The sequence below is a fragment of the Erinaceus europaeus genome, chromosome 8, assembly GCF_950295315.1.
Source record: "Erinaceus europaeus chromosome 8, mEriEur2.1, whole genome shotgun sequence".
NCBI lineage: Eukaryota > Metazoa > Chordata > Mammalia > Eulipotyphla > Erinaceidae > Erinaceus > Erinaceus europaeus.
In genome coordinates, this window is record NC_080169.1 from 57,859,388 (window position 1) to 58,003,566 (window position 144,179).

Consider the following 144,179-nt stretch of genomic DNA (forward strand, 5'->3'; position numbering starts at 1 on the left):
CTGCACTGCCCATGGGATTGTAATTGGTCCATCCTATGTGGAAAGCAGTCTGGAGAACTCTCACAAGGCTAGACATGAACCTTCCATATGGCCCAGTAATTCTTCCCCTAGGGATATACCCCAAGGACTCCATAACACCCAACCAAAAAGATATTTGTACACCTATGTTCACAGAAGCACAATTAGTAATAGCTAAAACCTGGAAGCAACCCAATTGCCCGAGAACAGATGAGTGGCTGAGAAAGCTGTTTTATATATACATAATGGAATACAACACAGCTATGAAGAACAATGAACCCACCTTCTTTGACCCATCTTGGATGGAGCTAAAAGGAATTGTTAAATGAGCTAAGTCATAAAGACAAAGACAAGTATGGGATGATAACACTCATAAACAGAATTTGAGAAAGAAAGTTGTACCCTCCTATTAACTTGTAGTAATATAAATCACTATTTAATTAATATGAGAGAGGAAAAATTGATTGAATGTCTCAAAATTTTCAATGCACAGACTATAGGCTGAGTCTTTGAAATGATGACAGTCCTAAAAGCTTAGATCAGGAGAGAAGACAGAAACAGTGGTGATACTTTATAAAAGACAGATATATGGGGGACAGGCAGTAGCACAGTGGGTTAAGCATACATGGAGCAAAGTACAAGGACTGGCATAAGGATACCAGTTTGAGCTGCCAGCTCCCCATCTGCAGGGCGTTGCTTTGCAAGTGGTGAAGCAGGTCTGCACGTACCTGTCTTTCTTCCCTCCTCTCTTGATTTCTCTGTCCTATCCAACAATGACATCAACAACAACAACAATACAAAAAACAAAAAGACAGATGTATATATATATGAATAACATCAAAGGACAAATTATGGTGAGGTTGGGTATGATACAGCAAATCCTAACAATGGAATTTTCAAAGTCAACTCAATTGCCAAATAATTTGATTATTGTAATAACTATCTTTTGCATTCTTAAACCTTAAGACAACAGGAACCTCCCACTTCCTCTATAAAGCCCACATTTTCCCCAGTCCTGGAACCTTTAGCTTGGGGCTCACTTTCCAGCAGGCTTCTCTAAATTCATACCAATTGATACTGCATCTGCTGATCCTAACCTATTCAATGCAATGTTCGGCATGTTTCACTTCAGAATGTGTCCAGAGAGGTTAGGTGTGCAATGTCAGCCATTCAACATCATCATTCAAGTGAGACCTTTCCTTTCTCATAGGGCTCCTTAATTCCATTTCAGGTGGCTCACTTCCTAACAAAGCCCCAAAACCTAGATATAGACCAGGTCCCATGAGATAGGGCAGATGTACACACATATAGCCATGAATTAGGGCAAAATATATACCTGAAAGCAAAAGTGCACATTAGTTTGCAGTGAGTCAGTATATGCAGCAAGCAAGTAGAAAGACCCACAAAGACACCATAAAGTTCCTAATGAAATAGTTTCTACCTAGACATAGATACCCTCCTCACCTACTTCCTATTACCCTTTGCTCAGTCACTCCAAAACTAACCTTATCAAAGTAAGGACTACAAAACCTGAATAAGGGCAAGAGCCTGTCGTACTTTAATGATGACTCTTTAGTCACTATCAGGTCACCCCATCAGCTGGGGCTCTAGTCAGGGTGTTCTGGGATTACAACACAAACATGATGGGCCTAGACCTTGAATAGATCCCTCTCTCCATTATCACTGGTTATCTCCATCAGAAACAACATAATGAACCACTTTGAGGGTCCCCATAGGCCTTTTCCCAATGTATGGTAGAGAATATTCCATCCTCCAAAGGGGGGGTGGTGGATAACATTATCTACCACCTGAAGAAGATGGGTCCTGAAATTGGTGCAACTCGGAATGTTCCTACTGATGACCACAGAATGCAAATCTGGACCTACAGGTATGTAGAGGTTACATCAGCATCTATGCTGAATGTGGGCCCCAGATTAAATTGATGGGGTTTACAGTCAATAATATTTGTACACTTTTCCCATATTTGGGAGCTACTCTCTTCCCTGATCATGCTTTCTAGCCCTTTTTCCAGCCATGACATCATCTCCCCAGACAATAAACTGGGTCCACCTGCATTTCAGATGTCAGGCTCAAGGAAAAAGTAATAAAGTCATGGGACCTTTGGAATATACCTAAAATAGACCTGCTAGTTATTTCCAAAAACGGAGACCTCAAATCTTCCTCTACAATATTCCAGCCTTTGGGTTCATAATTAATCAACAATTTGTATTGCTTTATATGTTAACTCTTTTTCAGCCACCATGTTCCAGATGCTACTATTATGCCAACTGGACTTCCCTGGGCAGATGACCCCACCAATGTGTCCTGGATCTCCACTTCCTCAGAACCGTGCTTCACTAGGGAAAGAGAGAGACAGTATGGAGCTGGGAGTATGGATCTACCTGTCAATGTCCATATTCAGTGGGGAAGCAATTACAGAAGCCACACAGTCTACCTTCTGTACCCCATGGTGACCCTGGATCCATACTTCCATGAGGTTAAAGAATAGGAAGGATATCAGAGGAGGGGATGGGATACAGACCTCTGGTGGGAATTGTACACCTCTTATCTTGTCAGTGTTTTCGTTTTATAAATAAATAAATTTTAAAAACTTTTATTTATATAAATATATAGTTGTCTATAAACTATTCCATTTAATATGATTATTCACATTGTCACACTACACTATAACCAGGAAGAAAACAACCTATGTATTATGTAAAATGGACGAGGAACAGATTATAAAAATGACAGAAAAGCCACATATGGTGTCAAGTATTCACAGTTAGGAACCAATGTGGTCTGTGGCAAACACAATTTTTTTTTAGATTGCTCTGGCAACATCCTTGGATGTTACTAGAGTAAAACTTAGATTTGTTATTTATATATATGATAAACTAGAAAGGAAATCATGTTCTTGTCTGATGTATAAAATCCTTTAATGTCATTCTAGATGTGTTATGTACAGGTTTATTAATATTTTTGTCTAATTTGATATGAAAATGTAGAGCCTTAGGCCTTATTTTACACATTGCATAATGTTTACTGAAAATTGTATTTGTTGTTGACTTTCCTGTCTCTATATTTTATATGTTTCAAACATTTTTTAAGATTCTGTCTTGATGACTACTAAATAACCTCACTCATAGGTATTACCTAATAAACAAGGCAGTAGAGAGTCAAAGGGGTCCTGGAAATAGATGAGGAGGACAACTATTAGATGGGATGGATGGTTAGTATATGATGATACTCATGCTGGAGAGATGTGAAACTGCTTTTGTGATGTAAATCAGCATTTCCTCAATAAATTTTGAATATAATTTTAGATAAATATTTTCTTCCTTTTCTTTTCTTTTTTTTTTTTTTTTTTGCCTCCAGGGTTATTGCTGGAGCTCAGTGTCTGCACCCTGAATCCACTGATCCTGGAGGCCATTTTTTCCCCTTTTGTTGTCCTTGTTGTTGTAGCTTTGTTGTGGTTACTATTGTTATTGTTGATGTTGTTCATTGTTGAATAGGACAGAGAGAAATGGAGAGAGGAGGGGAAGACAGAGGGGGGGAGTCACCTGCAGACCTGCTTCACTGCCTATGAAGTAGATCCCTTGCAGGTGGGGAGCCAGGGGCTCGAACCAGGATCCTTACACTGGACCATGTGCTTTGCACCACGTTTGCATAACCCGCTGTGCTACCGCCTGACCCCCAGATACATATTTTCTAAATAAAGGTAATATGAATGTCAGATAAGCTTGTGTTATATGGTCAAGAAATTCACTACTGTAAGCATGATTTTTGCAGGAAATATATTAGCCAACAAAAGAAATGGTAATTCTTATAAAAATTAACATTTTTCCTTCAGTGGATTGGTAAAATATCTGTGATAAGTTAGGAAGACAATAATTGTAATCTTCCTTATCCTCTGCTCTTTTGAACTTCTTTTTCTTTCCTAATTATGCCATACAACAAAATTTAGAGGAATCTTGGAGGTAGAATCTATTTACTTAGGATAAGAAAAGATGCAGAAAAATATTTGAAAGCTCTAAGACAGGAACATTGGAATGGAAACCTAGAAGGAAGAGAAGATCTGACACTTAGAATCAAAATGTAATATATCTGTTTTCTCTGAACACTCTGAAAAAGTGCCAGTATTAAGGTGTACTTTTTCTTTCTTTTTTATTATGCAAGTATATTATAGAAAATTAACTGGACAGAACTTACGGGAGGCATGGTTTATGGAATAGGAGTAGGAATAATCAGACCTCAGACCTCTGTTCTTTCCTAAACAACTACTGAACACAACAAGAGATTGAATTAGACACATAATCTACAGCTGAAAAATTCCACAACCAGTTGGGAATTAGAGGAGTGGGTTGGAAGACATGGTGGAAACCAGAGCTCTGGGCAGATGGTGCTTGCTGCGGACCCATGGCATCTTGGACAGTAACAGTTATCAGATTCTCCATAAATAAAGAAATTGAAGCTTAAAACCTCTCAATCTTTAACTCTAGATTTGTTTGTTTGTTTTTTGTTGTTGTTCTGTTTTGTTTTTTCTCAGTCTGAGTTTAAGACAAGGATACAAAACTCAGATAGCCCACAAGACACTCCTCCCCATACCCACCCCTGCAGATTATACAAACTAGTGAAATGCAGAGATCACAACAGCACCAAAAAAAAAAAAAAAAAAAAGCAACACCATACATGTTAAAATAAAGATCCAAAAAGCTAAATATGACACAAATAGAAAGAAATCACATGAAATCCAAGAAATTCCAGATGCAGAGAGTCTATCAGAGACAGATTACAAAAAGCTTATGAGGACTCTACAAGAACTTAAGCAAGAGTTGAAAGAGCATTTTAATTTTGAATTAAGACACACAAAAGAGGATCTCAGAACAGAATTTGATAAGCTACAAAGTATAAAAGAAGACCTTCAAGCAAAGCTCACTAAGCAGCTAAAAAGCATGAAAGAAAAATTTCAAACAGAACTGCAAGGACTGAAAAATGTCTTTAGTGCAGTTCAAACTCAGGTAAAGGCTTAGGAAATAGATTTACACATGTAGAAGAAAGAATAACCAATATAGAAGACACAATTTGCCCACTCTTTCAATTCAAAGATAAGTGAGAGGAAAGGTTTAGAAAGAATGAAGCTATTCTTTGTGAAATTACAGACTCCATAAAAAGGTCAAATATACAAGTTATAGGGATACCTGAAGAGGTAGGTCAAAGCTCCAGAGGCAATTTTCAGAGAAATTTTAGCTGAAAATTCCCCTCACCTAGGCAACCCTCAGAACATACTTACTTTGGAGACAGACCTATCACCAAGGTTTGCAAATCCAAAATGGCCAATACCAAGGAAAATTATTGTAAAATTATCAAAATTCAATGACAAGGAAAATTTTTGCAGGCTGCTAGAGAAAGGAAAGAAGTTACATACAAATGGAGAGATATCAGGCTCTCATCAGATTTTTCTTCAAAAACCCTAGAAACAAGGAGAGAGACAAATGACATATGTAAGGTACTAAAGGAGAGGGAATTTAAGACATGAATTTTGTATCCTGCAAAAGTATCCCTCAAGTATGAAGGAGAAATAAAGGTATTCTCAAAAATTCAAAAACTAAAGGAATTTACCAAAATCAACCCCACCTTAAAAGAAATACTGAATGAATTCTTACAGGAAATGAGGAAGCAAAGGAATATATGTTCTCAGTGAGTTGAACAGCAGTAGACTAGAAACAAGCACAATAAAATAGGAAAGAACAAGTAAATAGGCGAGGGAATTAAAAGACAAAGAAGCCCTATCAAATGTTTGTTAATCAAGATCAACTTAAAAAAGACTTTTCTAGACACACAATGCTAATTATTACACACATGGTAACTACAAAACAAAACAGGAACAAACATTTACAGAAAACAAAAGAAAAATCAGTGAGGAATTCTATGAAGAAACTCATCCATACAATAGGTCAGATAGAAACAAATGGACAGATTCAACAATTTAAAATAAACTCAAAACACAAATCAGGGGGAGTTGGGCTATAGCGCAGCGGGTTAAGTGCAGGTGGCGCAAAGTACAAGGACCGGCATAAGGATCCTGGTTTGAACCCCGGCTCCCCACCTGCAGGGGAGTCGCTTCACAAGCGGTGAAGCAGGTCTGCTGGTGTCTATCTTTCTCTCCTCCTCTCTGTCTTCCCCTCCTCTCTCCATTTCTCTCTGTCCTATCCAACAACGACAACAATAATAACTACAACAATAAAACAACAAGGGCAACAAAAGGGAATAAATAAATAAAATAAATATTTAAAAAAAAACACAAATCAGAATAGACATAAATAAACCACATACATCAATAATCACCCTTAATGTGAATGGCCTAAATTCTCCTGTCAAAAGACTCAGAGTAGTTAAATGGATTAAAAAACAGAATCCATCGATTATATGTCTTCAGGAAACACACATCCAAAGGAAAGACAAGTGAAACTGATTATAAGAGGTTATAGAGAATGTTCCATGCTAATGACTCCACAAAAAGGGGAGGGACAACTATCTGATTCTCTGGTAAAACAGACTTTCAGTAATCTGAGATAAAGACATTACATAATGGTTAAAGTGTCACTCCAACAAAAAGATATAGCCATCATAAATGTATATGCCCCCAACTTAGGAGCACCCAGATACATAAAATAAATACTTACTGAATACACGGGAGACACTGATAGCAACACAATAATAGTAGGAGATTTCAACACATCACTCACAGCAAGAGACAACATCTGGACAAAAAAATTAGTAGAGAAATAATGAATTTAAATGAAACCATAGATGAAATGGACCTAATAGATATATACAGAACTTTCCACCCCCAAATTAATAGATACACATTTTTCTCAAGTACACATGGAACATTTACAAGGATTGACCATATGCTGGGCCACAAAGACAGTATAAACAAATATATAAATATTAAAATTATAAAATGTATCTTCTAAGACCATGAAGACATGAAACTAGAAATCAATCAAAAAAGGAAAAGAAATTTCCCCAAAGCCTGGAGGCTAAACAATATGCTGCTGAACAATAAATGGGTTACTGAAGAGATCAAAAAAGAAATTAAGAATTACCTCGATACCAATGCAAATGAAGAAACCAGTTACCAGACTATATGGGATGCGGCAAAATCAGTGTGGAGAGGGAAGTTCATACAATACAGACCCACATAAATAAATAGGAGAAATAACCAGTAAACCATCTAACAACCCACCTCAACCAACTAGAAGTAGAGCAACAAAAAAGAACCAACATTCAGAAGACAGGAAATAAGTTAAAATCAGGGGAGAAATCAATGAAATAGAAAACAAGAAGACCATTAGGAAAATTAACGGAACCAAGAGCTGGTTCTTTGAAAGGATATATAAAATAGATAAGCCACTAGTTATAATCACCAAGAGAAAAAGAGAGAATGCTATGGTAAAATCACTCAAAAATGAAAGAGGAGATGTTACAACAGATGAGGCAGAGATTCAAAATATTATGCAAGAATATTATGGACACCTGTACGGAACCAAATTTGACAACTTAGAAGAAATGGACACATTCTTATAGTTGTAGCCACTGCCAACTTTGACATAAGAGGAAGTAGAAAAACTTAACAGGTTAATCACTAGTAAAGGAATTGTAAAAGTAATCAAAAACCTACGCAAGAACAAAAGCCTGGGCCCTGATGGCTATAGTAGTGAATTTTACAAACATTCAAAGAACTAACATTCATCCTCCTCAAACTCTTCTAGAAAACAGAAGAAGAAGGAACACTCCCAAACACGTTCTGTGAGCCTAACATCACCCTGACCCCAAAAGCAGGAAAGAAGCCCACCAAAAAAGAAAACTATGTATATCTATATCCCTGATGAACATTAATGTAAAGATCCTCAACAAAATCTTCGCTAGTCAAATACAACTACATATTGAGAGAATAATCCATCAAGATTAAGTGGGGTTCATCCCTGGGAAACATAGATGGTTCAACATCTGTAAGTCAATAAACGTCATCCACTATATGAGCAGAAAGAAAGATAAAAATCACATGATTCTATCAATCAATGCAGAAAAAGCATTCAACAAGGTGCAACAACCATTTACGATAAAAATCCTTGGGAAACTGCAAATGGAAGGAATTTTCCTTAACGTAATAAAGGCTATATATGATAAGCCCACATCTAATGTCATAGTCAATGGGGAAAAATTGAAAGTTTTTCCCCTAAAATCAGGAACTAGAGAAGGGTGTCCACTTTCACCATTTTTATTCAACATAATCCTAGAAGTCCTTGCCATCACAATCAGCCAACAAGGAATCCAAATAGGAAAGGATGAAGTTAAACTCTCATTTGCAGAGGTTTGTATACCTAGAAGGCCTGGAAACTTCCAAGTAACTGCTGGAAATCATCAATAAATTCAGTAAAGTAGCAGGCTACAAAATCAGTACCCTTAAATTTGTGGCATTTCTTTATGAAAAAGATGGGTCAGAGGAAGCAAAACTGAAGGAAGCAATACCATTTACAATTGAATCCAAGAAGATCAAATACCTAAGAATAAATCTAACAAAGGATGTGAAGGACCTTTTCAACGAAAACTATAAGACACTGTTAAAAGAAGTAGATGATGACACAAAGAAATGGAAGAACATCCCTTGTTCATGGATTGGTAAAACAGATATCATTAAAATGTCAATTCTTCCAAAAGCAATCTATAGATTCAATGCGATCTCTATTAAAATACCAATAATATATTTCAAGGAAATTGAACAGATTATTTAAAAATATGTGTGGAACTCTAAAAAACCACGAATAGCAAAGACAATCCTAAGGAAGAAAAATGGAGGCATCACAATACTTGAATTCAGGTTATATTACAAAGCAGTAGTAATCAAAACAGTGTAGTACTGGAACAAAAATGGTCACATGGACCAATGGAATATGATAGAGAGCCCAGAACTCAATCCATACATGTACAGACATCTCATGTATGACAAAGGGGCCAAATCTGCCCATTGAGGAAAAGAAAGTCTCGTTAACAAATAGTGTTGGCAGAATTGGACAGCCATATGCAGAAAAATGAAAATAGACCACCAATTAACACCATACACCAAAATTAACTCAAAATGGATCAAATACTGTATATCAGACCTGAAAGGATAAAATACATACGAGAACATATTGTTGAAACATCTTATGACATTAACACTAAAGACATATTTGGAGACTTCACCCCACTGGCAAGGGAAGCCAAAGCAAGACTGAACAAATGGGACTATATCAAATTAAAATGCTTCAATACATCAAAAGAAAACTCCATAAAGATAAACAGGAAAACCAGCAAATGGGAGAACATATTCACACATCATACTTCAGACAAGCAGTTGATATCAAACATCTATAAAGAACTCATACAGCTCAACAGAAAGAAAAAGAACAACCCAATAAAAAAGTGGGCAGAGGACATGCAAAGACAGTTCTCTAAAGAAGAGATGTGCGTGGTCCACAGACATATGCAGAAATGCTCTAATTCACTCATCACCAGAGAAATGCATATTAAAACCACATTGAGATACCACCTCACACCTGAAAGAATGGCCTTCATCAACAAAACAAGAGAGGATAAATGTTGGAAAGAATGTGGAGAGAAAGGAACTCTACTACACTGCTGGTGGGAATGCAAAATGGTACAACCATTATGGAGAACAGTATAGAGAATCCTTAAGCAAATACAAATGGAAATACTTTATACCTGCAATACCACTCCTAGGCAAGAGATAATATCACTAATTCAAAGGGATAGATGTACCTCTATGTTCATAGCCACATTATCCACAATAGCAAAAAATTGGAATCGACCCAAATGTCCCTCCACAGATGACTGGTTAAAAAAAATATGGGAAATATACTCAATGGAGTACTACATAGTGATCAAAAGATGATTTTTACATCTTTTGGGATAAAATGGATGGAACTTGAGAACATTATGCTTAGTGAGACAAGCAAAGAGATAAAGGAAAGCTACAGGATGGTCTCACTCATATGTGGAATTTAGAGTAATGAACATACATACTCAAACAACCAGATACAACACAACCCATATTTAAATTGAAAAACTATAGTGGTTACCTAGGGGGGGAGGGCACAGACTTTCAGTGGTGGGGAAGATGTGAAATTCTAGTCCTATCACTTTTTAGTCCTATCAATAGTAATAGGACATGTTGGTGGGGGGCAGGGAATAGATTTAATACCTCAGGTTTTTTGACTGCTTAGGCAGTAGCCCTAAGAAAAAATATTAGCTTTTGCCTCAACATTTAATATCTTAGATTTGCAAAATGACCAAACACTGATAAGAGGATTAAATTGTTCATGGAGCTCTAAAAATGTATTTGAAAATATAGCTCTGAAAGCATAAATCAACTATAGCTTTAGGCCAGACAAGTCAAGACCTTTTGACCTTTTAAGTATATAAATACAAAGAGGTTCAGATACCACTAAAAGGTTTCAAAGCATAGTGAAGTCAAATACATTAATATAGATACTAACCCCTCCAACTAACCTGGTTGTAATAATTAATTATTGATATTTTAACTTTCTCTAAGACTATAAGAAATCCTTTGCATTCTCTTTAAGACCCTCATTTCTCCTAGTCCTGGTACCTCTAGGATATGTCCATACTTCTTGAAATTCCTTCTCTATGATTCCTTACTGCCATACCAACTTTGTCAACTTAAACCAAATTGCTACTGGTGCTGCCACCCTACATTATGCTGCTACTGAAATCCTACTGTAGACTGTAACCAGAGATACCAGCCTGAGAAGTCAAATTCACAATTCTTCAAATCTCGTGAGACCTTTTCTAACGCATGGGACTACCTACATCCATGTTAGATGGTACGTCATTTAACTAAGTAACATACCAGATTAGGCTAGGGTTTAGGCTACTGGATACAGATGTACACATACCCATAAACAAGGGGCAACCTTATAACTCAAAGTCAAAGTGTTCAATAATGGTTGAAGTGCCTAAAGAAGGCATCGTAAATTCTGTAATTGAGTGGACTTGGACTAAGTTAGCAGGACAGCCTAATAGAAAGGCCCAAAGAAGACCCATCCCCAAAACCTAACTCTCTGACTGGGCTCAACAAATGATACTCAATGCCTAAACAACAGAGAAAATCTAAGATCATCAGATAAAGAGAGGACAACAAAAGTTGGATAAGGGAAAGAGATTGGCCCACTTAATAATGGCCTGTCTGGTCAATATCACACCACCTGATCATCTGGGGCCTTAGTTAGGGATTATTATTATGTATGGATTCCCATACATATATTGTGGGCCTCGACCTCTAAAGGGTCCCTCCTTCCACTACCACTGGTTGCTTCCATAAGGAAAAGTATCTTGTGGGCCCTCCCAGGATTTTGACTTTACCGTAAAGCAATGGTGGTTGGGATAGCCCCAGTCTCCAAAGGGAGGCTGGGAGTATCCTGCCCTGCCACTTGAAAAAAACTGGTCCTAAATGAGGCAGCCTGCAATGTTCCTAAGATGTGACCATAAGTTATAAGCTCAGACAAATAGGGACTTAGAGGTTTCACAGGCTCTGGTGTTAATATATATACAGGCCCTGGAGCAGGTGGATGAAGGTAAATAGTTAATTTTAGCCACAGATTTTTTTTTTTACAAGAATGGAGGCTACTCCCTGTCCTAATTCAACTTTCTAGCCCTTTTCTCTACTCTGACACTAATCTCTCAGACAATATTCTTATCAAACCTCAGGCTAGCTACCAAAGTCAAGCAAAACTATTGGAGTTGTATGCCCCCAGCAACATGCCTAAAATGGTTTTCCTAGCTTTCTTCTGCCCTAAAGCCCCTAACATGATATGCTCTAATCCAACTTTGTGGATTAACCAATTTTGTTCCTTAACCATTTTGTCTCAACTTAGGTCATGCCACCTTCCAGACACCAAGTTACAGATGTTACCACGACTCCATCCCAACTTCTCTGGGCAGATGACTTCACCAATGTGTCCTGGACCCTTGCATCTCCAGAGCTCTGGTCCACTAGGGAAAGATAGAAACAGGCTGGGGGTATGGATTGACTTGTTAATGCCCATGTTTAGCAGGAGGGGGATATATGGAGGTAGCTGTGATGTTATGAGTGGCTTAGAGGGGAAGAGAGGATTGAATCAGAAAAAGAAGGGCCAACTATGTGTAAATGTGGACAAGATAGTTGTAGAGAAGATGGCTGGTAGTCCATGTCTACAACCTTAAGGGAACTGTGCTGGATTGCAGTGGGGAGGCTGAAGATTCAGAACTCTTGTAGTGGGAATGGTGTGGATTCAAACCCCTGTGGACATGTAATTATGTAACATACAAATAAATAAAAAAACTACTTAAAAGAGAAAATTAATTGTTGTTATTTTGTTTAACAAAACATTCACTCTGGAAAACTGGTGATCCAAACTTATGGACACAGTACAGTTGCCTGCATTGTCCAAAGGATTTTTTTTTTTTTTTTTTTGGTCAGAAACTGCTTTGTCTAAAGATTTGGCAAAAGAAACTAGGGCTTCTTAAAGAGTCTAACCACATAAATGACTTATAGGCTACTTCAGAGCTTCCAGGCAAGGCTATTTTACAAGCCCTCTGGTGAGTCATATCCTGCTGCTAGCAAAAGGTCTTTCAAAAGCTAGCATGTGTGTCCTTTGACTGGCATTTAGAAAGGGTGGTTGGGTCTTCATGCTTTATCTGTAGTGACCATGTTCTTGGGCCATTACCAGGTTATTGAAATAGTATTTACAAATTCAGACTGATATACAAATATATAATTAAAAATAAAATACTACAGGAAAGTGATATTGAGGTGCCAAGTGGTTACACACCTGGCTGAGGTCACATTTTACCATGATCATGGATCCAGAGTCACACCTAATCCCCACCTGAGTGGTGAAGTGGTGAAGCAGTTCTGTAGGCGTCTTTCTCTCTTCCATTATATCTCCTCATTCCCTCTTGATTTCTGTCTCTATCCAGTAATATAAAAATAAATAAAATGCTAAATGTACATAAAAAAGAAAATAATGTTGAGTGGCCAGGCACAGTCCTTTTAAGCCAAAATGCACTTACAGAGACTTGCCTAAGGCAAAGAATAAAAAAACTGTGGGTGGATAAAATCTTACTTATAAAATATTAAAGAGGTATTCTATATGATTAATATGAACATTTTTCTTAAATTAGAGAAACACTTGTGCAATAGCTCTTTTACATTTTTGACTTTTAGATGGCAGTTTTCCTAATGTCATTAAGATGGATTAGAAATTAAGAAATTCCAAATTAGAAGAGAAATACTTTGAAGTATTCTAATTATACATGCTCTTTACTAGAAAAAAATTTTGATTTTATATAAAATTTTAAATTGAAGTGGACAAATACAACTATCTGCTGACTTTTTCAATCTACATTTCTCCTTAGTCTCTATAAAGGATATTATTGTACATTGAATAAATAAGAACTCAATATTTTTCTCAGTACTGGGATATTTCTATTACCTGGATTCTCTCTTTTTCTATGAAAAATATTTCTCACTTATTTTAGGTAGATTATTGGATATTTGTACATATTGGATACTTGAAATAAATAGTGTTTTATCCACATATGTAAATATTTCTGCATGTGAATGTTTCCAGTGGGATACATAACTGTTCTACACAATTTTCTGAATTAACTTATATGGAATTTCAGATATCTTTTGCATTTTTACATTCCTGAAGTGCTGGGCTGGAGTGAGGGTGTTTCTTCCTGGGAGAACTCTACTGGAGCCAACCTGGGCTGCTGCTTACTCAGCAATGCAGGAGAGAGACCAGGAACTCATGGCAGAGTGGGAATGCAATGTGCCTTAATTGATCAGAGACAATGCTTTTATATATTTTGAAACAGAAGTGGCAAGTCGAAAAAGGAAATGGCTCGGAAAGGGAGTGGAAAAAAGGAAAGAGCAGCAAGGTAGAAAGCTTCCATAGCAACTGTTGCAAAGGTTTTAGCTGGTGGGATTAAATAATACCCAGAAGGCAGGGTGGCTCTCAGGCAAAATAATGATTATGTAAATAGACCATAGTATTAGCAATGGAAGATGGAGCAGAGCCTGGGGGCGGGGACTGGCTTAAGGCCCGGCACTGAAGGATATGGGTTTTGCTGTATATAGATGATCTTTGGAAGAAATATCATTTTAAAGACTAGAGCGACAGTATAATGGTTATGTAAAATACTTTGATACCTGATACTCTGAGGTTCCAGGTTCAGTCTCCAGAACCACCAATGTAAGAGCTGATCAGTGTGTTTTCTCTCTCTCTCCTTCCTCTCTGAACCTCTTTTTCATTAAAAAATAATAAATAGGGGCTGGAAAGTGGCATATGTGGTACAGCGCACACATTATAGTGCACAGGGACTTGGGTTCAAGCCTCCTGTCTCCTCCTGCTAGTGGGAAGCTTCAGGAACAGTAAAATAGTACTGAAGATCTATCTTTCTCTCTCTCTTTCCTCTTTAATCCCTTCCCTCTCAATTTCTCTGTATCGACCTTAAATGAATAGGTAATATATTAAAAACCAAAATATTTAAAATAAAAATAATATTTAAAGTTAAAAAAAGAAATATTATTTCATCTTCTGCCTTTTTATACAGAAACAGGGACCAGAATTTATTGAAGATATGTTAAATAGAATACTACGTGTCATTATAAAAGATTACACTGTAGTATTTGAGATAGATGGATGGAAGTGAAGGTAATTATGATAAGTGAAATAAATCAGAAGTAAAAGATAACTACTGGATAGTTCTACTTCAACAACCTTCCAAAAGTCAAAACCAGCTAAATAAAAAACAGTAATTAAAATGTTTCATACTCTAAAAATTATGATGGGTCTCCAAAGTAAAGGTGTGGAAGTGAAGTTGATCTGTGGAGGGACATAGAAACTTGGGTAGTGAGTATGGTGAATTGTACACATATAAATATATATGTTTAAAATTATACTCCTGATCTTATGGTGAGCATATGCAATGTGGAAGAACTCAGGTTCATGCCTCTAACCTCCACCTACAATGGGGACACTTGCCTAGCCATGAAGCAGGTCTATAGGTGTTTATCATTCTCTCTTCCTTTCTATCCCACCTCTCCTCTTTCAGTTTCTCTAAATAAAACAGAAATATAAATAAAACAGAATCTAGAAGCAAAACAAACAAAGCAAGTGAAAAAATGAGAATTTAAAATAATTTCCAATAAAATTGATTAATATCAGAGCTGTATTATTTTTCTTTTTTATTTATTTATTTGCCCTTTGTTGTCCTTTTTTTGTTGTTGCTGTAGTTATTATTGATGTCATCATTGTTGGATAGGACAGAGAGAATTAGAAAGAGGAGGGGAAGGCAAAGAGGGGCAGAGAAAGATAGACACCTGCAGACCTGCTTCACTGCCTGTGAAGGGACTCCCATGCAGGTGGGGAGCCAGGGCTTGAACCGGGATCCTTACAGTAGATATAGACCAGGGACCATGAGATAGGGCACATGTTCACAAGTATCCATAAATAGGGGAAAATATATGTCTTAAATTAAAAGTGTACAGTAGTCTACAGTGACTCAATAAGTACAGCAAACAAGGAGAAAGACCTAAATAAGACACCATAAGATACTTAATCAAATATTTTCTGCTTAGAACTAACTTACCAACTTTACCTTACCAACTCCCTATTTCACTTTTCTCAATCACTTTAAGTACAATCATGTCAGATAAAGTAAGGACCGCAAGATCTGGATAAAGGCAAGAGACAGGCATACTTTAATGATGGTGCTTTTGGTCACTACTAGACCACCCCATCACCAGGGGCCCTAGTTATGGAATCCTGGAATTCCCATACAGATATGATTTGCCTAGACTTCTAACAGATCCCTCTCTCCACCATCACTGGTTACCTCTATCAGGAGCAATGTTATAACCCCTCTTGTGGACCTCTACAGGACCTTGCCCTCAATGTAGAAAAACAATGGTAGAAACTCCCCCACTCTGAAGGGAGGCTGGATCAACACTCTGCCACTTGAGGAAGATGGGTCCTGATAAGTGCAGCCCAGAATGTTTCTAGCCATAACCATGGAATTGGATCTCAGACAGAAAGTGACTCAGAGGTTAAACAGGCTCCTGTGCTTAATATGAATAGACAGGGGCCCTACATCAGTTTGATGGAGTTTACAGCTAGTGGTATTTATATATTTTTCCCATATTTGAGACATACTCACTCTCCTTATTTGTCTTTCTAGTACTATTCCCAATTCTGACACAGTATTCCTAGATAATACTTTCAGCACACCTGCATGTTAGCTATCTGGCTCAGGCAAAAATTAGTAAACTCATAGGCCTTTGGAATATACCTAAAATAGACCTCCTAGCTACTTCCAACATGAATATCTCAAATTTCATCTGCTATACTTTTACTTTCAGGTTCCTCATTACTAACCAATTTGTTCTGGTTTATATCTTAATGCTCTTCTGCCACCAAGTACCAGATGCTACTATGATGCCAACCTCATTTCCCTGGGCAGAGGCCCTCACCAATGTGTCCTGAAACCCCACTTCTCCAGAGTTCTACCTCACTAGGAAAAGACAGAAACTGGCTGGAGATATGAATCAACCTGCCAATACTCATGTCCAGCAGAGAAGCAATTACAGAAGCCAGACATCCCACTTTCTTCACTCCATAAAGATCTTTGATCTATACTCCCAGAGTCTATAAAGAATAGGGAAACTTCCTATGGAGGGGATGGGATATGAAATTCTGGTGGTGGGAATTGTACTCCTCTTGTCCCACAATCTTTTCAATAATTATTAAAACTAATAATTTTTTTAAAAAGATGTCCATAATTTAGCCAAGCCATGAGAAAGAGAGAGAGAGAGAGAGAGTTGGAAATCCAGGAGAGAGAATCCCTATAGCAGGAATGAGCTGGATGGTTTCATAAACCAAGAAAAGTCTCAGGTAATATGAAGTATAGGGAGAAAACAGAGAATGCCAAGTAACAAGGTAGGAGATGTAAGCAAGATCAGGGTGCATCCTGTAGTTCAGTACATGCAACTTAAATCCACTACAAATAAAATGAAATTACTTAGAAGGCATTTAAGCAGAAGAATCTCATAATCTGATTGAGTTTTTACAAACCATTACAGGCCAGAGTAAGATGAATATTTTTTGAAGTTTGAGAGAAATAACACAGCATGATAATCCAGTAGGAGAATCACTGTAGTTGTACAAGTATGAGCTGGTGGCATGGCATGGCATGGCGGCAGGGAAAAAGGGTAGGAAGATATAAAGTTCAGGCTCCCACAAAAATTACTTAAGTCTTGGGCCCCTTGAAACATATTTAAGATAGACCTCCTAGCTTCTTCCCACCTGAAGTCCCCCAATTTCAGGTGAACATTCCTACCTTTGGGTTCCTGTTTATTAAACAGTTTGTCCCGCTTTCTATCTTACTACCTTTCAGCCACCAAATTGCAGATGCTAGTGTGATTCCAACCTGACCTCTCTGGGCTGATGACCTCACTAATATGTACCAGGACCTCATCTTTCCAGAGTTCTACTCGATTAGGGAGAGATAGAAATAGGCTTGGAGTATGGATCAAACTTCTAATGTCTGTGTTCAGCAGAGAAGCAATTATAGAAGCTAGACCTTCCATCTTTTGCACCCAGTGGAAAATTTTGGCCCAGACTTCCAGAGAGGAGTAAGAATAGGGACGCTTCCAGCGGAGGTGATAAGACACAAAATTCTAGGGGCCGGGTGGTGGCGCACCTGGTTGAGCGCACATGTTACAGTGCTCAAGGACCCGGGTTCAAGCCCCTCATCCCCACCTGCAGGGGGAAAAGCTTTGTGAGTGGTGAAGCAGGGCTGCAGGTATCTCTCTGTCTCTTTCCCTCTCTGTCTTCCCCTTCCTCTTGATTTTTAGCTGTCTCTATCCAAAAAATAAATAAATATAATAAAAAAAATAAAAAGAATTCTGGTGGTGGGAACTGTATAGAATTGTACCCCTTTTATTACAATCTTGCTAATAATTATTAAATAAATAATAAAAATAAAAAGAATATTGAATTCTAAATAAATTAATACAAGGAACTAAGAATTGCTATCTCAACCATTTTAAATTTTATATTAGTGATTTAATATTGGTTTTAAAAATTAAAAGATAATAGGGGAACAATTCCATACTGCTTCTACCACCAGAGTTCTGTGTCCTTATTCCCTCCATTGGAAACTACAGTGGTTCTCCCAAGGTCTATGTTGGGTTGACTATTATTTCTAAAATAGATTGATGGTTATTTCTATAATGATGAATCTATCTATCTATTTATCATCTATGAGGGTTTTTTTGCCCATTTTTTAAACATTCCTGCCTTCTCTTCCTTTCTAAGCTATACCTACATGTTAGGCTGCAATGCAGAGGAGAGTGAGAGGAGATCTGGAGTGGAGAGGGAACACAAATCTTTATTCCCACGGGTACCTCAGAGTTGGCTGAAAGCATGGCAGTTCGGACCAAGTAGAGCTAGCAAAAATGGCTGCCTCCCACTACATGCAGCCTCCTTCCCTTGCGTCCAGTCACTGAGGTGAAAAGTGGGCAAGAGAGCAAGGGGCTGAAGAAGAAGGGCTTTTATGGGAGAAAGTTGGGATGTGATTGGCTAGGAAACAAGGCACTCAGGGATAGGATAATGGGATGGGGGAGGAGTAAACAAAGCACACCAGGATAGGATAATAGCTCTGGGGGGGGGGGGTATGGGAAGGGGGAGGAGTAAACAAAGTACTCCAACTGTAGCTGGGAATTGACAATGCCCTGAGGGGACAACATGGTGGCTGTGACTGCATCTGCACAATTTCCTAGCACCTACACTTATTACTACTTCTGAATGTCTTTCCTTTTTTTTCCTCTTCTCTCTCTGGATCTTGATGGAATTGAGTTTCAGAGCCCTCTAGTTATCTTCCACTAACATTCCTTCCCCTCTGGTAGTATGGACCAAAATTCTTTTTGGGGTGCAGAAAGTAGGAGTTTTGGCCTCTGTAATTTCTTCTCCTCTGGATATGGGCATTTAAAATGGTAAGAATCTAGGAAGTCTATTTTAGGTATGTTCCTAAGGGCCCATGACTTTACTAAGTCTTACATGTGCTTGACAGTTAACATGGAAATAGACTAAAAATATTGTCCAGTAAGATGTAGATCTGAGAATAGAACCAGAAAACTGGATTAGGACCAAGAGTAGCTTCCAAACTTGAAGAGAATATATAAAATTAAATGTTTAACATATCGATCTGACCCAGGGCCCACATATATTCATATTTAGTGCAGGAGCCTGTATAACGTCCAAGTTCCCATCAGTCTGAGTGTTCCCATCAGTCTGAGTGCACAGCTGGGAACATTCGAGGCTGAACTCACTTCAGGACCTGTCTTTTTTGAGTAGCAGAGTAGGCTCATCCAGCCTCCCTTTGGAAAGTGGAGCTCCCTACCATTGCTACTTTATAGGTCCCGAAGAAGCCCTAAAAAGAGCTTATGAGGATTCTCCTGATGAAAGTGATCAGTGATGGTGGAAAGAGGGGTCTCTTAGAGGTCTATTTCCATCATGTCTATGGGTGTGGGCCTAGGGTTCCCTGGCTCTTGCCCCAGGTGATGAAGTGGATTGGTAGCGACTAAAAAGGCATCACTGAGTGAGTCATACTCTTGCCCTTATGCAGCTTTTGTATTTCCTCTATTTACTTATTTGTTTATTTATTTACTTATTTATTTATTTGCCTCCAAGGTCCCTGGGGCTCAGTGCTGGTACTACAAATCCATTGTTTCTTGTGGCCATTTCCCCCCATTGTATTGGATTGGAAAGATAGACACCTGCAGACCTGCTTCACATCTCAAGAAGTGTCCTCCCTGCAGGTGGGCAGCTGAAGTCTCAAACCAGGATCCTTGTGCAAGTCCTTGACCTTAGTACTATGTGCACCACTGCCTGGCTCCCTGTAGTCCCTTCTTTATCTGCTAATCATGAACTTTTTCTCAGCTATTTAAGCATTGAGTGCCATTTGTTGTATCCATACTGATATTAGGTCTATGAGGTCTGGCTTATAGTTGGGGAAGAAATATACCTACTATTTTTGTGGGGTCTAAATTAATCTTGAGTTTCATTGCATTATTTGTTTGATGATTCTAATAAAGGTTTTCCTGGGGACAATAATTGTCCTTTAGATGATATACATATATTTTTGCCAGTATATCTCTTGGCCAAATGTATACAGTGTTTCCTTTAAAGATTATCAAGTGGTGACAATAATGCTGGTGCTGTCAGAAGAGATTAGGATATACATTTTACTTACTTTCTGTTGTTAGTTGAGTTCGAACTCTAATTCTATCAATTGCCTTCTGGTAATTAGGACTAGCTTGACAATCTTCCCCTTCTCTGCACTTTAATTTAAGGCCACTTTCTGCTTGTGTACTATCCTTCATTCTTGCTCCCACCCCATACAAATGAATATGCCAATTTGTGAGCAGAATTAGTAATTTCACAGCTTGCTACACTAGCAATTTCTCAGGTACTCATCTGAGGACAAAACCTAGTTTACCTGATTCAATTGTTATTCATAACCTTGTTGGAGAAACTAAAATATGTTTGCTTGGTGAAACATCTTCTTCCCTTTGATGTTCTTCTTTGATTTTATCACTTTACTCCATAATTACAAATGAAAAATCTCAACAATAAGTATGCTAACCCAGTATGTTAATAATAAATAAAACCATCTGGCAATATCATAGAGTGCCAACTATATGCAAGAGAAAAACACAGCTGCAGACCTGCTTCACTGCTTGTGAATTACCCCCTGCAGGTGAGGAGCAAGGGCTCAAACCCTGTTCCTTATGCATGGTAGTATGTGTACTTAAACAAGTGTTCCATTGTTAAGCCCCTCCAGTAACTATGTTTTATAAGTAATTGTCTTCAGTTTATTTGTATTAAGGGAAAGAACTATCTGTTCAGGAAGCAATGCAATCTAATTACTAAATGTACAGAAGTCTCATTATCTTTAAGCATGGTAGGGTTTAGATCAGTGATAGAGATATTACTCCTCTCTCTTTTTGTCTCCTGATCAGTAAAGTAGGTATAAGAATGACCATTACTATATAAACAATTAAAATAGTTATCACATAACAAGCTTTCAATTTAAATGTTACCTGATACTATCACCCCCTTAAAATAATTCAGTTTGGAGGGGAAACATTTTTTGATATGTTAACTTATTTTAGTGTACTATTACCCAGGATGAATTCTTTCTTTAATAATTATTTAAATAACTCTTATTATACCATTAAAAAAGCTCTTTTCTGTTCTCCTTCACAAGCAATTATTTAATACTGATAAACCTCCTGATCTTACAACATTTTTTAATTGAGCTGAATTTTTTAGCTACAGAGAGACAGGGGAAGAGAGGAAAAGATATTACAGTATTGTAACTTCCTCCAGTATAGTGACAGCAGGGATTGAAGATTGGTCTTATGCATGATAAGTAGTTGCACTAACCAGGTAAGCTATCTTGGCCTTAACTGTGTATTTCTAAAACATATTTGTTTGTTTTTATGAGAGAGAGACAGAAAGACAGAGACTCAGAGAATGGCTCAACTCTGACTTATGGTAGTGCCAGACATTGAGTGTTGGGCCTATGAGACCTTTAACATACAATCCTTATACTTTAATGCTCTGAGTATTCTCCCATTGATTAATGCCTAGGTAGCATTTCCAGGTGAATCATAGCTAGTAAAAAGGTAAACAAAATGATACTTTAAATACTTATTAATAAAACTTAAGTCTCTTACATTCTTTGGTCTCAGAATAATCCTAAACTTTAAAAGATCTATTTAATTACCCTTTCAGGTAATGGGTGCTTGTCAATAGATATGCCTGCTTATAAAACATTTTCCTAAAATATGAAAGCCAATTTAGTATTCAATATCACTTTCAAAGTTTTCCTCACTACAACAAGAACCACTCATGTTGTCTGGGATATTTGATAATCCAGTTTCTCAAGGAATATATGACACATTGTGATGTAGTATAAAAGAACTTCAGAGTTATCTATTCGCAAGCCTTTATAACCAGCTAAAAATATATTTCAGTGTCCCTTTCCTGTGCCTCAGGAAGCCCTACCAACCTCATATTTCTTAATCTGATCTTATTTCCTGGTCATCAGTTTGATTTCTCAGAGACTGGCAGTACTTGTTCTTAGAATAGCTTCATGTCTATAAATCTTTATCTCTATTTTTTACAATTTTCCCTCCAGTCTCTGTTGATCTTAACCTCTATATTTTTATCATTTGTAGCCTGAATTACAGGCAACCTTTTCATTGTTGTCAGTCAAGTCTCTATGTTATAAGGCTGGAATGGTTCTTGCCATTTAAAAAAGATTATTCAGTAGTTTTGAATGAAAGATAGTGGGCAAGAAAGGGAAGGGAGAAGCAGAAAGAGAGAGGGAGAGAGAGAAAGAGAAAGGGAGAGATTGGTGAAGGGGAGAAAATAACAAACAACTACTATAAGCAGTGCTTTAAAAGTTTATACTGCTCCTTGATTGAGGTAATTTTTTTTCAGTAAAAATAACTCTTTCCACCAGATTCCAGATGCTAACATGATGCCAACTGGATTTCCCTGGGCAAACGACCCCACCAGGGTATCCTGGAGCCCCACTTTCCCAGAGCCACACTCCACTAGGGAAAGAGAAACCTTTTGAACCCCATAATGACCCTGGATTCATATTCCCAGAGGGTTAAAAAATAGGAAAGCTATCAGGGGAGAGGAAGGGACATGAAAGTGTGTGGTGGTGGGAATTGTGTGGAGTTGAACCCCTCTTATCCTATGATTTTTGTCAATGTTTCCTTTTTATAAATAAATTTTTTTAAATAACTATTTTTTTGTTTTTTTATTTATTATTAGTAATCTAATAATTACTGACAAGACTGTGGGACAAGAGGGGTACAATTTCACACAACTGCCATCACCAGATTTCCATATTCCATCCCCTCCATAGGAAGTTTCCCTATTCTTTATAGACTCTGGGAGTATAGATCAAAGATTTTTATGGAGTAAAGAGAGTGGGAGGTCTGGCTTCTGTAATTGCTTCTCTGCTGGATATGGGTTTTGACGGGTTGATTCATATCCCCAGCCTATTTCTGTCTTTCCCTAGTGGGGTAGAGCTCTGGAGAAGTGGGGTTTCAGGACACATTGGTGAGGTCCTCTGCCCAGGGAAATGAGGTTGGCATAATGGTAGTATCTGGAACTTGGTGGAAGAAGAGCATTAAGATATAAACCAGAACAAATTGGTTAGTAATGAGGAACCTAAAGGTAAAGTATAGCAGATGAAATTTGAGATCTTCATGTTGGAAATAGCTAGGAAGTCTATTTTAGGTATATTCCAAAAGGCCTATGAGTTTACTAATTTTTGTCTGAGCCAGATAGCTAACATGCAGGTGTGCTGAAAGTATTATCTAGGAATATGGTGCCAGAGTTGGGAATAGTACTAGAATGCTAGATAAGGAGAGAGAGTAGGTCCCAGGTATGGGAAAAATATATAAATACCATTAGCTGTAAACTCCATTGATCTGACGTAGGGCTCATGTCTGTCCATACTTAGCATAGGAGTCTGTGCAAACTCTGCATTCCTGCCAGTCTAAAATCACATTCCGTTGTAATGGTTAGGAACATTCTAGGCTGCACTCATTTCAGGACCAGTCTTCCTTGAGTGGCAGTGTATGTTAACCCAGCCTTCCTTTGGAGAGTAGGACAGTTTTACCATTATTATTCTATATTGACAGCACTGTTCTGTAGAGGCCCCCAAGAGGATTTATGATGTTGTTCCTCATGGAGATGACCTAAAATCACACCAGTGTAAATTAACCAATTACCTTATCAGGTGAACTATCATTTAAAGAGAAAGAACTCGGGGCCAGGCAGTAGAGCACCAGGTTAAGCGCACATAGTAGGAAGAACAAGGACCCATATAAAGATTCTGGTTTGAGCCTCTGGCTCTCAACCTATAGGGGTTGCTTCATAAATGATGAAGCAGGTCTGCAGGTGTTTATCTTTCTCCCTTCCTGTCCTCCACTCCTTTTTCAATTTCTCTCTCTCCTATCCATTAAAAAATGGAAAAAAATGGCCTCCGTGAGCAGTGGTAATGGCTTCCAGGAACAGTGGATTTGTAGTGCTGGCACTGAGCTCCAGAAATACTCTAGAGGGTAAAAAAAAAAAAAAAAAAAAAAAGAAGGAAGAGAAAGAACTCAATGTATTTTCTACTTAATGAAATATAGTATTTCATCAAAAGTGTACCCACTATAATTTTTCATTACTTATACTTTTTTGATACTTTGGAAAAGTATTTATCATTTATTGAAAGTACAGCACCAAAGCAAAAACCCTGTGGTGAGTGGGAGGGTGGACATGCGGCTTCCTGGGCCAGCAGGGAGTGTGGGTAGGGGTGGGTGGGTGGGATGGGACACAATCTTTTGGTGATGGGAATGGTGTTTATGTACACACCTATTAAAGTGTAGTCATATAAATCACTACTTAATTAATATGAGAGGGGGAAAATTGATTGTATGTCTAACAAAGGGACTTTTCAAAGCTAACCCACTTACCAAATAATGTGATGATAACAGTAACTATCCAATGTCTTTTCGAACCCTAAGACTGCAGGAACCTCACATTTCCACTACAGAGCCTAAACTTCCCCCAGTCCTGGAACCCTAGAGTAGGGCCCACTTTCCTGCATGCTTCTCCCAGTTCTTATCAAATAATATTGCATCTGCCAATCACCTAATCAACTCAACGAGTGCCAACTCAACATGCTTCAACTTAGACTGTGTCCAGAGACCCTAGGTGTGGAACGACAACCCTTCAGCTTCATCACTCAGGTGAGACCTTTCCTTTCATAGTATTCTCTAATTCCATCCTAGGTGGTTCACTTCCTAACAAAGTCCCAAAACCTAGATATAGACCAGGTCCCCTGAGATAGAGCATATTTTCACATATATCCATAAACTAGTGCAAAATAATATACCTGAAAGCAGAAGTACACTAGAGTTTGCAGTGAGTACCCCCCAACACTTCATCTCCACTATGCCAACCTTTGGGTCCATGATTCTTCAACAATTTGTTTGGCTTTATATGTTAACTCTCTTTTCAGCCACCAGGTTCCAGATGCCATTAGGATGCCGGCCAGGCTTCCCTGGACTGAAGACCCCACCAATGTGTCCTGGAGCTCAGCTTCCCCAGAGACTCACCCTACTAGGGAAAGAGAGAGGCAGACTGGGAATATGGACCAGTCAACACCCATGTTCAGTGGGGAAGCAATTGCAGAAGCCAGACCTCCCACCTTCTGCAACTCACAAGACTCTGGGTCCATGCTCCCAGAGGGATAGAGAATAGGAAAGCTATTGGGGAGGGGATGGGATATAGAGATTGGGCAGCAGGAATTGTGTGGAGTTGTACCCCCCATCCTATGATTTTTTTAATGTCTCCTTTCTTAAATAAATAAATTAATTAATTAAAAAATTGTTTCATGGATGTAACTACTTCCTTGCTTGAAAATATTTTGAGCTATCATCTACCTTATCTGTCATCTATCTATCTATCTATGTCTGTCGACCCATTACCCAACTATCTATCTATCTATCTATCTATCTATCTATCTATCTATCTATCTATCTATCATCTATTTATCCATCTATCTCCTATCATCTATCTATTATCTCTTAAGACTTGTGCATACACAATTTCACTAGTTAAGGCCTCTCTTTTATTCACAGAGATAGAGAGATGTAGAAATGGAGAACTACTATTGAACTAGAGTTTCCTCTAGTGTCACAGCAATCCCAGTATTATAATAGAACTCTAAACTAGGCACATGCCACACCCAGTTGGCTATTTCATGGTCCATAAAATTATTGACTAGTAATAACTGTCAATTAGGTCATGATACATTTACCTTATCACAAAGTTTTCTTTATACATAATTACGTATTTTCAAGATATTTCGTCACATATCATTTTTTTGCACTTATGAAAATACAAATGAAAATATTCATCAAGATGACACTTCCTTTAACATTTTCCTAAATATGAAAAACATTCTTCATTTGTCAGTTTGAACTTTGGAGTCATTTTTTCTACCTAGAGTTAGGAATTTCTACCTTTCCCATAAAACAACAACCTCTGTTCTACTGAAAACATGAGTGGAACAAAATTTCTTCACATAAATACTATAGGAGCATTTAATATTATGAGATATGATTTCCAAGAGAACTCTCCTACTGAATACAGCTAGTCAGCTTTCTTCTTGGTTTGGGAATAAACTGCAAGTCCTTTGTTTCACACATATTTGTGTTTAGCAGATAAAAAAAGGGGGGAAGTTTTGTCTTTGAGATATTTTTCTAAATCACTGACCCCTGCACTGCACATATTGTCTTACATTGTAGGCAATGACAATTATTACCCAAATACAGGTGCATGATGCTTCTAACTTAAAAAGATATTACTATATGAGAGAAATGCATATCAGGATTAAGGTCTGCTATTATTTTTAAAGGTCAATCACTGCTTTTATTGTGGGTTCTCCATGAAACTGAATGAAATCAGTGCCTGTGCAAAGAATTGATAGATTTTCTTTAGTGAACTTAGCCTCAAATCTTTTAGCCTCTGATTAATAACAAAGGATTCTTCCAGGGAAGTCAATTTAAGAGTGTAAGAAGAGGCAGTCGGGTGGTAGTGCAGTGGGTTAAGCAAACGTGGTGCGAAGCACAAGGACCAGTTTAAGGATCCCTGTTGGAGCTCTGGCTCCCCACATGCAGGGGAGCAGGTCAGCAGGTGTCTATCTTTCTCTCCCCTTCTCTGTGTCCCCCTCCTCTCTCAGTTTCTCTCTGTCCTATCCAACAATGATGACAACAACAACTGCAATAATAACTACAACAATAAAAAAACAAGGATAACAAAAGGGAAAATAAATAAATATTTTTAAAAAAGTGTAAGAAGAGACAATTCATATGAAATAATCCAAAAAATGGGCTCTTTTAGTATTTCACCATTATAATTCTTTTCAGTCTTCTCCATACTCCTCTCCAGGGCTCGGCATTAGTGTCAGAAGAGATAAAAAAGAAAATACAGATCATTATAAAAGTTAAGTATTACAGATTAGTAATAACAAGTCTTAACTGAAATAGAATACAAGTCATATTGGCAAAAATGTGTTGAAATGAACACAAAAATGTGTTGAAATGAACACTGGTAAGTTCTGAGACCTTTTGAATATATTTAGTTATATAAAATGAATTTTAAGTAGAACTATTTGAACATTTAATTAATCTAGTTCTCATAAATAACAATTATGCATGATTCTTGTCAATATGGATTTCCAAAAGAACACAGTAAATACATGCCTCCCTATTCTTCTGCTAGGGGCAGTGGAAAACCTTGGGAATTATAGACAAACAATCATAAGAATATGCTAAAACTTAAGGAAAACACAATAAGTGTCTAGAAAACTTGCAACCCAAGGTCACTTAGCAACAAAAGTCTATGTCCCTTTCCTCCTCTTCCTTCTCTACCTCCTCCTTCTGCTTCTTCTCCTTTCTTCTTCCTCACCCTCTCCCTCTCCTCCTCCTTCTCCTCCTCCTACTTCTTCATTTTGTCTTTCATATCCCCCATAGAAACTAAACAAAAGCAACAATGTAGAAATGCCAACAAGTGCATGCAAGAAAAACCAATGGAATATTGCTCAGCAATATAAACAACTTTTAGATAATAACTACTCCATTCCAGTCAAATACTGCAGAAAACCTGTGCCTTCACCTATATTCATGCAAGCATAGACCAAATGGCTAACTTATACTCCTAGTTTAATGGGGTTGTAATAACACCCCACCCTCTGTGTCTTCCCCCGCCCCCACCTTATGCAACTGCCTGCTGTTAGGGTAGAACTTCCTCTTTTTGTTTTTTTAAGTTTCTAATAACTCTGATGTCAAACATAAATATAGAAGTATTTTTGTATGTGTGTGGGAGGCTGTCTGGTGGTGCATGCAGTTGAGCACACACACATTATCATGTACAAGAACCAAGATTCAAGCTCCTCTACCCCACCTGAAGGGGGGAAGCTACATGAGCAGTCAAGCAATGTTGCAAGTGTCTTTCTTTCTCTTCCTTCCTTCCTTCCTTCCTTCCTTCCTTCCTTCCTTCCTTCCTTCCTTCCTTCCTTCCTTCCTTCCTTCCTTCTTTCCTTCCTTCCTTCCTCCCTCCCTCCCTCCCTCCCTCCCTCTCTCTCTCTCTCTCTCTCTCTTTCTTTCTTTCTTTCTTTCTTTCTTTCTTTCTTTCTTTCTTTCTTTCCTTTCTTCCTTCCTTTATTTCTCTCTCTCTCTTTCTCCTCTCAAAATTTCTCTGTCCTATCAAATTAAACAAAAAGGACACCTAGAAACTATGGACTCATCATGCAGGTAGCAAAGCCCAGTGATAACCATGGAGATAATGACAAAAAATAAATGTTCTGTCTTGTCTTTTTGTTTACTATTGGATTTTGGGAAGTATTATGACTACATAGCCAACAGTGGTATTTTACTCCTTTTTTTCCCTTTCCCAAATGATTACATTTAGTTCAAAGACAGCATATTCTGAAGCTTTTCTATAATTGAAGGAAATCGATTAAAATAAATTCTGGTATTAATTTAGACTAAGCAAAAAGTATAAAGAAAACTGGATTTTGTTGCCCCCCTAAGCTGAACAGTAGAATACTAACTTGTTATTTACAAAATAAACTGATTCTAAGGGCTGGGTAGTGACGTACCAGGTTAAGCACACATAGTACAAAGGATAAAAGGACCTGCTCAAGGATCCTGGTTCGAGCCCTCGGCTCCTCATCTGCGAGAGGGTCTCTTCACAAGCAGTGAAGCAGAAGGTCAGGTCAGCAGGTGGTGTCTACTTTTCTCTCTCCCTCTCTATCTTCCCTTCCCCTCTCAATTTCTCTCTGTCTTGTCCAAAAGAAAAAAGAAAAATTGGTCACAGGAGCAGTGGATTCAAAGTGCAGGCACCGAGCCCTAGCAATAATACTGGAGGCAGTACAATAAAATAAATTGATTCATAATTTAAGTCATCATTTTCCCGCTAGTCTGTTAATTATAGAAAATTTAGTTGCATATACTTTTAATTGTCTTTCTTGTGACCTAACAGAGGTGCAATTTCTCAGCATCATCTCTTCATTAAATTAAGGCAGTGATTTAGATTTGGATATGCCATGCAGGTATCCTGTTAGTCCAAGAAACAATTAAGCACATGATTCATAGTGTGACCATCATTTTACATCAATGGATTTTTAATTTTTTTATTATTTATTTTCCCTTTTGTTGCCTTTGTTAATTTTTAAATTGTTGTTGTAGTTATTGTTGTTGATGACATCGTTGTTGTTGGGTAGGACAGAGAAATGGAGAGAGGAAGGGAAGATATAGAGGGGGAGAGAAAGATTGACACCTGCAGACCTGCTTCACCCCCTGTGAAGCAAACCCCCTGCAGGTGGGGAGCCAGGGGCCTGAACCAGGATCCTTACGCTGGTTCTTGTGCTTTGTGCCACGTGTGCTTAATCTGCTGCACTACTACCTGAATCTCCATCAATGGATTCATATGAAGTTAACTTAAAACAAATGTGAAATTAAATTTCTGAATTTTTACCGTATTTCAGAAGAGTAATATAAGTGAATGTAAGCCTAACATTCCAAAAGAACGTGTTTGTTTAGGAAACATGTCTTGAAGTCAGATGCAGAGACATATTTACCATTTTCTGATCATAAAACAAACAAACAAACAAACAAAAGAATAATGGTTGGGTAGAAAGATTCTGTATGGTCTTTCTCACTCAGATTCTTAGTATTCATTTGGAGCTGTGGAAGGGTGAGTGGCCTATGATGTCCCAAAGTTGAAATATAAATAAAATGACACTTTTTGTGAGAGTAACTATGGGACAAAATTACTGAAAATCCTTAGAAACTAAAGTTAAAGGAAATCATGAATCATTCATATCTTAATTACAATCAAATTTAATTATCATATTATAATGACATAATAATCAAATATAAGAATAATTCAATCATATCACAAATCCAATCATAATTTCATTTTGAGTTTTAAATCTTGAAATGTTTTTGTGTTCTCTCATGAATTATTGTCCTGATTTCTTAGGAAATTCTTGTTCTTTAGGAAAAAAAAAGATTTTGTATAGAGTAATGGCCTGTTTCACCTTTTGCACTTCTCCTTAGAAAAAGTCTCTGGCTTGGGAGTCGGGCTGTAGCGCAGCGGGTTAAGCGCAGGTGGCGCAAAGCACAAGGAGCGGCATAAGGATCCCGGTTCGAAACCCGGCTCCCCACCTGCAGGGGAGTCGCTTCACAGGTGGTGAAGCAGGTCTGCAGGTGTCTGTCTTTCTCTCCTCCTCTCTGTCTCCCCCTCCTCTCTCCATTTCTCTCTGTCCTATCCAACAACGACAACAACAATAATAACTACAACAATAAAACAACAAGGGCAACAAGAGGGAATAAATAAATAAAATAAATATAAAAAAAGTCTCTGGCCTCCTTATTTGTTGAGTGGATCCAAAATTATCATCTTCTTTACATTTTTTACTATTTATTTATTTCCTTTATGACATTCATCCTCTTGTGAAGCTAGTGTATATTTATTTATTTTTATATTTTAGTGTTTGGTTCTATTAACTGGAATAGTAATTTTACTGGTATAGAGAGCATATTTTATGTCATCAACTCCCTAAATCATAACACATAGTAGGTTCAATGTGAATGTGTTGAAATTATGAAACTGTATGCAAGAATGAAAGTCATTAGTTACGCTGGACTATTATCTTCAAGAATAAACATACAATTTTGTGAAATATGAAATGACTTAAAAAATTCTTTGTGATCATGACCTATCTAATATTATGTAGGTTTACAACTTCTTACTAGCAGAAGAAACAGACTACTTTTGCTGAGAGACCACTATATGCTTTGGATATGTTTTGTAAAAACATTTTTAAAGGGCTTAATAATGTTTTCAATTCTTAAATGCAGTTTGAAAAAGCATGCTAACTTACCTGGATTCAGTCAAGAAAAGAGTATTATTATAATAGCCAAAAATATCTGAGCTTGAGTATTTTCCTGCAAAGACAGGTACACAAAGAGACTACAGAACTACAAATGACACTGTGAGAGAAATACTGACTTTCAGTGGTTTTTTAAGGCTTTTGAGGCTTTCCCACCCTTAGAATTGTCTGACACTATGGTTCTGTCCCTTTATGTACTCTTCATATCCATCACAAAACTGTTTGATAAAAGTATTTTAGTCTTATTTGAAATTCCTTAGTACTTCTGACAAATTCCAAAGGGAAATTTTTACTCTAATTAGAACTGAGGAAAAACCAATGTGATTCTTTAGTAGTCATACAGGCACAGTACACCACCAGCTTAGCTGTTAGGAAAGGGACCCTTTCCGCTTTGTTAAAGAGACAGTCACTTTGTTAATTATGTTCATTTCTGACAGTTGATAAGATGATTCTACTGTTCCTTCATCTCACTAATATTTTGAAGCTTATGTGTAGATCATCACAATACTTTTGGAAAGATCATATCTCCATCCAAGTAACAAAACTATTATTTGTCCATGTTTGAAACTAATTTTGCAAACAAATGGCATTCCTTTAAATGTGAAGATAAACAATTTCCCAAACTCCCATATTTTATCACTGCATGCTTCAGAATTTTTTAATGTTGACCATCATAATCATTAACTGACAACATTTTGAAAAGTTGAGAAAAAAAACTATTGTCTTCATCTTCTTTATTACTTTAATTGCAGTGGATACTAAACTCCCAGGTAATTCTCATAATAAATACATACACTTTCTTCATAAGATATTCTTCACATGCATATGAATCTGTTTAGAAATATAATTTTCTCTGGATGCTTAATGGCTTACATTTCTTTTAATGAATCTGAAACTGTGACCATTACAGCCCACCTTCAAAATCTAAGTTATAGTGTTTACTAGAGGTCTGCATTAAATTTTTTTACATTCTTCTCTGGGAGCGAATACCTATTAAATTAGCATTCAGCAAATTATGGCCCACAGGCCAAATCTGCTTCACTGCCAATTTTTGTATATCAAGTTTCTATAGAACAGAGTTCTGGCTATTTATTTCCATATTGCTTATGGCTGATTTTGTGTCATGAGATCAGAGTAGGTACAGCAGAGGCTATATGGCCTAATTGACCGTCTCACCCCAGTAGAAAAGAAGCTATTTACCATCTCACCCCAGTAGAAAAAGTTGCTGACACTGTATTTAACCATTAATAACAACTAGTCATTCCTTAGCAGTGTTTATGAGATTTCATATAAATTGCCTTGTAGAAGGTAAAGTAAATCAGAATATAAAGGATATTATCTACTTAAATTACTCTGGGAACTATACAATAGGATACACCAAGGGGTCATATAAAAGGTAGGATGTCCAGGCTACCTCAGAGGTAAAATAAGACAGGAGAAAGTTGATAGAAATCAGGATGAACCAGAGATCAACTTTACCTTTTTATTCACTTTGTCAGTCAGTATCTGACTAAACAATTGTAAAGATAACACACACAGACACACACATACACACACACCACAACTACAGATACCAACACCACCAACAAAACAAAACAAAACAGATTCTGTCATGTCTGCGAGTCAAGAACTATAGTAAAACAAACAGAAGACAACGCAGCAGGTTAAGGGCACATGGTGCAAAGTGCAAGAACCAGTTACAGAGCCTGACTCCCCACTTGCAGGGGTGTTGCTTACATGGCGTGAAACAGGTCTGCAGTTGTCTATCTTTCTCTCTCCCTCTCTGTCTTCTCCTCTCCCTATTTCTCTCTCTCCTATCCACCACCAACAACAACAGCAATGACAACAATAACAACAAGGGCAACAAAATGGGAAAAATAGCCTCCAGGAACAGTGGACTCATAGTGTAGGCACCAAGCCCCAGAAATCACACTGGATGCAAAAAAAGAAATAAAGAAGAGAAAATGGGATACAAAAACTATTTTAAAGAACAATTAAGTAACTGTTTTTTTTAATTTGGGTTTTCACATATTTTATTAGCATACACATACTCCTAAAATTAAGTTAAAGACAGTTTTTGTTTAATAAAATCTTAATAAGGAAATCACAGTATTTTAGAGAGTGTTATCATAAAATATAGTGCACAAGAAAAGGAGATTTGTTTGCAATTCAAATATAAAAACTGAAGGAAAACAAGTTATAGTTGGTTTCACCAAAAACAGCATAACTGAAATCCAATTACTAGTTAGGTATTTATATCTATTTATATCCCCTTAGAAGGAAATGCTTAGAATAAAGTTTTTTTTTAACAATTACATACAAGGCAAAATTTCTTCAGTCCTACTTTTCAGAAAAAAAAAAAGAATAGGCACATTAAAATATATAGAAACATTTGTTCAAAGTGTTTCATATGCAGGGAAAAAATTACAGGAAATTCCAGACATTATGCCATAGGTTTGTTCCACAGTTCTTTGTGCTATATCTCAGCAGAAAGGCAAAATGGTCAGAACAGGTAGCAAACAGATTCACACTCAAAACCAGCTTTCAAATGATATAGATGCTCAGTGTAGATTTGTTTAACCTCTTAGCTGTATTACATCCAGCTAAATAATCAAAGCAATAATTACATAAGAAAGGAAGGTCATGGGCCAGGCGGTGGTGCACCTGGTTAAGCACACACATTACAGTGCACAAGGACCCAGGTTCAAGTCACTGGTTCCCACTGGCAGGGGAAAGCTTCACAAGGGGGTGAAGCTGGGCTGCTGATATCACTCTGTCTCTCCCCTTCTCTATCTCTTCTCTGTCGTTATCCAATAAGAAAAATAAAATAAGATTAAAAAAAATTATTAAAAAAAGAAAGGAAGGTCATATAAAAAAGTTACACCTGAGAGAGGAGAATAATGAGGCTATGTGTATATTAAGCTTTAGTTAACACTGGAAAAGTTTCATAATTATACTCCCAGCAGTAGTGCATGAGAACATTATTGTTTTTTTCATTTTAATGATTTTGGAGTATAGAAGAATAGCATTATGTTTTTGATTTGTGAATATATAATAACTAACATTTTAAAGAAACTTTAAATGATTGGTTATTTAGATATTACTTATCAATATCATAGTCCAATATTTATACACACATACTCCTTTACATTTTTTTCTTTTTTTAAATTAACTTGTTGGTATTTTTGTAGATTTTTTCTTAGCATTGTGAATATCTTCTATCACTAGATTTTCTTTTTGTTCTTGTAATAGCATTTTCTATTTGAATTTTGTGATTGCCATAATTTATAATGTGCCAAGTTTGTTTTACTTAATAACTTTTATTTTTTTTCAGTAAATATTAACTCAATTCACACGGTAGGAACTTTGAAATAATTGTCTCAGAAATTAATAGCTCAACTAGACAGAAATTTCTAGAATATATAAGATTTCAACAACAGTTAGCAACTGTATCTGATGGACTAATATACATCTTTTGCTAAAGGAATAGAGAACACATTTATTAGGGGACATATATTCTCTGAACCATTTTCATAGTAGTTGGCTAATAAACACAACTTACACATTCACTGTGCCAGTATTGTCAGATTTTCAGTCAGTTCTTGTACTGTGTTTGATAAATGACTGGATATTCAAGTTTTAACAGGTGATTAATTTATTAAATGCTCTGCTAATGTAAAAATAGTTGCTTTTTCATTGTCACCACTCTAACAGCATCATATTATAGCCACAATATCTGGATTGGCATATGATACTGACAAGGTCTTGGAAGTGGCACAGTGGATAAAGCATCTAACTCTCAAGCATGAGGTCCTGAATTCAGTCCCTGGCAGCATATGTACCAGAGTGATGTCTGGTTCTTGCTCTCTCTGCCTATCTTATTCATGAGTGAATAAATACAGTGTTTTTAAAAATAATAATCCTGCAGTAACAACAATAAACATCAGTGGATTAAAATAATAAAAATCTATATTGAGCTATTTTCTTAGTGGTTAAAGATGTAATTTAGCACTGAGTCATAGTAGACACATAAAGCTAAAGAAGATAAGTGAAACTTAAAGGAGCCAAATGGTGGTGTATCAGGTTGAGTGCACATGTTACAATGCACAAGTATCCAGGTTCGAGCCCCCAGTCCCCACCTTAAGGGGAAAGCTTCACAGGTGGTGAAGCAGTGCTGCAGGTATCTATCACCTGCTCCCTCTCTATTTCTAGATACTTCTATCGAATAAATAAATTAAAATTATTTTATAATATTTATTTATTCCCTTTTGTTGCCCTTGTTTTATTGTTATAGTTATTATTGTTGTTGTTACTGATGTTGTCATTGTTAGAAAGGACAAAGAAAAATGGAGAGAGGAGGGGTAGACAGAAAGAAAAACACCTGCAGACCTGCTTCACTGCCTGTGAAGTGACTCCCTGCAGGTGAGGAGCCAGGGCTTAAACTGGGATCCTTACTCCAGTCCTTAAGATTTGTGCCACGTGCGCTTAACCTGCTGCACTACCGCCCGACTCTCATAAATGATTATTTTTTTAAAAAAGCTTACATGGGTTCCCGGAAGATGGCAGACTGAGAAGCTGCTAGTGGCTTGAGCTCTGACCACATCTTCTGGAAACGGTAGGATTTTCTGCCTTTAGTAGGCCAGTCAATAAGGGGTCCTAGAGGTGACACCAAGGAGGTGACTATAACTTAATTTGGGTTAAGAAATAGAGTAGAAAAAAAGGGAACAATTTTTTTTTTCCTTTTAATTATTAAGCACACTGCCTCCTCCTTCCCCCGTCCCCCCATAACCAGTCCCTGGGGACTAGCTCCTAGCAGGATCCCCTGCTGAGCTTCTGTCTTTACCAAATTCCTGTCCCACCAGGGAGTATCATTCATTCTAAGTCTATACCCTTATGAAATCTCTGGCGTTTTTTCTTTCTAAGTAGCCAACCCCCCCCCACCCTGCATAGCTAATTAAATAATTAAAAAAAAAAACCAAAAAATCTTTCCTTTCACCGCTCTTTTATTACTGTTCTCTTTCTTATATTTTTCTTTTCTCTCTCTTTCTCTCTTTCTTTTTTAATTCTTTTTCTCATTCTGGTCATCCTTTCTTCCTTAATCCTACAGCTTCCAAAGCCACAGGCCCCAGCCCCCACACCACCAAATAGTGTGCTTTTTTGAATTCACTGATACACATTTGGGAATTATTTGGGGGAAGAATTCTGACTCAGTGTGGACTCCCACTGTGATTGTCTCTGCTCAACTTCCCTTCCTCATTTAGCCACCCCTAGAATATACAGTGCATAGTAGATTTGCATAACTGTCTATATCAGCTATCCTTGTCTAGTCCTGAGAGGTTTTTTTTTTTTTTTTTTCTCAGTCTTAACAATCAGCTGCCCCTGATCACGAGGTTTGAGGTAATATTAGACAGGTTTTTTTTTTTTTGTACCCTGCTCTATTTTATTATTAATATTATATCAAGGCATATATCATCTCCCCCTTTAGGTTGATCAGAATTAACTCTTAGGGTATCTTTCATTGCTAGGGTAGTGGGTATCCTATCTATTGTGGGAGGAACTTATCTCCTTACTCCTTACTCCTACATCCTCTACAGACTCTCCCCTCACTCCTCCACTTAGCTAATTAAAAAAAGTTAAATTAAATGAAATTAAAAATAAAGTAATCAAAAAAACCCTTTCCTTTCACTGCTTTTTAACTACAGCTCTTTTTCTTATCTTTTCCCTGTTCTCTCACTTGTATCTTTTTTCCTTTTTTTTCTTTTTCTCTCTCTCTTTTTTTTTTTATATCTTGTCATACACTTCTTCCTTCCATCTTCTTTACCTTTCTGAATTTGTGAATTATTTTGGGGAAGAAATCTGACTCAGAGTGTACTCTCTAAGTGTGTATCTCTGCTCTAGTTACCTTTCCCTTCTTGTTACCCCTAGAATATACAGTGGATAGTAGATTTGCATAACTGTCTATTCTTGCTATCTCTTCTTTCTTTTCTCTTTCTTCTTCACTGGGATTTGGTTACTATTCATTCACAGAATGGAGAAATTGTTTGGCTAACTGGTAGTGATTAAACTGCTTCAATACTTGCTTCAGTTGCTACTGTAATTCCTGAGGTTGGTGATGCAATTGTCATAAAGGTATTTAGTACAGCGTTGCTTGTACCCAAGACACAACAACTGAGGAACAACAGAGCATGAAAAAAGAAACACATAAATCAAAAAAATGGGTAGATCAAAAACAAATAAAACTGCTACTCCAATGAATGAAGACAAGAGCCCAGAAGAAACTACAAATCAACCAAAAGTAACCATAGATAAGAAAAGTATGCAAGTAATAATAAACTTATTAACCACAGAAATAAAACAACATTGGAGGAAAGGAATGGCAATATTAGGGAAACAACAGTTGAGACCCCCAAGGAAAATACTGATTATCTTGAGGCAATTAGAGAACTGAAAGCTGAAATAGCTGAACTGAATAAAGAAGCTGAGGCAAGGGAAAGCAGACTAACAGAAGCAGAAAACAGAAGTAGTCAGACAGAGCATGAGTTAGAGAAAACAAAGAAAGAGGTGAAAGAGCTTAAAAAGAGATTGAGAGATACTGAAAACAACAACAGAGACATACGGGATGATCTCAAAAGAAGTAACATTCATATAGTTGGCCTGCCAGAGGAAAAAAGAGAGGAAGGGGAAGCAAACATTCTAGAGGAAATAATAGAAAACTTCCCAGAACTGAATAACAGAAAGGACATCAAGATTCAAGAGGCCCAGAGAGTACCAAACAGAATCAACCCAGACCTGAAGACACAAGACACATCATAGTCACAATGAGAAGAAGTAAAGACAAAGAAAGGATCCTAAAGGTTGTAAGAGAGAAACAAAAAGTCACATACAGGGGAAAACCCATAAGATTATCTGTAGATTTCTCCACTCAAACTCTAAAAGTCAGAAGAGAATGGCAAGATATCTATCGAGCCCTGAATGAAACAGTGTTTCAAACAAGGATAATATATCCTGCTAGACTTGCATTCAAACTAGATGGAGGGATCAAAACCTTCTTAGACAAACAACAGTTAAAGGAAGCAACAATCACCAAACCGGCCATGAAAGAGGTTCTAAAAGACCTCTTATAAACAAGAACATCACTATAATACTTCCAATATATCAGAGCAAACAAAAAAAATTTTTTTTAAACAATGGCACAACAATACATTAAATCCATAATATCAATAAACATCAATGGCTTAAACTCTCCCATCAAAAGGCACAGATTTGGGGGATGGATCAGAAAACATAACCCAACCATATGCTGCTTGCAAGAATCCCACCTGTCACAAGATAAACACATACTTAAAGTGAAAGGATAGAAAACTATCATACAGGCTAACGGACCACAAAAAAGGGCAGAAACAGCCATTCTCATCTCAGACACGATATATTTTAAATTAAATAATGTAATAAAAGATAGGCAAGGACATTACATAATGATTACAGGATCAATAGCCAAGAAGACTTAACAATCATTAACATCTATGCACCCAATGAGGGACCATATAAATACGTCAAGCACTTACTGAAACAATTTCAAAAATACATCAATAGTAATACAATAATAGTGGGAGACTTCAATACCCCACTCTCATACTTAGACAGATCAACAAAGCAGAGAACCAACAAAGATACAAGAGAATTGAATGAAGAGATCGACAGACTAGACCTCTTGGACATTTTCAGAGTCCTCCACCCCAAAAAACTGGAATACATCTTCTTTTCAAATCCACATAACACATACTCAAGGATAGACCACATGTTAGGCCACAAAGACAGCATCAATAAATTCAAGAGCATTGAAATCATCCCAAGTATCTTCTCAGACCACAGTGGAGTAAAACTAACATTTAACAACAAACAGAAAATTATTAAAAGTCACAGAATTTGGAAAATAAACAACATAGTCTTTAGAGCCATTGGGTCAGAGACTCACTCAAGCAGGAAATTCAAATGTTCCTGGAAATGAATGAAAATGAAGACACAACCTATCAAAATATTTGGGACACAGCTAAAGCAGTATTGAGAGGGAAACTTATAGCCATACAATCACATATTAAACACCAAGAAAAAGCTCGATTGAACGACCTTACTGCATACCTCAAGGACTTAGAGGAAGAGGAACAAAGGAACCCTAAAGCAACCAGAAGGACAGAAATCACTAAAGTTAGAGCAGAAATAAACAACATCAAAAATAAAAGAACCATACAAATGATCAATGAAGCCAAATGTTGGTTCTTTGAAAGATTAAACAAAATTGACAAACCCCTAGCCAGACTCACCAAACAAAAAAGAGAGAAGACTCAAAGTAACAGAATTGTAAACGATGCAGGAGATATCACAACTGACACCACAGAAATAAAGAGAATCCTGCGAAACTTCTATAAAGAGCTATAAACCATCAAGCTAGAGAATCTGGAAGAAATAGAACAATTCCTAGAAGCATATGTCCTTCCAAAGCTGAACCAAGAAGAACTACAAAATATAAATGCACCAATCACAGACAAAGAAATTGAAACCATTATTAAGAATCTCCCCAACAACAAAAGTCCTGGACCAGATGGCTTCACAAACGAATTCTACAAAACTTTCAGGAAACAGTTAGTACCCATACTTCTTAAGCTTTTCCATAAGATTGAAGAAACAGGAATACTCCCTTCCACCTTTTATGAAGCCAACATCACCCTGATACCAAAAGCTGATAGGGACACAACAAAAAAGGAAAACTACAGACCAATATCTCTGATGAACATAGATGCCAAAATATTAAACAAGATCTTGGCCAACCAGATACAGCAACATATCAAAAAGATTGTTCATCATGACCAAGAGGGATTCATCCCAGGAATGCAAGGCTGGTTCAACATCTGTAAGTCAATCAATATCATTCACCACATCAATAAAAGCAAAGCCAAAAACCACATGATTATCTCAATAGATGCAGAGAAAGCCTTTGACAAAATCCAACACCCATTCATGCTCAAAACTCTACAAAAAATGGGAATAGATGGGAAATTCCTCAAGATAGTGGAGTTTGCTATATATAGCAAACCTACAGTCAACATCATACTTAATGGACAGAAGCTGAAAGCATTCCCCCTCAGATCGGGGAATAGACAGGGCTGTCCACTGTCACCGTTACTTTTCAACATAGTATTGGAAATTCTTGCAGTAGCAATCAGGCAAGAGAAAGAAGTCAAAGGAATACAGATTGGAATGGAGAAGTCAAGCTCTCACTATTTGCAGATGATATGATAGTATACATAGAAAAACTAAAGAATCCAGCAGAAAATTACTGGAAGTTATTAGGCAATATAGTAAGGTATGAGGCTACAAAGTCAGTGTACAAAAATCAGTGGCATTTCTTTATGCAAACACTAAATCTGAAGAAGAAGACATCCAGAAATCACCCCCATTTACTGTTTCAGCAAAATCAATCAAATACCTAGGAATAAAATTGACCAAAGAAGTGAAAGACTTGTATGCTGAAAACTATGAGTCGCTACCCAAGGAAATAGAAACTGATACCAAGAAATGGAAAGATATCCCATGCGCATGGATTGGAAGAATAAATATCATCAAAATGAATATTCTCGACAGAGCCATATACAAATGTAATGCAATACCCATCAAAGTTCCACCAAGCTTCTTTAAGAGAATAGAACAAACACTACAGTCATTTATCTGGAACATGAAAACACCTAGAATTGCCAAAACCATCTTGAGGAAAAGAAACAGAAATGGAGGCATCACACTCCCAGACCTTAAACTATATTATAAAGCCATCATCAACAAAACAGCATGGTACTGGAACAAAAATAGGCACACAGACCAGTGGAACAGAATTGAAATAAATCCCCACACCTATGGGACTTAGGAGCCTCAGGCATGACAGTCTCTTTACATAACCACTATGCTATCTACCCCCCACCCAGAAAAACTATTTTCTAAACAAAAAAAAAATTGAATCAGAAATCAAAAATCTTCCCACACCAAGAATAAAGGCCCAGGCTTGACTAACAAATTTTATAAGACTTTTAAAGAACTATCACCTATTCTCTTCAAATTCTTCCAGAAAATTGAAAAGGCTAAGCATCCCCAAAACATGTTCTGTGTGGCTAACGTCACTCTGATTATCAATATGGAGCTATAGAAGAAAACTATAGATCTATATCTCTGATGAACATTGGTGCAAAGATACTGAATAAGATCTTGACAGTAGACTCCAACAACAAATCAAGAGAAAGACAAGATCCAACACCCATCTATATGATAAAAAACCCAGAAACTGGGGACCATTCCTCAACATAATAAAGATCATTTACACCAGACCCACAGTTAACATCATTCTCAATGGGGAAAAGCTAAAAGATTGAATTCCAACAAACAAAGCATGAGACTAAGCCATCAGTTCCAAGTAGGATTCGTCCCAGAGACAGAGACACAAATGTGGTTCATTATGTACAAATAATTAAAAATCTGAGGGGGAATGCTTTCAGCTTCTGTCCATTAAGTATGATGTTGACTGTAGGTTTGCTATATAGACTCCACTATCTTGAGGAATTTCCCATCTATTCCCATTTTTTGTAGAGTTTTGAGCATGAACGGGTGTTGGATTTTGTCAAAGGCTTTCTCTGCATCTATTGACATAATCATATGGTTTTTGGCTTTGCTTTTATTGATGTGAAGGCAAAGGATTCCACTCTTATCAGCTGTCCAAGACAGTGCTGGAAATTCCAGGCAGACTAATCAGGTAAGAAGAAAATACAAAGGAATTCAAATTGGAAGAGAAGATATATATATATCAGCAAAAATGACTAGAAATAATAATAAATTCTATAAAGTGGCATGATCAATATGCATAGTTAATATTCATAAATCTGTTGTGTTTCTGTAAATGATGAATTACAGAAAAAGGAACTGAACAATCTTATTTGCAACTGCACCAAAAATTCTATAAAATATTCTAAAGTAAGCTTAACAAAGGCAGTAAAAAATATTCCACACTCTAACCTTTATTACATTGTTAAAATTACACAAGATTACACAAAAAAATGGAAGGTATCATAGTTTCATTGACTGGATAAATAAACAGCATTAAAGTACTCTTTGTACCTAAAGCAACTGATACATTTCATGAACTCTCTGTCAAAATTATAGTGACAGTCTTCAACAAAACAAATAATTCTGAAATCTGTGTGAAACGACAAAAAGCCACAAATAGCTGAGAAATACTAAGGAATATCATACCCTCCAACTTAAAACTACCATATAAATCAATTGCAGTAAACAGTATGAGACTGAAAATAAACACTCACACAATTGAAATTGAAGAAAGTTATAAAATAAATCCACACATTTATAGACATCTAATATATGGCAAAGAAGCCAAAAGCATACAATATAGAATAGAAATCTCTTCAAAAAATAGTGTTGAAAAACTGGACAATCACAAGTAAAATTTTAAAATTATAACATCACTTACCACTACACACAAAAATTAACTTGAGTGTATTAAAATGGATATTGGAGTTGAAACTGAAGAATAGAGAAGGAAATCTAGGTGAAACATCTGAAACTTAATATCAAATATATACTTGGAAATTAAACCTCATTTACAAGGGAATGGAAGCAAGCTAAGTAATTGAAACTACTTTAAAGTAAAATGCTTTTACGCATTGAAAGAAAGTATCTCAAAATTAAAAGACAACCTAGCAAATGATACTATTTATCTGACAAGGGACTGACATATAAATCTAATATGACAACAATAAACTAGGCTAACAAAAATTTCGGAAAATAGGCTGAATATACAGTTCTCCAAAGAAATGCAGATGTTCCACAACACATGTAAAAATGTTGTATATCATTTATCATTAGAGAAATGCACATTTAAATCATGAGATACCACCTCACACTTAACAGACTAGCTTATGTTACAAAAATTGGGACCAAGAAGTATTAGTAAGGATATGGAAGACAAAGAATTTCTGGTATACTATTGTTGGAAATGAAAAAAAAAATAAAAGCAAGCAAATTGTTTCTAAGAATTGTGAGAACTACAGTGGTTATCTTTTGGTAGGTTGGAGGAAGGGGAAAAAGAGCTCTGGGGTGGTGGGTGTGGTGTGGAACTATACACTGCAATCTTATAATAATCTTGTAATCTGCTATCAATAATAAAAAAATTAAAAAGTGCAAAATTGTTACAATTTTTTTAACCAGAATAGAAATTTAAGTAAAAATGAAAATGCCTATCAAAAAGCTATGATTTTGCAATTCCACTCCTAAGCAGATATAAAAGGGTCATGAACACTTTAATTTGAAAATATTTATGAGTCCTACCTTTGTATATGAACTATTTACAATAGTAGAAAAAAAATGTTGCCATTCTAAATGCCCATAGCAGACAGCTGAATTAAGAAATTATGTAATATATACCCAAATGGAATACTAGTTGGGTATCAAAAAGATGACTAAGATATCCAAGTATTGGCTCATTTTGTATAACATACATGATACCCAATACAGGAAAGGAAAACGGCAATCTTAGAAATATAAATCGAAAAAAAAACCTCTGAATTTAAAAGTGTAATAGATTAATAATCCTGAGAGTATATGGATAAGAAAAAAAATAAGTGTGTGGTCCAGAAGGTGGCACAGTAAGTAAAGTGCTGAACTTGGAAGCATGAATTTCCAGAGCTTGATCCTCAGAACCCTAGATTGATTCTCTCTCTCTCTCTCTGATTAATGTTAATTAATAAAGTATTAAAAATAAAATTAAATATGTTACTACTAGATATGACACAGATCATGGATAATCAGAGTGCAAGGGCCCACATTTCTGTGCAAAATTCCTTACTACAATATTTTTTCAATAGAATAAAAATTAAAATGGTACTCTTTTCTCTAAGAGCATATTAGTAAGAGTGTAATGATCTACTTACTATACAATAGTTAAAATTGATAAATTATATTTGCTGGTAACAACATGTATACATACAAAATGATACTGGAATACAAGATAAAGGAAAGTTTCTAACTAGGATAGGGATTGTGCCAATAATATAACAATAATAACTGTAGTAGTTTATATTATTTATAGACACATCTACATGTAATGAAATACATAACACGTGTGAGCAAGAAGATAGTATGCCTGCTAATTTTATTATTTATTTATTTTTTATTTCTTCTTTTTCCACCACCAAAAGACTGTGTCCCATCCCCTCCCCCTACCCCCAGACCCAACCCAACCCTATGAAGCTGAACATTCACCCTCACCCTCCATTCAGGCTTTTTTCTTTGTCACCCAACTCCAAATTCAGTGAACTCCTGCTTTGAATTTCCCTTTCTGTTCTTCTTTCTCTTTTCTTTTACTTTTTACTTTCTTTCATATGCTAATTTTAAACACAAACACAAAATACATTTTTCACTTTTACACAGAAAGAGCAATTTATTTTTACTTTCTGCCTATTTTTCACATAAGTAGTAGAGGTCAGAATGCTCTAGTATAATAGTTTCTACTGTTAGAGTCAGAACACATGAAATGGAAACAAACCAGTTCTTAAAAAAAAATTAAAAAGTTAAAAATTGACTTAAAGTGGAGCTAAAATGGAGACAACTCGAAGGTGTTCTTGTTATTTCTACTCTATGAAACACAAAGGCAAAAGAAACATCAATAATATTTTACAGAACTGTGGAATTGATTTATTTGACACAGTCCCAAATGTTAGCTCTAAGTAAGCCTTCCTCTTTCCTGTAAATTACCTTGAGCAGAGCTTTTCAAGAAATAAAGTGCCATTTGCTAAAATCTTACCTTGGTGCTCTGCTCTCTTAGTGAATACCTCCCATTAAGTTTGAACAAATTACAGAGCATAAATGCTGTTTGAAGATTTTGTTTTTTTATCTTTCCCTGACTACACAAAGGTCAAATGTGTGAGAAACCTTTGTTTCAGTAGACTGAGCTTCCTTTTGTCCAAAAAAATAATAATAAAATAAAAAATAAAAAACCCTTCAAAACCTGTATTTCCTGGGGGTGCTCCCTGTTTTAAGAAAGATTTTTGTTGCTCATGACTTTCCTCCCTATATTTCATTTCAGGCTACAGTTGAGCAAGTGATGGATTAATTACAAGGATTTTTGCATAATAGAGCAATTCTTCCAAATAGTGATACAGTGGATAGTAACAAAATAATTCTCAAAAGAGTTGCTAATTCTACTTGCATTTGAAATGGAAAATTAATTTAGGAGATGCAGTCACTATTTAAGACCTACCTCTTAGATTGGTACACAACTGACATATACATTTTTAATAATAGATGCAATTTAATAATAGATGTAATTGTATAGTTGTTTAAGATTCAGTAACTTATAGAAGTGAGAAATTGTATCCATGTATCAACAACCTTACCATAAGGCATTTAAAAGCATCCTCCCCATAAAATCCAGCTGCTTTTTATGTCTCATTGGCTAGGGTCATTCTAGCCAGATGATTTTATAATATTTTGATCAGATTCACACATGGTGATTAAATAATTCCACTAATAACATATTTTACTACTTTTTGAGTACTAACTTAAACATTGTGAAATAATCAACATTTTATAAATTCTCTCTGAGAGGAGACATGGAAATAGTGACTAAAAGAATCAATACATTTTAACATACTTGGGTACAGGTTAACATTTCTATCAAGATATTATCCCTAATAGTTAACATTTCCTTTTCCATGAATATAAACTAGAGCAGCAAGGATGAGAATACATTTTGCAGAATGCTGCATCTGACTATTTTCTATTTCTAGTTTACTCCCTTACTCATTCACATAGAAATGGACTTACTGTTTCTGCAAGCACTGGATAGTTATTAAATTATTCAACAGAGTTTCACATTTGAGGTTAAATTAATAAGCCTGTCAATTTCTAAAGATAAAATTTCAAATGTCTTCGAGAAATGTGATTTAAAATATGGCCTGTAGACAAGACATGATTTCAGTCAATTCTCTTTCCTAATAGAACAGTGATAGGCTAGCTAATCCTGAGCACAGGATAATCCAATGTCATAAAGATTTGACCTGAAGAATATTGTATTTCTAAAGCTGTTATGCTACTCTGGTTTGCCTTAGTTGAAGCTAACATTAAATTGTTGGTTTTCACTTCCAGAGTGGAATCTGCTGTTTCCTCCTCCTCCTCCTCTTCCCCTTCCTCCTCCTCCTCCTCCTTCCCTTCCTCCTCCTCCTCCTTCTCATTCCACTACTACTTCTTCTGGTTTGAACTTTATTTTTGTGATTATTTTTATTTTATTTTATATTTTATTTATAAAAAGGAAATACTGACAAAACTATAGGATAATAGGGGCACAACTCCACACAGTCCCCACCACCAGACCTTTGTATCCCCTCCCCTCCCCTCCCGATAGCTTTCCTATTCTTTATCCCTCTGGGAGTATGGACCCAAGGTCATTGTGGGAAGGTGGGAGGTCTGGCTTCTGTAATTGCTTCCCAGCTGAACAGGGGCATTGACTGGTCTAGCCATACTCCCAGACTGCCTCTCTCTTTCCCTAGTGGGATGGGGTTCTGGGAATCAGAGCTGCAGGACACATTGGTAGGGTTGTTTCATCTAACCCTGATGTGTGCTAGTGTAAAGAAGCTTGAGCTACTGTTTATAAACTTAAAGGCTTGTGCTTTTATCTTAAATAAGAGAAAATAATAAGATAAATGTTCTAAATAATTTAGACATTAATAATTTTCATTTAGTCCATCATTAAGAATCTATTTTAAAGCATTTTCAAGTGAATTCCATTAGGAAGATCTTAAAATTAATTAAAAACAATTTGATAAAAAGTATTTCATAAAACTGATAAAATTGGGGGCCGGGCGCTAACACAGAGGGTTAAGCACTCATGGTGCAAAGCGCAAGGACCAGCGAAAGGACCCCGGTTCAAGCTCCCGGCTCCCCACCTTCAGGGGAGTCGCTTCACAGGTGGTGAAGCAGGTCTGTAGGTGTCTATCTTTCTCTCTCCCTCTCTGTCTTCCCCTCCTGTATGAATTTCTCTCTGTCCTATCCAACAACAATGACAACAATAATATCAACAACAACAACAATAGATAACAAGGGCAACAAAAGGGGAAAGGTGGTTTCCAGGAGCAGTGGATTCGTGGTGTAGGCACCGAGCCCCAGCAAAAACCCTGGAGGCAAAAAAAAAAAAAAAGAAAAAAAGATAAAATTACAAACTTTTGTATAAATATCCCTTTCTTCCTTAAAGTGTTTTCTAAAGATGATACTAGCAATGATTAAAAATTACATTCTGCTTTAAATCCTCATGTAATCTGTAAATCTTATATAATTTCCACTGCAGGACTGTCAACACTCTGCTTGCTAGTACTAGACTATTTCATTAAATGAATGTAAGAAAACCCCTGTCAGATACTTATCTGTCAAAATCCTAGAAAAACCATAATTTATTAGCTATCACCATTTTTTTCCTCTAGGAAAAATCATGTAACATTTGACTGTAATTATGTATCCCTTCTCACAGATTAAGTTCTACTTCCAGGGCTCTGCTATTCTGCAACCCTATGCCTCCTATTGGCATTAGATATCCCTCTCTCTTCTCTCCTCTCCTCTCCTCTCCTCTCCTCTCCTCTCCTCTCCTCTCCTCTCCTCTCCTCTCCTCTCCTCTCCTCTCCTCTCCTCTCCTCTCCTCTCCTCTCCTCTCCCCTCCCCTCCCCTCCCCTCCCCTCCCCTCCCCTCCCCTCCCCTCCCCTCCCCTCCCCTCCCCTCCTCTCCTCTCCTCTCCTCTCCTCTCCTCTCCTATTCTCTCTCTTTTTTTACTTGACATCAGAGTTGTCCTTGGGGTTTGGCTCCTATATGACTCCATCACTACTAGTGACCATTTTATTTTATTTTGTTCTAGATATATTCTTTTTTACTTAACAGAAAGAGAGAGAGAGAGAGAGAGAGAAGAGAGAGAGGAGAGACCTCAGTACCTGCCTACTGCTCCTGAAGCTTTTCCCTGGCCATGAGCAGGTACTCCCATGTGCTGTCCTGGGACTGGAGCCTGGGCAGTCCTGCCACAGTAACCTATGTGCTCTAACAGGTGAACCACAGGATGCCCATGTATCTAAATTCTATGGCATCATCTCAGATTGCATTTGGATCACTAAGGATCCCCATTATTGACCTCAAAGTCCAGATTCTTTGCTGATTAGAACATTAATTATTATTATTTTATTTATTTATTTTAATTAATTAAATAATTTATTGATTTAAGAAAGGAGACATTATGGGCAGGGGAGACATGCCTGAGGCTCCCAAGTCCCAGGTTCAATCCCCCGCACCACCATAAGCCAGAGCTGAGCAGTGCTCTGGTGTTTCTCTCTGTGTGTGTTTCTCTCTCTCTTCATCTCTCTTAAAAATAAAATACATAATTTTTTTTTAAAAAAAGGAGAAAAAAAAGAAAGGAGACATTAACAAAACCATAGGATAGGAGGGGTACAACTCCACACAATTCCTGCCACCCAATCTCCATATCCCATCCCCTCCCCAATAGCTTTCCCATTCTCCATCCCTCTAGGAGCATGGACCCAGGGTCCTTGTGGGTTGCAGAAGGTGGAAGGTCTGGCTTCTGTTATTGCTTCCCCACTGTACATGGGCGTTGACTGGTCCATCCATACTCCCAGTCTGCCTCTCTCTTTCCCTAGTAGGTGAGTCTCTGGGGAAGTGGAGCTCCAGGACATATTGGTTGGGTCTTCAGTCCAGGGAAGCCTGGCTGGCATCTGGAACCTGGTGGCTGAAAAGAGACTTAACATACAAAGCCAAACAAATTGTTGAAGAATCATGGACCCAAAGGTTGGAATACTGGAGATGAAGTATTGGGGGGTACTCACTGCAAACTCTAGTGTACTTCTGCTTTCAGGTATATTATTTTGCACTAGTTTATGGATATATGTGAAAATATGCTCTATCTCAGGGGACCTGGTTTATATCTAGGTTTTGGGACTTTATTAGGAAGTGAACCACCTGGGATGGAATTAGAGAATACTATGAAAGGAAAGGTCTCACCTGAATGATGAAGCTGAAGGGTTATCATTACACACCTGAAGTCTCCGGACACAGTCTGAGCTGAAATGTTGAGGTGACACTCGTTGCAATGGTTAGGTTGTGATTGGCGGATGCAATATTATTTGATAAGAATTGGGAGAAGCATGAGGGAAAGTGGGCCCCATCCTAAGGTTCAAGGACTGGCAGAAATATAGGCTCTATAGTGGAAATGTGAAGTTCCTGTTGTCTTAGGGTTCAAGAAGACAATGAATAGTTATTGTTATCATCACATTATTTGGTAATTGGGTTAACTTTGAAAAGCCCCTTTGTTAGGGTTTACTGTATAATACCCAGTATCTTGTATATAGCTGATAATCAACAGCTGTATTTAATATAAACCATTAATCCCTGTACCCCCTCCCCCAATCTAGCCTGAAGTACAGACTGAACTGTGGTCTTTTTTTTTTTTTTGGAAATTTAATTCTAGGACTGCAGGAGTAAAAGGAAAAAAGTAAAGAAGTGAGAGACAGGGAAGTTATTAAAAGAAAAAAAAAGGCGACTCCCCACCTGCCCAGGAGTCACTTCACAAGTGGTGAAGCAGGTCTGCATGTGTCTGTCTTTCTCTCCTTCTCTCTGTCTTCCCCGCCTCTCTCCATTTCTCTCTGTCCTATCCAACAACAAACAACAACAATGACAATGAGAATAACTACAACAATAAAACAATTAGGGCGACAAAAGGGAATAAATATTAAAAAAAACATATATTTCTTAAAAAAGAAAAGAAAAAAGGGGAATGCATTATCCAATGTGCCAAAAATTCAAAAATGTTAAAAAAAAAAAAGGAACAGTTTTTAGGTTCCAAGTTGCATTTTACAGACCAGATGTGTAACCCCCCACCAACCTGAACAGTTTCTCAGGAGGAGGAAGTGAGAGGAATTAATCACTCATTGTTCTTCTCTTTTGCTTCCCTTAATTCATAGATTATGGAACTCAAGGAAAGATAGTTGGGAAAACTAGATCATCTGCTGATTACACATTTGTCAGGAAGTGTTATATAAGAAACACACGTCTCTAAGTGTCTCTGTGAATTTGAACTTAGTTTTATTTTACTGAGATGTTAGAGAAGAAATTAAGATAGTAATGTCAAATGTCAAAAAATCTTGGGGACAGACCTGAGTAACCAGTTCACAACTGATTTTTGTAACCCCTCTTTCAGCTTTACTTTTTATTATTTATTTATTATTACATAGAGACAGAGAGCAATTAAGAGAGGAAGGGTGGTAGAGAGGGAGAGAGACACAGAGAGACACCAGCAGCCCTGCTTCAAACTCATGAAGCTTCCCCCTTACAGGTGGGGAGAAGGGGCTTGAACCCCGGTCCTTGTGCACTGTAACGTGTGCACTTAACCAGATGCACCACCACCTGGCCCCATCATCTTTAACTTCTTACACAGTCTTCATGTAATGAAAATCATGTAGTCAGCTTTGAAGACAAAATGATATATGGGCAAATATCAAGGTGGCTTGAATTTGAAATACACTAATTATGAAGTACAGATAGATATCTGATATACAAAAAGAAAATCTGAAGCCTAAGATTAGAATGAATAGTATATATTTGAGAGGTACAACTTGAAGATATGAGTCTGAATAAAATTACTAGGTGGAGATCATAGATAGTGAAGTAACAACTGCTGACACCTGAAACTCTGTGTTCTACCAGATTTAGATGTAAGGGTTTGAAGACATGATTTCTCAAATTCACATAAACCCACAGATTATCAATGAAACTTTTGTTTTGTTTTACCTTAAAATTTTCATTTTATTGATTTTTGAGCAAAGCCATCACTCCGTTGTGGCTAATGGTGGTGATAGAGAATCAGACCAAAGACCTCTTGCATGCTAGTCCTGTGCCCTAATAATCTTCCTGACCCAGCAGTCAAATATTGACTAACATTAAGACAAATATTTTTTCTAGTTCTTATCCAAAATCAAACAAACATGTATTGAATAATCAATGAAAATATCTTTTTTTCTTCCTTTTTGTTACCCTTGTTGTTTAACATTGTTGTTATTATTGTTGTTGTTGTTGTTAATGTCATTGTTGTTGGATAGGACAAAGAGAAATGGAGAGAGGAGGGAAAGACAGAGAGGAGGAGAGAAAGATAGACACCTGTAGACCCGCCTGTGAAGTGATCCCCACTGCAGGTGGGGAGTAGGGGGCTCAAACCAGTACCCTTACACTGGTCCTTGCACTTTGCACCATGTGCACTTAACCCATTGCACTACCGCCCAACTCCCTCTAGATTCTCTTTTCTTAACTGTAATAAAACTTCCTGACTCAGCTTCCCTGAATTGTCTTGGACAGTTGCATTCCTGTCAACTTAGGAGATATGTATATGTCTATATATAAACATACATTAAATCACTCTACTATGCCTCTAGGCACCTAGTATGCTAGTTAACTCTAATTTGGTATAATAGATACTTGGACATCTCTGAGCTGTGACCTTTATTTTCTTCTTTGCCACCAGAGTCATTTCTGGGATTGGTGCTTATCCTACCAGCAGTCTTTCAGTCTTTTTGTTTGTTTTGGTTTCTATTTTAGTAGATGATAAAATACAGAGAAATAAAAAGGGATAGAGAGATACAGAGAGGAGGATACCTGACACACTGCATCACTGTTTGTGAAGCTTCCCTCAAACAGGTGAATTTGGAAGCTTGAGGTCTGAAGTCTTCCTTGATGGTAATTGTGCATTCAACCAGGTACACTGCAAACTGACTCCAGCTGTCCTCATGTTCAGCAGTCACTTAAAAAAAAAAAAAAAACTCTCTATTCAGATTTAATACTTAAAGTTCTCTAAATGCTTAGAATATATATATATATATATATATATATATATATATATATATTCCTAAGTATTTAAGGGTCATATTTGTAAGATGATCAAACTCTGACACTGGGCTTAAATTGTTTAAGGAGCTATAAAATATATCTGTATATAATGATTTCAAATTATATAAGTTCATTATATATTTAGGCCAGATAGATAAAAACCACTTGGTCCTGTCAATATCTAAAATACAGAGATTTCTAGATACCCCTAAAGGGCACAAAGTACAGTCAGTTTATATTAGTGTAGATGATAACCATTGAATTTTCATAGAAATAAAACCCCAAGTACTTGGTTATAATAATAATTAGCTACTGCTATTTTAAACTCTTTCTAAGACTAGAAGAAACCCTTTGCATTCCCTTTAAGATCCTTATTTCTCCTAGTCCCAGAACCTATAGAACTATGCCCGTATTTCTTGATGTTTCTTCTTTCTGATTCCTTACCATCATACTAATTATATTGACCACAACAAAGTCAACTCTACTAGTGCTGCCACCCCATATTATGCTGCCACTGAATTTTTACTGTGGACTGTACCCAGAGATACTGAGGAAGCCTGAGATGTCAACCTCACAACTCCTCAAATCTGTTGAGATCTTTCCTAACACATGGGACTACCAACTTCCATATTGGATGGCTCATCATCTAACAAAGTTACATATACTAGATACAGGCTAGGGTTTGGGGTACTGGGTACTGATGTACTTGTATCCATAAGTAAGGGAAAATTATTAAACTCAAAGTAAAAGTGCTTAATAGTCATCTGTGATTAGATTTATACATAATAAACCTGGAATCCAGGTAGAAGTGCCTCAAGAAGGCATCATAAATTCTCTAATCGATCAGACTTAGACCGAATTAGCTTGGCAATCTAGCAGAATGACCCAAAGAAGACAGATTCCCCAAACCTAATTCTGGTTGAGTACAACAAATGAAACTCAATGCTTAAGCAACTGGGAGAAAGTCTAAGGTCATCAGATAGAGAGAACTACAAAAGTTGGATAAGGGCAAGAGATTTAAGGGTTCACTTAATTGGCCCTTTTTAGGTTAATATTATACCACCTCATCATCTGGGGCCCTAGTCAGGGAATCCTTAGATTACCACACAAATATATTAGGCCTAGACTTCTAATAGACCCTTCTCTCCACCATCACTGGTAACTTCCATCAGAATGTCATCATGGGCCCTATTACAGGCTTTCCAGGTTTTTTGCCCTCACCATTAAGCAGCAATGGTAGACTATCCCAGTCTCTGAAGGGAAGCTGGGTCATCCTGCCCTGCTACTCCAGGAAGACTGGTTCTAAAATGAGTGCAGCCTGCAATGTTCCCAGCTGTGACCATTAGCTGTGAGCTCAGACCAATAGGGACTCAGGTTTCACAAGCTCCTGTGATATATATATAGCCCTTGGGTTGCATAGACGGTGCATGGGGTAAATAACTAATTTTATTCATAGATTTTCTTCAAGAGTGGGAGCTACTCTCTGCCCTAATCCAACTTTCTACCCCTTTTCACTACTCTGAGATCATCTTCTCATACAATATTTTTGTTCACCTAAATGTTAGCTGTCAAACTCAAGCAAAAACTATGATAACTGTGGGACCTCTAGGAACATGGATAAAATGAATTTCCTAGCTTTCTTCCACCCTAAAAACCCCTATTCTCATCTGCTCTGTTCCTACTTTTTGGTTCCTGTTAATTAATGATTTTGTCCTGCTATATATTTTGCCACCTTTCAACCACCAAGCTTCAGATGTTACCATGATTCCATTCTGACTTCTCTGGACAGATGACTTTATCAATGTATCCTAGAACCTCACCAGTTCAGAGTTATACCATACTAGAGAAATATATAATCAGGATTGGGGTATGGAATGATCTGCCAACTCTGAGTCCAGTGGAGAAGCAATTACAGAATCCAGACCTCCTACCTTCAGCACCCCCAAAATAATTTGGATTCATGCTCTCAGTAGGGGAGAAGTAATGGGGAGGCTGACTACCAGAGGGCTCTGAACTACAGCACTGCCAGGATCTGGAAAGAGAAGAGGAAATAGGTACCTTTGGATGTAAGTTTATAAGTAACTTGGGGAGGAAGAGAAGATAGGAACTAAAAAAAAAGGGATATTATATGCAAATATAGATAGATAATTGTAGAAATTACAGTTAAATATAAAACCTTAGGAGAATGTCTGTAGCACACAGTGGTGGGGTTTGGGGATTCAGAAATCTTTTTTTTTTAATTTAAGAAAGGATTAATTAACAAAACCATAGGGTAGGAGGGGTACAACTCCACAAAATTCCCACCACCCAATCTCTATAACCCACCCCCTCCCCTGATAGCTTTCCCATTCTCTATCTCTCTGGGAGCATGGACCCAGGGTCATCGAGGGTTGCAGAAGGTAGAAGGTCTGGCTTCTGTAATTGCTTCCCCACTGAACATGGGCGTTGACTGGTCGGTCCATACTCCCAGTCTGCCTCTCTCTTTCCCTAGTAGGATATGTCTCTGGGGAAGTGGATCTCCAGGACACATTGGTGGGGTCTTCAATCCAGGGAAGCCTGGCCAGCATCCTGGTGGCATCTGGAACCTGGTGATTGAAAAGAGAGTTAACATACGAAGCCAAACAAATTGTTGAGCAATCATGGACCCAAAGCTTGGAATAGTGGAGAGGAAGTGTTAGGGGGTTACTCACTGCAAACTCTAGTGTACTTTTGCTTTCAGGTATATATTTTGCAGTAGTTTATGGATACGTGTGAACATAAGCTCTCTCTCACAGAAACTGGTGTATATCTAGGTTATGGGACTTTGTTAGAAAGTGAACCACCTGAGATGAAATTAGAGTGTACTATAAAAGGAAAGGTCTCACCTGAGTAATGAAGCTGAAGGGTTGTCATTACACATGTGAAGTCTCTGGACACAGTCTGAGGTGAAGCATATTGAGGTGGCAATCGTTGCGTTGGTTAGGTTGTGATCGGCGGATGCAATATTATTTGGTATGGATTGGGAGAGGCATACAGGAAAGTGGGCCCTATCCAAGGGTTCCAGGACTGGGGGAAGTAGGGGCTCTATAGTGGAGATGTGAGGTTCCTGCTGTCTTTGGGTTCAAAAAGACAATGGATAGTTAATGTTATCATCACATTATTTGGTAATTGGGTTAACTTTGAAAAGTCTTTTTGTTATGGTTTGCTGTACAGTATCCAATATCTTGTATATAGCTGTGCTAGGGGATTCAGAAATCTATTAGTGGGCATTGTGTGGAGTTGTACCCATGCTATCTTATAATATTGTAAATCAATATAAAATCACTAATAAAACAAACAAATCTCTACTAACTTGTAGTCAGTGATACAGATATTAAGAAATACAGAAAAATATAAATTGGAAATATTTGTGTGACTTGTTGTGTTCTCTATTCCCTTGAGAAATGTGTTCAGTCTGCCATGAATTTACAGTAATATTTTAGACATATGGAGGTTTTGAAACCAGGAAAACAAATTTATATGGGTTTTTTTTTTTTGTGGCATGGATTCAGAATTTCAGACATGTGTGATACTATTGAATGATTTCCTGGGCAAACTCTTTCCTAGCTAAACAGACAGGATGAAGAGACTCCACAGTACTGCTCCACTGTCCATGGAGCTCCTCCAGTACTGCCAGTAGTATTCCCAAGTAGTGCTGGGACTCAAGTCCAGGACCTTACAAATAGGTAAAGTATGTCATTCAAACACGTGATTCTTTTTTTTTTTACAAGGGGGTGGGGGATCAGGAGATAACTCAACTGGTAAAGTTAACATTTGACCATGAGTGAGGACCCAGTTTTGAGTCTTCTGTCAGTCACCACATGGGAGCACCAGATGAAGAGTAAGCTTCATGAGTAGTGAAACCTACTGTGGAGTCTCTCATTTCTCTCTGTCTCAAAAATAAAAAGAACTACTACAACTTATTTTATATTGACTTATGGTAGTCTGTTATTTTCAAGGAAAAGTATATTTTGTCTGTTATCAAATATATGTGTATAAAGTTTTTCATATCTTCTTGATTTGATAACTGCATAAGATCATTTATACTATGAATCTGTATTATTCTTTTTTAAATTTTTTATTATCTTTACTTATATATTGGATAGAGACAGCTAGAAATGGAGAAGGAAGGGGGAATAGAAAGTGAGAGAAGCAAAGAGACACCTGCAACCATGCTTAACAACTCACAAAACTTTCCCCTTGCAGGTGGGGACTAAAGGCTCACACTTGGGTCCTTGCACACTGCAACATGTGCACTCAACTAGGTACACCACCATCCAGCCCCAAGAATCTTTATTTTTCTATTGGGGTCCATTGAGGATTCTTAAGTGGTAAGATCAATGAAAAATTTTATTGAAAAATTACTGTGAGGGTCAGGTGGTAGCAAAGTGCAAAGACCCGCATAAGAATGCTGGTTCAAACCCCGGCTCCTCACGTGCAGTGGGGGTTGCTTCACGGGTGGTGAAGCAGATCTGCAGGTGTCTGTCTTTCTCTCCCACTATCTGTCTCTCCTCCTCTCTTGATTTTTCTCTGCTCTATCCAACAACAACAGCAATGACAACGACAATAAGGACAATAAGGAAAACAAGAAGGGCAAAAAAAGGGAAAAATGGCCTCCAGGAACAGTGGATTTGTATTTTAAAGAGTCTGGGGGAAGTCAGGCAGTAGCACAGCTGGCTAAGTGCATGTGGTGTGAAGTGCAAGGACTGGCTTAAGTCTCCAGGTTTGAGCCCCCGGCTCCCCACCTGTACGAGAGTCGCTTCACAGGTGGTGAAGCAGGTCTGCAGGTGTCTTTCTCTCCCCCTCTCTGTCTTCCCCTCCTCTCTCCGTTTCTCTGTCCTAACAACGACGACATCAATAACAACAACAATAATAACTACAACAACAATAAAAAGGGGCAACCAAAGGAAAAACAAATAAAATAAAAACAAATAAATAAAATTTTTTAAAAATACTGTATTAAGCACTCACATTAACGTATACAAGGAGCTAGGTGTACAAGGAGCCCTGATCCCCACCTGCAGCACCTTTAGGGGAAGAGTTACAAGTAGTGAAGAAGGGCTGCAGTTGTCTCTCTGTCTCTCTCCTCTCTATCTTTCTCTCCCCTCTCAATTTCTCTCTATCTCTATCAAATAATAAATAAATATATAAAAATTATGGTGATAGTAATAAATAAAATGGAAAGGGTTGGGAAGAGATGAAAAAATAGAAACAGAAAATTATTTGGACATTGTTATGATGATGAAGACAAGAGAGGGCAGGAACTTAAGGCTTAGAAATGAAAATCCAAAAAGAAAATTCTCAGAGAGATGTTAGCAGATAACATGAAGAGAATCACATTACAGCTTTGGATGTAAATGGGAAATTTGAATGATGATCATCAAAAAACTGAAAACCTCTTATTTTGTATTAAGTACAGCGTTGAACATTTGACATGGATAAATACATTTATATTTTAGTTTGGTGACTAAATAATTCAGTGTGAATGGAAAAATATGTGTAAAAGAAAATTTGGGGGGAAATACAGTGGTACACCCAGTAGATAAACATGCTACTGAGTGCAAGGACCCAGGTTCAAGATCCCAGTCCCCACCTACTGGAGAGAAATTTCATGAGTGGTGAAGTAGGTCTAAAGGTGTCTCTTTACCGCTCCCCCTTCTCTCAATTTCTCTCTATCCTATCAAATAAAAACAGAATAATATGATTGATGGAACAGTTAATTTTTCCTACAGGCACCAAGCCCCAGCAATTAAATTTCACTTATTTGGTTGCAACTTTAAAAAAGGCAAATTTTGTTTTTTTTTTTATTTCCCTTAATTAATAGGCAAGAAGTTCAAATTTATTTGAATCTCAGGTTTTTAAATGTTTTTAACTGGAGATGCTAATTCAAACTTTGTAAAGTTGCTATCAGATTTAAAGGGATAAAACAAAAAGTACATCATGATCAGAAGAGGATAACAAATAAAAAATGCTATTGCTTGCCTCAGTCCTTCTAGTTCTTACTATAAACATTAACCTACAACCAATAGTGCTCTTTTTAAACAAAAGGAGACTAAGTATTTTATTAAAATGCTAAGGATTTTAAGTATGCTAAGTATGCTGATATTGCCATATAGCTATCAAATTTTGCCATGTGGTGGGAATTCTATTGGATATTATATTGGATTAAAAACCTAATACTAGAGGTTCCAGGAAGATGGCGGACTGAGAAGCTGCTAGCAGTGTGTGCTCTGATCACATCTTCTGGAAACGGTAGGATTTTCTGCCTTTAGCAGGCCAGTCAATAAGGGGTCCTAGTGGTGACACCAAAGAGGTGACTATAATTTAATTTGGGTTAAGAATTAGAGTAAAGGTGGCACGGACTAGCAGGCAGGCTGCTCCAGACTTCCCAGGTGGTGGCGGGCAAGGCGGGTGCGCCAGGCATTGTCCTCCGCCCGGGAAGGCAGCTCCTCCGCCTGTTGCAGAGCACTGCTGGGTGGCCGGCAGAGGACCCGGAGGGAACACTATAGCTTGGGGGCTTTCTCTTGGGAGTCTCCAGGGACCACCATGACCCTGAGGGCGGATCCAAAGACTTCTTAAGTATAGCTCTCATTGGATCAAAGGTCTTGGAGCTAGTTTTCATTTTCGAGAAATCCTTTAAAAAAGTCTGGAGGGGGGGGTTTCCCGGAAGATGACGGACTGAGAAGCTGCTAGCCGCTGAGCTCCGAACACATCTCCTAGAAATAGTAGAATTTTCTGCCTTTAGCAGGCCAGCCAATAAGGGGTCATAGCGGTGACAAGGAGGTGACTATAACTTAATTTGGGTTAAAAAATTCTTTTTTCTTCCTTTTAATTTTCAAGCATACCTCCTTCACCCTCCACCCCATAAGCAGTCCCTGGGGACCAGATCCTAGCAGGATACCCCACACCACCAAACAGGGTGCTTTTTTGAATTCACTGATACACATTTGGGAAGTTCCTTGCACTGCTCTTTAATTACAACTCTTTTTCTTATCTTCTCCCTTTTTTCTCTCTTGTCTCTCTCTCTCTTTTTTTTTAAAACTTGTCATACACTTCTTCTTCTAGCCTTTCTGAATTTGTGAATTACTTCTGGAAACGAAATCTGACTCAGAGTGGACTCTCTATGTGTGTATCTCTGCTCTAGTTCCCTTTCCCCTCTTGTTACCCCTAGAATATACAGTGGATAGTAGATTTGCATAACTGTCTATTCTTGCTATCCTTTCTTTCTTTTCTCTTTCCTCACTGGAATTTGGTTACTATTTTTTCACGGATTGGAGAAATTGTTTGGCTAACTGGTAAGGATTAAACTACTTCAATACTTACTTCAGTTGCTACTGTAATTCCTGAGGTTGGTGAGTGCAATTGTCATAAAGGTATTTAGTACAGTATTACTTGTACTCAAGACACAACAACTGAGGAACAACAGAACATAAAAATAAAGAAACACATAAATCAAAAAAATGGGGAGTTCAAAAACAAATAAAACTGCTACTCCACTGAATGAAGACAAGAGCCCAGAAGAAACTACAAATCAGCCAGAAGTAACCATAGATAAGAAAAGTATGCAAGCAATAATAAACTTATTAATCACAGAAATGAAAACAACATTGGAGGAAAGGAATGGCAGTAGTAGGGAAACAACAGTTGAGACCCCCAAGGAAAATACTGATTATCTTGAAGCAATTAGAGAACTGAAAGCTGAAATAGCTATAATGAAGAAAGAAGCTGAGGCAAGGGAAAGCAGACTAACAGAAGCAGAAAACAGAAGTAGTCAGACAGAGGATGAGTTAGAGAAAACAAAGAGGTGAAAGAGCTTGAAAAGAGATTGAGAGACACTGAAAACAACAACAGAGACATATGGGATGATCTCAAAAGAAGTAACATTCGTATAATTGGCCTGCCAGAGGAAGAAAGAGAGGAAGGGGAAGCAAACATTCTAGAGGAAATAATAGAAGAAAACTTCCAGACCTGAATAACAGAAGGGACATCAAGATTCAAGAGGCCCAGAGAGTACCAAACAGAATCAACCCAGACCTGAAGACACCAAGACACATCATAGTCACAATGAGAAGAAGTAAAGATAAAGAAAGGATCCTAAAGGTTGCAAGAGAGAAACAAAAAGTCACATACAGGGGAAAACCCATAAGATTATCTGCAGACTTCTCCACTCAAACTCTAAAAAATAGAAGGGAATGGCAAGATATCTATCGAGCCCTGAATGAAAAAGGGTTTCAACCAGGGATAATACATCCTGCTAGACTTTCATTCAAACTAGATGGAGGGATTAGAACCTTCTTAGATAAAGAACAGTTAAAGGAGGCAACCATCACCAAGCCGGAACTGAAAGAGGTACTAAAAGACCTCTTATAAACAAGAACATCACTATAATACTTGCAACATATCAGAGAAAACAAATTTTTTTTAAAACAATGGCACTAAAATACATTAAATCCATAATATCAATAAATGTCAATGGCTTAAACTCACCCATCAAAAGGCACAGGGTGGGGGGATGGATCAGAAAACATAACCCAACCATAGGCTGCTTGCAAGAATCCCATCTGTCACAACAAGATAAACACAGACTTAAAGTGAAAGGATGGAAAACTATCATATAGGCTAACGGACCACAAAAAAGGGCAGGAACAGCCATTCTCATCTCAGACATGATAGATTTTAAATTAAATAAAGTAATAAAAGATAGGCAAGGACATTATATAATGATTAGAGGATCAATCAGCCAAGACGACTTAACAATTATTAACATCTATTCATCCAACGAGGGACCATCTGAATACATTAAGCATCTACTGAAAGAATTTCAAAAATACATCAATAGAAATACAATAATAGTGGGAGACTTCAGTACCCCATGCTCACACTTAGACAGATCAACAAAGCAGAGAACCAATAAAGATACAAGAGAATTGAATAAAGAGATCGACAGACTAGACCTCTTGGACATTTTCAGAGTCCTCCACCCCAAAAAACTGGAATACACCTTCTTTTCAAATCCACATAACACATACTCAAGGATAGACCACATGTTAGGCCACAAAGACAGCATCAATAAATTCAAGAGCATTGAAATCATCCCAAGTATCTTCTCAGACCACAGTGGAGTAAAACTAACATTTAACAACAAACAGAAAATTATTAAAAGACACAGAATTTGGAAACTAAACAACATGTTCCTTAAGAACCACTGGGTCAGAGACTCACTCAAACAGGAAATTCAAAAGACAGCATCAATAAATTCAAGAGCATTGAAATCATCCCAAGTATCTTCTCAGACCACAGTGGAGTAAAACTAACATTTAACAACAAACAGAAAATTATTAAAAGACACAGAATTTGGAAACTAAACAACATGTTCCTTAAGAACCACTGGGTCAGAGACTCACTCAAACAGGAAATTCAAATGTTCCTGGAAATGAATGAAAATGAAGACACAACCTATCAAAATATTTGGGACACAGCTAAAGCAGTACTGAGAGGGAAACTTATAGCCATACAATCACATATTAAACACCAAGAAGAAGCTCAAATGAACGACCTTACTGCACACCTCAAGGACTTAGAGGAAGAGGAACAAAGGAACCCTAAAGCAACCAGAAGGACAGAAATCACTAAAGTTCAGCAGGAATAAACAACATCGAAAATAAAAGAACCATACAAAAGATCAATGAAGCCAAATGTTGGTTCTTTGAAAGATTAAGCAAAATTGACAAACCCCTAGCCAGACTCACCAAACAAAAAAGAGAGAAGACTCAAATTAATAGAATTGTAAACGATGGAGGAGATATCACAACTGAGACCACAGAAATCCAGAGAATTCTGCGAAACTTCTATAAAGAACTCTATGCCACCAAGCTAGAGAATCTGGAAGAAATGGAACAATTCCTAGAAACCTATGCACTTCCAAAACTGAACCAAGAAGAACTACAAAATCTAAATGCACCAATCACAGACAAAGAAATCGAAACCATTATTAAGAATCTCTCCAACAACAAAAGTCCTGGACCAGATGGCTTCACAAACGAATTCTACAAAACTTTCATGAAACAGTTAATACCGATACTTCTTAAGCTATTCCATAAGATTGAAGAAACAGGAATACTCCCTTCCACCTTTTATGAAGCCAACATCACCCTGATACCAAAAGCTGATAGGGACAGAACAAAAAAGGAAAACTACAGACCAATATCTCTGATGAACATAGATGCCAAAATATTAAACAAGATCTTGGCCAACCGGATACAGCAACACATCAAAAAGATTGTTCATCATGACCAAGTGGGATTCAACCCAGGAATGCACGGCTGGTTCAACATCTGTAAGTCAATCAATATCATTCACCACATCAATAAAAGCAAAGCCAAAAACCACATGATTATCTCAATAGATGCAGAGAAAGCCTTTGACAAAATCCAACACCCATTCATGCTCAAAACTCTACAAAAATGAGAATAGATGGGAAATTCCTCAAGATAGTGGATAGCAAACCTACAGCCAACATCATACTCAATGGACAGAAGCTGAAAGCATTCCCCCTCAGATCGGGGACTAGACAGGGCTGTCTACTGTCACCGTTACTCTTCAACATAGTATTGGAAGTTCTTGCCATAGCAATCAGGCAACAGAAAGAAATCAAAGGGATACAGATTGGAAGGGAAGAAGTCAAGTTCTCACTATTGATATGATAGTATACATAGAAAGACCTAAAGAATCCAGTAGAAAGTTACTGGAAGTTGTTAGGCAATATAGCAAGGTATCAGGGTACAAAATCAATGTACAAAAAACAGTGGCATTTCTTTATGCAAACACTAAATCTGAAGAAGAAGACATCCAGAAATCACTCCCATTTACTGTTTCAGCAAAATCAATCAAATACCTAGGAATAAAGTTGACCAAAGAAGTGAAAGACTTGTATGCTGAAAACTATGAGTCGCTACTCAAGGAGATAGAAACTGATACCAAGAAATGGAAAGATATCCCATGCTCATGGATTGGAAGAATAAATATCATCAAAATGAATATTCTCCCCAGAGCCATATACAAATTTAATGCTGTACCCATCAAAGTTCCACCAGGCTTCTTTAAGAGAATAGAACAAACACTACAATCATTTATCTGGAACCTGAAAACACCTAGAATTGCCAAAACCATCTTAAGGAAAAGAAACAGACATGGAGGCATCACACTCCCAGATCTTAAACTATATTATAAAGCCATCATCATCAAAACAGCATGGTACTGTAACAAAAATAGGCACACAGACCAGTGGAACAGAATTGAAAGCCCAGAAGTAAATACCCGCACCTATGGGCATCTAATCTTTGATAAGGGGGCCCAAAGGATTAAATGGAAAAAAGAGGCTCTCTTCAACAAATGGTGCTGGAAAAACTGGGTTGAAACATGCAGAAGAATGAAATTGAACCTCTTTCTCTCACCAGAAACAAAAATCAACTCCGAATGGAGCAAAGACCTAGATGTCAGACCTGAAACAATCAAATACTTAGAGGAAAACATTGGTAAAACACTTTGCCACCTACACCTCAAGGACATATTTGATGAATCAAACCCAATTGCAAGGAAGATTAAAGCAGAAACAAACCAATGGGACTACATCAAATTGAAAAGCTTCTGCACATCCAAAGAAACTATTAAACAAACAGAGAGACCCCTCACAGAATGGGAGAAGATCTTCACATGCCAGACATCAGAAAAGAAACTAATCACCAAAATATATAAAGAGCTCAGCAAACTTAGCTGCAAAAAAGCAAATGACCCCATCCAAAAATGGGCAGAGGAAATGAACAAAACATTCACAACAGAGGAGATCCAAAAGGCTAACAAACATATGAAAAACTGCTCTAGGTCACTGATTGTCAGAGAAATGCAAATTAATACAACACTAAGATACCACCTCACTCCTGTAAGAATGGCATACATCAAAAAGGACAGCAGCAACAAATGCTGGAGAGGATGTGGGGACAGAGGAACCCTTTTACATTGCTGGTGGGAATGTAAATTGGTACAGCCTCTGTGGAGAGCAGTCTGGAAAACTCTCAGAAGGCTAGACATGGATCTTCCATATGACCCAATAATTCTTTTCCTGGGGTTATACCCCAAGGACTCCATAACACCCAACCAAAAAGAGGTGTGTACTCCTATGTTCATAGCAGCACAATTCATAATAGCTAAAACCTGGAAGCAACCCAGGTGCCCAACAACAGATGAGTGGCTGAGAAAGCTGTGGTATATATATACACAATGGAATACTATGCAGCTATCAAGAACAATGAACCCACCTTCTCTGACCCATCTTGGACAGAGCTAGAAAGAATTATGTTAAGTGAACTAAGTCAGAAAGATAAAGATGAGTATGGGATGATCCCACTCATCAACAGAAGCTGACTTAGAAGATCTGAAAGGGAAACTAAAAGCAGGACCTGATCAAATTGTAAGTAGGGCACCAAAGTAAAAACCCAGTGGTGAGGGGTAGACATGTAGCTTCCTGGGCCAGTGGGCAGTGGGAGTGGGCGGGAGGGATGGGTCACAGTCCTTTGGAGGTGGGAATGGTGTTTATGTACACTCCTAGCATAATGTGGACATATAAATCAGTAGTTAATTAATATGAGAGGGGGAAATCAATTGAATGTCTCAAAGTTTCTCAAAAGACAAACTGAATCTTTTTAATATATAGGCTACGTATTTGATATGCGGACTCTCTCAAAAGCTTAGACCAAGTAGATTAGAAGCTTCCAATAGCACAGCTATATACAAGATACTGGGTACTGTACAGCAAACCATAACAAAGGGACTTTTCAAAGTTAACCCAATTAACAAATAATGTGATAATAATATTAACTATTGATTGTCTTTTTGAACCCTAAGACAGCAGGAACCTCACATCTCCACTATAGAGCCCCTACTTCCCCAGTCCTGGAACCCTTGGATAGGTCCCACTTTCCCGTATGCATCTCCCAATCCAAACCAAATAATATTGCATCCGCCGATCACAACCTAACCAATGCAACGATTGCCACCCCAACATGCTTCACCTCAGACTGTGTCCAGTGACTTCACATGTGTAATGACAACCCTTCAGCTTCATTACTCAGGTGAGACCTTTCTTTTTATAGTACACTCTAATTTCATCTCAGGTAGTTCACTTTCTAACAAAGTCCCATAGCCTAGATATACACCAGTTTCTGTGAGAGAGAGCTTTTGTGCACACATATCCATAAACTACTGCAAAATATATACCTGAAAGTAGAAGTACACTAGAGTTTGAAGTGAGTACCTCCCTAACACTTCCTCTCCACTATTCCAAGCTTGGGATCCATGATTGCTCAACAAATTGTTTGGCTCCATATGTTAACTCTCTTTTCAATCACCAGGTTCCAGATGCCACCAGGATGCTGGCCAGGCTTCCCTGGATTGAAGACCCCACCAATGTGTCCTGGAGCTCAGCTTCCCCAGAGACACACCTTACTAGGGAAAGATAGAGGCAGACTGGGAGTATGGACCGACCAGTCAACGCCCATGTTCAGCGGGGAAGCAATTACAGAAGCCAGACCTTCTACCTTCTGCAACCCTCAACAACCCTGGGTCTATGCTCCCAGAGGGCTAGAGAATGGGAAAGCTACCATGGGATGGGGTGGGTTATGGATATTGGGTGGTGGGAATTGTGTGGAGTTGTACCCCTTCTACCTTATTTTTTGTTCATTAATCCATTTTTAAATAAAAAATTAAAAAAACCCTAATACTATGTATTTTATGTTTGGAATTCTAGCAGAACTACTGAAACAGCATATTCTAACAACTACTGGTCATCTTTATTGTGATTATCTTATAAACTGTTTTTCCATTTTAATTTAGATAAAAACATAGCTTTGAATTAGTCTAAGTCTCTAGGGAGCTTCTCTGTCTAATTAGACTTGTAATTGATGTTTAAGTTGTTATTTTTCTATTTTTTTTCCTGTTTCTTTTCCTTTCCTCTCGCCCTTTTCCTTTGTCTCTCTCTTAACATCTCATTAATCAGTTCACCCACTTTTGTAGACACTAAGCCATTCATTTAAATGTACCAATCAGGTTGTTATGAAAATGTGAGCTACTATATAACATCTTTGTGTGGGAAGCATTGCTTAATTGTGCAGAGCATGGGTTTATTCTCCTTGAGAATACTGCTGCCCTGTCTGTGGCCAATAGCTATTATCACCAAGTAAATTATGTCTCTCTCTCTAGCACATAGAAATGTTAAGGATTTAGTATTCCACATTATGCATTACTGCTTAAATATTAATGATCTTAATTGAATACAAATTGATAGTTTTTTGAATTTTGAAATTATCTTTATTTATTGGATAGAGACAGCCAGAAATGAAGAGGAAAGGGAGTGATAGAGAGGGAGAGAAGCAGAGAGACACCTGCAGCTCAAACCCAGGTCCTTGCTCATTGTGATATTCAAGCACAACCAGGTGTACCACCACCCTGCCCCAGCTTTCAGTTTTTTATAGATGGCCAGACTCTCCTTTGGAAAGTATTCACTGAGATTGTAATGTCTATTTTGGAGTCTATGGCAATATTCTGATTAAAAAGTGAACAATTAAAACGCTGTTATCACTGAATAAATCATACACATATTATATTGCTTTTTCTTTTTTATCTTTTTATTTATTTTTTATTTATTAAAAGGAAACACTGACAAAACCATAGGATAAGAGGGGTACAACTCCACACAGTTCCCACTATCATAACTCCATATCCCATACCCTCCCCTGATAGCTTTCCTATTCTTTATCCCACTGAGATTATGGACCCAGGATCATTATGGGATGCAGAAGGTGGAAGATCTGGCATCTGTAATTGCTTCCCCATTGAACAAAGATGTTGACAAGATGATCCATATTCCCAGCCTGTATATTGTTTTTTTCTGAAAACAACCAAAGTATGGAAATATGCTGAAGAGAAACTGTGATTTATCCACCCCATAGTCTTTGCAGCAGGCATTCTGAGGTAAAGAGGAGATTCCAAAGAATCCATATTGTAAATTGCCACACATTATAAGGAAAATAAAAGCTTGAACTCAAGTATTCCTAGAGACACATCAAGAAAGTTTTGCTTCACACTTACTAGAAAATATCAAGTTAAGCTATCTTCTTTGCCTATTCAATAAGAATAGAATATATTTACATAAGACATACACATATATACATAGACTATATACTATATAACTATAGATTTAGAAGTTGTAATCCTAATAAATATTATCACCCTAAACAACTTTTCTTTATGATTTAATCTACGTTAGACATTAAATTAGTTGCGCCCTATTTTATTCTTAAATGGAAAGTAGTCAAGCATATTTTTTATATTTATTTATTTTACCTTTTGTTGCCCTTTTTAAATTGCTGTTATAGTTATTATTGTTGTTGTTATTGATGTCATTGTTGTTAGGACAGAGAGAAATTGGAGAGAGGAGGGGAAGACAGAAAGGGGGAGAGAAAGATAGACACCTTTCTACCTGCTTCTCCTGCGGGTGGGGAGGTGGGGCTCAAACCCGGATCCTTAAGCCGATCCTTGCGCTTCACGCCACAGTGTGCAGACCTCGCTACACTACCACCCAATTCCCCTCAAGCAGATTTTTACAACAAATGCTTTTCACATTTTGGGTGAACAAAAATACAACTGTAAGTGAATGGGAGAAGATCTTTACGTGCCATACATCGGACAAGAGACTAATCACCAAAATATACAAAGAGATCAGCAAATTAGCACCAAAAAAGCAAATGACCCCATCCATAAATGGGCAGAGGATATGAACAGAACATTCACTACAGAGGAGATCCAAAAGGCTAACAAACATATGAAAAACTGCTCCAGGTCACTGATTGTCAGAGAAATGCAAATAAAGACAACATTGAGATACCACCTCACCCCTGTGAGAATGGCATACATCAAAAAGGTCAGCAGCAACACATGCTGGAGAGGCTGTGGGGACAGAGGAACCCTTTTGCACTGCTGGTGGGAATGTAAATTGGTCCAGCCTTTGTGGAGAGCAGTCTGGAGCACTCTCACAATGCTAGACATGGACCTTCCATATGACCCAGTAATTCCTCTCCTGGGGATCTACTGCAAGGACTCCATAAAACCCAACCAAAAAGAGGTGTGTACTCCTATGTTCATAGCAGCACAATTCATAATAGCTAAAACCTGGAAGCATCCCAGGTGCCCAACAACAGATGAGTGGCTGTGAATGCTGTGGTATATAGACACAATGGAATACTATGCAGCTACTTCTAGCGTTTGCTCTTCTTCCATAGCCAGTTAACAGCGTCAGGTTGAGCCTGATGTAAAGTTTCGAGACCTCCTTTGAATCTGGAGAGGTGGCAGTCGTTGACTATGTGGGTCATAGTCTGTCTGTAGCCGCAGGGGCAGTTCGGGTCGTCTCTGGCTCCCCAGCGGTGGAACATAGCGGTGCACCGGCCATGGCCTGTTCGATAGCTACTAATAACAATGAACTCAACTTCTCTGACCCATCTTGGTCAGAGCTAGAAGGAATTATGTTAAGTGAGCTAAGTCAGAAAGATAAAGATGAGTATGGGATGATCCCACTCATCAACAGAAGTTGACAAAGAAGATCAGAAAGGGAAACTAAAGGCAGGATCTGACTAAATTGAAAGTAGTGCACCAAAGTAAAAACCCTGTGGTGAGTGGGAGGGTGGACATGCGGCTTCTTGAGCCGGTGGGGGTGGGTGGGTGGGATGGGACACAATCTTTTGGTGGTGGGAATGTTGTTTATATACACACATATTAAATTGTAGTCATATAAATCACTACTTAAATATGAGGGGGGGAAATTGATTGTATATCTAACAAAGGGACTTTTCAAAGTTAACCCAATTACCAAATAATGTGATGATAACAGTATCTTCTTGAATCCTAAGATAGCAGGAACCTTGCATTTCCACTATATAGCCTAAACTTCCCCCAGTCCTGGGACCCTAGGGTAGAGCCCACTTTCCCGTATGCTTCTCCCAATTTTTATCAAATAATATTGCATCCACTGATTGCAACCTAATCAACGCAATGAGTGCCACCCCAGCATGCTTCACTTCAGACTGTGTCCATAGACTTGATTTGAATTGATGTTGTTATAAGGACACATTTCCACATTTCCCCATATAGTTGCTAGTATATCTCACACTAAGATGACCATTTTAATGGTGATAACTCTTTCAATCCAGGCCTCACTGAAATTGATTTTACATTATAATTCTTTTTGGTCATAAAATTTTTTACTTTAATTTGCTAATAATTTACTTTTAAAAAGTCTTACTTATTCTGAACATGAAAAAGTATACATTTGGGTCCCCTTCACAGATATTAAAGATTGAAAAGGGGAGGCGGGCTGTAGTACAGCGAGTTAAACTCACATGGCGTGAAGCGCAAGGACCTGCTTAAGGATCCCGGTCCGAGCCTCCAGCTCCCCACCTGCAGAGAGTCGCTTCACAAGCTGTGAAGCAGGTCTGCAGATGTCTATCTTTCTCTCCCCCTCTCTATTTTCCCCTCCTCTTTCCATTAGTCTCTGTCCTATCCAAAAACAAGGACATCAATCACAACAACAATAATAACCACAACAATAAAACAACAAGGGCAACAAAAGGGAATAATTAAACAAATATTTAAAAATATTTAAATAAAGTTTAAAAAGAAAACATACATTTGACAGAAGTATATCTTTAAAATAAAATAATACATTAACAATATCAGTCAATTTTTAGCATATATAATATAAAAATTCTAGCTATACATTTTGCCAATAAGTATGACTACTGTGAATGATCTCATCATTCCTATCTCTAAATATCCTTGTATCCTATATTTAGATGTAATGATTTCATTAAATATACTATAGAGATTCTAGCACTCTAGACTCTGTGCCACCTCCCAGGCTATGATGCTAAAACTCTGAACCAGTGGACACAAACAGAATGAAATTACACTGCAGATACAGTTCACTTTACATATTAACTCACTAGTTGTACATTGAAAGTTAACACCCTATCTGCTATGTCATATATTTTCACAATACTTCCATTAATCTGAGTGAAATATAATTAAAATGGAATTTTAATAGAGTTACAGTGGGGGCTAGGTGGTGGCACACCCGGTTAAATGCACATGTTAGAGTTATACTGTTAAAAGTCTATTATGTTAAGGGAAGTATCACAGAAAAAACAATTGACTTCTTCACAAAACCAGGAACATTTTCCAAAACCAACAAAATTAATTTATATATTGTAAATATTTATTAGTAGTTGTTATTATCTTAACCTAAAATTTTGGAAGAAGTAGAATTCTTAATGTATAATAAATATAAAATAGATTCTACTTCCCACACTCCAAATTGTCTCTATCTGTAGTTTACTTAAAGAAAATCAGATTGATTTGTTTTGTTGCTTGCAATTTATTATTATTATTTTAGTGTGTCTATTCACCTATGATTTTACACAAAGTATTCTCCCCAGATCAATTATTTTATTCCCTATTTTAGAAAAAGAGGGGAAAGAAGAAGACACTGACAGAGGAAAAGGAAAACATGATGCATTGTTCTTCCATCCATTAAGCTTCCTCGGTGCCATCTGTAGTGCTGCCCTGTGGTGCTGGGACTCAAACCATGTCCTCATTAATGGTGAGACATGCATTTTATGTTGTGAGCTATCTCCCAACCCCTGTTTTACTCAATATTTAATCTCACTCAGTCTGTATCTGGGATCTACCTTATGAGCATTGACTTTATGTCTCATGCTGACACACTGTAGCAGAAATACTGATATAAACTAAGGGGAAAAAAATCAACCAGCAGAGTACAGTAAGATTTTCTATAGCATGTCTCTTAAAAAAAAAAAAACAAACAGTTTTCCTTCAGCAGGCGTGAAATGTTTCTTACTATTATGGCTAAATTCCTATTGATTAAAACAAGAATGTGGCTGCAATCAATATCAATTACAATTAGTTATTTAAACTTTATCCACACAAGCCAATTAAATTTTAAACACTTTCAAGAAACATCTGTTTTTCTTCTCTTTCTTTCACTCTAACATTTAAAATCTAGAAAATTATTAGTTTTTCAGGTAAGGAATTTCCAGTAAGTCAGATATTATCCTCTTAAAAAAATTTTTAAAATGAGATTACTTTAAAAGAAATAATATATGCATTATTGACTTACTAGAGAGGAAGAAAGAGAGGAGCAGAAGGAAGCATTATTCAGGACATAATAGCTGAAAACTTCTCTAGTCTAGACAACATAAAAGACATAAAGATTTAAGAAGTCCCAAACAGAATTAACCCAGACTTAAAAACACTAACACAATCCTATTTAGAATGGAAAGGAATAAGTATAAAGAAAGGATCCTGAAGGCTGCAAGAGAAAAACAAAAGTCACCTGCAGAGGAAAACCTATAAGATTAGCAACAGAATTCTGCACACAAACAGAAGACAATGACATGATATCTAGTGAGTACTCAATGAGAAAAGCATTCAAACAAAGCATTCAGACTAGATGGAGGCATAAAAACCTCCTCAGACAAGCAACAGTTTAAAGAATCAACTATCACCAAGCCTGCCCTGAAAGAAGTTCTAAAAGTTCTCCTATAAACAGTCAGACTACCATAAATATGCCATATATCATAACACTCTAAAAACTACAATAATGGTGTTAAAATATCTTCAAACTTTGATATCAATAAATGTCAATGGCCTGAATTCACCTATTAAAAGGCATTGAGTAGGAAGATGGATCAGAAAATGCAACCTACTGTCGTCAGTGTTCAGGGCGCCATTATGTTGTTTTCTCCGGGCTCGGTTCATGGGCGGGAGGATAGGGGGCGGGGAGAAGCAAGAAGCGTGAAAAGGCAAAGACTAAACCAAAATCTCCTGGAGGCAGGGGGAGTGAGACCAAACCAATGTAACAGAATTACCATGTAAATAGACCACAATGTCAAGCAATGTAACAGAAGGGATCCCAGAAGCAGAACTAGAAGCATACCAACAACCCACAATATGCTGTCTACAGGAAACCGACCTAACTCAACAAGACAAACACAGACTTAAAGTGAAAGGATGGAAAAATATCATACAAACCAATGGCCCACAAAAAAAAGGTCAGGAATAGCTATTCTCATATCTGATAGGATAGACTTTAAATTAATAAAATTTAAAAAGATAGGGATGGATATCTTAATGCTCAGAGGATCAGTCGATCAAGAGGATATACCAATTATTAACATCTACATATCCGATGAGAAGCCACTTAAATACATCAAACATCTACTGAAAGTGCTACAGCAATATATTAACAGCAACACAGTCATAGTAGGGGACTTCAACACCCCACTCTCTCACCTTGACAGATTTCCCAGACATAAAATCAATAAAGACATAAGGGAGCTAAATGAGGAGATAGAGAAACTAGAGCTATTGGACATTTTGACAATAATTCACCCCACAAACTGGATTACACATTCTACTCAAGTCCACATGGGTCATTCTCAAGGATAGGCCATATGTTAGGCCACAAAGACAGCATAAGCAATTCAAGAGAATTGAAATCATCCCAAGCATCTTCTCAGACCACAGTGGAATTAAACTAACACTTAGTAATCAACAAAAGATTAGTAATAGTCCAAAAATGTGGAAGCTCAACAGTACACTCCTTAACAAATACTGAGTCAAATAGGAAATAAAGGAAGAAATGAAAATGTTTTGAGAGTTCGATGAAAATGAAGATACAAGATATCAAAATATTTGGGACACAACTAAGGCAGTATGAGAGGGAAGTTCATAGCCATTCAAGCACACATGAGGAAACAAGAAAAAGTACAAATAAATAACTTGATTGCACACCTTAAAGACCTAGAAGAAGAGGAACAAAAGAACCCTAAAGCAACAAGAAGGACAGAAATAACTAAAGTTAGGGTGGAAATAAATAACATTGAAATAAGAAAACCATACAAAGATCAACAAAAGTACATGTTGATTCATCGAAAAAGTGAACAAAATCGACAAACCATTAACCAGACTCACAAAACAAAAAAGCGAGAACATCCAAATAAATCAGATGATAAATGAAAGAGGAGATATCACAACAGACACTGCAGAAATTCAACATATCGTGTAAGGCTTCTATGAACAATTCTGTGCCACCAAGCTAGAGAACCTAGAAGGAATGAACAACTTCCTATATATGTACAAACTTCCAAAATTAACTAAAGAGGAACTAGATAATGTGAGAAGGCCCATCACAGCTAATTAAATTGAAACAGTTATCAAAAAACTGCCCAAGAATAAATGTCCTGGACTAGGTGGTTTTACAAATTAATTCTATAAAACCTTCAAGGAAGAGCTAATACTTTTAAAAGTCTTCAAGAAGATTGAAGTCACAGGAATACCCCTTTCCAGCTTCTATGAAGTCAAAATCACTTTGGTACTAAAAGAAGACAGGGACACAACCAAAAAAGAAAATTACAGACCAATATCTCTGATGAACATAGATGCTAAAATATTGAAAAAAATTCTAGCCAACAGGATACAGCTGTCTATTAAAAAGATTATTCATCATGACCAAGTGGGGTTTAACCCAGGCATGTAAGGTTTAATATACTTCAATCAGTCAATGTGATCCAGAAATCAACTCATTTTATTATATCAAAATAATAATAACAAAAATATCTAGCAATAAATCTAACTAAAGAAGTGAAAGACTTGTATACATAAAATTATGAATCACTACTCAAGGAAATTGAAAAAGACACAAAGAAGTGGAAAGATATTCCATGTTCATGGGTTGGAAGAATTAACATTATAAAAATAAATATACTACCCAGATCCATCTATAAATTTAATGCTATCCCCGTCAAAAATTCAACCACAATTTTTTTTAATTTTTTATTTAAGAAAGGATTAATGAACAAAAACATAAGGTAGGAGGGGTACAACTCCACACAATTCCCACCACCCAATCTCCATAACCCAGCCCCTCCCATGATAGCTTTCCCATTCTCTAGCCCTCTGGGAGCATGGACTCAGGGTCGTTGAGGGTTGCAGAAGATAGAAGGTCTGGCTTCTGTAATTACTTCCCCACTGAACATGGGCGTTGACTGGTCGGTCCATACTCCCAGTCTGCCTCTATCTTTCCCTAGTAAGGTGTGTGTCTGGGGAAGCTGAGCTCCAGGACACATTGGTGGGGTCTTCAATCCAGGGAAGCCTGGCCAGCATCCTGGTGGCATCTGGAACCTGGTGATTGAAAAGAGAGTTAACATACGAAGCCAAACAATTTGTTGAGCAATCACGGATCCCAGGCTTGGAATAGTGGAGAGGAAGTGTCAGGGAGGCACTGACTGCAAACTCTAGTGTACTTCTGCTTTCAGGTATATATTTTGCAGTAGTTTATGGGTACGTGTGAACATAAGCTCTCTCTCACAGAAACTGGTGTATATCTAGGTTATGGGACTTTGTTAGAAAGTGAACCCCCTGAGATGAAATTAGAGTGTACTATAAAAGGAAAGGTCTCACCTGAGTAATGAAGCTGAAAGGTTGTCATTCCACACGTGAGGTCTCTGGACACAGTCTGAGGTGAAGCATGTTGAGGTGGCAATCCTTGCGTTGGTTAGGTTGTGATCGGCGGATGCAATATTATTTGGTTTGGATTGGGAGATGCATACAGGAAAGTGGGCCCTATCCAAGGGTTCCAGGACTGGGGGAAGTAGGGGCTCTATAGTGGAGATGTGAGGTTCCTGCTGTCTTAGGGTTCAAAAAGACAATCGATAGTTAATGTTATCATCACATTATTTGTTAATTAGGTTAACTTTGAAAAGTCCTTTTGTTATGGTTTGCTGTACAGTATCCAGTATCTTGTATATAGCTGTGCTATTAGATGCTTCTAATCTGCTTGGTCTAGGCTTTTGAGAGGGTCCGCATATCAAATACACAGCCCATATATTAAAAAGATTCAGTTTGTGTTTTGAGAAACTTTGAGACATACAATTGATTTTCCCCCTCTCATATTAATTAACTACTGAATTATATGTCTACATTTTGCTAGATTGATCCAGCCTCTGTGGAGAGCAGTCTGGAAAACTCTCAAAAGGCTAGACATGGACCTTCCATATGATCCAGTAATTCCTCTCCTGGGGTTATACCCCAAGGACTCCATAACACCCAACCAAAAAGAGGTGTGTACTCCTATGTTCATAGCAGCACAATTCATAATAGCTAAATCCTGGAAGCAACCCAGGTGCCCAACAACAGATGAGTGGCTGAGAAAGCTGTGGTATATATACACAATGGAATACTATGCAGCTATCAAGAACAGTGAACTCACCTTCTCTGACCCATCTTGGACAGAGCTAGAAGGAATTATGTTAAGTGAACTAAGTCAGAAAGATAAAGATGAGTATGGGATGACCCCACTCATCAACAGAAGTTGACTAAGAAGATCTGAAAGGGAAACTAAAAGCAGGACCGGATCAAATTGTAAGTAGGGCACCAAGGTAAAAACCCAGTGGTGAGGGGTAGACATGTAGCTTCCTGGGCCAGTGGGGGGTGGGAGTGGGCGGGAGGGATGGGTCACAGTCCTTTGGTGGTGGGAATGGTGTTTATGTACACTCAACCACAATTTTTAGGAGACTAGAAAAAATGCTACAAATGTTTATCTGGAACCAGAAAAGACCTAGAATTTCCAAAACAATCTTGAGAAGAAAGAACATAACTAGTGGCATCACACTCTTACATCTCAAATTGTATTATAGGGCCATTTTCATCCAAACAGCTTGGTACTGGAACATGAATAGACACACTGACCAGTGGAACAGAATTGAGAGCCCAGAAGTAAGCCCCCACACATATGGACATCTAATCTTTTTAAAAAAATTATTTATTTATTTTTATTGCCAGCATGGTTATTTATTATTATTATTTTTAAATATTTATTTATTCCCTTTTGTTGCCCTTGTTTTTTTATTGTTGTAGTTATTATTGTTGTTACTGATGTCATTTTTGTTGGATAGGACAGAAAGAAATGTAGAGAGGAAGGGAGACAGAAAGGGGAAGAGAAAAATAGACACCTGCAGACCTGCTTCACTGCTTGTGAAGTGACTCCTCTGCAGGTGGGGAGCCAGAGGTTCAAACCAGAATCCTTGAGCTCTGTGCCATCTGCACTTAAGCTGCTGCTCTACTGCCCAACTCCCTAAGGACATCTAATCTTTGACAAAGGTGCCCAGACTATTAAATGAGGAAAGCAGAGTATCTTCAACAAATGGTGTTGGAAACAATGGGTTGAAACATGCAGAAGAATGAAACTGAACCACTGTATTTCACCAAACACAAAAGTAAATTCGAAGTGGATCAACAACTGGGATATCATACCAGAAACTATCAGATACTTAGAGGAAAATATTGGTGGAATTCTTGTCTGCATAAATTTTAGAGACATCTTTAATGAAATGAATCCAATTGCAAGAAGATTAAGGCAAGTATAAACCTATGGAACTACATCAAATTATAAAGCTTCTGTACACGAAAAGAAATCAATACCCAAAGAAAGAGACCCCTCACAGAATGGGAGATCTTGACATGCCATACACCAGACAAGAATATAATAACCAAAATGTATAAAGAGCTTATCAAACTCAACAAGAAAACAAATAACCCCATCCAAAAATGGGGAGGGGACATGGACAGAATATTCACCACAGAAGTGGTCCAAAAGGCTGAGAAACACATGAAAAAATGCTCCAAGTCTTTGATTGTCAGAGAAATGCAAATAAAGACAACAATGAGATACCACTTAAAAAAAAAGAATTATTTTTGGCATTTTGCTTAATTTGATTAAATTCCACAAATGAGTGCAACCATTTATTAATTATATTTTACTATTCTTACTTATTTTACTCAGCATAATCATCTCAAGTTCCATACAAGTTTCCGTAAAAAGTACAATTTAATCTTTTAAAACATTTTAATTTTTTTTCAGTATCAGTTTATTGAGGGTATTTTGAATTAATGTATTTTCATTGTAATGAGGCTATATTTCCACATTTCCTGAAAAATAACTGAGGTTGTACTGTTATATGGAAGACTGAGAAATTTTATGCATTTACAAACTATCGTATTTACTATCGACTGTAAACATTAAAAAAGAAGAAGAAGGAGAAAAAGAAGAAAAAGTGAATAGTGGTGGCAGTTGGTGGCACATTTAAAAAGCACACATTACCAGATCCAAACACCCAATCCCAACCTACAAAGGGAAGATTCATGAGCAATGGACCAGTGCTGCTCTCTCTCTCTCTCTCTCTCTCTCTCTCTCTCTCTCTCTCACACACACACACACACACACACACACTTTTCCTCTCTCACTGTAAATATAAATGTAAATGTATATATATGACTGTGTATACTCCTGAACTTCATAGATCATATGTATATGAAAGTTGAAAAAAAAAGAAAAAAGATGTCAGTCAGTAGCAATGGGTTTGTTGTACAGGCACAGACCCCTAATAATAATGCAGGTGACAAAAAATTAAATAAATACAAATTAAAAATCACCCCTCCCAAAAAAAGAAAAATAGCTGTTAATACATCTCACCCTACAACAAATCACCATCCTGTTCCTCAAAGACACTTAACTTCTCAATTTCTAGCTCTCTTTTTCCTTCTCTGATTTCCAGATCTATTGCAATATAATACATATTGCACCCTGTAAATTTCTCCTGTTTTGGTCTTTGTTGTGTCCCTCCCTTCCTGCCTGCCTTCCTCCCTCCCTCCCTCTTTCTTTGTTTTTTTTTTTTTTTTTTTTTTTGTCTCCAGCGTTATCATTGGGGCTTGGTGCCTGCACTATGAACCCACTGCTCCCAGAAGCTATTTATCCATTTTTTTTGTCTTCCTTTTTGTATTTATTGCTATTGTTGTCATTGCTGTTGTTGTTGGATGGACAGAGAGAAATCGAGAGACGAGGGGAAGACAAACAGGGACAGAAAAAGACACCTATCGACCTGCTTCACCGCTTGTGAAGCAACTCCCCTGTAGGTGGGGATCCTTACACAGGTCCTTGCAGTTTCCACCACTTGAGCTCAACCAGCTGCGCTGTTGCTCCGCCCCCTGTTGTGTTTCTTGGATATCATCTTTGAATGAGATTATCAATATATGTCCTTCCTGTGGTTTATTTTACTTAACTTGATTACCTCAAAGTACATACATGAAGTAGCAAAACAAACAAAAAACATTTCTTACAGCTGTATAGTATTCCGTGCTTACACATTAACAAAACTTATTTACCACTCATCTGTTATTTGGCACTTCGCTTGTTTCCAAAACTTGAGTACCGTGCATAGCAAGTAGAGTGCACATGTAACCAAATTTTGGCTGTTACAAATAGCAGTGCCATAAACGTTTTAAACATCAGTATGTGCTTATTAATTTGCTAGTAGTTTTTTCTATTAGTTTATAATGATAATAAGTATTCATATTAAAGAATGAGCTGTATGAAAAATAGATGTTAAAATTGTCAGTTCAGAAAGCCAGGTGGTGGCACACCTGGTTGAGAGCTTGTTACAATGTACAAAGACCAGGATGTGAGCCTCCAATCCCCACCTGCAGGGGGAAAGCTTTACAATTGGTGAAGCAGGTGTATCTATGTATTATTTCTATCTATCTATCTATCTATCTATCTATCTATCTATCTATCTATCTATCTATCTGTTGGGGCTATGTGTAAGCTTGATAGAGCTTAGGGAGAACTCACCATCCTTGGGTGGAGGTCTGAAAAGATACCCTCTTGGTTAGTCTCTCTCAACTGAGGTGAGCAAAGGGGAGAAGCTCAGACTTAGTTCTTTCCTTCTTGACTCTCAGGCCCACAGAAACCCCAATACTTCTCCCTATTAACTGCAGGCCACATGGCTGTCTACTTTAAGATTCACTTACTCAAAGTCACCTTACCTTCTGATCACAGAGAACACACCTTATCACACACTCCATCATACACCTCCGACCCCAGACAAGAGAAATTCCAAACTGTATGGCCTTTTGATATCCATCTTCTCTCTGTCTCACCCTACTAGTTTAACCCCTATGCTTCTCTCAGATACCTTTGGATAATTAAGTTGCTTGCGTCATGGTGAATAACTGTCTTGTATCTCATCAATTCCTGTCATACCAGCCCCCTAACATAAGGGCAAGCTGACCTTTAAGAAACCCGTAATTTCTGACATATTTCAATAATTCCCTGTGTTTGGTTTTCTATTTAACTCATGTCCACCTGCTAATAAAGGAGATCTGAGATCTGAGCACGCTGCAACTCTCCCTGGTGTCTTTTACTTGGTGTCGTCCTCTTGCACAAGCAAGAAAGAACTGGTCCGTTACCTTTCCCGTGGAGATCACCCCTCGAGAGACCCCAACATCTATCTATCTATCTATCTATCTATCTATCTATCTATCTATCATCTATCTATCTATCTATCATCTATCCCATCCCTCTTGATTTCTGGCTGTCTTTATCCAATAAATAAGTAAAGATAATTAAAAAAAAACTCAAAGAAATAAAATTGTTAGTTCTATACTGTTAGAAGATATAGAACTAGAATTTGAAGACAAGAATATTTGTCTTCACATATTGTTCTGGTATTTCAGCTATATCATACCATAGATGTGACTACGAAACAAGTATACGCAAGGGCAAGGGCTATGTTTACCGAATAAAATAAAAAACTGCAATGTATAAAAAGATAGTTTTAAAGTTGCTCATTATCAATGCAATGTGGATTACTACAGTTATTCTGGAATGTTGTTTGTAAAGTCTGTATAGCAATTATAGAGATTTGTGGTTGTTTGCTTTTTCCACCAGTGTTATTTCTGGGGTTTCTTGCATGCATGACACAGAGCTACCATTGGTCAGTATTTTTTAAATACAGAATGAAAGGCAGAGAAAGATAAATAAAGAGAGGCTACATATAGAGAAGGAGATTTATTGTAACATTGTTCCACTGTTCATGAAACTTCTGCAACAGCTGTTCCCAAATGATGACCCAGAATTCAAATGCAGGTCATTGTGCATGGTATGGTATGCTCTCTATAGAGTAAACCAGATGCTGACTTTCTCATAATTGTTTTATAGTAATTAACAATAGTTGTATTCTTAGAGTTTTTTTTTTTTTTTTTTGCAGCAATGGAATCTTGCACGTGTGTTTTCATTGCTCCCAGACTGACTTTTTTCTTTCTTTTTATTTCAAATATATATAGAGAGAAATAAAGCAAGGAGATAAAGAGATACCAACAGAGCTTCCCTCAGTGGGATAACATGCCTATGTGGTATTCAGACTCGAACCCAGGCCATTCCCATGACAAGGCACATACCTTATTGGGTGAGCTATCTTCAAACCCCAGTAATTGTATTGTTGTCTATGATGACTCTCTCCTAGGCTTACTTCATGGTTACTTCATGCATTTTATCACAAAGATTTTATAATATAGATATTATTGTGTGTTCTGTCAAGAACTTAAAAACAATTTATAAAAATGATTCAAGAATTTACCTGAAAGTAGCAGAGAAAATCAGCCACTGGACTTGATTCATCATTGACTTGACTAATTGATCAAATCATTATTTTTGTACTTTAGCCCTATTATTTTAAAACAAATATTTATTTACTTTATTGTCTTTACTTATTTATTGGACAGAGGCAGACAGAAATTAAGAGGGAAGGGGGAGATAGAGGGAGAGAGATAGAGAGACACCAGTAGATCTTCTTTACCACTGGCAAAGCTTTCCCCCTGTAAGTGGGGACTAGGGGCTTGAACACAGGTCTTTGAGCATTGTAGCATGTGAACTCATCCAGGTGTACCACCACTCAGCTCCCCAAATAATTATTTATTGATGAGCCTGACTTTATTTTTTTTTCTATTTTCTTTTCTCTATTTTTAAATATATTTGGATAGAACAGATAGAAATTGAGAGGAGGAGCTAGGGTGGATGAGAGAAAGAGACATTTTTACCATGGTTCGGTTCACTGTTTGTGAAGCTTGCCCTGCTACCACTGGGGACTGAAGGATTGAGCCCACATGTTGGTGCATTGTAACTTCTGTGCTTAACTGGGTGTGCTATATCCCAGTCCTTGAACAGGTCTTAAGGGAATGGCTTTGAAAACGTTCTTACCTATATAGAAATATACTTACTGCAATATTCTTTCCTAAGATAAAAACTGGAGAAAAGTAAAACACACTGGAATAGTTAAAGTACATTATTCAGCTACACTGGAACAATTAAAGTAAATTATGGTAAGTATATTCAGTGGAGTCTTAAATACCTATTGGAAACAAAATGTGCAACATTATAAATGTGCAAAAACATTATGCAGTCACTTCTATTTCTTCACAGGACATAGAAGACTAAAAACTGGGAGGGTAGATAGCATAATGGGTATGCAAGCAGACTCTCATGCCTGAGGCTCTAGAGTCCCAGGTTCAATCCCCCACACCACCATAAGCCAGAGCTGAACTGTGCTCTGGTTAAGAAAAAAAAAAATTTTAAAAAGGAAACTAAAAACTACTTCTACCCCATCTGGAATTGCAAACAACAGGTAATCTGTAAAATCACAACTTCTGTTTTTGAAAGATTTTTTTTATAAATGTCATATTTAGTCTTGATTTTAGTCATTCTAACATTGTATAGTAGGGTCCCATTGTTCCATATAACATATGGCATAAAACAACTTTTTCAGAAGTTTATCTAATAATTGTTTTCTTTGAGAAATATTGATTTTTGTTTAAAATATTTTATTCAAATAGTCTTGAGGACTTTGAGATCCTATAAAGGGTAAAATATTTCCCCCATTTTAATGATGTGATAAACAAAACTGAGCTTTATATACATAAATAGAAATAATCACTCAAAAAGGAAATTATCTCCCACATACACACACGCTGTATACACACACACACACATACACACACACCACATTTGCTCACTCACACATACAATTTATGCCAGTACAAGTTTTCCTGAGCTACAGTTTCTTTAACACAAAATTTGAATACAATTATTTCTTCCATCTGTATACAATATTTAGAGATAGTGAGATATTGCAAAATCAGTAAGTTCTAGTTCTTCACACTCATTGCATCTGGGAGACAGGTTGAATTAATCTTGAGTAGCTTGACTGGTGTGAAATAAATCTTCAGAATAAAACTGAATTGACTGTCTCTGTGTTTTTGCAAAAAAAGCCTTTTCAGGATGAAATTTGACATGTTTTCTCACTCCCGGGGTTGCATTTTACTGCTGGTTATCACTACTGTTTAATGAAACTTAGAGCATTAAAATAGAAAAACTAATTACTATATATAATTCCAAGGTATTTTCATTTTCTCCTTCATTTCTTTCCTCTTTTAAAATTTCACCCCACCCATGAAATGTGCAAGAATAGAGTTTACATTTATCTATATGGATTAGAAACACCTTCTGGCAACAAAGTGATTTCAAATAGTAGGAGTATGAATAATTGAGAAGAGATATGCTTCTGGAATTTCTGGAGTAGAGGCTTGTGTCAAGTTCAGGGAAGTGAATGTCATAGAAGCCAGTACCTCTGCGCTCCCACATTATTCTCTGACTAGCAGGAACCAAAAATACTAAAGTTCTCCTTGAGCTGACAATTTAAATTCTGATTTTGGCTACTCATCTTTGAAAAATCAGTAGGCACCCAGTTCAGACCCAGCATGCGATTGGACCTGTCATAGTTTCTGCTTGTAATTATGTCCCTGAAATCAGATGGTTTAGACTGGGAGTAGGGCAATGTTATTAGTTTCTTAAGTGGGGTATAACACTCTAGGAATAAATGGTCCTCTTTGATTAATTTCTAGGATGTAGGTTCTTTACATATTTAAAATAGACTTCAATTATAATTAGATAATCATAGATATAGATGAAGGATATGAAGTATAAGCATAAAGTAAACATTTAAAAAATTCCAAAACAAGTCAAATAAAAAGCAGAAACAGATCTTCTGTTGAAGCCAGTTATTAGAGAAAGAAATAACCATGGGAATTATTTAATATCAAGATACTATCATATAGAAATCATACTGAAAGTTTATGTTTTAAATTACTTTTAATGTGAGCAGAAGTATTCAAATTTAGCTATTAATTTCATTAATCTTATAATTTATTAAACTATATTAACATGAAATAGTAAATAATATCAATATAAGTCACATTAATATTGGATTACACTATGAAAAGCCCAGTCCTTTTCAGAAGATATTCAAAACTCCAGTTTGGATGAATTATGGTAGTCATAAGGAATGATTCTGATGATGTTTCAGAAGTACATTTTATCCATATTGGTTAGAAAAATATAAAAGTGGAAATGAATACTATGTTACTTTTTTTTAACATATCAAACTGGGTAAAACAAAGAGGCAGCTTGGTAATGAGCAGATAAATAACAAGAAAGTAAAGTAGCACATTATCTTACAATTTAAGCAAGAGACTGGCACTCTTTTATATCAGTATTAGCTTTAGTTATTGCCCTAAATTTAAGATTCAGAGAGTGCTCATTAAAATATAACAGTATTGTTTCCCACTTGTAAAATCTTGAATTTTAATTTTTTAGGAAGACAACTCTGGGAGCAGTCAACCATCAGAAAAATTCTCCAAGGCATGAATAAGGTTTTCACCTTTATATATAGAATTATGAGTTATTTATGAATATTCTATTTTGAGAGGGTTGTCAGTGTTGTATCATATGAAAATAATAATCATGAACTGACAGTGTTGAGTATATATATATATATTATATATATGTTATATTTTCACAGCCCTCTATTCAAAAATCATCACAACCCTGATAAGTAGATATTAGAACTGCTAATGACTGAAGCTATAGCTTAATTAAATGACACTAGATCACATTAGGTGAGATAAGCCCCAAAGGGAAGGATAAATACCATATGCTTTCACTCATACTTAGAACTTAAAAAACAAGAACAGAAAAGAAAAACACAAAGTAAGACTTAGACTGAGTTTAGTGTGTTTTAGCAAACCAAAGGACCCTGGGGAAGAAGTGAATGGGAGTGGGCAGAGGGCTTTGAAATCCTGGTGCAATATTGTAGAAAAGATCCTAAGTTGAAGGTGAGGATGTTTATCAGACACCTATTATGGTGAGGTGGGAAATGCTACCCATGTGTCAACAACTGTACTGCAAACCATTAACCCCTCAATAAAGTGATAAGAAAAATATGATACTAGATAGAGGAATGCCTAACAGTGTTAGTCCTAAAAATATGTATACAAAATAATATTCTTTTACATCTACTTAAAAAAATCTGATCTCAGAAAAATTCACTGGAGGTAGGGCTATGGAGCAGCAGCAGCTGTGTTTCTCTTCTCCTCTCCTGGATCAACTAGGAATACAAAAGATCACCTGGGACTCAAACAAGACAAGATTAGAAAGACTTCAGGAACCTAACAAATTACCAGTGAGTGCAAACACATGTGGCTCTTGGACTGAGAAGAGCCTAGGGAAAGATTAAGTGGCTGGTAACAGCCCTTCAGTTTACCAGTTGAGAGACATACTCCAGGCTATTTTAACAACAAAAAGACAGCTGAAGGAAAGAGAGGACTCCTCTAAGACTCACTAAATGCAACTAAATGAGTTTCCATTACTACTGCCACAGAATCAGGAGCAGCCGGGGGTGGTGGTGGTTGTGGTGATGAAACCAGGGGACAGAGAACTAACAAGAAAACTTAGGAGAAGATCTATACCTAGGTGGCCTAGTGGTGGGGCTATGAGAGTCTCTTTGCATAACCACTGGATTATCTCTCCATTACCCAGCTTTATCTCTTGGTCAGGAGTCAGTGATTAAGATAAGAAACCTACTTATAGTTTAAAAGCTCTCAGGCTCCCATAGCCTACAGGGAAGAAAAATAACAAATGAGGGTTTAAGCCACTGAGCTCCAACTCAGGGATTAAAATAATATTGAAACAACTGTCAATTTCCACAAGTATGAACACTTTAATTACCTTGCTTAGACACAAGTCAATCTAGGCAAGAGTGATCAGTAATTTGAAATGTACTGAGATAGGAACCTCATAATATACTATATAGAATGGTTAAACAAACAAGAAGGAATATTGGAGAAATGAAGCAGGACAAGAGTCCAACTAAAAGCCCCCCAAAGGTTGAAGCACAAAATAATGAGGTCAACATCCAAATACTAGTTAAGGAAATAATAACAGGAGTGAGTAAAGAGTTTGAAAGAATTGTCATCAGGAATGCAGAAACAACATATGAGACTCTGGAAGAAAAAACTAATTATCCCAAGGTGACTAGAGAGCTGAAAGCTGAAATAGCTGAGCTAAGAACACAACTACTTGAACAAGCTAAAACAGCATCAGAACAAGGCAATAGAATAGATAAACTCCAGAAAAACAGTAGAGAGAAGAGAGAATAGAATAAATGAGGCTGAAGACAGAATTAGCAAGATCAAGGATGAATTAGAGACAACTAAAAAGAAGTAAGAGATCTCAAAAAGAGATTAAGAGATACCGAAAACAACAACAAAAATCTATGGATGACTTCAAAAGAAATAATATACATATTATTGGCTTACCAGAGGAAGAAAGAGAGGGAGGGGAAGAAAGCATTCTTCAGGACATAGTAGCTGACAACTTTTCTATAGACAGCATAAAAGACATAAAGGTTCAAGAAGCCCAGAGAGTCCTAAACAGAATTAACACAGACTTAAAGAAACCAAGACACATCATATTTAGAATGGAAAGCAGTAAGGATAGAGAAAGGATCCTAAAGGCTGCAAGAGAAAAACAAAGAGTCACCTACACAGGAAAACCCATAAGATTAGCAGCAGACTTCTGCAAACAAGAATTACAGGCCAGAAGAGAATGGCAAGATATCCAGTGCTAAATGAGAAAGGTTTTCAACCAAGACTAATATATCCTGCTAGACTGCCATTCAGACTAGATGGAGGCATAAAAACCTTCTCAAAGGGACTTTCCAAAGTTAACCTTATCACCAAATAATGTGATGATAACAATAACTATCCATTGTCTTCTTGAACCCTAAAACAACAGGAACCTCACATTTCCACTATAGAGCCTATATTTACCCCAGTTCTGGAACCTTAGGGTGGGGCCCACTTTTCTTCATGCTGCTCTCAATTCAAATCAAATAATATTGCATTCACAGATCGCAACCTAATAAACGCAACGAGTGCTACCCCAGCATGCTTCACTTCAGACTGTGACTTCACCAGATACTTCAGGTGTGGAATGACAACCCTTCAGCTTCATCACTCAGGTGAGACCTTCCTTTTCATAGTATTCTCTAATTCCATTCCAGGTGTTCCACTCCCCAATAAAGTCCCCAAACCTAGGTATAGTCCGGGTCCCCTGATATAGAGCATAGGTTCACCCATGCCCATAAACTAGGGGAAAAATATATACCTGAAAACAGAAGTAAACAAGACCCTGCAGGGAATACCCTCCAACATTTCATCTGCACTATTCCAGTCTTTAGGTGCATGATGTTCAATGATTTGTTTGGCTTTGTATGTTAACGCTCTTTTCAGCCACCAGGTTCTGGATGCCAGCAAGATGCTGACCAGACTTCCCTGGACAGATGACCCCATCAGTGTGTACTGGAGCTCCACTTCCTCAGAGCCCCACCCTACTAGGGAAAGAGAGAGGCAGACTGGGAGTACAGATCGACCAGTCAACGCCCATGTTCAGCGGGGAAGCAATTACAGAAGCCAGACCTTCCACCCTCTGCAACCCATAACGACCCTGGATCCATACTCCCAGAGAGTTAGAGAATGGGAAGGCTATCAGGGGAGGGGATGGGCTATGGAGATTGGGTTATGGGAATTGTGCAGAATTGTACACCCCTCTTATTCTATGGTTTTGTTAATGTCTCCTTTCTTAAACTAACTAAATAAATAAATAAATAAATAAAAATTTAAAAAAAAAACCTTCTCAGACAAGTAACAATTTAAAGAATCAACCAAGCCTGCCCTTAAAGAAGTTCTGAAAGGTCTCCTAAAACAGTCAGACTACCATACATATGCCATATGTCAGAACACTATAAAAATCTACAAGAAAGGTATTACAATATCTTCAGTCTTTGATGTCAATAAATGTCAATAGCCTGAATTTACCTATTAAAAGGCATAGAGTAGGAAGATGGATCAGAAAACACAACCCAACAATCTGCTGTCTACAGGAAACCCACCTAACTCAACAAGACAAACACAGATTTAAAGTGAAAGGATGGAAAACTATCATACATGCCAATGGCCCACAAAAAAGTGCAGGAACATCTATTCTTATATCTGACAGGATAGACTTTAAAATAAATAAAATTAAAAAGACAGGCATAGATATTACTTAACACTCAGATGATCAGTTAGTCAAGAAGACTTAACAATTATTAACATCTACACATCCAATGAGAAGCCATCTAAATACATCAAACATCTACTGAAAGCACTACAGAAATATATTAACAGCAACACAGTCATAGTAGGGGACTTCAACACCCTACTCTCTCAACTTGACAGATCATACAGGCATAAAATCAATAAAGACATGAGGGAGTGAAATGAGGAAATAGATAAACTAGCACTATTAGATATTTTCAGAATCATTCACCAACATACTGGAATACACGTTCTACTCAAGTCCACATGGGACATTATCAAGTATAGACCATATTTTAGGCCACGAAGACACATCAGCAAATTCAAGAACATTGACATCATCCCAAGCATTTTCTATTACCACAGTGGTATGAAACTAACACTTAACTATCAAAAAAAAATTAATAATAGTCCCAAAATGTAGAAGCTCAACCATATACTACTTAACAACTACTGGGTCAAAGAGGAAATCAAGGAAGAAATCAAAATGTTTCGAGAGTTCAATGAAAATGAGGACACAAGCTATCAAAATATTTGCGACACTGCTAAGGCAGTATGAGAACAGCCTGAGTGCACAACTTAAAGACATAGAAGAAGCTGAAGAAAAGACCCCTAAAGCAACAAGAAGGACAAAAATAACTAAAGTTAGGGGAAAAATAAATAACATTGAAAATAAGAAAATTATACAAAAGATCAACAAAAGTAAATATTGGTTCTCTGAAACAGTGAACAAAATCGACAAACCGTTAGCCAGACTCACAAAACAAAAAAGGAAGAAGACCCAAATAAATCTAATCTGAAAGGAAAGAGGAGCTATCAGAACAGACACTGCAGAAATTCCACATATCATGCAAGACTTCTATGAACAACTCCACGCCACCAAGCTTGAGAACCTGGAAAAAATGGATGATTTTCCAGATACCTGCGAACTTCCAAACTTAATTATCAAGGAACTAGATAACATGAACAGACACATCACAGCTAATGGAACTGAAACAGTTATCAAAAATCTTCCCAAGAATTAAAGTCCTGGATCAGAAGATTTTACAATTGAATTCTACAAAACTTTCAAAGAAGATCTAATACTTCTACTTTTAAATGTCTTCCAGAAGATTGAAGTAACAGGAATACCCCCTTCCAGCTTCTATGAAGCCAACATCACTTTGCTACCAAAAGAAGAGAGGAACACAACCCAAAAAGAAAACTACAGAACAATATCTCTGATGAGCATAGATGATAAAATATTGAACAAAATTCTAGTCAACTGGATACAGCAGTCTATTAAAACGATTGTTCATCATGACCAAGTGGGGTTTATCTCAGGGATAAAAGGTTTCTTTAATATACTTAAATCATCAACATGATCCTCCACATCAGTAAAAGCAAGACCAATGACTACATGGTCATATCAATAGATGCTAAGAAAGCCTTTGACAAAATAAAGCATCCCGTTCTGATCAAAACTCTACAAAAATGGGAATAGATGGAAAATTCCTGAAGATAGTGGAGTCTATATATAGTAAACCTACAGCCAACATCATACTCAATGGTGAAAAACTGGAAGCATTTCCCCTTAGATCAGGTACTAGATAGGGCTACCCACTATCACCATTATTATTCAACATAGTGTTGGAAGTTCTTGCCATAGCAGTTAGGCAGGAGTAAGGAATTAAAGGGATACAGACTGGAAGAGAAGAGGTCAACTCTCCCTATTTGCATATGACCTGATAGTATACATAGAAAAACCTAAGGAATCCAGCAAGAAGCTTTTAGAAATTGTCAGGCAATGCAGTAAGGTGTCAGGCTACAAAATTAACATTCAAAAGTCAGTGGCATTCCTCTATGCAAACATTAAGTTAGAAGAACTTGAAATCCAAAAATCAGTTTATTTTACTATAGCAACAAAAAAACAATAAAATATCTAGGGACAAACATAACTAAAGAAATGAAAGACTTGTATACTGAAAATTATGTCACTACTCAAGGAAATTGAAAATGTCACAAAGAAGTGGAAAGATATTCCATGTTCATGGGTTGGAAGAATTAACATCATCAAAATGAATATACTACCCAGAGCCATATATACATTTAATGCTATCCCCATCAAGACCCCAACCACATTCTTTAGGAGAACAGAACAAACGCTACAAATGTGTATCTGGATCCCAAAAAGATCTTGAATTGCCAAAAAAATCTTGAGAATAAAGAACAGACCTGAAGGCATTACACTCCTACACCTCAAATTCTATTACAGGGCCATTGTCATCAAAACAGCTTGGAAGTGGAACATGAATAGACAAACTGACTAGAACAGAACTGAAAGCCCAGAAGGAATCCCACACACCTAATGGACAGCTAATCTTTGAGAGAGGTGCCCAGACTATTAAATGGGTAAAGCAGAATTTCTTCAACAAATGGTGCTAGAAAAATGGGTTGAAACATACAGAAGAATGAAACTGAACCACTGTATTATACCAAACACAAAAGTAAATTCCAGGTGGATCAAGGACTTGGATGTTAGACCAGAAACTATCAGATACTTAGAGGAAAATATTGGCAGAACTATTTTCCACATAAATTTGAACAATATCTTCAATGAAACGAATATAATTACAAAGAAGACAAAGGCAAGCATAAACCTATGGGACTACATCAAATTAAAAAGCTTCTGCACAGAAAAAGAAACCACTACCCAAACCAAGAGACCCCTCACAGAATGGGAGAAGATCTTTACATGCCATATATCAGACAAGAGGCTAATAACCAGAATAATAAAGAGCTTGCCAAACTCAACGACAAAACAATAACCCCATCCAAAAGTGGGGGGAGGACTCGGACAGAATATTCACAACAGAAGAGATCCAAAAGACTGAGAATCACATGAAAAAATGCTCTTAAGTCTTTGATTGTCAGAGAAATGCAAATCAAGAGAAAAATGAGATACCACTTCCCTCCTGTGAGAATGCCATACATCAGACAAGGTAACATCAGCAAATGCTGGAGAGGTTGTGGGGTCAAAGGAACCCTTCTGCACTGCTGGTGAGAATGTCAATAGGTCCAACTTCTGTGAAGAACAGTGTGGAGATCTCTCAGAAGGCTAGAAAATGGATTTACCCTATGATCCTGCAGTTCCTCTCCTGGGGATATATCCTAAGGAACCCAACCTACCCATCCAAAAAAATCTGTGTATACATATGTTCTTGGCAGCACAGTTTGTAACAGCCAAAACCTGGAAGCAACCAAGGTGTCCAACAACAGATGAGTGGCTGAGCAAGTTGTGGTATATATACACAATGGAATACTATTCAGTTGTAAAAAAAATGGTGACTTCACCGTTTTCAGCCAATCTTGGATGGACCTTGAAAAATTCATGTTAAGTGAAGTAAGTCAGAAACAGAAGGATGAATATAGGATGATATCACTCTCTGGCAGAAGTTGACAAACAAGATCAGAAAAGTAAACACAAGTAGAACCTGAACTGAAATTGGCATGTTACACCAAAGTAAAAGACTCTGATGTGGGTGGGTGGGAGAATACAGGTCCAAAAAGGATGACAGAGGACCTAGTATGGGGTTGTAAATGTTCTACATCTTCCTACCCGAGCATGGCATTCCTTAAAAACATTTAAGCCTGCTCCACTCTATACAGTTCCTTACTGTGTCCATTAGATATAAAAGAAAAGGGGGAGATGCTGTGAAGACGTCTCCCCAAGGCTCTGCCACTCTACACAGAGTATTATGGTACTTTCAGGACTTTCCTCAACCAATCCTGTCCTGACACTTCACTCCCACTCCTGGCCTACTTCCCCTCGTGCGCTCTCTCTTGCCCAGTGGTGAAGTAGCAGGACACAGCTATTTTTTGGCTGGCTCTACGTGGCCTGAACCACCCGTCTGACCCAACAATAAAGATTTGTGTTCCCTCTGTGCTTGGATTCTCTCTCCTTCACATCCCACTGCTGCGTCAAGCGACAGTATTTCAATATTTTTATTGGGGAGGATTAATGTTTTACAGTCAATAAAAAACACAGTAACAAAAAATAAAATACAGTAGTTTATACATATATAACATTTCCCAGTTTTTCTTATAATAATTCATCCCCGTCTAGGTCCTCCTCTGCCATCATTTTCCAGGATCTGAATCCTTCCCTTACCCCAGAATCTTTTACTTTGGTGCAATACACTATGCCCAGTCCAAGTTTTGTTTTGTGTTTTCTTATTTATCAACTTAAAAAAATTATTATTGGTGATTTATAATCATTGACAAACTTGTGGGATTAAAGGGGTACAATTCATACAATTCCCACTACCAGCATCCCATCCCTTTCATTGGGAGGTTTCCTATTCTTTATCCCTCTGGGAGTATAGACCAAAGATTTCTAAGGAATGCAAGAAGGTGGGAGGTCTGGCTTCTGTAACTACTTCTCTGCTGAACACAGGCACTGACAGGTCAATCTATACCGCCAGCCTGTTTCTGTCTTTCCCTAGTCGGGGAGGGCTCTGGAGAGGTGGGATTTCAGGACATATTGGTGAGGTCTTCTCCCTAGGGAAGGCAGGTTGGCATCATGGTAGTATTTTTCAACTTGTCTATAAGTGAGATCATCTCATATTCATCCTTTTCTTTTTTGACTTATCTCACTTAACATGATCACAATATATTTCTGATATGTACAATCATATGCAAGGTCCCTTCAAGTGTTCCCAAGATTTTTCTGGGGTACCTGGTCTTTCCATATAGGTCAATCAGTAAAATTCAGTGCTGCTCCTATCTAAAAAATCATTTAAGCCTGAAAAGAAGCATTTTCGTTATCCTTTTATATTCACATGTAATAGTTTTTGTAGGAACAAGTCAGCTATCCTTTCAAGGAAAAATTTGTTTCTCCTGTTAGGAGTGGTTGTAGTAGATAACCTTTAGGGGGTTGCTCTTTCGTGCACTATCTTTTCTGCAAAAACCCATCTTATTCAAGGCCATGGCCCTTCTTAGAAGTAGGGTGTGAGCTGCAGGCATGCACAATGATTAAACAATATATGTGCATAAAATCTTGATTATCTGGAGCAAGTGGTGGCTCACCTGGTTAAGTGCACATGATACATGTGCAAGAACCTGGGTTTGAACCCCCAGTCCCCACTCGCAGGGGGAAAGCCTTGCAGTGGTAAACAAGTGCTGCAGGTGTCTCTCTGTCTCTCTTTCTCTCTATTTCTGCCTTCCCTCTCAATTTCTGATTATTTGTATCCAATAATTACATAAGGACAACAAAATTAAAAATAAAATAAAATCTTGATTATCTCTGCCTAATTTATAACAACTCTGAATTTTAACTCCATATCCAGACTCAGCTAGCTCAGACTGTGGTTAGAAATGCACAAATTAAGTTCACTTCTTTCTGTATTCAGTCTTTCAGTCATCCATCCTTCTTTCCTTCCTTCCTTCCTTGGTGGAGGTGAAGTCAAGTCAAAGTACAGGTCAGGCCAGGATCAACTGCAAAGTGGAAAGTCCTAGACCAAACTGAAGCTATTCATCCTTTTGTTTAATGGAGGTCTTGAAACTTTACATCAGGCTCAACCTGACGCTGTTGACTGGCTACGGAAGAAGGGCAAACGCTAGAACAAGAATGGTGGATGTGAAGTCAGGTCTGCTGGCTGATAAAGAACGAAGCAGGCTAGGGCCGACTGTAAAGTGGGAAGTCTTAGACTAAACTGAAGCTACTCATTCTTTTTGTTTTTAATTGCAGGAGGACTTATTGGCTATGTTGAAATTTGAGGACTTATTGGCTATGTTGAAATTTGAGGACTTATTGGCTATGTTGAAATTTGAGGACTTATTGGCTATGTTGAAAATGCACACATTACCTGGTAATGTGTGCATTTTGAGGACTTATTGGTAATTTGAGGACTTATTGGCTATGTTGAAAATGCACACATTACCTGGGGAAGTACACAGTAACAACAATTATGACAATGAGTGTAACAAGACTAAAAATGGCCTAAGAATAAAAGCTGCTACACTCATTAAAAGACTCAGAAAAAGAGCTGTTTGTCACCACTATAGTTTCTCAGTTAGCTGGACTCAGACCAATAGCCAGAACTATGGGTAGCTTATAGAATAAGTGGCAGACTGTGGTTTCATATTTTTTTCCTAAATATAAAGAGGCCCTATTGCTTACCCTCACCCATAGACCCCTGCTTCCCTTACATTTATCTATAATATATATAGAGGTTGTGTAGTTATATAGTTAACATTAAGGATAAATGTGTAGAAGTTAGTAAACTTCCATATAGGTAAAAGTTAATAAAAGCTCATACATACAATGGTTAGCCAGATGAGAGCTCCCATGGTGTGTGCTTACTTTACTACAGAAGAATTCTTTAGGTAGACAGTTTACTAGATATTGGAAGAGGGTTACTTAGTTAGACCCATCCAAGAATGGGTTAAGAAGATGAGCTGTTAGATTGAGCTCCAGAAAAGATATGCTAACCCAACACAGATGGCCAAAACAAAGGGAGTAATGTTTGAAGTTATGTGGCCACCCCAAGGCCACACAAATGGTCAAAACCTAGGGGAGGGCAGGCTGTCTCATACCAAGGGAACTTTTAAGAGAAACATGCCTAAAATGATAATAATGTCTGGAGCTATTTTTGATGTTAATAACAATAGTCTTGCATGATGTCAACTGTATCCAGGTGAAAGGTGTTTAAATAATAAGCCTCTGCAGAGACAAAGGCAGAGGTGTCTCTCTACTGCACTTGAAGCAGCTAATGTGTCTCTCACTTCATTCATGTGCCGACTCTCTTTTCCTTGAGTGACTCTAATAACCTGCTGGGGCTGACTCCCAGCACTTCTTTCTTTCCTTCCTTCCTTCCTTCCTTCCTTCCTTCCTTCCTTCCTTCCTTCCTTCCTTCTTTCCTTCCCCCACTCCCACAGCTAGAAGGGGATGCTCAACTAGTTGCTAAGCTTTTCCCAACTGATTCTTGGGGAAACCTGTGAGAATATCTCATTATCTTATTATTTATCTCAAATTCCTTGAGTTACAATATACTTTTGAATTCATATAGTTGAAACTTTTGAAAACAATTTTAATCTGAACATACCCATCTCTGTACTTCTACTGCTCACATTAAAGTCATTCACATAATTCCAAGAGAATATAAAAATAAGAGCAAATGTGGAGGGTGGGTGGTAGAGAATTTGGTTGAGCATACACATTACGGTGTGGAAGGAACCAGGTCCAAAACTCCGATTTCCACTTGCAGGGGGGAAGCTTTATAAGTGGTGAAGCAGTGCTGCAGGTGTTTCTTTCTCTCTCCTTCTCCCTACCCTCTCAATTTCTGTCTCTATCCAAAAATAAATAAATAATAAATTAACAAATAAAATAATGAAAAATAAGAGAAAAAGATGCACTCTCATTAGACTATAAACTAGTAGCAAAGTATAATTTGTTAATTAAATAACATAATAATAAATAAGAAACTGTGACTGAGAAATGCAAGGAAGATTAGAATTAGAAAATCTAAAGGCTGATAAAGGGAGATAACTCAGAGGGCAAAGTATGGCTTGTGTTGTGTATGACTCCCTGTGTTTAAATCCCAACATCATATGGGAGCAACATGGATGAAAAAATCACAGAAGACAGACCTTCCACCTTCTGTTCCCCATAAATAATTTTGATTCATACCCCAAAGGGATAAAGAATAGGGATGAGAAAGGGAAATTCATGGGGCATGGAGTACTAGGGTGATGCTTCTCTTTCTTTTTCACTCCCTCTTTCATCTCACATGAGAAACATCTAGCAATACTTACATTGATGTGCATATTAATGATTTATAACTATATTACAGGCTCTAAAATGTAAATATATTTACATTGACTTATTTTCACATAATTAAAAAATTATACATTAGAAATAGAAAGTAACAGTCTTAATTTGAGAAAATATATTTGTTAATAGCATGAAGAATACATTCTACAGAATTGTAGAACTTCAAATATATTCTTATTAAAGTTAAGAACTAGTGAATGCTATCAGTTTTCTATTATAACATAGCAAATTGCCATCAATTTAGTGAGCTAAAACAATATTCATTTAGTAACTCATAGCTCTGTAACTTATCATGCATATTGAACTGAACATTTACATTTTTACAAATGAACTTTATTATTATCCAACAGCAATCAATTAAAATAGAGAAGATATTGTATAATTCTCAAGCAGAGAGATAGAACACACTGAGGCAATTAAGCAGGAAACAGCATTTATTAGTGTGAATACCACTCAGCCGAATAATTTCCAAAAGCTAAGTCAAGAACATACCAGGACTACTGAGTTTAGACATTTTTAACTACCTAACAGCAAGAAGTTTAATAGAATAGAAACAAATTCAGACAAAGTAAGGACTACAAAAGCTAAATAAGGACAAGAGACTGGCATACTTTAACGGTGACTCTTTAGTCACTATCAGTTCATCCCATCAACTGGGGCCCTACTCAGGGAGTCCTGGATTCTCACACAGACATGATGGGCCTAGACCTCTAACGGATCTCCTTTGCCACTGTCACTGGTCATCTCCATCAGGAACAACATAATGGACCCCATTGTGGGCCCCTATAGGACCTTGCCCTTAATGTGGATCAACAATGGTAGGGAATGTTCCATTCTCCAAAGGGAGGTTGGACAACATGCCATACATATCACTCAAGGAAGATGGGTCCCAAAATTAGTGCAGCCTGGAATGTTCCTAGCTATGACCACAGAATGCAAGCTTAGACCTATAGGGATGCAGAGGTTACATAGTTTCCTGTGCTGAATATGGGCCCCAGATCAAATCAGTGAGGTACACAGTTAACAATATTTAAATACTTTCCCCATATTTGGGAGCTACTCTCTTCCCTGATCCAGCTTTCTAGTCCCTTTTACAACTATGACACCATCTCCCCAGACAATAACTTGGATACACCTGTATACTAGATGTCAGGCTCAGGCAAAATTTAGTAAAGTCATGGGTCCCTTGAATATACCTAAAATAGATCTACCAAGTTTATAAAAGCAGAGATCCCAAAACTTCATCTGGAATATTTTTGCCTTTAGGTTAATGATTATTCAACAATTTGTTCTGCTTTATAGCTTAACTCTTTTTCAGCCACCTGGTTCCAGATGATACTATGATGCCAACTGGACTTCCCTGGGCAGATGACCCCACCAATATGTCCTGGAACCTCATCGCCCCAGATCCTTGCCACACTAGGGAAAGAAAGAGACAGACTGGGAGTATGGATTAAACTGCCAACACCCATATTCAGCGGGGAAGCGATTACAGAAGTCAGATCTTCCACGTTCTGCACCCCATAATGATTCTGGGTCCATACTCCCATAGGAATAAAGAGTAGGAAAGCTATCAAGGGAGGAGATTGGATACAGAGTTATGGTAGTGGGAATTGTGTGGAATTGTACCCTTCTTATCCTATGGTCTTGTCAATACTTCCATTTTATAAATAAATTTTTAAAAAGAAAAAAGTTAAGAAGGGAAAGATTTATGATGATAAACCTTTGCCTCTATTTACTGTCATAAGTTAGATTTCTCAAACATAACCCTTTTTTTCTATTTCTCTAAATCTAGGAAATTTGTATACATTAACTGGTAAATGCAAAACTAATTTTATTCTGAGCTTCATAGTGTATCCATTAACCTCATTTCCATATATGACATATATATGCTGGAAAAAGCATACCTGAAATTTTTTGGAGAGCTTGATTCTACTGGTATTACTGGTGAAATGTCAAAAACTTATTGAGTCATTTAATAAATGTGTATGTATGAAGATGGAAAGTTAGCTCATTGAATAGGTAAGCCCCATACCATATACACAATCCTGGCACCAGATCGGAAGTGCTATGCCATCAGATGGAATTCTGGTGTCCTAGTGTCTTTTCCTCTGTCTCTTTCTCCATCTGAATGAAACAGTGGCCTGGAGGTGAATCCATTGCACGCGGGAGACCCCAGCTCTAACACACACACACACACACACACACACACACACACACACACACACACACACACAGCCACACCTTTCTTCCTACACTTTATAGTGGAGGATGTTAATAGCTTATAATACAGTTGTTGGCACATAAGTATACCTTTTTCAACATACTCACCCAATGTAGATCATTTTAGACCACCATGCACCATGACTCCATCCTATACCTAACCATCCTTCCTCAGAGTTCATTGCTTTAGTAAAATGCTATGCAGCTGTTAAAAATAAAGTCATTTTCTTTGACACATCTTCAATATAACTTAAAGGTAGCATATTGAGTGAGATAAGCCAGAAAGAGAAAGACTACTATGGGATTATCTCATTTATAGATGAAACTTGGACTGGGTATAGTATATTGCATACATACTTTTTCTAAGTGATTTATGAAATTGGATGTACAGGGGTTTAAAAAAAGGCTCCAGTTCATATAAAAACAAAGTCAAGTGGAGTTAAGATGGAATAAGAAATCAACATGCAAATAAAATGTTATGTTAGTCAACAATATTAAGCTATTGTGAAGAAATGTATTTTCTAGAGAGTGATAATCTAGAATGAAAATATCATACCAAGAGATAAAATCTGTTAATACTTGAAAGAAAAAAAGGAAATTAAGGCATTTATCATAAGGAGAAATGTACAATTCTTTGAGGGAAGAAAAATAGTAGATTTTTCCCAGGAAAGAGAAATTGATAGCTCACTTGAAAGCCAATAAACAAGACAAAATATGGCACAAAGGACCAAAAAAAGAGAAAGATACCAGTAATGAAAGCATACATGTAGTCAAGCTGCAGTTGTATTGACTAGGCAGTGCTCTAATGAATGAACTTTAAAGGGGAAAGAACAAAAGCAAGTAAGTTATTGAGGAAAAAAAATGAAATCCTGCAGACACAATGATAAAGAAAGAAGGGGGGAGTCGGGCTGTAGCGCAGCGGGTTAAGCGCAGGTGGCGCAAAGCACAAGGACCGGCATAAGGAACCCGGTTCGAACCCTACCTGCAGGGGAGTCGCTTCACAGGCGGTGAAGCAGGTCTGCAGGTGTCTATCTTTCTCTCCTCCTCTCTGTCTTCCCCTCCTCTCTCCATTTCTCTCTGTCCTATCCAACAACGACAACAACAATAATAACTACAACAATAAAACAACAAGGGCAACAAAAGGGAATAAATAAATTAAATTAATATTTAAAAAAAAAAAGAAAAAAAGAAAGAAGGGAACATCACAACAATGAAAAATAGCAACATAAGTTATTGAAATATATGAGGAAGAGGATGTCAGCAGCATGAAAATGACAGGACATATGTGAATGAAAGTAATTTCATTTCTGGTATGAAAAAATTGTTTCCTAAAGGTTACATAAATAAGGTGGCAGTAGAGAAAAGTAAATATGGTGGAAATTATTGATACCAGGAAAATACTTTTCTGTATAGATAACTAGTTTCTGTATCAGTATTTGAAGATAGTAGATGTCAATATTTCTATATGGGGCAAATTAAACTTTGACATGCTTATGAATCACCTACCCCAGTAATTAAATTGCACAGAAATTACACAAGTTTAGGATATTGGGAAAAAGGGGGTAAAATTATTATTAATGCAGTTCAATTTGTTCCATTAACTGCTAACAGTAAACTTTCTATGAACAGCTGTAGTGAAATAATGTAGTTTTTATAATAAAATGAAAAACATGATTTTATGATTTATTTTACTGTTATCACTATTAATATTTTTTGTAGTGAAAACAGATATTGAAACATAATGTAAAATATGATTTTCTAAAGTATATATATTGTAATGAAAATACTTATAACTTCACATACATAATCTCTTTACATGTAACACAATTGTTCAAGTGCCATGTTCACAAAGTCACTCAAATACCATACCATATAATTAAATTATTCACTGTATACTTCTCCCAAACATCAAGTAATTAGAAAGACTTGTTCTCTTTCTTATGAATATCAGGTAGATGAAAGAGATTGTGACATTCTCATGTTCTATTTTCAAAAATACTAGTAGAACTCAGGAGTTCATTTCCATAAGATATTTAATATTGGAATAAAACACATATCACTTATAACTCTATTTCAAAGACAGTGTACAATTTTACAGCTTTTATGGAAGGCAAGCTTAAAAGACATGCTGATAGTGTGCTTAAAAAGCATTATAAGGAATTATGATAAAAGGCATATGGATGATTTTTCTTCTGACTCTGAATATGTTCTATTGAATTGTAGTAAGATATAAAACTAATATTTTACAATGTATGTAGGATTTGTTAGATCTTTTTAATGATTCACTCATTGTAAACAGCTTCCATAAACATGTTGCCTAAAGGTAGATATCTCTGTTTTCCTTTATTTATTTATTTATTTATTTATTTATTTATTTATTTATAACCTCCAGGGTTATCACTGGGGCTCGATGCCTGCACTACAAATCCACTGCTCCTGGAGGCCATTTTTTTCCATTTTTGTTGCCCTTGTTGTTGCACTTATTGTAGTTATTGTTATTGTTGTCATAGCTGTTGTTGCTGGAAAGAACAGAGAGAAATCAAGAGAGGAGGGGAAGACAGAGAGGAAGAGAGAAACATACATACATGCAGACTTGCTTCACCTCTTGTGAAACGGCGGCCCCCTGCAGTTGGGGAGCTGGGGCTCCAACTGGGATTTTCCCCCTTTGATTTTAAGGATCGTAGATAGAGCATAGATAAATGACAGACAGACAGTGGAAAATAGAAAAACAAACAATAAATTGAAATTTTTCACTAGAGTGGTATTTTTTTATTAAATCAAATGTCAAACGTCTATTAGCATTTCCATTCAAAAGTGCTTATGCCTATGATTTATATATTTAGGTCTTACACATCTTGGGACACATGCCAAGTAAGAGATATCCTGATTTATCTTCAGATGCTTGTCATATACCAAATACCGTTAGTACACCATAGTCTGTGTTATGTGCCACGGGCTCTTGAGTGAACCCCAGGGGTCTATCTAGGGCAACAATGGAACTAAACACTCAACCCTTAAGACAGTTTGAAGTCAATAAAACTCTAAGATGTCTCAGCTGTCATAGAGATCCTGGTGAATGTGATTAGTTTTCCCTGCAGGAGAGAAGAATGACTCAGTATCAATGCACAGCTGAATTCCCATTTTCAGGAATCAGTTTCCATAGAGAAGAATGCCTGAAACCCCCACAATAGGGCTCTGTTTAATGGATATCAGGAACCACAATACTATACCACTTTTTCCAAATACTTGACTTCCTTTTCTAGTTCTTCCAATGGATTAAGATGATATTTTTCAGGGTCAGGCGGTGGCACACCTGGTCAAGCACACACATTAAAAATGTGTGCAAGGTTGCAGGTTCAAACCCCTGGTCCCCATCTGCAGTGGGAAAGCTTCACTAGTGGCGGAGCAGGGCTGCAGGTGTCTCTCTCTCCCTTTCTGTCTCCTCCTCCCCTCTCAGTCTCTATCCAATAATAAATAAAAAGTTTTAAAAATATATTTTTCTTAAATTTTTCTTTCAAAGATAATTTCATTCAAACTATTCGAACGTTTTTACTCATATGGTGGAATCTAAAGATTTGATACACATGAACTTGCAAAAAAAAAAAAAAAAACCAAAACACAAAACAAAGAACAGCAACATCAAAACCAGAAGCAGGCAAACTGTTTCTAAGATTTGTGAGACCTACTGAGGTTATTGATAATGTGGGATGGTTGGGACATAGCACTTTTGTGGTGGGTTGTGGTGTGGAACTGAAAACTGTAATCTAATAATATTGTAACCCAATATTAACCACAAATGAAAAGAAGGAAAACTAAAATAAGATAAAAAATTCCTTCAACTTGTACTTTACCACTATTTAATTTTTTAAAAACATATTTATGCTTAAGTGAAGATTTATTTGCTCTTTTGTGTTTACCCTGCCATTTGCTCTGGTAATATCAACTTAATGGACTGGAGTTTTAGTAACTTCTTGCTCAACTCACTCACCATAAACTGAAAGCTATTTCTGTTCTCATCAAATGGCTGCTTACACTTATAAGGACCCTTGTAACATTTTCTATGAAAGGAAAATGATTGTTTCCTTTAGATGGAGACTTGATGCTATGTGAAAAAAAAATGGTTACACTTTGTGGGGTATATTTAGATTTTATAGAAACAGAGGAGAAACAAAATATATGGGAGCTGATGACTTAAAATTTCTCATCAGTAAGGTAGGAGCTGCACTTCCATTCTTTCACCTTATTTTTAGTTGCTATGTATTCACTGTGGGATATTTTTAAGCCGCTTTAAACTTTTTAGTTTTTGGAAAAGCTATAATTTCCTTGTAACTTCAATGAGACTACATTGCCGCTTAGAATCAAATAGTGGATTTATTTCATGATTTCCTTCTTTTGGAAACCTGTGAATTCTTTTACCCTCTCATTAGTCTTTCACACTCAGATTGGCAAAACTCCACATGAAAAGACTTTAGTTCCAATAATTAAGGTGCAAGGATTAAAAAGTCATTTGTGGTTCAAAATACATACAGATACAGAAGCCTAAGTACCACCACTATGAGCACCATTGCAAACAACAACTGAAAATCTTGGGTTTTGAAAACTGAAATGAATTTGCTTATCCAATATTTGTGATTTGTTTTTATGAAGATATAAGCACAGTATTTTCTCCTTTCCTGCTCTTAATGTTCTTCAGTGTTTTTTGGAATAAATAACACATTTTAACACACTTTCCAGACATTCATAAATTATTGCCAATTTATGGAATAAACAAACTGGGAAAGTGATATATTTTGTTCTGTTGCAATTTCCTTTCATCTAATTTTATAACAATTTTAGAAAACAAGTGCTCAACAACAAAGATACTATCTTGATTCATCAAATACATGTAATTATATCTATACTTTAAGCCTACTCAGAGTCCCTACTGTGCTCTCTTTGAGGCCTATGGGGTTATCATCTATGATTAGGAATGCACTCATTCACCCACTCACTCACTCACTCACTCACTCACTCACTCACACACTAACCCACAAATTTACTCTGCTGACTGATGTTTAAAATTCTTTCCCTAGGAATACTTTATGATATCCTTATTCTAATATTCTAATCCTGCCTCGTTTATTTATTTATTTATAAAAAAGAGACATTAACAAAACCATAGGATAAAAGGGGTACAACTCTGCACAATTCCTACCACCAGATCTCCATATCCCATTCCCTCTCCTGATAGTTTTCCTATTCTTTATCCCTCTGGGAGTATGGACCCAAGGTCATTGTGGGATGCAGAAGGTTAAAGGTCTGGCTTCTGTAACTGCTTCCCCACTGAACATAGGCATTCACTGGTTTATCCATACTCCTAGCCTGCCTCTCTCTTTCCCTAGGAGGGTGGGGCGCAGGGGAAGTGGAGCTCCAGGACACATTGGTGGGGTCATCTGTCCAGGGAAGTCTGGTTGGCATCATGCTAGCATCTGGAACCTGGTGGTTGAAAAGAGAGTTAACATACAAAGCCAAATTGTTGAACAATCATGGACCCTAATGCCTGGAATAGTGCAGATGAAGTGTGTGTAGGGGGGTCCTCCATTTTTTAGATAGCTGGGAGGCATATTTTAGTTATATTCCAAAGGGCCTGGGATATACTATTAATTAATTAATTTATTTATTTATTTATTTTCCCTGAGCCTGAAATCTGACATACAGGTGGATCCAAGTTATTGTCTGGGGAGATGAGAAGGGATAGAAATCTGGATCAGGGGAGTCGGAGAAAGATGGCGGACTGAGAAGCTGCTAACAATGAGTGCTCTGATCGCATCGTCGGCAACAGTAGGATTTTCTGCCTTTAGCAGGCCAGTCAATAAGGGGTGACACCAAAGAGGTGATTATAATTTAATTTGGGTTAAGAATTACAGTAAAGGTGACACAGACTAGCGGGGCTCCAGACTTCCCAGGCGGCGCCGGGCATTGTCTTTCGCCCAGGATGGCGGCTCCTCCACCGGTTGCAGAGCACGGTGGGCAGAGGACTTGGAGAGAGCACTTTAGCTCGGGGGCTTTCTCTTGGGAGTCTCCAGGGTCCACCGCGTCCCTGAGGGCGGATCCAAAGACTTCTTGAGTATAGCTCTCATTGGATCAAAGGACTTGGAGCTAGTTTCCATTTTTGAGAAATCCTTTAAAAAAGTCTGGGGGGGGGGTTTCCCGGAAGCTGCTAGCCTCTGAGCTCCGCAAGCACTCCCCTGAGACAATAGGATTTTCTGCCTTTAGCAGGCCAGCCAATAAGGTGTCCTTAGACACCAAGGAGGCGATTATAACTTAATTTGGGTTAAGAATTATAGTAGGGAAAAAAATTCTTTTTTCTTCCTTTTAATTTTCAAGCATACATCCTTCCCACTGCCCCTCCCCCCCATAAGCAGTCCCTGGGACCAGCTACTAGCAGGATACCCCATACCACCAAACAGGGTATTTTTTTTTTTTAACTCACTGATAGGCATTCGGGAAGTTCCTTACACTGCTCTTTAATTACAACTCTTCTTCTTATCTTCTCCATTTTCTCTCTCTTATCTCTCTCTCTCTCTCTCTCTCTTTTTTTAAATCTTGTCATACACTTCTTTCTTCTCTGCCTTTCTGAATTTGTGAATTACTTTGGGGAAGAAAGCTGACTCAGAGTGGACTCTCTATGTGTGTATCTCTGCTCTAGTTCCCTTTCCCCTCTTGTTACCCCTAGAATATACACTGGATAGTAGATTTGCATAACTGTCTATTCTTGCTATCCTCTATTTATTTTCTCTTTCTTCACTGGGATTTGGTTACTATTTTTTCACGGACTGGAGAAATTGTTTGGCTAACTGGTAACGATTAAACTACTTCAATACTTACTTCAGTTGCTACTGTAATTCCGGAGGTTGGTGAGTGCAATTGTCATAAAGGCATTTAGTACAGTGTTACTTGTACTCAAGACACAACAACTGAGGAACAACAGAGCATAAAAAAAAAGAGAAACACATAAATTAAAAAAATGGGTAGATTAAAAACAAATAAAACTGCTATTCCAATGAATGAAGACAAGAGTCCAGAAGAAATCACAAATCAGTAAGAAGTAACCATAGATAAGAAAAGTATGCAAGCAATAATAAACTTATTAATCACAGAAATGAAAACAACATTGGAGGAAAGGAATGGCAGTATTAGGGAAACAACAGTTGAGACCCCCAAGGAAAATACTGATTATCCTGAGGCAATTAGAGAACTGAAAGCTGAAATAGCTGTAATGAAGAAAGAAGCTGAGGCAAGGGAAAGCAGACTAACAGAAGCAGAAAACAGAATTAGTCAGACAGAGGATGAGTTAGAGAAAACTAAGAAAGAGGGGAAAGAGCTTAAAAAGAGATTGAGAGACACTGAAAACAACAACAGAGACATATGGGATGATCTCAAAAGAAGTAACATTAGTATAATTGGCCTGCCAGAGGAAGAAAGAGAGAAAGGGGAAGAAAACATTCTAGAGGAAATAATAGAAGAAAACTTCCCAGACCTGAATAACAGAAAGGATATCAAGGTTCAAGAGGCTCAGAGAGTACCAAACAGAAGCCACCCAGACCTGAAGACACTAAGACACATCATAGTCACAATTAGAAGAAATAAGGATAAAGAAAGGATCCTAAAGGCTGCAAGAGAGAAACAGAAAGTCACATACAAGGGAAAACCCATAAGACTATCTGCAGATTTCTCCACTCAAACTCTAAAAGCCAGAAGGGAGTGGCAAGATATCTATCGAGCCCTGAATGAAAAAGGGTTTCAACCAAGGATAATATATCCTGCTAGACTTTCATTCAAGCTAGATGGAGGGATCAAAACCTTCTTAGACAAACAAAAGTTAAAGGAGGCAACCATCACCAAGCCGGCCCGGAAAAAGGTTCTAAAAGACCTCTTATAAACAAGAACATCACTATAATACTTGCAATATATCAGAGTAAACAAATTGTTTTTTAGAACAATGGCACTACAATACATTAAATCCATAATATCAATAAATGTCAATGGCTTAAACTCACCCATCAAAAGGCAGGGTGGGGGGATGGATCAGAAACCATAACCCAACCATATGCTGCTTGCAAGAATCCCATCTGTCACAACAAGATAAACACAGACTTAAAGTGAAAGGATGGAAAACTATCATACAGGCTAACGGACCACAAAAAAGGGCAGGAACAGCCATTCTCATCTCAGACACAATAGATTTTAAATTAAATAAAGTAATACAAGATAGGCAAGGACATTACATAATGATTAGAGGATCAATCAGCCAAGAAGACTTAACAATTATTAACATCTATGCACCCAATGAGGGACCATCTAAATACATTAAGAATTTCAAAAATACATCAATAGTAATACAGTAATAGTAAGAGACTTCAATACCCCACTCTCACACTTAGACAGATCAACAAAGCAGAGAACCAACAAAGATACAAGAGAACTGAATGAAGAGATTAACAGACTAGACCTCTTGGACATTTTCAGACTCCTCCACCCCAAAAACTGGAATACACCTTCTTTTCAAACCCACATAACACATACTCAAGGATAGACCACATGTTAGACCACAAAGACAGCATCAATAAATTCAAGAGCATTGAAATCATCCCAAGTATCTTCTCAGACCACAGTGGGGTAAAACTAACATTTAACAACAAACGGAAAATTATTGAAAGACATAGAATTTGGAAACTAAACAACATGCTCGTTAAGAACCACTGGGTCAGAGACTCACTCAAACAGGAAATTCAAATGTTCCTGGAAGCAAATGAAAATGAAGACACAACCTATCAAAATATTTGGGACACAGCGAAAGCAGTACTGAGAGGGAAACTTATAGCCATACAATCACATATTAAACACCAAGAAGAAGCCCAAATGAACGACCTTACAGCACACCTCAAGGACTTAGAGGAAAAGGAACAAAGAAACCTTAAAGAAACCAGAAGGACAGAAATCACTAAAGTTAGAGCAGAAATAAACATCGAAAGTAAAAGAACCATACAAAAGATCAATGAAGCCAAATGTTGGTTCTTTGAAAGATTAAACAAAATTGACAAACCCCTAGACAGAATCACCAAACAAAAAAGAGAGAAGACTCAAATTAATAGAATTGTAAACGATGCAGGAGATACCACAACTGACACCACAGAAATCCAGAAAATCCTGTGATACTTCTATAAAGAACTATATGCCACCAAGCTAGAGAATCTGGAAGAAATGGAACAATTCCTAGAAACCTATGCACTTCCAAAACTGAACCAAGAAGAACTACAAAATCTAAATGCACCAATCACAGACAAAGAAATTGAAACCGTTATTAAGAATCTCCCCAACAGGAAAAGTCCTGGACCAGATGGCTTCACAAACGAATTCTACAAAACTTTAATGAAACAGTTAATACCGATACTTCTTAAGCTATTCCATAAGATTGAAGAAACAGGAATACTCCCTTCCACCTTTTATGAAACCAACATCACCCTGATACCAAAAGCTGATAGGGACACAACAAAAAAGGAAAACTACAGACCAATATCTCTGATGAACATAGATGCCAAAATATTAAACAAGATCTTGGCCAACCAGATACAGCAACACATCAAAAAGATTGTTCATCATGACCAAGTGGGATTCAACCCAGGAATGCAAGGCTGGTTCAACATCCGTAAGTCAATCAATGTCATTCACCACATCAATCAAAGCAAAACCAAAAACCACATGATTATCTCAATAGATGCACAGAAAGCCTTTGACAAAAATCAACACCCATTCATGCTCAAAACTCGACAAAAAATGGGAATAGATGGGAAATTCCTCAAGATAGAGGAGTCTATATATAGCAAACCTACAGCCAACATCATACTCAATGGACAGAAGCTGAAAGCATTCCCCCTCAGATCGGGGACTAGACAGGGCTGTCCACTGTCACCATTACTCTTCAACATAGTATTGGAAGTTCTTGCCATAGCAATCAGGCAAGAGAAAGCAATCAAAGGGATACAGATTGGAAGGGAAGAAGTCGAGCTCTCACTATTTGCAGATGATATGATAGTATACATAGAAAGACCTTAAGAATCCAGTAGAAAATTACTGGAAGTTATTAGGCAATATAGCAAGGTGTCAGGCTACAAAATCAATGTACAAAAATCAGTGGCATTTCTTTATGCAAACACTAAATCTGAAGAAGAAGACATCCAGAAATCACTCCCATTTACTCTTTCAGCAAAATCAATCAAATACCTAGGAATAAAGTTGACGAAAGAAGTGAAAGACTTGTATACTGAAAACTATGAGTCGCTACTCAAGGAGATAGAAACTGATACCAAGAAATGGAAAGATATCCCATGCTCATGGATTGGAAGAATAGATATCATCAAAATGAATATTCTCCCCAGAGTCATATACAAATTTAATGCAATACCCATCAAAGTTCCACGAAGCTTCTTTAAGAGAATAGAACAAATACTACAATCATTTATCTGGAACCTGAAAACACCTAGAATTGCCAAAACCATCTTAAGGAAAAGAAACAGAAATGAAGGCATCAAACTCCCAGACCTTAAACAATATTATAAAGCCATCATCATCAAAACAGCATGGTACAAGAACAAAAATAGGCACACAGACCAGTGGCACAGAATTGAAAGCCCAGAAGTAAATCCCAACACCTATGGGCATCTAGTCTTTGATAAGGGGGCCCAAAGTATTAAATGGAAAAAGGAGGCTCTCTTCAATAAATGGTGCTGGGAAAACTGGGTTGAAACATGCAGAAGAATGAAATTGAACCACTTTATCTCACCAGAAACAAAAATCAACTCCAAATGGATCAAAGACCTAGATGTCAGACCTGAAACAATCAAATACTTAGAGGAAAACATTGGTAAAACACTTTCCCACATACACCTCAAGGACATCTTTGATGAATCAAACCCAATTGCAAGGAAGACTAAAGCAGAAACAAACCAATGGGACTACATCAAATTGAAAAGCTTCTGCACATCCAAAGAAACTATTAAACAAACAGAGAGACCCCTCACAGAATGGGAGAAGATCTTCACATGACAGACATCAGACAAGAAACTAATCACCAAAATATATAAAGAGCTCAGCAAACTTAGCTGCAAAAAAGCAAATGACCCCATCCAAAAATGGGCAGAGGAAATGAACAAAACATTCACCACAGAGGAGATCCAAAAGGCTAACAAACATATGAAAAACTGCTCTAGGTCACTGATCTTCAGAGAAATGCAAATTAAGACAACACTAAGATACCACCTCACTCCTGTAAGAATGGCATACATCAAAAAGGACAGCAGCAACAAATGCTGGAGAGGATGTGGGGACAGAGGAACCCTTTTACATTGCTGGTGGGAATGTAAATTGGTACAGCCTCTGTGGGGAGCAGTCTGGAAAACTCTCAGAAGACTAGACATGGACCTTCCATATGACCCAGTAATTCCTCTCCTGGGGTTATACCCATGGACTCCATAACACCAAACCAAAAATAGGTGTGTACTCCTATGTTCATAGCAGCACAATTCATAATAGCCAAAGCCTGGAAGCAACCCAGGTGCCCAACAACAGATGAGTGGCTGAGAAAGCTGTGGTATATATACACAATGGAATACTATGCAGCTATCAAGAACAATGAACCCACCTTCTCTGACCCATCTTGGACAGAGCTAGAAGGAATTATGTTAAGTGAACTAAGTCAGAAAGATAAAGATGAGTATGGGATGATCCCACTCATCAACAGAAGCTGACTAAGAAGATCTGAAAGCGAAACTAAAAGCAGGACCTGATCAAATTGTAAGTAGGGCACCAAAGTAAAAACCCAGTGGTGAGTGGTAGACATGTAGCTTCCTGGGCCAGTGGGGGGTGGGAGTGGGCAGGAGGGATGGGTCACAGCCCTTTGGTGGTGGGAATGGTGTTTATGTACACTCCTAGCAAAATGTAGACATATAAATCAGTAGTTAATTAATATGAGAGGGGGAAATCAATTGAATGTCTCAAAGTTTCTCAAAAGACAAACTGAATCTTTTTAATATATAGGCTGTGTATTTGATATGCGGACTCTCTCAAAAGCCTAGACCAAGTAGATTAGAAGCATCCAATAGCACAGCTATATACAAGATACTGGGTACTGTACAGCAAACCATAACAAATGGACTTTTCAAAGTTAACTCAATTAACAAATAAAGTGATGATAATATTAACTATCGATTGTCTTTTTGAACCCTAAGACAGTAGGAACCTCACATCTTCACTATAGAGCCCCTTCTTCCCCCAGTCCTAGAACCCTTGGATAGGGCCCACTTTCCTGTATGCATCTCCCAATCCAAACCAAATAATATTGCATCCGCCGATCACAACCTAACCAAAGCAACGATTGCCACCTCAATATGCTTCACCTCAGACTGTATCCAGAGACTGCACGTGTGGAATGACAACCCTTCCACTTCATTACTCGGGTGAGACCTTTCCTTTTATAGTACACTCTAATTTCATCTCAGGTAGTTCACTTTCTAACAAAGTCCCATAATCTAGATATACACCAGTTTCTGTGAGAGAGAGCTTATGTGCACACGTATCCATAAACTACTGCAAAATATATACCTGAAAGCAGAAGTACACTAGAGTTTGCAGTGAGTACCTCCCTAACACTTCCTCTCCACTATTCCAAGCTTGGGATCCATGATTGCTCAACAAATTGTTTGGCCTCACATGTTAACTCTCTTTTCATTCACCAAGTTCCAGATGCCACCAGGATGCTGGCCAGGCTTCCCTGGATTGAAGACCTCACCAATTTGTCCTGGAGCTCAGCTTCCCCAGAGACACACCCTACTAGGGAACGAGAGAGGCAGACTGGAGTATGGACCGACCAGTCAACGCCCATGTTCAGCGGGGAAGCAATTACAGAAGCCAGACCTTCTACCTTCTGCAACCCTCAACGACCCTGGGTCCATGCTCCCAGAGGGCTAGAGAATGGGAAAGCTACCATGGGAGGGGGAGGATTATGGGGATTGGGTGGTGGGAATTGTGTGGAGTTGTACCCCTTCTACCTTATGTTTTTGTTCACTAATCCTTTCTTAAATAAAAAAATAAAAAAAAAAAAAGAAATCTGGATCATGGAGAAAGTAGCTCCCTAATATCGGAAAGGGGTATAAATAGTTTATTGTAAACCCCATTGATTTTATGTGATCTGTGGCCCATATTCAGCTTAGGAGCCTATGTGACCTCTGCATCCCTGTAGATCTGAGCTCACATTCTTTGGTCATGAATAGGAACATTCTAATCCTGCTTCTTATGATATCCCTGACTTCTAACTTCCCATTTGTAATTTGACTTCATATATCAAATTACCTGAGAAAAGCAATAATGAAAGCATACAATGTCTAGCAGTATTTCAGCCAGCAGCATTTGGAGTAGTGAAGTGAATGTTTTAATCAGTTTGCAACACTAATATGTAATGGAAAAGAGCACTAAAGACATGAGCATTCTGAAAATAAATTTAGTAATTACCAAAGGTGGTCAAGAAAGAATTACCTGAAGTCTACAAAACAGCTAACTTGCTGTAGCGTGAAGCATGAATATCATGCTACATAAAATATTAAGGAGTGACACAGTCATCATATCTTATCAATACTTCTACTAATTTTTATTTTCCTATTTTAACTTCCAGGAGAACAATCATTTTTGTAGACGTATAAGATTAGAAACAGGTACAAATTACTACATCCATTCCCCATGCAAATTGCTATAGTCTTGTTTATTTTATTTTATTTTTATTTTTTACTATTATATTTTTCTTTATTTGGGGATTAATGTTTTATAGTCTACAGTAAATACAATAGTTTGTACCTGCATAACGTTTCTCAGTTTTCCACGCAACAGTAAACCCCCCACTAGGTCCTCTGCCATCCTGTTCCAGGACCTGAACTCTTGCTTTTCTTTTTTTTAACAGAATCTTCCTGGCAATCCCACCCCCTCCTTTTTGCCAGTAAACTTATCTTTCTTAATACATAGAAAAGGAATAAGCCAGGGTTAGTTATTATAGGAGATGGTGCCTATATGATGAATCTACCACTCTTAGTGGACATTTCCCTCTTTATTTAAAAAAAATTGACAGGATAGAGAGATTAGAGAGGATGAATTAATAGAGAATGAGGGGGACAGAGAGACAACTACAACCCTGCTTAACCTTGTGAAGTTTGGAGGCTTGAACTTGGGTATTCTGGCATGGTAATGTGTATGTTCAAATGAATGTACCACTGCCAAATTCCTGCAATGGTAATTTATAAATAAATATACCTGAGAAAGACTTTAAAATATTTTGAATAAGCAGGATTATTTATTGGAATCTATATTCTATATAGTTATGAATAAAGTACATTGTCAGCTTTGCTATTAAGTTATTAAGTATTTCCATTTATGGATTAAGAAGACTGAGCTTTAAAGTGATTATGTAACACACCCAAATCATACAGCTTATGAAGGATCAAATTCAGCCACAATAGTTACTAAAATCATATTTTTCCACTTCAGAATTTTTAACTACTTTTTCACAGCAAGTAGTAGACATGATTATTTTCCCTTCGTTCAAAGTACATATTTTACCAGGGATTTACTGTAGTTTCACGTTGTCAATATATTAAGATTAATACTGACAAGTGGCATTTCCCATGGAATCATTTCTCATTCACAGAAGCCCTTCCACTTTAATATTCACGATATTAAATTTTAGTGTTTTATTTTATTATGCTTGAATGTTAATGGACTGTGTAACCTAGACAGAGGAAAATGAGAATGCCAAAGCATTACAGATGAAGAATCCATGTTTCTGAAAGAATAAGAAAATGTTTCACTGCAGAGAATCTTCCTTTTTGTTCAGTGTGACACTCACTAAAACAACAAATAACAAGTCTTGGTTCCACCTGTATATACTGAAACAACTAATTTAACAGAGAAAAATAGGATTGACTTCATTGTACCCATGCTATACTTTACAATATATATTATTTTTATTTGATAAAATATAGTATTTATCTAATTAGCATATGCTAAAAGGCTTACAGAAAGAAGAGGTGAAGAAAAAGGCAGTAGGACACAAGGATGGTATATTCTACAAAGCAGCTTTAGGGAACTTTGGTGCAGAGAGACAACTGAATCATCAGAAAACACACTTTACCATACTGAAGACTTAGTTTCAAGCTTCAGGCACTGCCTTGGAGCACCTTTCATGATAGTAAAGGGAAGATCTATGAATCATGGAGCCTAGTTGGGATGTATCTACTCCTGTCAGTCTTTCCGTATTTGCTGCTCTCTCCCTGTATGTATCTGTACTTAAAATAATGAGAGTCTGGGGAGGGTGGAGTAGGGCAGAGGCTTAACTGGTAGAGTGCACATGATACCTTGTGCAAGGGCATGGGTTCAGGGCCCTGATACCCCACTTGCAGGAAGGGGAAATTCACAAGCAGTGGAGCAGTGATGCAGATGCCTTCCCTTCTCTTCTCGCCGCCCCCCCCCCTTCTCTGGAAACCTCTATCAAAAAGAGAAAAAGAAAAACTGGTTACCAGGAAAGATGATAGAGTCATGCTGGCACAACGCCCCAGTGATTCCTGGAATTTCACAGGCATAAATAAATATCCAGAGGGCTTTAAATAAAAAGAAGCTACGACTATCTTATTTAATAGTATTATATCTTTTTTATTGTTTTTGTCTGAGGATCATTTACAAGGTGCTAACTTAAGCACCATGTTTGAATTATTAGTAAAAATTAATATTTTTTTGTTTATTGATGGAATAGATCTCTGCTGGGAGTGGCTGAAATAGATATTAGGAATTGCCAGAAGTACTAACTGCAGACATACCTTTCATTTGCTAGTGTTAATGTCCTTGCTCCATCATACAGTAGAAAAAAGGAGAAGCAAAAGAAAGCATTGCTATTAGTGTTCTTCAGTATGACTCAATAATCTAAGAATGAATGTTACATCACTAACCGTTTCAATTTTGTCTAAGTTTCAATGAATAAATGTATTTTTGTGAGTGAATAGAATATAAATATGAGATCTACTACAGATTTTATCTCCAACATGGAAGAGCTTTGAAACTGTCACTCTTGTTCTTATAATAACAAATAGTTGAAAAAAAAAACCTTAAAATCATTGATTCTTCATGGATTTATCAGTCAGGGAATTAGTGTTGTAGGGCAATCACCACCAAAACAGGGAGAGATGGGTACAATTATAGTCACAGGAAAGAACTTTTTACTTGACTAGAAACCTCAGAAGTCATAAACAGTTAAGAAAATTAAAGTGGTGATTTTGAAAAAAATGTGAAGTCTGACTATGGACTAGGCTGAGAGTGAGAGATCTGTAAAGTTCTAATCTTAGAAGATTTTACTTCTAGAAATCAGATTCTCTCCTGGCTCTGACAATGGAGGAAGACAATAGTAAAATGTACCCAAAACATTCTGTTTCATTCCTCTCTTTTTTACGTCTTTTCCTCAGGTTGCTTCCCAAACACTTCCATACACCATATGACCTTCAGAATGAAATGTTAGAGTTGAATTCCCTACTTGAAAGCACTAGTGACCATATGGGAGGTGGAGGAAAGCAAGAACTCTTGGTGCTCTAGAATGTAATCACTAATGGTTTGATCTGTGGTAAATTATAATTGTGTACAAATCAAGTCAAGATAGTAAAATATCCCATATCTATTAAAGTGATTACTGTGGGAATAATGATAATTCAGTTTTGGAGTCACTGAAAAATTGACAGAAAATAAAATGATACATTTTAAGCAGGTATTTTCCATATAAGCCAAAAGATCTTTATCAAAGACTTTCACATATTGTTTCTGTAGTATATTACACTGCAAATCCTGTCTAAAATCTCAGCGTGGAATGGCAAATCTGAGAAGAGACTAAAGGGGCATCATCTTAGTAAACTCCATATATTAAGCAAGAGTCTATATTAAGATATAGAAAAGACTGAGACCCTAAAATATGGGATAGTTCTGTTTGGATGAATAATCCTGAGAATTCAACTGGCTAAACCTTCTATACCTTTAATAAGTAGAAACAAAAGCAAATTGCCAGAGGAAAACAACCTATCATTCTTTTTTTTTTTTTTTTTCCTCCAGGGTTATTGCTGGGCTCGGTTCCTGCACCATGAATCCACCGCTCCTGGAGGCCATTTTTCCTCCTTTTTGTTGCCCTAGTTGTTGCAGCCTCGTTGCGGTTATTATTGCCATTGTTGACGTTGCTTTGTTGTTGGATAGGACAGAGAGAAATGGAGAGAGGAGGGGAAGACAGAGAGGAGGAGAGAAAGACAGACACTTGCAGACCTGTCATTCTTTACAGATTGTATACTTACTTGACCTAAAGCAGGCGGCTCAAGAGATAATATTTGTTTCCCACAAGGTTTGCCTTTATTATGTCTCATTCACTCTTGGTCTATGAAGCCCCATCACAATTAAAAGAAAAAGGAGAAGAGAAGGAGGAGGAAAAATAGTAGAACTGAAGGAGGAGAAAGGGAGAAAATGAAGAGAAAGAGGAGGAGGAGGAAGAGGAAGAAAAAAGTAAAGGAGGAGGAGGAAGAAAAGAATGAGGAATAGAGGAAGTAGAATAGACCATTCTGAGAAGAAAAGACATAAATGTTTAAGGATTTAAATATTTGATATATATCAGTAGGAACCAGGGAGCCAAATGTGGGTGTAGATCCGAAATAATGGCAGTAAACCAAGAATGTAAGATGTCCACCACACAAGGTATAGGCAGTGATTTAAGAACAGCAGGTCAAGCTGTCATATCCATTAAGAGTGAATGTCATCTCCTGAAATAATCAACCAGGTGGAATGCTAGAAAAGGATAAAAGGATAAAAGAGTTCCAGGGAACTGTGGTGTACTGAGTAGAAAGAACACATTCCCATATTGAAGTCTCAAGACCCCACCTACACTTGGTCGGAGAATCCTCAAAAGCACTGAAACAGTGTCACAGCTGTCTCTTTCTCCCTCTCTCTATTTCCTTCTTTCCTCTCGATTTTTATCTCTATATATAAAAAAAGGAAAATAAATAAATAAAAGAGGTGGCCACTAGGAGTAGAGGAGTCTTTACACAGTCATCCTCAGCAATAACCCTGGTGACAAACAAACAAACAAATAAGGGTTAATATGCAGGGAGTTTTAGGTAAGATATTGTTGACAAAGTTTTGTCCTGTATGACCTGCAGTAGTTTGAATTTGGCTCTATTTTCTGCTTCTCTTTAGGAGATTGAAACTGATTAAAATCTTTAAAGATTAGATCTATACTTAGCTTCCCAGTCAAGAAATGAATACAAAATGATCTCTTGGTAGATGAGAAGATGATAAGAGCTGTGAGTAAATGTGAGTTTCTCCCTTCTGAATCTTCTTGACTTCATCTGGTTCTCTGGTCTAGAGAACTTACTTTGCTTCATGACCATAATGACCTTAGGAATTATTCATGTCATCAGTTCAATCATAAAACCTAGATTATTTGCACTGACACCATTACCATAACAACTGTAATAAGACTAAATTTCACACCTCTTTCTCCCAACAGACATTTACACAAATACTAGAATTGGCTACTTTAGCAACACTTATGATGCAAATTTGTTTCCTTTTTTTAAAATATTTTTTTTCTACTTAAATTTTCTTTTTTTAAATTTATTTTTTATTTAAGAAAGGATAAATTAACAAAACCATAGGGTAGGAAGTGTACAACTCCACACAGTTCCCACCACCCAATCTCCATATCCCATCCCCTCCCCTGATAGCTTTCCCATTCTCTATCCCTCTGGGAGCATGGACCAGGGTCGTTGTGGGTTGCAGAAGATGGAAGGTCTGGCTTCTGTAATTGCTTCCCCACTGAACATGGATGTTGACTGGTCAGTCCATACTCACATTCTGCCTCTCTCTTTCCCTAGTAGGGTGGGTCTCTGGGGAAGCGAAGCTCTAGGACACATTGGTGGGGTATTCAGTCCAGGGAAGCCTGGCTGGCATCCTGATGGCATCCAGCACCTGGTGGCTTGCCGGGATAGCCTGAGGGTACTTCTTCCCGAGCTAGTGCTCTCTGGGTTGGAGAGAACTCAACTGGAGCTGATCTAGGCTGCTGTGTGGGAGAGGGATCAGGAACTCGTGCTGCACCAACTTCCGCAGGAGATACACTCTGGAACTCTCAGAGCCGGAAAGCAATTTCCAAGTGTCTTTAATCAGAAGAGCAGCTGTTTTATACTCTCAAGTAGGGTGGAAACAGGATGTGATATAGAGAGGGTGGAGAGAAAAGTGACTGGTGAAAATCAGAGTGTGACAAAGAAGGGATCAGTGTGTGACAAGGAGGGGGTGGAGCAGGAGAGAATCCTATCATAGAACCACCAATGCCCTGGAGTGCTTTATGTAAAAGTGATTTATGTAAATAGACCAAAGCTTTGGATCAGTAAAATCCCTATATAGGCATATGGTTAAGCAGAAGCCAGGGGGAGATGGCAACTACCCAACATCTCCCCCTTTCTTTTTAACTTTTTGCCATAGTATCAGGAGTGCGGGGCACTTTGTGAGGCAGGGAGACTGATAAGAGGCACACCTTTTTGGGGGTTCTACTGTCCCTCCTTGCTCAACCTCTCCGTGGAGAGAGAGACTAACAGGATTGACACACCCTTCAGGCTCAAGCCCTTCCAAGCTCAACCATATCCTCACAATTCTCCAACATCTTCCTCTTACTTAATGGCCATATATAACTGGGTCAATGTCTGTAAAAGGCTTCATCTCTGTCAGGGGAATAGCAGTGTAGGGGTGAACGGAAACCTGTTGGGAAGAAAGCAGAATGATAGTGTGTAAGTGTCTTCAAAAATAACTAGCACAAGACAGGGAGGGATAAGTAAGAGTAGCAAGAGACAGAGTGAGCCTGATGGGTGGAGGAGTGGGGGCCTGATAAGCCGAGGGGCTAGAGGGGTGATCTGGCATTGCAAAATCCCGAGTCAGCTGGCGGTAAGTTCTATGAACTGCTACAGTCATTCTTCAAGAAGTCCAGCAGTATAAAAGGAGTGTCCAGCAAGTTCTATAGAAGCATCAGTCCAATGTCAATGGCCAGGAAATAAATGCCACACGTCTATCTTGATGGAGGAGGACAGCCACCAGAACTTTTCTTCTCTGTAGAGAGTGACCTGGAACCGCCAAAACATGATGGGCGAAACAGAAGCAGGAAGAGCAGACACCGATGGTTGAGAGAAAGGCAGTAGGAAAGTCTTGTCCTTTGGAGTCTGTGAATCAGGTTCTCCAGATCGTGTCAGGTCACATCATGGGTTTCTGGCGATGGCTGTAATTGTGGGTGATGTCAGAGGTCAGGGGTCCAAGATGGATTTCTGGGGATTCTATATGAGCAGATGCTTCTTTATGCGAAGGCTTGTCATAGCTGTAGTCAATTACTTATGAAAAAACTTTGTAACAAATTAGAAGTTTACTACAATTGATAACTCAATGATTATAACTGGTTTAGGTATCTTTATAATTTTGTGTAAAGGTCATCTTACGTGACCTCATGTAGCAGTCTTTATATAGCAAAGTTTTCATACCGAGTTTAAGTTACATATATTGATTCTTAACTATTTTTACATTGGGTTTTTAAGCAAACTCAGGTTACTAGAGTTAACACATTTTAGTGACATTTTTTTTTTTTTTGGTACATTTACAATATCAGATTGATGCCAAATTTGTTGTGGATTAATTTCCACAAGATAGCTTACAGGACATTTTTGGGGGCCCTCCAAAAATGTCCTGTATAGAGAATCTGTATTTTAACTTAGGAGATGATGAATTGTCACATTGAATATTTAGAGTTTTACCTTAAACACTCAGTTACTTAAATGAATTGATTTTACCTCTTCTCGTAAAAATGTAACTTCGAAGTTACAATTTAACTGTTAAGTTAATGTTTACCAAACTTGAAACACGCATATTAAACATATAGTTTATAACACACAGGAGGAGAAAAACTTGTAAATAAGATATATCATTTCAAATGTGAATTTAGAACTACTGTCATAGTTGAACCATCTTTACTCACACAGTTTAAGACTAAACATTTCATATTGGTATCAAGACTTAAAAAAGAAATCAAAAGGGGGAATGAACAATTTTTGGACTGTTTCTGGACGTCTCCAGAAACCATGGCTGCGTCCAGCCATTTTATATAAAGTCAGTTAACTTTCAGAGTACTCTGAGCACAATGGGTCATACAAAAATTTTGGTCACTCAATTTTTTTTTTTTCACTCACTCACTCACAAAACACAACTGGCCAGTCATAGCATAAGACATTCATTCGGGGGGGGGAAGTTCTGTGAATCAGATTTTTTTTTTTATTCTGCCATGCTGTATTATGGATCCTGGGGTGCATCCTGTAGCCAGTCCTCTTGCAGCCAGACTTCTTGCAGTGTTTCTTGTTCTTCAGGGATATCAGCGCCATCATGTGGGTATTGCCGGAACCCAAACAGGCTTGGAGTAATTTTGTGGAAAAATACATGCGAAACCCCTCCCCATAGTCAACAGGGGGTCAGGTCCTTTCCAAATTTTATCAAGTGGGTCTTTCCATTTGACTTTAATAGCTGGGAGGGTGGGTGGTGTTTGCCAATGAAGAATTATAGGAGGTTGGTCGGAGTTTTTGTAAATATTAAAGAGATTTAATGTAGTTAAGGCTTTTGCCAGCTGGATATTAGGGGGGTACATTTCCCTTTTTTCTTTATTTAATTGAGCCTTAAGAGTTTGATGGGCCCTCTCAACAATGCCTTGTCCCTGTGGATTATACGGAATAGCTGTAGTATGAGTAATGTTCCAGAGGGAACAAAAATCTTTAAATTGTTTGCTGGTAAAAGCAGGTCCATTATCCGTTTTAAGTTGAAGAGGTAAGCCCATTACAACAAAACAGGAGAGCATATGGCTTATAAGCTTTTTTGAGTTTTCTCCAGTCTGAGCTGTAGCCCACATAAACTTAGAGAAGGTATCAATTGAGACGAACACATATTTTTGTTTGCCAAAGTTAGGTATGTGGGTAACATCAATTTGCCAAAGAGCGTTGGCTTTTAAACCTCGAGGATTAACCCCCAGAGTCTGAATAGCAGGTGTTTTGATTAGACCTGCACAGGAGGAACATGTAGCAAGAATACGTTTTAACTGTGGCAGAGGAATATCAGGAAATCGAGCTCGAAGACCTTTAAGATTAACATGGGTTAGGGAATGAAAGTCAGCAGGATTAGAGACAGGCTAGGAGAATTCCTGTGGAGGCAAGGCGGTCAGCTGCAGCATTCCCTTCGGACAGGGGACCAGGAAGAGGGCTGTGGGAACGTAGGTGCTGAACATACAGTGGATGGGTTCGAGAACAGAGCATAGAGGCAATTTGAATTAAAAGAGGAGAAAGTGGGTTGTCATCAATTCTTACATAAGATCGAGCAAGCCATGGAAGTAAGTTAACAGTATACACACTGTCAGAAAAAAGGTTGAAGGATTCTGGTACAGCTTTTAATGCAAGGAAAACAGCATAAAGTTCTTTATACTGAGGGGAATTATCAGGAAGTTCAGTAAAGAGAGGTTTGGGGTATTGCTGGTCTGGATAATATATAAGGGCAGCAGCTCCCTTTTTTCCACCATCAGTGAACACTGTAGGAGCAGAGGGGATGGGATCTCGAGAGAAAAGTTTAGGTACTAGTAGAGGCAACAGAGGTAAAGAAGCTATCAAATTATTAGAGGGAAAATGATTATCTAATTGTCCTGAAAAACCCATTAAACTTATGGCAAAGCGAGAATGATGGCGTATGAGCCATTCTGTATTAGTGAGAGAAAAGGGAAGAATGATTGAATCTGGTTCCCTTCCTAAGACCTGAACCGATCTGTTTCTTCCTTGGCGAACCATAAATGCTAAGGCATCAATCTCGGTAAGGAGTCTTGGAGCTCCACCTACTGGCGTATGAAGCCATTCGAGAACGCCATGTTTCTGCCACAATGCCCCCACTACCGTGGGGGTGGAGTTAAAGATTAGAAGATTTACTGGAGAGGAGGGGGAGAATCGAACGAGGTGCATGTCCTGGAGAGCCTGGTTAACTTTTTCCAGAGCCAAGGATGCTTCGGGAGTTAACATACGCTTTGAGGGCTGTTTGTTTCCTTTTAACAGATCGAACAGTGGTTGCAGGCAGCTCGTAGGCAGATAAAGATACTGCCTAAGCCAATTCAAATTTGCAAGAAAACTTTGTAAAGAAGCAAGAGTGAGATTAGAAGGAAAAGTAACACAAGGTTTTAAAGGACGAATCTGCGTTAGGGAAATCTCTGAGCCTAAGAAAGATATTGGAGGGATTAGCTGTATCTTCTCAGGAGCTACATTAAGTCCACTTCTCTTTAAGGCAGGGATTAGAAAATCACGTAGGGCGGAGAGATCTGTATCTAATTCTCCCCATATTAACACGTCATCCATATAATGAAAAACCTTAAGGCCCTTATGAATATATGGAAAAAGGGCAGATTTAACAACCTCTTGACAAATAGTAGGACTATTAGCCATGCCCTGGGGCAGTACCACCCATTCAAATCTATTGGCAGGGCTGTCATTATTAATAGAAGGAACAGAGAAAGCAAAACGTTTACAATCTTGTGGGTGTAAGGGAATAGAGAAAAAACAATCCTGTATATCAATAGCTATGATTGGAATTCCTGTGGGAATTGCGGAAGCAAGAGGCAAACCCCTTTGGGGGGAGCCCCAAACCTGCATGGTTTTATTAACTGCACGAAGATCTTGGAGGAGGTGCCATTTTCCTGAGCGCTTTTTAATTACAAAGACTGGAGTATTCCATGGGCTCCGAGAATGACGAATGTGTCCCAAAGATAACTGCTCTTGGATGAGTTTTTTTAAAATTTCTAGCTTCTCCCTAGGCAAAGGCCACTGTTCCACCCAGACAGGCTCATTAGAAAGCCAATCTAAGCGGGGAGTTCTGTTACGAACAGTGGCAGTTAGTATTGGGGGTGCTAGTTGGGTCTAGCAGTCTCACAGGAGTGAGTGTGGTGTCCTGCAGAGGTGTCTGAGGATATCACTACATCTAGAGATTCCAGCAAGTCTCTTCCCAATAAATTGGTGCTTATATCAGCTATTAAAGGCTGAAAGCGTCCGGTAGTCCCTTCTGGATCTTCCCACACAAGGGAATCTCGTGTGCGGAATGCCTGAGTCAATCCTCCAACATCATGTAAGCGTGGTCCTGGGAGGAGTTCCCAACTCTGGGGAACCTCTGCTTGTCTTAATATTGTCTTATCTGCTCCCGTGTCAATCAAACATTTAAAAGGAATATTACCAATCTTTACTGTCATAGTTGGGTGACCCCTTTCTAAAACAGGGGTGGTCCATAAAATCTCAGGCTCTGAATTCGAGCTGTTCTCTTGCTCCAGCTGGTTATTTCTATGCTGGAAGTTCCCACATACCGTGGGTTCCTCCTTCTGCTCACCCTCTGTTATTGTTACTTGGCGTGGTGGGTGTAGCGATGGATTGGGTCCCAAGCTGGGCTTCTGTTTGTGGAAGAAGGACACAGCACCAAGCGGGCGACCTGCTTCCTTCCCTCTTGGGGGCGGGGCTAAGGGAAGCCCCATACCTAGTTTAAATCCCAGTTTACATTTGGCAGAGGCATGCCGTTCCTATGGAACCTTGACCAACAATCTCTCCTCCAGTGAAATCCTTTCTGGCATCTGGGACAAGGCATTCGTGGTCTCTGATTCCCTGTCTGGAGGCGGGGTTGCCCTGATTGGAGGTGGGGTCGCCCTGACTGGAGGCGGGGTCGCGGTCTATTTTCTGGACATTGGTTACGCCAATGCCCTTGGCGATCGCACTGAAAGCAAGCTCCTTTTTGCTTATGTAAGGTAGCTGCATAGGCCTGTAACATAGGTCCTTGAAAAGAGCTTGATCTGAGATCCTGTGTAGCTAGAATCCAAGTATCTGGGTGTTCGTTTTTAAGAGTGATACAGGCCTGTCGAAAATGCGGAAGCATTCCATCCCAGACTATGGATCGCAGAAGGAGAAAATGAGCGTCAGGATTATAAATCTTCCTTTCCAAACTCGACTGGACCCTGGCAATGAATTTAGCGAGGGATTCATCAGGTTCTTGTTGCAGGGAGAGAATGGGGGCTGAGGCTGCTCCCATGGGTGGTGTTAATCGCTCCCATGCTTTTAATGCACACAGGCGTACTTGATCAAAATACCCCGCTGGAAACTTGGCTTCCGCCTGTTGAATCCCTGTTTCTAATTGGCCTGTTCCAAACAATGCATCAAAATTACCCTCTGGCTGATTTTGAATATTTTTCCGCGATTGTTGTAAACATTCGTCACGAAAGAATGCCTCCCATTGCAGGAAGAGGGGGCCTGGGAGTGTAGCACGAGTCACATCTCTCCAATCTTGAGGGGTATTAAGGTTCTGAAGCAGGCCTTGTAAAATGGACCTGGTCCATGGGGCATGAACACCATCATCTTTGATAGCCTGGCGTAGTTCCTTCAGGTCTGTGGCGGAATATGGATACCAGGCCTGAGGTTTTTGTCTATTGGGGGCAACATTGACCGGAAATGTGTGGACTTGCTCTAAGTGTGTAGCGGTAGGAGGAGTCATCGAAGTGGAAGCTTCTGGACAAGTGGCCGAAGAAGTGGTTTTGGAGGCTACAGGAGAATTCGGACATGTGTCTATCAAAACAGGGTGGGGTGAAGAAGCAGCCGTGGAGGCAGCAGTAGGTTCTGGACACGTTTCTGCCAAAATGGGGGTGGCCGAAGAAGTGGCTGTGGAGTCCAAAGGAGAATTCGGACACATGTCTGCCAAAATAGGGGCCTCAGGGCAAGATGCCAAAATAGGGGCCTCAGGGCAAGATGCAGAGGAATTAGGGTGGGTCAAGATCACGACAGGCCTTTGCTTCTTCTTGTTTTTAAGGTGCTGGTTAAGTTCTATGATTACTTCCTTTATCTCTTTGATCTCAGCCTCTAGGTCCTTAAGCCTTTTGAGAGGTTGACCTATATATCCCTTAAAAGCTGCTATGATGATCAACAGGATATAAGGTGAAGCCCCGAGAAAAATGTCCCAGATATATAAAAATTGTATACTGGAAAAAGAATGCAGGATTTGGAAAAGATTTTCCATGGTGGAAAGATCTCCGGAAAACAATAAGAAAGAAAAAAAAAATCACAGTGCCTTAACACAATATTGCAGATACCCAAAAGGTGTGTACTTATCTAAGATGTCTTCTTGTAAATCTGCTGCTTACGGGTCCCTGTTCCGGGCGCCAGATGCCGGGATAGCCTGAGGGTACTTCTTCCCGAGCTAGTGCTCTCTGGGTTGGAGAGAACTCAACTGGAGCTGATCTAGGCTGCTGTGTGGGAGAGGGATCAGGAACTCGTGCTGCACCAACTTCCGCAGGAGATACACTCTGGAACTCTCAGAGCCGGAAAGCAATTTCCAAGTGTCTTTAATCAGAAGAGCAGCTGTTTTTATACTCTCAAGTAGGGTGGAAACAGGATGTGATATAGAGAGGGTGGAGAGAAAAGTGACTGGTGAAAATCAGAGTGTGACAAAGAAGGGATCAGTGTGTGACAAGGAGGGGGTGGAGCAGGAGAGAATCCTATCATAGAACCACCAATGCCCTGGAGTGCTTTATGTAAAAGTGATTTATGTAAATAGACCAAAGCTTTGGATCAGTAAAATCCCTATATAGGCATATGGTTAAGCAGAAGCCAGGGGGAGATGGCAACTACCCAACAGTGGCTGAAAAGAGAGTTGACATACAAAGCCAAACAAATTGTGGAGCAATCATGGACACAAGGTTGAATACTGGAGAGGAAGTGTTAGGGGGGGTACTCACTGCAAACTCCAGTGCACTTTGAAAAGTCTTTTTGTTAGGGTTTGCTGTATAGTACCCAGTATATTGTATATAGCTGTAGCATTGGTTGCTTCTGATCTACTTGGTCTAGGCTTTTGAAAGAGTCCGCATATCAAATACACAGCCTATATATTAAAAAGACTTAGTCTGTGTTTTAAAAACTTCAAGACATACAATAAATTTTCCCCCCTCATATTAATTAACTAGTGATTTATATGACTACACTTTACTAGGAGTATACATAAAACCTTTCCCACAAACAAAAGAATGTTTCCCATCCCACCTACCCACCCCCACCCCCACCGGCCCAGGAAGCTGCATGTCTATCCCTCACCACAGGGTTTTTACTTTGGTGCCCTACTTTCAATTTAGTCAGATCCTGCTTTTAGTTTCCCTTTCAGATCTTCTTAGTCAACTTCTGTTGATGAGTGGGATCATCCCATACTCATCTTTATCTTTCTGACTTAGTTCACTTAACATAATTCTTTCTAGCTCTGTCCAAGATGGGTCAGAGAACGTGGGTTTATTGTTCTTGATAGCTGCTTAGTATTCCATTGTGTATATATACCACAGCTTTCTCAGCCACTCATCTGTTGTTGGGCACCTGGGTTGCTTCTAGGTTTTGGCTATTATGAATTGTGTTGCTATGAACATAGGAGTACACACCTGTTTTTGGTTGGGTGTTATAGAGTCCTTGGGGTATAACCCCAGGAGAGGAATTACTGGGTCATATGGAAGGTCCATGTCTAGCCTTCTGAGAGTTTTCAAGACTGCTCTCCACAGAGGCTGGACCAATTTACATTCCCACCAGCAATGTAAAAGTGTTCCTCTGTCCCCACAACCTCTCCAGCATTTGTTGCTGCTGTCCTTTTTGATGTATGCCATTCTTACAGGAGTAAGGTGGTATCTCAATGTTGTCTCAATTTGCATTTCTCTGATAATCAGCAACCTGGAGCAGTTTTTCATATGTTTGTTAGCCTTTTGGATCTCCTCTAAGGTGAATGTTTTGTTCATATCCTCTGCCCATATTTGAATCGGGTCATTTGCTTTTTTGGTGCTAAGTTTGCTGAACTCTTTATATATTTTGGTGATTAGTTTCTTGTCTGATGTATGGCATGTGAAGATCTTCTCCCATTCTGTGAGGGGTCTCTTTGTTTGTTTAATAGTTTCTTTGGATGTGCAGAAGCTTTTCAATTTGATGTAGTCCCATTGGTTTGTTTTTGCTTTAGTCTTGCAATTGGGTTTATTTCATTAAAGATGTCCTTGAGTTGTAGGTGGGAGAGTGTTTTACTAATGTTTTCCTCTAAGTATTTGATTGTTTCTGGTCTAACATCCAGGTCTTTGATACATTTGGATTTGATTCTTATTTTTGGTGAGATAAACTGTTTCAATTTCATTCTTCTGCATGTTACAACCCAGTTTTCCCAGCACCATTTATTGAAGAGAGCCTCCTTCTTCCATTTAATGCTTTGGGCCCACTTGTCAAAGATTAGATCTCCATAGGTGTCTGGATTTATTTCTGGGCTTTCAATTCTGTTCCACTGGTCTGTGTGCCTATTTTTGTTCCAGTACCATGCTATTTCGATGATGATAGCTTTATAATAGAGTTTGAGATCTGGGAGTGTGATGCCTCCATTTCTGTTTCTTTTCCTCAAGATGGTTTTGGCAATTCTAGGTGTTTTCAGGTTCCAGATAAATGATTGTAGTGTTTGTTCTATTCTTCTAAAGAAGCTTGGTGTAACTTTGATGGGTATTGCATTTAATATGTGTATGGATCTGGGGAGAATATTCATTTTGATGATATTTATTCTTCCAATTCATGACCATGGAATAGCTTTCCATTTTGGTATCAGTTTCTATTTCCTTGAGTAGCGACTCAGACTCATAGTTTTCAGTATACAAGTCTTTCACTTGTTTGGTTAACTTTATTCCTAGGTATTTTATTGATTTTTCTGAAACAGTAAATGGGAGTGATTTCGGGGACGTCTTCTCCTTCTCCTTCTCCTTCTCCTTCTCCTTCTCCTTCTCCTTCTTCTTTTTCTTCTTCTTCTTCTTCAGATTTAGTGTTTGCATAAAGAAATGCCACTGATTTTTGTACACTGATTTTGTACCCTGACACTTTGCCATATTGCCTAATAACTTCCAGTAGTTTTTTGCTGGATTCTTTAGGTTTTCATATGTATACTATCATATCATCTGAAAATAGTGAGAGCTTGACTTCTTCCCTTCCAATCTGTATACCTTTGATTTCTTTCTCTTCCCTGATTGCTATAGCAAGAACTTCCAATACTATGTTGAAGAGTAATGGTGACAGTGGACAGCCCTGTCTAGTCCCTGATATGAGCGGAATGCTGTCAGCTTCTGTCCATTGAGTATGATGCTGGCTGTAGGTTTTCTATATATGAATTTCACTATCTTTAGGAATTTCCCATCTATTCCCATTTTTTGTAGGGTTTTGAGCATGAATGGGTGTTGGATTTTGTGAAAGGCTTTCTCTGCATCTATTGAGATAATCATGTGGTTTTTGGCTTTGCTTTTATTGATGTGGTGAATGACATTGATTGACTTATGGATGTTGAACCAGCCTTGCTTTCCTGGGATGAATCCCACTTGGTCTTGATGAACAATCTTTTTGATGTGCTGGTATATTAGGTTGGCAAAGATCTTGTTTAATTTTTGGCATCTATGTTCATCAGAGATATTGGTCTGTAGTTCTCCTTTTTTGTTGTGTCCCTATCAGCTTTTGGTATCTGGGTGATGTTGGCTTCATAGAAGGTGGAAGGGAGTATTCCTGTTTCTTCAATCTTATGAAAAGAAATTGTTATATCTTCTTGGCTGACTAATCATCTAATAATTATGTAATGTCCTTGGTTATCTTTTATTACTTTATTCAATTTAAAATCTATTGTGTCTGAGATGAGAATGCTGTTCCTGCCTTTTTTTGTGGTCCATTAGCCTGTATGATAGTTTTTACATCCTTTCACTTTAAGTCTGTGTTTATCTTGTTGTGTCAATTGGGATTCTTGCAAACAGCATATGGTTGTGTTATTTTTTCTGATCCATCCCCCCACTCTGTGCCTTTTGATGGGTGAGTTTAAGCCATTGACATTTATTGATATTATGGATTTAATATATTGTAGTGCTATTGTTCAATAAATGTTTTTTGCTCTGATATACTGCAAGTATTATATTGATATTGTTGTTTATAAGAGGTCCTTTAGAACCTCTTTCAGGGCCGGCTTGGTGATGGTTGCCTCCTGTAACTGTTGTTTGTTTAAGAAGGTTTGATCCTCCATCTCGTTTGAATGAAAGTCTACTAGGATATATTATCCTTGGTTCAAACCCTTTTTCATTCAGGGCTTGATAGATATCTTGATATTCTCTTCTGGCTTTTAGAGTTTGAGTGGAGAAGTCTGCTGATAGTCTTATGGGTTTTCCCCTGTATGTGACTTTTTCTTTCTCTCTTGCAGCCTTTAGGATCCTTTCTTTACCCTTACTTCTTCTCATTGTGACTATGATATGTCTTGGTGTCTTCAGGTCTGGGTTGATTCTGTTTGGTACTCTCTGGGCCTCTTGAATCTTGATGTCCATTCTGTTATTCAGGTCTGGGAAGTTTTCTTCTATAATTTCCTCTAGAATGTTTGCTTCCCCTTCCTCTCCTTCTTCCTCTGGCAGGCCAATTATACGAATGTTACTTCTTTTGAGATCATCCCATATGTCTTTGTTGTTGTTTTCAGTGTCTCTCAATCTCTTTTTGAGCTCTTTTACCTCTTTCTTAGTTTTCTCTATTTCATCCTCTGTCTGACTAATTCTGTTTTCTGCTTCTGTTAGTCTGCTTTCCCTTCCCTCAGCTTTTTTCCTCAGTTCAGCTATTTCAGCTTTCAGTTCTCACATTGCCTCAGGATAATCAGTATTTCCCTTGGGGGTCTCAACTGTTGTTTCCCTAATATTGCCATTCCTTTCCTCCAATGTTGTTTTCATTTCTGTGATTAATAAGTTTATTATTGCTTGCATACTTTTCTTATCTATGTTTACTCTTGCTGATTTGTAGTTTCTTCTGGGCTCTTGTCTTCATTCATTGGAGTAGCAGTTTTATTTATTTTTTTTTGATCTACCCATTTTTTGATTTATGTATTTCTTATTTTTATATTCTGTTGTTCCTCCATTGTTGTGTTTTGAGTACAAGCAACACTGTACTAAATACCTTTATGGCAAATGCAATCACCAACCTCAGGAATTACAATAGCATCTGAAGCAAGTATTGAACAGTTTAATCACTACCAGTTAGCCAAACAATGTCTCCAGTCCAAGAAAAAAATAACAACCAAGTCCAAGTGAAGAATAAAGAGAAAGGAAAGAAGGTATAGCAAGAATAGACAATTATTCAAATCTACTATCCACTTTTTATACTAGGGGTAGCAAGAGGAGAAAGGGAGGTAGAGCAGAAATACACATATAGAGAGTCCGCTCTGAGTCAGATTTCTTCCCCAATATAATTCACAAATGAATATCAGTGAATTCAGAAAGTCAAAGAAGAAGGAAGGAAGAAATAGAAGACAAGATAAAAAAAAGAGAAACAATAGAGAGAAAAGAAAAACGATAAGAAAAAGAGCTGTAATAAAAGAGCAGTGGAAGGAAAGTTTTTTAATTGATTAATTTATTTTTATTTTATTTTATTTTTTTAATTAGCTAGGAGGAAGGAGAAGGGGAGAGTATGTAGAGGAGGTATTAGTAATGAGACAAGTTTCTCTCATGATGGATAAGATGCCTAGTCTCCTAGCAATGAAAGATACCTTAAGAGTTATTCTGGTCAACCTAAAGGAGGGGGGAAAGAGATATACCTTTATATAATATTAATAATAAAATAGATCAGGGTAAAATAACCTGTCCCGGTTTTCCCCAAGCCTCCTGAGCAGAGGCAGCTGACTGTTATGAAAGAAAAAAGAAAAACAAATTTAAAAACCTCAGGACTAGACAAGAGTAGCAGGAATAGACATTTATGCAAATCTACTATCCACTGTATATTCTAGGGGTAGCTAAAGGAGAAAAGGAAGCAGAGCAGAGATACACGTAGAGAGAGTCCACTCTGAGTCAGATTTCTTCCCCAAAATATTTCCCAAACGTGTATCAGTGAATTCAGAAAGCTGAAGATGGAAGGAAGAAAGGATGACAAGAATGAGAAAAAGAAGAAAAAAGGAAAAAAAAGAGAGAAAAGAAAAGAAAAAGAACAGTAATAAAAGAGCAGTGAAAGTAAAGAGTTTATTTATTTATTTATTTATTATTATTTAATTAGCTATGGGGTGTAGGGAGACAATGGGTAGGGGTGGTAGGAAAAGTGAAACAAGTTATTTTAGCAGTGAATAAGACACCCAGTACCCTAGCAATGGAAAATACACTAAAAGTTAATTCTGGTCAACCAGAGAGAGGGAGGGGGGAAAGGGGTACGTGTTTATCTCATATTGATAATAAAATAGAACAGAGTAAAAAACCTTTCCTGTCTTCTGCTTGTATGGCTCCAGACTGCCTCAGGCTCCCTGAGCAGAGGCAGTTTGTTAGCTACTTAGAAAGAAAAAAGGCCAAAGATTTCAAAAGGGAATAGAATTAGAATGAATGACACCCCCTGGTGAGACAGTAATCTTGGTTAAGAAAGAAGCTCAGCAGGGGAGCCTGCTAGGAGCAGATCTCTGGTCCCCAGGGACTGGTTACGGGGGGAGTGCACTTTGGGAATAATAATTTAAAAGAAAATTTTTCCCCCTTTCTTTTTACTCTATTTTCTAATCCAAATTGAGTTATAGTCACTTTCTTGGTGTCACCGCTAGGACCCGTTATTGACTGGCCTGCTAAAGGCAAAAAATCCTACCATTTCCAGTAGATGTGATCAGAGTTCAAACCACTAGCAGCTTCTCATTCCACCATCTTCCCGAATCTCGCAAATTTGTTTCCTTTTTAAAATAAAATTTTATTCATTTATTTTTTGCCCCCAGGGTTATTGCTGGGGCTCAGTGTCTGCACTATGAATCCACTGCTCCTAGAGGCTATATCTCCCCCTTTTGTTGTCCTTGTTGTTTATCATTCTTATTACTGTTATTGCTGCCATTGTTGTTGTATAGGACAAAGAGAAATCTAGAGAGGACCGGAAGACACAGAGGGGGAGAGGAATATAAGACACCTGTGATCTGGTTCACCGCTTGTGAAGCAACTCTACTGCAGGTGGGGAGCCCTGGGCTTGAACAGGGCTTTGCGCCATGTGTGCTTAACCTGCTATGCTACCACCCAGCCCCCTCAATAAAATGTTATTGAACAAAAACTTGTTTAAAATATTATACAAATTTTCGGTGCATAGCTTTACAATTTTAATTTTGTAATTATTATATAATGACCAATACCAAATTCACTATATATTTAATCCCTATTTACAAATTTCATTTTACACCCAAGGCCCCTTTCCATACTGCAGACCACCAATCTTTTTTTCTACTCTGTCTCTCTTTCTGTAGACGAAGAGAAACAAAGAGACTGAAAAGGACCAGAGTACTGACATTTGCTTCAATGTAGTAGGAACTGAAACTGAACTTGGGTCATTAACATGACAAAGCAACATACTATCCAAGTGAGACATTTCATTTGTGCACCAATCTGTTTTTTTTTTTTGTTTTTTGAAGATTTTAAAAATTATTTATTTATTTCCCCTTTTTTTGCCCTTGTTGTTTAACATTGTTGTGGTTATTGATGTCATTTTTGTTGGATAGGACAGAGAGAAATGGAGAGAGGAGGGTAAGGCAGACACCTGCAGACCTTCTTCACCATCTGTGAAGTGACTCGCCTGAAGGTGGGGAGCCAGGGGCTGGAACCTGGATCCTTACGGGTTCTTGCTCTTTGCGAACATGCGCTTAACCCGCTGCGCCACTGCCAGACTCCCGCACCAATCTGTTTTTATGACTATTGTTTGATTCATTGTTTTCTAATCTGAATATTTAAATAAAATGTCATAGTGAGAGGACATATAACTGGGAAATTCTTGAGACCTGAAAGAGTAAACAGTCCTCTAGGTAACATCAAATATAGTTCTAACATCTACTGTACACTTCATTAGCAGTTGGGTAACAACACTTTTAGCAGTTAGGCAAGTGGATATTCATCTCTTCAAAAAAAAAAATACTGCTCATTGTTAAAGTCAAGGCCTTCAGGTTTTTTGGCATGTAGACTATAGGCAAGCTTTTAACAATATTTTGGATTTCTCTCATTTCTCTCATTTTGGTGTTCTCTCATTTTCTCTGAGAGTGTTTCTCATAATTAATAACAGAGTGAACAATGGTAGCAAAATTATAGTGAAAATCTTTAGAAAATTAAAAAAATATTAGTTATTGGACAGAGACAGAGAAAAAAATGATAAAGAAGAGAGAGATAGAGAGAGAAATAGAGACACTGACACCAGCAATAATACTTCACTTTCATGAATCTTTCTCTCTGCAGGTGGGGATCAGGGGCTTGGACTTGGTTCCATGCTCACTATAACATTTGTGCACCAAAAGAGGCCCCACTGCTGGACCCCTTTACAAAGTGTTTTGTTTCAGATTCTTTTCATGAGTACTACTATGCAATTTTCATGAGTATAGTGATATGTAAAATTTGGACCCTTTCCCTATTTTGTTTCTTTCCTTCACATTTTAAAATTATTTATTCAAACTATGCTATCTCTGTCTGATATAGATAAGTTGATTTTCCCTAGCCATGATGCTACCAGAATTTATAACATTTTAACTTAATTTAAAATTCATGTAGCTTACACTGTGACTACTGCGCAATTTCAGCTTTTAGAATGCAGAGGACATAGTGACACATACTCTGAGAAAGAGAGGCAAAGGAATACTTTTAACAATTGACTTCCAAGTCATTTAATGGCATCTGAAATATATGCAGTCCATGTGCAGTACTATCCAAATGGCAATTTGATATAAAATCTAGCCACTTGGCTAAGTGAATGAATTGAGCTGATTACCTGAATATGTTTAGAAAACACTGTTAAGCCAATTGCTTTGTGATGGCTGGGTCAACAAAGGCAAATAAAGTTGCCCTGACAGTTCTTTCTTTACTTGAGGCTTTTTTCAATTTCTTCCACAGCAAGAGAACTTTGCTATGATGGCACCAATTCTTGAAATGACAGTTATTTCTCCTCTTTCAGGCAATAACCCTTTAGGAAAAAAAGACTTCATCTAGCTTTGGGCCATTTGTAGTGCTACAAAAAAATGTCTGCTGGTGAAAACGTGAAATTGTTTTCAGTAAGTGTCTAAATGTCACTGTGTTTTCAAATGCCAGAATACTGATTCTAGTTTCACATGAGAAATCATCATTAAATTGCCACTGTTGCCTAAGTTCCATAATTTTATTTCTTTCACTTATTGTGGACAATGACATCAAAATGATGAATTGCATTATTCATCTATCAGGTTCACATGAGCTGACATTCTACTGCCTAGCTATGAACTGATGAGAAAGAATGACTCCACTTTTTAATTCTAGGCTCACAAATTAGTCCAAAATCAAGTACAAAGTGTGTGTTGCCCCAGAATGTCAAAAACGTTGGGGAGAAAGAAGTATTTTTTAAATTTTTTTTATATAAACTCAGGCTAAAAAATTGTGTTTTGGTATGTGATCCAGACAAGGATATGGAAGATAATTCAATGCCTGTCTTTTTTGCTTCTTTCTTTTCTCAATCTTAACAAACAAAGATAGTAAATTCCTACACATTTCAATCCCCAGAATATTTATCGCTCTACTAACTATCCTAAGTATATGTGCACAAACTGCTATGGAAATGATTTAATCAAGCATAGATATCACAGTGATATCCTAGTACCTCATTATTGGAGATTAAAATTGGTGCAACCATTATGAATAGCAAGATCAAGATTCCCCAAAAATGAAACTTAAACTTTCATATAATACCACTATCCCATTTCTAGGAGTTAAAATGAAAGATAAAAATGCAACATGGGGGAGTCCGGCAGTAGCGTAGTGGGTTAAGCGCACATGGTACAAAGCGCAAGGACCAGGTAAGGATCCCGGTTCCAGCCCCCGGCTCCCCACCGGCAGGGGAGTCGCTTCACAAGCGGTAAAGCAGGTCTGCAGGTGTCTTTCTCTCCCCCCTCTGTTTTCCCCTCCTCTCTCCATTTCTCTCTGTCCTATCCAACAACGATGACAACAATAATAACTACAACAATAAAACAACAAGGGCAACAAAAGGGAATAAATAAATATAAAAAATGCAAGATCTCCTTCATTTCAGCACTATTTATAATAGTCAAGAACTGTGAGCAAGCTAAGTGTCCATCAAGAGATTACTGGGTAAAACAGATGTGATGGTTGAGCTGGAAAAGTAGCTCACATGGAGAGAGTGTGCTGCTTTGCATATATGTGACAGAGGTTTGAGCTCAGCCCTCACTGCTTGGAAGGAAGTTTTGTTCCAATGTCTCTTTCAATTTGTCTCTGTATTTCTGCCTCTCTTTATTAAAAAAAATGTATATGTACAATGGAATAATAATATAACACTCTGATAATAAAAAGGTAAAATCCTTACATTTTCAAAAGACCTAGCTTGTCTTCCATTTTATGAAATAAGTCAAAGATGAACAGTATATGTTTTCTCATTTGTGGCTCATAAAGAAAAAAAGTGAGTAAGCAAAATAAATTTAAAAAATAAATTTTTAAGCATTAAGATAAAATCAAACTTACTAATTTGTCCCACTACCAAAAGAGTCATGGACAGGTAGGCTGGAAATATAGGATAATAAAGGACGTATTTCAACTTGTAGTGGTGAACTTAATATTACATATGTTGAGATATATGGATGCATACTTGACACATGTTTTAATGCAATTGTTACCTCAAGATATTTTTTGAAAATAGTCTCCACAGTGTCTACTGTTGAGAGAACTTGAGATAGAGTTATGAAATTATAAAATCCTACTCTGTTGGTAAAAAATTTTCAGGGCTGAAATCTTCTATACACTGCATATTTTAGCACCCCACCCTTTAAATTCTCCATAGGGAAACTGTTCTATGAACTTGACATTTTCAAAATAATTCCTTTAACTGTGGCTAGTTAAACCTTTGGTAGGATTTTTAATAACTAGAAGAGCTTCCAAAATGTCTAGGTACTGGTAAGGAATTAGAGCAGCAGATAATTTATATTTCCTTATAGGAAAGAAGTAAAATAATACCAAATATTTAAACTCAAACAGTAATTTTAAATGAAGTATTAAGATCTTCCTTTTCCTCTCTTTTCTTCCTTTTTGTCTTTCTTCCATTTTTTTCTTTCTTTTTACGAGGGCACTACTCACCTCTGTTTTCTGGTATTTCCAGGGAATGAACTTGAAATCTCAGAGCCTCAGGCATGAAAGTCCTTTGCTTAACCACTATGCTATCTCCTTGTCTTGTTTCTTTTGGCTAAGCACCACATTCTCTTCATAACTCATAAAACTTCATGTTCTAGCTGGTGCATAAGTTATTTTTTTATATATGTATATATATATATATATATATATATATATATATTAAAGTTTCATTATTTATTGTATAGAGACAGAAGTAAAGAGGGATGGGGAGGTACAGAGGGAAACAGAGAGATACCTGCAGCACTGCTTCACTGCTTGTAAAGCTTTCCTTTGTAGGTGGGAACCAGGGTGCTTGAACCTGAGTCTTTGTGTATTGTGATGCGTGTGCTAAACTCGGTGGGCCACTGCCTTACTCCCACATAGTCAACGACTGCCACCTCTCCAGATTCAAAGGATGTCTCGAAACTTTGCATCAGGCTCAACCTGACGTTGTTGACTAGCTACGGAAGAAGGGCAAACGCTAGTAGTAATAGTAGTACTGCCCATGGTTTAGTTTGAGATAAAAATAGCAAATCATAGGTGACAGGATATCTTGATCTTTATTAACTCCCTTAAACCTAAAAAAGTGAGATTAATACAGTATTGTTAGCAAGATACAATATTTTAAGGTTATAAACAGTATACAGAGCTAGCTAAATTTTATTGTTTATTGGCTTATATAAAACAAATTTTATATTGGCTTCTAATGATTATATCAGTAACAAAAGGACAATGCTAATGATATTACTTCAAGTAATTTGTATTTGCCAATATACATATCAGCTGTTTCAGATTACTTCACCTTTACTGATGAAGATTCTTCGCCCAACACTTTGCTAACAGCTCAGTGAAAGAGGCAAGATTATAATCCACTCATGTAATGATACCAATATATTCAAAATATTGCTATGCACATAGGCTGACTATTTGCACTTTATTAGCTGAATACAGCACAAATTTCCCACACCTATTAAATTCTCACATATATATTCCCCAAATGCCCACTAGCTATTATCTAGTGCTGTTATAAAAATTAATTATATTTTGATAGTTAAGTACCATCAAATATTAATAAAATCTATCTTTCCAGGGAGTCGGGCAGTAGCACAGAGGGTTAAGTGCAGGTGGCATGAAGTGCAAGGACCTGCATAAGAATCCTTGTTCGAGCCCCTGGCTCCCCACTTGCAGGGAAGCCGCTTCACATGCAGTGAAGCAGGTCTGCAGGTGTCTATCTCTCCCCTTCTCTGTCTTCCCCTCCTCTCTCCATTTCTCTCTGTCCTGTCCAACAACGACAACATCAACAACAACAACAACAATAACAACAACAATAAAGGGCAACAAAAGGGAATAAATGAATATTTTAAAAAATCGATCTTTCCTCAAATCCTATAAATTTATTAGAAATAAAACTGTAGCCCCCAATGAAGCAAGGGCATCAGGTACTGGTGTGAGCAAATAAGAACTCTTTTCTACATCCAATTTTTCAAAATCAGTAAATTTGTGAGACATGGTTTAGAGAAATAACAGCCAGCTGGAGGTCCACAAATAACGCACAGAGGAAAAAAAACATCAAAGAATAAAAAGTCCTTTCCTAGTCTCAGGAGATGAAAATTGTCCCTCCCTACACTGTCTATTCCTATACTTTACATCCCCAAGTCATACTTTGATCAATGGAATCAAATGGAATTTGCATGTCTTAATTGGTTGACTTTTTTTTTTTTTTAACAAGAGCACTGGCTCTGGCTTATGGTGGTGTGGGGGATTGAGCCTGGGACTTTGGAACCTCAGGCATGAGTGCCTGTTTGCATATCCATTATGCTATCTACCCTCCAGCCTATTGAGATTGTTTTAAAAGTATATTATGACCAGTAGAATCCAGGTATAAAAGAGAAAAAACATAAGATGAAGACATATCAGGTCACATTCCTGCCAACTTCCCTGAACTATCCATACCCAGGACTCAGTTCAGAAGAAATTCACCTTCAAAGATACTAGCATAGGTAGGCCCACCTGCTGACCAATAGAGTCCATGAACTTGTGAATGCTGAATAGTATGGCTACTGTAAATAAGAAGGAAACTGGAAAAAGAGAATGACCTATTTTGAATAAACAAATTGCTTCACCTTTTAAATAGCCCAGTTGGCTAAAAGTGAGCAAGAATAATAGGACACTGTGGAACCATTGGCATCTAAAAAGATAATTGGTGTTTCCCATGCAGAACCCTGGACAGCTCTAGCAGTAGTAAGAAATCTTATAGATCCCCTAGTAGACACGGGGATGTATTTGAATGCTATATTAAGTGCCTACTATGTATTAAACACCAAACTCACTCCAATATACGTGTGTGTATGTGTTAACTGACATGAGATTATCAAGGGAACTGCCAGCTGACTTTTCCTCAAACACTTGGATTACATTCCTTGGGAAACCAACCTTAAACACAACATTAAATATAAAGCAGAGTTCCCAAATATTTCTGTTAGTTCAAGATCAGCTGATTAAACTGCAAGTACAATCAGGTATTTCTAAAATAAGCTTGCACACATTATGCTGCCTTAGGTCAGAACAAAAAATGCACCAATGTGAAAACAGGATGTCACTTTAACAAAAGTAAATCCTGAATTATGGGTAAATGGATGGTCTGGGGAGAAAAATGCCACATCAGTCAAGATAAAATTTAGATAAAATTTATGATCCCAAGTCTAAAAAATTACCTCTTAAGAAGATATGTCTCTTAAGAAGAAGAAATACAATATCTAGCCTTAGCCTTCCTTGAGTATCAGCTACTGTGGTCTTGCCAGTCATCTATAAAACTGTTCTATAAATTTAAAAAAATCTGGAACTAGAGAGGATCACTTTATACAGGATCGGAGGACTATACATCAAATTGCTTAAGATATTCACCTGACAGTGCTTGATCTTTACCTCCTACTTACCACTGTGTCCTGGGATTTTTTTTTTTTTTTTGCTGCTTTACAACATTGTACCTGGACAATATTTTTATTGCATTTCTCTAGACCCCAATTCCTCCAAATATTTTAATTTGAAAGGGAAGACCCTCAGGCTGACATAAAACAACAATATCAGTGCATCGAACTGCACCAGTTGTTCAAAAAAGGCTCTAGCAATATTCAGGGAAGCACTAACAAAGAAATTAATGTAAATTCAGCAACAGGAGAGCATTCTACTTCAATATGTATATTATATTTTAATAGCCAGTGTGAACCAATAAGCATACAATGAAAATACTATTCAGATTTCAAACTTCCTGAGAGTAAAGTGTGTCTCTATGAAAACAGCCAAACCTAAATGCTTAAGAACTCTTCCACTAGACTAAAGGGAAGCCATAGTAAGGATAATTACTCCTACGTTGAGTAGATAATTAAGGGCATTTTCAGAACACATGATTTCTACGGAATATGGATTTCAACTTTGGGATGTCTGGCAAAGCTCCTTTATGAAGTCCTCAAGGGTGGAGAAAATATAGCCTTAAATTTGATTCCTTGGGATGGTGAAATAACTCACTTGGTTATTGTGTTGCTTTGCCATGTGTGTGATCCAGATTGAAGTCCAGCCTTCAGAGCTTTGACGGAAACTTCAGCTTTGTGATATCTTTCACTCTTTCTCTGCCTCTATAAAAAAAATAGACTGGTGAATATCAGAACACATCTCAAATATAAAGGAAAATTACTGACTACAACAAGATTAAGTATTCCAGATATGAATAAGTCCTCTATCTTGTTTATAAATGACACATATAAAATGTCCCATTTCTTCTAAATACCCTTCTGAAATCCATGGGACATCTATTTGTTCACAGACCATCTTAACTATTTATGTAATAACCCCTCATTCAAATTTCCTATAACCTATATTTCTAGGAAAGATATTTTTTTCATTGGCAATTCAGACTATAGGTCCACTTGACTTTGATGCAAATTACAGGTATATTTTCAAGAAATACCCTCTCTTATACCAAGTAGTAGATTAGATTGGGTGTTACCTTATACAAACATCTGATTTTGCTGAACCATAGCAGAGTCCCTGTGGGGCCTATGGACCAACCAACCTAGAAACCAGAAAAATGAAAACCCTCAAGTTTGTCACCAAAGTTCACAATTTAGACCCCAAGGACAGGCCCACACAGTACTGTGAGGTGCTGCTGGTTTAAGAGGAAGCCAGGGCCAAAACTCACTCCAAGGCTCCAGCCCATTCCTTTTCCACAGCCTTGTGAAATCTGAGCTAGATCCTGGGAGAAAGGTCTGAGGCTGTGTTGGCAGAATGTATTTACATGGTAATTAAAGGTGTTCAGTTTTAGCATGTGCTGTCAAACTTTGGTCTTTTTATATCACAATAAGTTATTTGGTCCTGAACCTGTCATTTATACAAATCTTGGAGGAGGGTTTGTTTTAATTTAATTTCTTTTTGGCTATGAAATCTTTGCTACCTTTGGAAAACCTTGATATCTCAATAGCTATTTAAGAAATAACAAATCAGTATATCGCTTTTGTGCCAAGGAAATTAAAATGAAGTGGCTATTATCTGGTTTTATGACTACCCCAGATTGTGAAGAAAAATAAACATCTCTGTAAATTAGGGGTAAAAAAAGGAACTCTAGTACTAAACTACTGGTATGAATGCAAACAGGTGCAGCAATTATGGAGAACAATGGGGAGAATCCTCAAACAGATGCAAATGGAAATATTATTGATCCTGTAATACCACTCCTAGGCATTTATCCAAAAGACATCACAACACTAATTCAAAAGGACATGTGCTCCCCCATATTGATAGCAACATTGTTCATGATAGATAAAATATGGAGGCAACCTAAATTCCTATTAACAGATGACTGCGTAAAGTTGTTATTGAACATATATACTCAATAAAGTACTACTCAGGAAATGAAACAGATGATAATGTCCTTTGGAGAAACAAATGAGTGGAAATTCAGATGATTATGCCTAGTAAAGTAAGTAAGGAAGTGAAGGACAACTACCAGATGATTTCATTCATATGTGGAGTATAGAGAATCATGCAAAAAAAACAAAATAGTCAACCCATAAGACTTTGGGAAAACTATGGTAGTATTTTAGTAAGGGAAGTCATACCCCTATTATTTTATAATCTTATAAATCACTATTATAATCACAAAAATTAAAACTAAGATAAACTGAGGCTTATGGTGGTGTGGGGAATTGAATCTGGGATTTCAGAGCCTCAGGCATGAAAGTCTTTTGCATGACCATTATGCTCTCTTCTCAGCTCATATGTATGAGTTCTGCTTCCATCAGTTTAACTGACCACATTCATAATATATTTAAATGATGAAAAAGCACAAGCACATAATAAGGTATTCGAAATCATTAATAATTAAGGAAATAAAATTTAAACCCATGAAAAAGAACTACACACCTGTTAGAATGACTACAATTAAAAAAAAAACTATTACCAGGACTGGGGACACAGCATAATGGTCATACAGAAGTCATTCAGACCCAAGACTCTAAAATCCCCAAAACTAAGTAGGCTACAGAAGAGACTTATGAAGAAACAATGATAATAAGCTATTGACTCTAATAATTATCTACTGAGAATCAAAAATCTTGGATTCAAATTATTGGATAGTTTTCTCTCCTGAAACTTGAAGGGAAATAGATCCATTCCAGGAAATCTAGTAAAATTGGGAATTCTATTTCTTCACATCACTGGCTTAAAATTCCTACTAGTTAAACTCTGTACTTGGAGTCTATTTTGCATCCTAAAGACCACTGTCTCTGGCTTCATGGTCAAGGCAAATATATATATATATATATCTGAGTCTTAGTGATCATATTCCGAAAGCACTTTTTTTTTCAGCAGGAAGAAGTCAGAGTAGTCATTTTCCAAGATCTCTCAAGAGTTAAGAAAAAGAACTTGAAACCACAACCTGTAACTAAACAGATCTATCTGAAACCCATTTGGGAAAAAGATATATCTTTCACAATTTTCCTTTCCTTTTCCCTTCCTCCTCCTCCTCTATATATATGTTAGAAGGAAGGAAAAGCTAGACAAGGAGAGAGAAACAGACACACCTGGCTTACCCTTTCACTGCACTTTAATGTATGCACCTGGTCCCTCATATTTCCTTTTCCTCCTCAGAAACACTGTACTTTTAAAATAAATAATAATAACAATTATTATTATTATCTTACCAGAGCACTGCTCAGCTCTGGTTTATTTTGGTGCAGGGGCCTGAATCGGGGACTTTGGAGACTCAGTCATGAGAGTCTCTGCATAACCATTATACTATCTCCACTCAGAAACAATATGTTTTCTACGAGCTTTTTTTCAAAGATAATGACCACGTAAGAAACACAAAACCCACAGTTCATCCATGTAGAGAGGCAAAATCAAAGGACTGAGCTATCTCTTGATACCAAGAGTTTAAAATCTATGGACTGGGAGTCCGGTGGTAGCACAGAGGTTAAGTGCAGTTGGCTCACAAAGCACAAGGACTGAAGTAAGGATCTTGTTTCAAGCCCCAGACTCCCCAATGGGAGTCACTTCACAAGCAGTGAAGCAGGTCTGCAATGTCTGTCTTTCTCTCCCCCAGTCTGTCTCCCCCTCCTGTCTCCATTTCTCTCTGTCCTATCCAACAATGAAGACATCAAAAACAACAATAACTACAACAATAAAATAAGGGCAAAAACAAAGGGAAAATGAATAAATAAATATTTAAAAACATTTAAAAAATCTGTGGACTACATATTATTGTCTCATGTAGGACTCATGCATAAGCATAAAGGTAGGGTGTGTTGATGCACTGGAATCACAGATCTCTCTTACTTTTAAGTAATACAGCTCCACTCTACAATTCCACCTTCCCAAAAAATTCCTCTGCAAAGTTCCAAATTCAGTTAGTAAGGGGAAGACCATTTTGAACTGGCTTCTTTTTCCAGGCTGGCTGGCATGTATAAAGGTGATATCTCTTCTTGTAAAATCTCATGTGTTACATAGTTTTGATTTTGTGACTATCAGTTTTTAGACACACTTATGTTCTCCATCTGGTATCACTTTGAAAGCCTACAGATGACACTGTCTTAAATAATGTCCTATTTTATTTATTTATTTATTTATTTATTTATTTATTTATTATTTATAAAAAGGAAGCATTGACAAAACCATAGGATAAGAGGGGTACAGTTTTGCACAATTCCCACCAGGAGACCTCAGTATACCAACCCCTCTCGTAATAGCTTTCCTACTCTTTAACCCTCTGGGAGTATGAACCCAAGATCATTGTGGGTTGCAGAAGGTGAAAGGTCTGGCTTCTGTAATTGCTTCCCTGCTGAACATGGGCATTGACAGGTCGATCCATACTCCCAGCCTGTCTCTCTCTTTCCCTAGTCGGGAAGGGCTCTGGGGAAGTGGAGCTCCAGGACACATTGCTTTGGAGCTAATGTCCCTTTTATATGTAACAGAAAGCTGAATCAAGGAAGAGAGTAGCCCCCAAATATGAGCAAAGAATATAAACACAGTCAACTATAAACCCCATCAATCTGATCTGGGGCCTATATTCAGCAGAGAAGCCTGTGTAATCCCTACCATTGTTTCACATTGAGGGCAAGGGCTTGTAGAGGCCCACAAGAGTGTCCATGATGCTGTTCCTAATGGAGATGATCAGTGATGGTGGAAAGTGGAATCTTTTAGAGGTCTAGACCTGTCATATGTATGTGGGAATTGTAATTAAATTTCATTGTTTTACATTTTATAGTGACCTGGTCTCTACACATCTTTTTTGTTTTGCTTTGCTTTTAAAGATTTATTTAGGTAATTATTTATATGAGGAAAAGAGAGAAAACAGAGAATTGTTCAGCTCTATCATATGGCAGTGGTAGGGACTGACCCTAACCCTCAGCTATGTGAGACTTTATTGTATTGAATTATATCCTCGGTTTTCTCTGTGCATCTTTGTAGGATACCTTACATTTCCAAAGGTTACATTTTTCTTACTTTCTTTTTTTAACTATAGCTCTGAAAGACCAATACATAGTGAGTGTGTTTTCTAAGTTGTCTGCAGTGTTATGGTCCTTCATGTAAGCCTTTGAACTGTTAAAATATTTATTCATGAGAAAAAAACAACAACACAATTTTCACATTGGCATTTGTGGTCTAGTGACTGAAGTTAGGACCTCATGTTTTCAAGTCCTGTATTCAAATACTTCACACACTCCTGGTTCCCAGCTTTTTTTTTTTTTTTTGAAGTCTTTTTTAAAAAATTTTTTTTTATTTTTTTATTTTATTTATTTTTTTCCCTTTTGTTGCCCTTGTTGTTTTTAATTGTTGTAGTTATTATTGTTGTCGTTGTTGTTGGATAGGACAGAGAGAAATGGAGAGAGGGAGGGGAAGACAGAAAGGAGGAGAGAAAGATAGACACCTGCAGACCTGCTTCACCGCCTGTGAAGCGACTCCCCTGCAGGTGGGGAGCCGGGGTTCGAACCGGGATCCTTATGCCGGTCTTTGTGCTTTGCACCACCTGCACTTAGCCCGCTGTACTACAGCCCGACTCCCTGGTTCCGAGCTTTTAACTTACTGGTTATTTCCAAAACATTTACAGTGACTACTAGCAGTTATGCTAAAAGCCAATATTATGACTTAATATCCATATTATAGTCAAAAAGAAGGTGGAAGGCTTATCCTGATTAGCTTTTATACCTCAGGTACTTTTCTGAGACAGCACACATTAAAGGAGATAGTAAGGTCAACATACACTCAAAATCTATTAATAGATATAAAGTTCTTCTGATACATTGTTAATTAGAAACTTGTAGAAATATTTCTTATTAATAACTCTTCTGTTTGTTATTGTTGTTAGGTAAAAATATTATTCTAAGGAGCACTATATCCCTGTACTTGCTTAGTAGCTACTGAATGAAAAATAAACTGTGAAAGAAATTGGACAGGAAATTAAAAACAAAAAGAAAAATAGCATGTATAATTGTAGAATTTATGAGAAACATCATACACTATTACTTAAAGATTCTTCCCAGTATAATTTATATTTATGCTTCCATGATATGTTTGTTTTCCTTAATTTTAAAGATAATGAAATAAAAGTTTGGAGTATTAAAGTAATTCTCCCATGACTACATGGTTATTAAACAGAAAATACTCTGAATCCAGGATTGATTG